The 111,877-nt window shown below is 43.9% G+C and overlaps 3 protein-coding genes and 1 non-coding gene across 5 annotated transcripts; 1 reads left to right on the forward strand and 3 right to left on the reverse strand.

Annotated features, from left to right (window-relative positions):
- Window positions 1–7,497: 7,497 nt before the first annotated feature.
- LOC135551856 (raftlin-like) lies at window positions 7,498–66,513 on the forward strand. Its single transcript, XM_064983116.1, has 10 exons — window positions 7,498–7,867; window positions 16,850–17,039; window positions 46,007–46,190; window positions 49,219–49,324; window positions 56,633–57,617; window positions 57,789–57,992; window positions 59,021–59,130; window positions 59,227–59,330; window positions 59,567–59,642; window positions 60,017–66,513. The coding sequence occupies exons 2-10, from the start codon at window positions 16,892–16,894 to the stop codon at window positions 60,470–60,472; spliced, it is 2,373 nt and encodes a 790-aa protein (XP_064839188.1). The 5' UTR covers window positions 7,498–7,867; window positions 16,850–16,891; the 3' UTR covers window positions 60,473–66,513.
- Window positions 66,514–66,521: 8 nt separating this feature from the next.
- On the reverse strand, window positions 66,522–83,583 carry oxnad1 (oxidoreductase NAD-binding domain containing 1). 2 transcript variants are annotated; one of them, XM_064983114.1, is made up of 8 exons: window positions 83,469–83,583; window positions 82,945–83,095; window positions 82,483–82,567; window positions 82,126–82,229; window positions 72,430–72,571; window positions 71,153–71,398; window positions 70,239–70,347; window positions 66,522–69,958 (listed from the first exon to the last, which is right to left on the reverse strand). In XM_064983114.1, the coding sequence occupies exons 2-8, from the start codon at window positions 83,052–83,054 to the stop codon at window positions 69,801–69,803; spliced, it is 954 nt and encodes a 317-aa protein (XP_064839186.1). In that variant the 5' UTR covers window positions 83,055–83,095; window positions 83,469–83,583; the 3' UTR covers window positions 66,522–69,800. The 2 variants fall into 2 exon arrangements, with proteins under 2 accessions (XP_064839186.1, XP_064839187.1); XM_064983115.1 differs by having other exon boundaries at window positions 82,483–82,546; window positions 83,469–83,581.
- Window positions 72,080–72,155, reverse strand: trnaa-ugc (transfer RNA alanine (anticodon UGC)). Its single transcript has one exon. It is a non-coding gene; the product is annotated as a tRNA-Ala (tRNA).
- Window positions 83,584–85,649: 2,066 nt separating the features above from the next.
- On the reverse strand, window positions 85,650–99,082 carry LOC135551857 (polypeptide N-acetylgalactosaminyltransferase 15-like). Its single transcript, XM_064983117.1, has 10 exons — window positions 98,139–99,082; window positions 97,740–97,906; window positions 95,164–95,368; window positions 94,565–94,726; window positions 94,327–94,444; window positions 87,727–87,921; window positions 86,983–87,114; window positions 86,742–86,843; window positions 86,478–86,621; window positions 85,650–86,303 (listed from the first exon to the last, which is right to left on the reverse strand). The coding sequence occupies exons 1-10, from the start codon at window positions 98,666–98,668 to the stop codon at window positions 86,103–86,105; spliced, it is 1,956 nt and encodes a 651-aa protein (XP_064839189.1). The 5' UTR covers window positions 98,669–99,082; the 3' UTR covers window positions 85,650–86,102.
- Between the last annotated feature and the right edge of the window lie 12,795 nt (window positions 99,083–111,877).

The following is a 111,877-nucleotide window of genomic DNA, read 5'->3' on the forward strand; positions in this document are numbered from 1 at the left end:
CGATTAATCAGCCGTTTTTATATATGAAATAATGACAATTTCAACAATACTAAATGAACAATAAACACTTATTTAACTTAATATAATACATAAATAAAATCTATTTGGTCTCAAAGAAATAATGAAACGCGCTCAATTTGGTTTAAAAAATGCATAAACAGTGTTGGAGGTGAAAGTAAAAGTGCAATATGTGCCATGTAAAAAACTAACGTTTAAGTTCCTTGCTCAGAACATGAAAGCTGGTGGTTCAATATTCCCAGTAAAGAAATATTAGGCTGCTGTTATAGGAATTATGACGCGTCAACTATTTCTTTCTATACCATTTGTATTTCATATACCTTTGACTATTGGATGTTCTAATAGGCACTTTTGTATTGCCAGCCTAATCTCAGGAGTTGATAGGCTTGAAGTCATAAACAGCGCTATGATCAAAATTGCTAAGAGCTGCTGGCAAATGCAGTAAAGAGTGAATGAATGCTTATGAGCCTGCTGCTGCCTACCACCGCTCAGACTGCTCTATCAAATCATAGGCTTAATTATAATATAATAAACACACAGATACGAATGAGCCTTAGTTTCCGGATTTGACCATATTATTGACCTATCATTTGGAAACAAAACATTTATTTCGGTGAAATACGCAACCTTTCTGTATTTTATCAAACGGGTGGCAATCTTAAGTCTAAATATTGCTGTACATTGCACAACCTTCAACGTTATGTCATAATTATGTAAAATTCTGGCAAATTAGTTTGCAATGAGGCAGGCAGCACAAACTGTTTAATATACTCTGACTCTGCGTGCAATGAATGCAAGAGAAGTGACACAATTTCCCTAGTTAATATTGCCTGCTAACATTAATTTCTTAACTAAATATGCAGGTAAAAAAAATATACTTCTGTGTATTGATTTTAAGGCAAAAGATGTTTATGGTTAGGTATATTCGCGCAACGATTGTGCTCTTTTCGCAAATGCGCTTTTGTTAAATCATCACCCATTTGGCGAAGTAGGCTGTGATTCGATGATAAATTAACAGGCACTGCATTGATTATATGCAACAAGCTAGTTAACTACACATAGTTGATGATATTACTAGGTTAACTAGTGATTATGTGAAGATAAATTTAATGCTAGGAACTTACTTTGGCTCCTTGCTGCACTCGTAACAGGTGGTCCGCCTACCACGCAGTCTCCTTGAGGAATGCAATGTAATCGGCCATAATCGCCGTCCAAAAATGCAGATTTACCGATTGTTATGAAAACTAGAAATTGGCCCCAATTGATGCCGATTAATCGGTTGACCTCTAGTATAGGAGCAAGTGTTGCGTGAGTTGTGTGCCAAACAGTTGCTGTTCGATTACTATATTTTGTCTGACCATTTGGAACAGTGTAAACAACACTAAGTGTATATATAAAGCCTTTATTACAGCAGACAAACAGGCTAATTATTCAAAGCTTGCTTTGTTATTTAATTTTAAAATAAAAATACTTGATTGCGTTTCAAAGCATGAATGTCTTGTATGCTCTGATGGCATGAACGAATGATTGGTACAATAGCCTATGTATTGAAATATAGACCTAAGTTACGGTATTAAGACTAAACAGGATGCGCTCCTACAGCTCAATGGTGGTTATACAAGGCTGTTATACAAAGCGTACTAATGATAACAGCATGTCTTAATATTATGATCATAATAATAATTGTAATAACAATAAGGAGATCACGATAAACGAGGGTATATGAGCGAGAGCTGCGTGTATATTGTGTGTGACCAACAGGTGCTGTTTCACAATATTTTTTTGCCTGGTATTGAACAGCGTAAACAATAAGTAATATCAGTCTTCTAACTGATTTTGTTTATTTTTTCAAGCCTTTATTACAGCATAGCCAAGATTTAATAAGAAACAAATCTGTTAAATTGCTTTATCCTGAATTTTGCCGTTGCATGAGGCTTGGTGCTCATGGAATCATTAAGCTCTTAAACAAACACTCAAACAGACAACAGAAGCAAGATCTGTTTTTATTTCTGTAGATATATATGAATGATTTATAAAGCCAGGCACATTTTAAGTTGGGCTATTAATTATAGATCTAATGAAGTTGGTTTCCTCTCCTCCATTTTCTTAGATAATTAGGCTGTTGCTTCTCTGCTGCTGCTGCCTCCGTCGCATTGTTCTCAATCCCAATATGCTGGTTAACTTTGCTAATATGCATTTAGCAACATAGGGAAAGGCGCCGATTCTGCGGCGCGACCGTATCCAACGCAGGAGAAAGCGCATTTGTTGTAAAATATTAGATTTGTTAGTGTTGCACCATTTATTTTTACCCAAATATAACGTGGTGAGACATACTGGGGGAGGAGCAGGGGGTCAAAGGTCAGACATACAAAAACACATAAGCATCCTTTTATTCCTCCACTGGGAATATGGAGGATGTGGAGCAGGTTACCCAGATACAATTCCAGTATCACATGTCTTGTTAATGGACTGTGCCATCCCCACAGGTTCCGCAATGGATTAGTCCACCGAGACAGGAGTCCTGTGTACCATGATGATTATTTTTTATTTTATTTTGCGACTGAACGACTAAAGATACCTCGGTCAGCCTATCGCCCAAACAATAGACCACTTGACTAAATGTGGTCAGCCCAAGTGAGCACACACTGACTCTCCCACAGAATCAGGTGCTCATACACAGACCCCCCAACCAGGTGCTCATACACACACTGACCCTCCCACTGAACCAGGTGCTCATACACACACTGACCCTTCCCCACTGTACCAGGTGCTCATACACACACACACTGACCCACTGTACCAGGTGCTCATACACACACACTGACCCGCTGTACCAGGTGCTCATACACACACACTGACCCTCCCCCGCTGTACCAGGTGCTCATACACACACACACTGACCCTCTCCCGCTGTACCAGGTGCTCATACACACACACACTGACCCTCTCCCGCTGTACCAGGTGCTCATACACACACACACTGACCCTCTCCCGCTGTACCAGGTGCTCATACACACACACACACTGACCCTCTCCCGCTGTACCAGGTGCTCATACACACACACACACTGACCCTCTCCCGCTGTACCAGGTGCTCATACACACACACACTGACCCTCTCCCGCTGTACCAGGTGCTCATACACACACACACTGACCCTCTCCCGCTGTACCAGGTGCTCATACACACACACACTGACCCTCTCCCGCTGTACCAGGTGCTCATACACACAGACCTCCTGCTGTTTTAGCTCTTTCTATACGTCTTTCCTTTCTCCTCTATGGTCTCTGACCATCTCTTCATTGTTCTTACAACTCTTCTCTGTTCTCTACCTCCAGTTTGCAGTGATATCTTCTCACAAAGATATTAGTATTAAGTGCTGATTTGAAAGCTCCAAGTGAATTGTCTGCAGTTCTTTCATAAAAAAAAGCATTGTCTGTCTGTTATGGATGATGACAATCTGTCCATCCTGAAGAACCTTCTATCCTCTTTCCTCTTGTCAGACTGGCCAGTCCTAGTATCTCAATTTGTCTTCCCGCGATTCCTCGCTTCTTTCTCAACCGTATTGATAGGAGATGGACCCAAGGTCATTCTGAATGCAATTTGAGGAGAGAGAATGCGAGGAATTGAGGAAAGACCAATTGAGATACTCAAACTGTCCACACAATCTGACAACTAAAGGAAAGAATCGCCTACTTCTCAACCCATTGGCTTGGATGGTCAGAGGAGAGGGACCTCTGACCGTCTCATCCAATGGGTCTTGAAGGTGAGAGGATGTGAGGAATTGAAAAAGCCCTATAATCCTAGCTGATGTTGGCTGAATGCTTGTCTGTTTCCTGTCCACCACAGGGGGTGATGTGTGCCAGTCTGCACTGCGACAAGATGACATCCTGGCCTTTGGAGTGCTAGAAGCAACAAACTTAAAAAATATACATTACCAGGATGCTTTCTCTCCCTGACATCCCTCCCTCGCTCGCTTTGAGACCCATTTTAACACACCGACCGTGGCAGCTCAACACTTGCACCTGATGGGCGTGGTCACTGACTGTGCTCCATGATTGGCTTGGCTAGGACCACGGTCCTGGGGTTTGGACCGCTTTTAAACCACCTCAACCACTGTCACGCAGGGAAGAGGAAGTAATTTTGGTGCCTCAGCATTTTCATAACACAAGGCAATGTGTGGTGTCACTTTTTTCTTTTTTAGTTTGTGGTTTTTTTTTTTTTTTTTGATTGTCCCAAACCAGAAGACTTTTACGCTCACCTGTGCATATTTATATTTTATTTTGTACTATTTATGTTGAAATTATTTTAATGTCGGTTTGTTTGGGTTTAAGCTTTTAGCGGGGCCTCTGTACATAGATTTGTAATACAGTAAATTCATCTTTAGAATAGTGAGATCGATTAACTTTCCCTTTATTAATTCACGTTCCATCCCCATACTGCTTCAATTTAAGAAACTAGTGCGTTGAATTATTATGAGGGCAGCATTGGGCACAACACTAACACATTTTTCAGGTACTATTTTTTTTGTTCCTGTCTTAATAATCTACTTTAGTCACCATTTTGTTTTCCATCACTGTATTCCAAGTGCCTGCCTGCTTTTCTGTTAAGGGGGGTTTATTTAGAATTGGGATGCACTGGTATCTCGAGTGTTGCTGTTTCCAAAGTTATGGATCCTTTTATTGTGGCACTGGTCAATGTTTCTTAGGTTATGTCCCAAATGGCACCCTGTTCCCTATTTAGTGCTCTACTTTTGACTAGGTCCCTGATCAAAAGTAGTGAACTATATATGGTACCATTTGGGGAGTTGACTTGGACTGTTCCAGCTCTTCCAAGAGGAAAATCACTGCGTCAATTTCCCATGAAGGTGTTGATAAACTACTTTTATAATGCAGCCTGGGTCGGGAAAACTTTTTTAATTTTAATTCACTCCAATTAAGGACATAACTAAAAGCAATGTGTTCCATCACTATAGTTTGAAGTTCACTTTATTGAGAGAAATTGTTGCACTGATTTTATTGTTTCAGAAGAGGGTTTTTTTTGTTTTTTTGAGATGGTGTCATTTTGATTTCATGAATGGAAAAACCCTGATGTAATCACGTTTCAGGCCAATGGGTTAACTGGGTGCATTTAAATGGGATAACATTTGGATACATCGGGTCATGGGTGGGATTTCATATCTGTAACATCCAGCGGTTTTCCCAGGTGTATGTGGACGTAAGGTTTTGCCTGCCCTGGATAACCTCTTCTAAATGTACCCTTGGCATGCATAGTTGTACCTTGTCATGGATCTCTTGGTTTAGTTTTCTTTGTCAATTCTCCTGACTAATGCTATTCGGTACCCAAAGTTGTTTAAAATGGCACCCTATTGCTTATAGTGCACTACTTCTCTGGTCAAAAGTAACATTTGGGATGTAACCTAGCCATTGATCTTAAAGCAATCTAATCATGTTGATGGGAATATGATGGTTAGAGCTTTTCTAGATCACTGTACTGGTTTAAGTTGGGTTCTTGTTGAGGTGTTCTTGTTGAGGTGTTCATGTTAACAATTTAAGGTTTGGATTTTGTTTAAAAAAAATATATATATACACAAATAAATTTGAATTAAGTAATCACACACTCGTACTTTACTGAAAGCTGTAATTGTTTCTTGACCGTTGTACTGTATACCATCAGTCCAATTTTCAAGTGGACATTAATCCCCAGTTTCAATCCATGACCCTTGGAGCTTTATTTCCCAGATGAGTACACTGTTTCTGAAGTATTTTTCTGTCTACTGTTGTGCAGAAGTGCTCCTGTCTTCACTGTGGACTGGTTGCCATCTGAAGTTTGTTGTTGGTCAAGACCCAGAGTGTGATCCAAAGTCCTCCGATTCCTTTATGGTCAAAGCTAAATGGAAGTATGAAGCTGAACCTGACTTAAGTCAGCTTTGGGGAAGGTACGCTGTTTGATCTATTCCACAATTTGTGACCCGGGGTGGTTTTGTTAGTGCACACCTAGAAAAATGCGTTGCAACATAAACTAGCATTTATTATTGGGTAAGTTCAGGTTAGTCCTTCCCTGATTTGGCATACACTCCAAAAGTGGCTGCTGGTTGGTCACAGCTGCTTTTCTGTCAAGGCTAATCAGACTCTTCTGGTCACAGACCATTTTGTCACAGACAGCAGCATGCTGGTGTATGTACCTATGCTCCCTGGGGGGCCTGCCCCCTTCACAGACAGGCTGCTCTGAATTATGGAGTAGTCTGATAGGCTTTATGAAATATGAATTCATAACGGCAATCCACGCCTAACACACCCTGCACAACTTCCATACAAACCCATCAACATGCTTTGAGTCTGTCAACATCAAGTCTTCTGTCCATGACTGACTGACTGAACACAGACAATGTCCCACACACACTCAATTTCCATACAGACATAGTTAAAGACAAAAGCAACCTAACGTGCTCCTTATAGTCCAAGGACTACATATTCTGTGACTGAAATAACAATTAGAAAAACTTCTGATGCTCAACCAATTTCCCACCTTGCACCTTGTATATGCTAACTCAACATTTAGTTGACCCTGAACCCCCCCCAAAAAAAATAAAAAATAACCTAATGTCCAGTGGCGATTTTAGCATGTAAATCTTGTTCGAACAAACTCAGGATTTTTTTTTAATGCATGACAAAGTCACTACACATACCAATACATTAATTGCACTATAATTGTGAAGAAATGGTGCCCACAAACTCTTAGGTCACTCATAAAGCTACCCCAACAGTAGTCCCAACATTTTACCGCGGCTACACCTGGCTATCCGGAGAGCCTTGTCTGGCAGGGAAACAGTTCATTCAACCTCATTTACTGCCTTTAAAAAAACAGCTGATATGGAAGACTTGCTTAAACACGTGGTTTCTACTGACAATTGAGATGTACACACTATGACATAAGGGGACGACGAGTGGATAAGAGGCAATTCGTGATTTCTATTAAGATATTAATGAGCGAGCAAGGACAGACGTCAATATTACTATTTGTTCAGAACTTTTGAAATGTACAGCGACAGAATTCAGAACATGGCCTGTTCCTACTGTATTCTCCCTGTATGTCACTTATTCCCGGAGACCCCTCAAAATAAAGATTATTATGTTTCCAAGCCCTTCCAGAAACAATGCGTGTTAATGTTCAGGCGGAGTGTTGGGGCTCAAAACTCCCCTGTACAGAAGACGCCTTTGTCCAGTGACACTTATGTGTAATGAAACTGAGTCATGATCAAGTGCTAAAACAGACCTACAGCACTTGCTATAACATGCGCTTATGACATTTCTAATAGAGTAATTGAGCTTGCCATTTTATTCACTCATTGTGGCTTCCTCTTCACTCATACTATTGCGCTTCTTTCCCTGCTGTTTAAGTCAGCCTTCTGCAACTGTAGCGAAGGTTCAATAAGCAGAGGGAGGAGAGAAGCATAATGGTAGACCGTGCTGACGCTCTCAAACACACACATAGAGGGAGATATAATTGGAGGGAGTGAGCGGGGAGAAGAGAACGGAGTGTGTGTGAGGAGTTGATATCACGGGTTTAGGGAGGGATACAGTACTGTACAGTTGTCAGAGGGAGGATTCGGATTTCCGGTTAGCGGAGCAGCATGATCTTAACCGCGGGTAGTGCCTCTTCAACCGAGGTGATCTCACCGACGACTGTGGATTGACAGATAGGCGCACAGAGAAACACACCGAGGACACATTTACTCCAGAAAGAGTGTGAGGGTTTGTTTGTGTCTTGGTGTAACCACATGAGCTCATTGCTTGCCCATGTGTCCTGACTGGGTTCGACTTCTCTGCCCGTAACAACATCCAAACTGGTATGTTTATGTTTTGTTGTTTGTCTCAGCTCTCTGAAAACGAATTACATTCGTGTATTAAGATGGAATGGAAATGTAGGGCAAGGTTCACGGGTGTTCTTATCCTAGATGAAACGAAAAGTATTCTCATCACTTATTAATGTTGTAGGTCTACTGGCAACATCTATCTGGGGCCTCCAAGATAAAATAAACTATTGGGAAACGTCTGAGACGTGTGTAGGCTCAACTGTACAGTGTACACTTTTTGGAAAGAGAGGGGAGAAGTTATGGATTGTCTATAGAATGATCCCTTTTACATGGGTTCGTTTTTGGCCACAACGCAAGTTCTGGTCACAACAGTTAATAACGGTTAATTAACACCCGACCAATGTTCTACTCTAGGTTATACGTTCTGCCAAGACCTGTAAACGATTCTTATCCGCTGTATAATATTGATTTTGATGTATGTGCCAGCGACTATTTGTGGATAGTATTCCAATCACGCCACACTCTCTGGCAGGGCTCAAGCCCAGATATGCGTGACAGAGTAAATTGTGTCAAGCGCAGCTGGAGAGATGGAAAGAGTAGAGAAATGTGTGATTCGGTGCGTAAGCGATCTGTCTTTTCCTGTTTGCTAAACTGCCATTGTTATAACGGACACCAGCAGTTCGCCACGTGCCCTGAGCATGCAGGAGAGAAAGGTGCACAAGAAACCCACAGGCGCATGTTGGCCCCCTTTTGGCGTTTTTCTTAATTTTTCATTTGTTTGTAAATCACCACAAATAAAAAGTAACCTTTTTTCATAGGGTGTTTGACAATATGTCTGGTGTTATTCATAGAAAGTAGACTAGATTCAGGCTACCCATTAAAATTAATTGGATGACAATGTTTGCAGGAAATTCATCAACGTCAAACAGGTGTGTGAAATCGTATTCATTATAGTTTATACCCATTTAGGTTTATTTTATTTCTTCAGGGATCATGCCTCCCTCGGAGCATATTGACACTCTCCCATGCTCTCTCTCATCCCCTTTTACATTTTTGTTCTTCTTCCTGCGTCCCCTTCCATATTTAGTGCGAATCGTTTCATCCGCGTGCCCATCTCGCGCTCTCCCTCCGCGGAAGATGAATGGCGTTTCTCTGTGCGTTTGCGCTCCCCAGAAGAGTTCCAAGATAGCGATGCCACAGCACAGACGGATTATCCTCGCGTGTAATCCGCGTTTGGTTGCGCTGTCATTTAAAATAACTCAGTTAAAAGAGCTGCTTTAATGAGATGCCCTCCTCTGTCTCTCTCCAGCTTTTCTCTTTCCTCATACCGCCTTCCTTTGCTCATTTAACTTCTAAGGGCTCTGTATTTTTTTTTGTGGTGATTTAGATGCCTCACTTTAACCGTGTGGTAAGATTATGATGATGATGCCAACGGGTAAATTATCACCACAGGTAGTGTTTAGCAGTTATGATGGGACTGCAGTTCATCATCTAAACCCAACTCTTCAAACCACACAGGTAGCAGAACTAGTTAAAAGCTTAAACAGCATAACTACAGTAGAACCAGTTATGATCCAACAGAACAGAATAACCAGTTAAAAGCTTCAACAGTAGAACCAGTTGGAACAGTAGAACCAGATAAAAACTTGGAACAGTAGAACCAGATAAAAGCTTTGAACAGTAGAACCAGTTAAAAGCTTTGAACAGTAGAACCAGTTAAAAGCTTTGAACAGTAGAACCAGTTAAAAGCTTTGAACAGTAGAACCAGTTAAACGCTTTGAACAGTAGAACCAGTTAAAAGCTTTGAACAGTAGAACCAGTTAAAAGCTTTGAACAGTAGAACCAGTTAAAAGCTTTGAACAGTAGAACCAGTTAAACGCTTTGAACAGTAGAACCAGTTAAGGGCTTCAACAGTAGAAGCAGTTAAAAGCTTCAACAGTGGAAACAGTTAAAAGCGTAAAAGCTTCAACAGTAGAACCAGTTAAAAGCTTGTCTCCTCCTGCACCACTTGAACCTTAATGTTCTCCCTCGGTGTTAGCAGACAGTGTGTTTAATACAAGCCTAGGGGACAGACAATGTTTGTAGTTTATCTGTGTGTTCTAATAACGGAAGCAGTCTCTTTTACAGGATTAGTGGAAAATGTGGTAGGCCTACTTTATGGGAAAAGCATTCTCAGCAGGGGACATTCTTCTGCTGCTAGAGCAATAAGAGAAGTGAACAGAAGGACCCCACTACCGTCTGTCTACACAAGGGGAGAACGACTGCACCCTCATTGAAGCCACAGAAGTTAAAGGCTGACCAGGCATTGTTTGCAGAACACAGGATCCCCCATTATAGTAAATGGGAGAATGGCGATCTTCATGTAAATAAAACTTTTTTTTTAAAGAAAATAATGGTAACAATATAATTGCTTCTAATACACCAGATGTATGTCCTGGAAACTATTAATTTAAAATCGCACTCAGAAGAAATAATAATTTATTTGCTAATGGCAGCCTGCAGTACCCCAGTCGGCCTGACTCAGTGAGAGGGGGCAGCACTGAGCTGGCCTGCATCATCACTTCCTGGAGTAACTCAAACTGCATTTTATGTACAGTTGAAATCGGAAGTTTACATAACCTAAGCCAAATACATTTAAACTCAGTTTTTCACAATTCCTGACATTTAATCCTAGTAAAAATTCCCTGTTTTAGGTCAGTTAGGATCACCACTTTATTTTAAGAATGTGAAATGTCAGAATAATAGTAGAGAATGATTTTATTTCTTTCATCACATTCCCAGGGGGTCAGAAGTTTACATACACTCAATTAGTATTCAGTAGCAATGCCTTTAAATTGTTTAACTTGGGTCAAACGTTTCGGGTCGCCTTCCACAAGCTTCTCACAATATGTTGGGTGAATTTTGGCCCATTCCTCCTGACAGAGGAGGTTTAACTGAGTCAGGTTTGTAGGCCTCCTTGCTCGCACATCAGTTCTGCCCACAAATTTTCTATAGGATTGAGGTCAGGACTTTGTGTTGGCCACTCCAATACCTTGACTTTGTTGTCCTTAAGCCATTTTGCCACAACTTTGAAAGTATGCTTGGGGTCATTGTCCATTTGGAAGATACATTTGCGTCCAAGCTTTAACTTTCTGACTGATGTCTTGAGATGTTGCTTCAATATATCCACATAATATTCCTTCTCATGATGCCATCTATTTTGTGAAGTGCACCCAGTCCCTCCTGCAGCAAAACACCCCCACAACATGATGCTGCCACCCCCCCGTGCGATCTTTGTCCCCATGTGCAGTTGCAAACTGTAGTCTGGCTTTCTGGCAGTTTTGGAACCATGGCTTCTTCCTTGCTGAGTGGCCTTTAGTTTACATACACTTAGGTTGGAGTCATTAAAACTCATTTTCAACCACTCCATAAATTTCATGTTAAGAAACTATAGTTTTGGTAAGTGACACAAGTAATTTTTCCAACAATTGTTTGCAGACAGATTATTTCACTTATAATTCACTGTATCACAATTCCAGAAGTGGGAAGGTTGTGGAAGGCTACCTGAAACATTTGACCCAAGCTAAACAATTTAAAGGCAATGCTGCCAAATACTCATGGAGTGTATGTTCTGACCCACTGGCAATGTGATGAAAGAAATAAAATCTGAAATAAATCATTCTCTCTCCTATTATTCTGACATTTCACATTCTTAAAATAAAGTGGTGATCCTGACTGACCTAAGACAGGGAATGTTTACTAGGATTAAATGTCAGGAATTGTGAATAAACTGAGTTTAAATGTATTTGGCTAAGGTGTATGTAAACTTCCGACTTCAACTGTGCAACATTAAATAGAGTGGTTGGTTGTTTAGCAACAAACCGATGTGTGCACAACTATGGGGCAAAACAGATGGGGCTGCATTAGATCGTTGACAACATCTAAACTATATTTAGTCTCCAATGTTTATTGAAAGCAAAAATTAAATTGCACAGTGAGCACTTGTCTCTCAAAGACATCATTACAGTTGTTGGTTAGTTACCTAGTGGATTTGAGCTGAATTTGCATAGATGTGACATCAGTCAAAACACTTCAAAACAAGACATGGTATCAAGAACAAGATAAAACTAACTGAAACGAGCCACTTACGTTTCCCCACATGGAGATTATTGTCATTGCTGCTAGCTATCTGGCCATCCAGAATCACAACACACGGCCTTCTGCCCCCTGGAAGCATGTGCATTGTTTTTTGTGACATTCTCAGCTAACCCGTCTATAAATATTGTACCTAATATCCAATTTGGACTTAAATTTTTTAACAATGAGGAATCCAAAGAAATTGTCAAAAGCCAACCACAGAAGCACACCCCACGCCAATCCCACCTCAACATCAAGAATGTAGTATGGGGCTGTGGCTCCGAGTATTGTTTCTTCATCCTATGGAATGTATTCTCAGTGATTTTGGTGATGTTTTTTCCCCTGTTCAGAGAAATTAGTAATTGAAGTTGTTGGGTTTATGTCCCTTCTTACATCTGGATATTACCACGTTCTTACCACTAGATGGTGCTGTTCCTGCTAGTAACTTTTTTTTCTCTAGAATCCCCCACATTGTTAAAGGGGTAGTTCACCCACATTACAAAATGGACTAGTGCTACTTTTGTCAACAAAAATAGTGACAAATTTTCATCAAAACTATTTTTCAGGTTCAAATTTTATTTTACCTTTATTTAACTAGGCAAGTCAGTTAAGAACAAATTCTTATTTTCAATGACGGCCTAGTAACAGTGGGTTAACTGCCTGTTCAGGGGCAGAACAACAGATTTGTACCTTGTCAGCTTGGGGATTTGAACTTGCAACCTTCCGGTTACTAGTACAACGCTCTAACCACTAGTCTACTCTGCCGCCCCGTGATGAGACTATAACTGACTAAATAGACCCAGAAAAAACTATAACGTAATGAATAAGATTTTTCATTTCAGTTGACTAAAACAATACAAGACAAAATTCTCTGTAACTAAAATCGGACTACTAAGTGGACTGTTAATAATATGAATAATATTATTAATAAAATATAAAAATAATAATATTAATAACATTTATATTAGCAGCACAGATGCACAGCACAGTTCTGTTCGGTAGTGGGAACGACGCGCCACACCCGAGACACACACACACACAGACTACATCAGCTGGTGAGCTGCGGGGAGCAAGCGATGAGTGTGGGCAGTGTCGGCTCCGCTTCCGATTATACACATCGAGTAGGTGACTCGCTTGCTTCCCCATAGCTAGTTTTCTACTGCATTTCATAGCCAGGGTCTGTAGACGAAGTAGCCAAGTCTCCCTCTTTTTCTTAGTGAAAAGGGCTTGAGAGATTACAGTTCCAAAGATATGACACATAATATTTTTTTTTGTGCGTTGGTGTGCCACATTTTACATTCTTAAAACATATTGCGGACCGGACCATTAACCATTTGTTAAGGCTACACCTTGTTCAGTTTATTGACTAAATTCCTCTTGCCACTACACTATCTCAGTGGATAAATAACTTTATTTTGAGTTAATGTGGACTCCGACTTGAGCATTTGCACCAAAATCAACACTGCTGTGGACCAGGTATGACAGCAGCACCCCATGCTTTGGTTTTGTTGACCTGGCCACTGTTTCAAATGCTTTTTAGTATTTTTGTCACAAAGCCAATGCGAGTCGATTGTGACTATATTAGCATTTTTTCACTTTATGTCTAAACCATCCTAAAGTATAAAAAATGGGTTGTGTAACTCAGTGATGTTACTTATATACTGAACAACAAGATAAACCCAACATGTAAAGTATCGGTCCCATGTTTTATGAGCTGAAATCAAAGATCCCAGAAATGTTCTATATGCACAAAATTAGTTTACATTCCTGTTAGTGAGCATTTTGCCTTTGCCAAGATAATCCATCCACCTCCATACATCTCATATGTATATACTGTACTCGATCCCATCTACTGCATCTTGCCTATGCTGTTCTGTACCATCACTCATTCATATATCTTTATGTACATATTCTTTATCCCTTTACACTCGTGTGTATAAGGTAGTAGTTGTGGAATTGTTAGGTTAGATTACTCGTTGGTTATTACTGCATTGTCGGAACTAGAAGCACAAGCATTTCGCTACACTCGCATTAACATCTGCTAACCATGTGTATGTGACAAATAAAATTTGATTTGATTTGACCCGACTGCAGTTTGGCGTCGTAACCGACTTCAGTGGGCAAATGCTCACCTTCGATGGCCACTGGAATGCTGGAGAAGTGTGTTCTTCACAGATTAATCCTGGTTTCAACTGTATTGGGCAGATGGGCCAGATGGCATGGATAGCGTTGTTTTCGGAGAGTGGTTTGCTGATGTCAACGTTGTGAACAAAGTGCCCCATGGTGGGGTTATGGTATGGGCGGGCATAAGTTGCGAACAACGAACACAATTGCATTTTATCGATGGAACTTAGAATGCACATGATACCGCGATGAGATCCTGAGGCCCATTGTCGTGCCATTCATCCACCTCCATCACCTCAATGTTTCAGCATGATAATTCACAGCCCCATGTCACAAGGATCTGTACACAATTCCTGTCCCAGCTCTTCCATGGTCTGCATACTCATCAGACATGTCACCCATTGAGCATGTTTAGGATGCTCTGGTTCAACATGAATGACAGCTTGTTCCAGTTCCTGCCAATATCCAGCAACTTCGCACAGCCATTGAAGAGGTAGTGGGACAACATTCCACAGGCCACAATCACCAGCCTGATCAAGAAGGAGATGCATGAGGCAAATGGTGTTGACACAAGAAACAGACTGGTTTTCTGATCCACACCCCTACTTAAAGAAAAAAGATCTGTGACCAACAGATGCATATCTGCATTCATTAGATAAATATTTCAGCAAAATAATGTTTCTGTAACACTTATCTGTTTCTAACTACATCAACTATTTCAGAACAATCTAAGATGGTGGCTTGGCTTTCTGAAACGACCCGTCTCTGTGCGAAGATGCTTGTTGACTGGAGAGTCTGGAGGTTTCTCTCACCCTCCTCTCATTCTCTCCCATACTTTCAACATATATACCTTCACTCACTCACTCACTCACTCACTCACTCACTCACTCACTCACTCACTCACTCACTCACTCACTCACTCACTCATAGTTTCCTCTTATGGTTAATGAAATTGAAGGCATGTTCTCCATGAATGTACCTGAATGAGTAAGGAGAGAACACAATCTGGAGGAAGAGGGAAGGTGAATTATGTAAACGCATCCATTATGTTGTTCATTGGAAGTTTTTAACTTTTAGAGCATGTTACTCTCTGCTGGAGACACACACTTCGTCACCACCAGTGAGTTAGGCTATTTGTTGTAAAACTGTGACTATGCAGGCTCTTTCACTCGTTAGCTGCGTTAATGTCTGTGTCTGTGCTGCTGTGGGCCTAAAGGGACTTGGTGTCATTATACACACTGATCACACACGTTTACACACCCGGCTTGGCTGCATAACTCCCCATTACCCTTACACACACACACACACACACACACACACACACACACACACACACACACACACACACACACACACACACACACACACACACACACACACTCACCTGAGAGTTGTCATACACCTTTCCGTATCGGTTCAATGTGACTTAAACCACACACACACGTTGAGAAAGACATGCATTAACACACACAGTCAGGTGTCACACACATTTCTGTGTTGGCTCAGTGTGTCTTAAACCACACACACACATTAACACACACACACTAACACACACACACTGTCTTCTCCTTGCGGCTCTGACCAGCCGTATCTGACAGGAATTTTAACGGTAACCGCGGAGACGGTCATATCGTAGCGACACTGTCACAAGGGATTAGCCTGACGACGCTCCACTCCATCCAACTGACTTCTGGATCCTCCGCTCCTCTCTTCCTCTCCTCTTCTTCTCTCCCATTTCCACACAACCCCATGTCCCTTGTCCTCCTTTCTAAACCCTCTCTTACTCTGTTCCTCTCCTCTGCCTGTCTCCTCCTTTACTTCCTTGCATCCTTTCTTTAACTCGTTTTCTTTTTCCTCTTCCTCAATTTCCTCTCCTTTTCATTCTGACCCTCATCTCCTCTCGTCTCCTCTTCCTCAATTTCCTCTCCTTTTCATTCTGACTCTCATCTCTTCTCCTCTTCCCTAGTTCCTTATTTTTTGCATTATTTTCCTCTCCTCCTCCTCCTCCTCCCTACCTTCCCTCCTCTCCACCTCCTTTCCTTCTCTCGTCTCCTCCAGTGCCAATGTTGTCATGGTCGACAGGGCAGGAAATCTGAGTTTCATTTCTGCTTTAATTCATTCTGATCAAACATGTCGCTCCAAATCACCCAGATTTGATTAGCGGATGCCCATATCTGAGGCCACTAGCCATGTAATGGTTGACACATTCATATTCCTGTATTATTGGTGTGTGTACGTGTTCATGGTTGTGTGTGTGCATTGTGACACATTATCCCCCATAGTTTCTCATGGCAGACAGAGGCAGGGTTTAATACTATAATGCAACACCTGTGACGGGTTTATATTTAGAAACAAGTTTATCTTTATGCTAATTATTTTTCTCTTCCCTCTCTCACCTCATCTCTCTCTCCATCTCTCTCCGTTCGCTCTCTCTCCCGCTCTTTCTCTCCATCTCATTCTCTTCATCTCTCTTTCTTACCTGGCTTTCTCTCTTCCTTTCAATCAAACTCCTCTCTCTCTCCCACTCTCTTTCTCTCCATCTCATTCTCTTCATCTCTCTTTCTTATCTGGCTTTCTCTCTTCCTTTCAATCAAACTCCTCTCTCTCTCCCACTCTCTTTCTCTCCATCTCGTTCTCTTCACCTCACTCTTTCTTACCTGGCTTTCTCTCTTCCTTTCAATCAAACTCCTCTCTCTCTCCCACTCTCTTTCTCTCCATCTCGTTCTCTTCACCTCACTCTTTCTTACCTGGCTTTCTCTCTTTCTTTCAATCTAGCTCCTCTCTATTTCTCCCTCCTCTCTTTCTCCCTGCAGAGGGATGGGCTGCAGGCTTCCTAAGCTGCGGAGGACTGGGGAGGAGAAGAGTCCCGGGAAGATCTACTCCACCCTCCGACGACCGCAGGTGGAGACCAAGGTGGGCGTGGCCTACACCTACCACTTTCTGGATTTCCTGCTGGGGAAGGAAGGTAGGGAATACTGACAGGCACACACACGCGCACACACACACACACACACACACACACACACTTCTAGCTCCAGTAGTGAATTCCAATTCAACCCCTTGTCATCATAAAGGATTAGATGGGAATCCATTTGATTTATCCAGATCTATATGTCACCTGACCAAAGCACTGGTATATTCCAATCCATGTGCCAATGAGATTTATCAAACTCCGAGCGTTTACATTTTGTTGAATGACATGAAAACAGAGCTCTTTGGCGACGCGACCAGTGGTCGGTTTGGCATCGAAATGAGAATGCATGAGCAGAAAAGAACCTCATACCTACTGTAAAATATGGTGGTTGATCTTTGATGTTATGGGGCTATTTTGATTCCACTGTTCCTGGGGCCCTTATTAAGGTCAACGACATCATTATCTTTCCCCAGTACCTGGATATTTTAGCCAACAACCTGGTTGCCTTTGCCAGGAGGCTGAAACTTGGCCACAAGTGGGTCTTCCTGCAAGACAATAACCCCAAGCACACATACAAATCCACAAATAAATAGTTAATTGGTCAAAAAATCAACATTTTACAATGGCCGTCTTTCTCCGGACTTGAACCCCATTGAAAACCTGAGGTTTATATTGAAGAGGGCCGTCCATAAGATCAGACTAAGGATATCAAGGATCTGGAAATATTCTGTATGGAGGAATGGTCTAAGATCCCTCCCAATGTGTTCTCCAATCTCATAAAACAGAAAAACATCTCAGTGGCTTTATCCTCACGTGGTAAGGTAATTAAAGGTATTAAAAACAGGAGTGTCAATCATTTTGACTCCTACCTTTTTAGGAGAAAAAAGTAGTACTTGTTAAAATATTTTTTTTTACCTTAATTTCACCTTTATTTATACAGAACAAATTCTTATTTAGAATGATGACCCGTATTTCTATGAGGAAATGTACTAGTATAAAATAATTTAACATCCCAATTTTTTTAGCATACAATATAGCTCGGTATTTGAATTATTTTATACTGTCATTTTTGCTCATCTTTATCAAGGGCATCAATAATTTCAGACCCCACTGTATATGAAGTGGCTAGAAGTCTAATTTGGAATTTTGTAGCTCTTCAAGACCAAGGTTTGTAACCAGGGTGTATATTTCAAGATAATCTCTGTGTGAGTAGGCATCCCACGGTACCAAAGATTCAACTGTACAGTTCAGACTAATCCACGCCCCCTTCCTACCTCTGAAAATGAGAGGAAGATGAGAGAGTACTGTAGTTGATGTTTTGCACTGTGTTTAGGGAATGAAGTGTGTGTGACTTTGTGTGTGTGTGTTTTGCGCAGCAGTGTTTTGGGAGTGTTTGATGAGAAGTCCCATGAGGCTGCTGGGTTCTAAATATACTAATTCTGCTATTGTGACAGAACAGAAGAGATTGTGCAGAGAGAGTGAAAAGAGAGAGTTGGGGAGAGAGGGAGGGTGTGATAAAGGGAGATGTTTCTGGATTTTTAAACCTCACTTTGTCCATGTTAAAATGAACTTTCCCTTACACTCTATTTAGGAATGGATGCAGGAAGTTGAGTCAGTCAGTTGAATTTGCTACATACGCAGAACATTCAGCAGCCAGCCAATACAGACAGTGGTTGCATCCCAAATGGCACCCTATTCCATATACAACAGGAACTAGGTTGCTTTTTATAGTGCACTATAAAAGGACTAGGGCACCATTTGGAACTTTAGCAGAGGAAGTCATGACCATCCAGACAACAGCTCTGAATTCAGCCTCCTCCATTTCTGTTAAGCTTATCATGAGATGGATGGGAGCCAGCTTAGAGCAGCACACATGCCCATGCTGTACTGTAGATGCAAATGCGTGCACACACATAAAAAATAACTCAACTCATCAAATCAAATGTATTGGTCACATACACGTGTTTAGCAGATGTTATTGCGGGTGTAGTGAAATGCTTGTGGTGTAGCGAAATGCATACACTCAACCTCACTTTAGTGCGCACACACACACACACACACACACACACACACACACACACACACACACACACACACACACACACACACACACACACAATAGATTTCAGGCTAGGGAGTATTGTCATCTTGTCTCTAGACAGACAGGCAGGTCATTTATATGGTAAATTCCTTGATGCCACATGAGCTCCTTATGTCTGCATAGCAGTGCTCTGCTGAGGGGGATAAAGGAAGATACTCAGTATTGTTTTTGTGTGTGTCATGGAGAGAGACCAAGAGAGCGAGTGAAGGATTATCTGATTGTTTGTGAAGATTGAGACTTCATTCCCAGCAATGGGATTTGTGTGTGTAGACGCATGTGTGTATGAGACAAAGATGTGGTGTGTGTGTGAGAGAAACAGTGTTTGTGTGTGCATGTGTCTAGTGAGGAATCGGTCTGTCTCTCAGGCTGACATTGAAGAGAACCCACGGTCAAATTTACGGTTTAATTCAATTTAGTTTCCATTAATAATATTATTTCTCCCTCTGTGACTTCATGACTCCCACACAGTAATGACAAATAAATAACCATGTCTGTCTACTCATTTCCATTCAGAGACTATATCTAGTCACAGTTGTTAATTCACTCAGATACATGGGCTTGGCTTTGGATTGAGCGTTTTCTCCTTCAAGGCATAGAGCAGGGATGGACAACTGGCGGCTCCCCTTTTTGAAAGCCTTTGATCAATAACATATGTCAAATGGAAGGTAATAAGAGTGTACCAAAGCGGTCATTAAGGCAAAGGGTGGCTACTTTGAAGAATCTCAAATATAAAATATATTTTGATTTGTCTAACACTTTTATGGTTACTACATGATTCCATTTGTGTAATTTCATAGTTTTGATGTCTTCACTATTATTCTACAATGTATAGAATAGTACAAACTAAAGAAAAACCTATGAATGAGTAGGTGTTCCCAAACTTTGACTGGTACTGTATATATATTTATATTTATATTGCCTTCAGAAAGTATTCACACCCTTTGTCTTTTTCCACATTTTTGTTGTGTTACAGTCTGAATTTAAAAGGGATTCAATTGTGATTATTTTTATCTTTGCCCTACGCACAATACCCTTATAAATTCAAAGTGGAATTATGTTTTTAGAAATGTTCACAAATTAAATACAAAAATCCAACCTCAAATGTCTGTAGTCAATAAGTATTTAACCCCTTTGTTATGTCAAGCCTAAATACAGTTGAAGTCGGAAGTTTACATACACTTAGGTTGGAGTCATAAAAACTCATTTTTCAACCACTCCACACATTTCTTGTTAACAAACTATAATAATAATAATAATATCCCATTTAGCAGACGCTTTTGTCCAAAGCGACTTACAAGTCGGCTGGGGCCACTACCTTTACATATGGGTGGTCCCAGTGGGAAACGAACCCACGACGCTTGGCGTTGCAAGCGCCATGCTCTACCGACTGAGCCAGACAGGACCCATAGTTTTGGCAAGTTGGTTAGGACATCTACTTTGTGCATGACACAAGTAATTTTTCCAACAATTGTTTACAGACAGATTATTTCACTTATAATTCATTGTATCATAATTGCAGTGGGTCTGTGCCTTTTAAACAGCTTGGAAAATTCCAGAAAATTACGCCATGCTTTAGAAGCTTCTGATAGGCTAATTGACATCATTTGAGTCAATTGGAGGTGTACTCGTGGACGTATTTCAAGGTCTATCTTCAAACTCAGTGCCTCTTTGCTTGCCATCATGGGAAAATCAAAAGAAATCAGCCAAGACCTCAGAATTTTTTTTTAGCACTCCACAAGTCTGGTTCATCCTTGGGAGCAATTTCCAAACGCCTGAAGGTACCACGTTCATCTGTACAAACAATAGTACGCAAATATAAACACCATGGGACCATGCAGCCATCATACCACTCAGGATGGAGACGTGTTCTGTCTCCTAGAGATGAATGTACTTTGGTGCAAAAAGTGCAAATCAATCCCAGAACAACAGCAAAGGACCTTGTGAAGATGCTGGAGGAAACAGGTACAAAAGTATCTGTATTCACAGGTAAACAAGTCCTATATCAACATAACCTGAAAGGCCGCTCAGCAAGGAAGAAGGCACTGCTCCAAAACCGCCATAAAAAAAAGCCAGACTACGGTTTGCAACTGCACATGGGGACAAAGATTGTACTTTTTGGACAAATGTCCTCTGGTCTGATGAAACGAAATTACAGCTGTTTGGCCATAATGACCATCGTTATGTTTGGAGGAAAAAGGGGAATGCTTGCAAGCCGAAGAACACCATCCCAACCGTGAAGCATGAGGGTGGCAGCATCATCTTGTGGGGATGCTTTGCTGCAGGAGGGACTGGTGCACTTCGGACAATAGATGGCATCATGACGAAAGGAAAATTATGTGGATATATTGAAGCAACCTCTCAAGACATCAGTCAGGAAGTTAAAGCTTGGTCGCGAATGGGTCTTCCAAATGGACAATGACCTCAAGCATACTTCCAAATTTGTGGCAAAATGGCTAAGGACAACAAAGTCAAGGTTTTGGGGTGGCCATCACAAAGCCCTGGCCTCAATCCTATAGATAATTTGTAGGCAGAACTTAAAAAGCGTGTGTGAGCAAGGAGGCCTACAAACCTGACTTAGTTACACCAGCTCTGTCAGGAGGAATGGGCCAAAATTCACCCAACTTATTGTGGGAAGCTTATGGAAGGCTAACCGAAGCGTTTGAGCCAAGTTAAACAATTTAAAGGCAATGCTACCAAATACTAATTGAGTGTATGTAAACCTCTGACCCACTGGGAATGTGATGAAATAAATAAAAGCTGAAATAAATTATTTTCTCTACTATTATTCTGACATGTCACATTCTTAAAATAAAGTGGTGATCCTAACTGACCTAAGACAGGGAATATTTACTAGGATTAAATGTCAGGAATGGTGAAAAACTGAGTTGAAATGTAGTTGACTAAGGTGTATGTAAACCTACGACTTCAACTGTAAGTTCAGGAGTAAAAAGTCCATAATAAATAAGTTACTACAGACCCTGGTTCCAAACTGTGTCACAACCGGCCGTGATTGGGAGTCCCATAGGACGGCGTATAATTGGCCCAGCGTCGTCCGGGTTTGGCCGGGGTTGGCCGTCATTGTAAATAAGAATTTGTTCTTAACTGACTTGCCTAGTTAAATAAAGGTTAAGTAAAAATAAGTTGCCTTGACTCACTCTGTGTGCAATAATAGTGTTTAACATGATTTTTAAATGACGACCTCATCTCTGTACCCCAGACACAAAATTAAAATACACTTGATCTAATCCTTGGCCCATATCCTAATCTGACTTTGGTGCATGTCATGTTGTTCTTCACATCACCGTGTCCGGTAAACACACACTATGTGAAATAGAATCAAAGCTGATATGTTGATATGCCCAGGATACAAAAGGTTTAAATGCTACAGTGAAATGGTTACTTCATATTTGTATTACAGCAATATCAAAACTAGGATGTGTCCAGATAAAACATATTTTAGAATTATTAGATTACCCAGATACACTTGTCTAAATCGATAGGTCATGTGAAAGAAATGTTTTAACTACCCCCTAGCCACATCTAACTAAATGGATGGGTCACTATTGTCTAGACATGAAATACAATAGATGGCTGTCATCAACCCAGACAAACCTGGCTAACTTGATCGGTCATGTAATCTGGTGAAGTGGAGTCTTTTGTTTAGACATGTAGCTAGCTAGCTAAAAAATGAACCATAATCCCAACCCATAGCTAAGGTACAAATGAATTGTCATAGCTAGCCACCATGCATGAAATGCTGTAGTAGAAATCTGCAGAGCGCTAAAGCTAACTAAATCAGTTCAATGTTAACTAACTAGCTGACATTAGGCTATAACTAGCAATGCAAATGTCTTTCTGAGATACTAATAATATTACTACACAGATCATACATGTAACGTTAGCTAGTGAGCCAGCAAGCTTACGTTTGCGACCTAGCTAACAGTACACTTTAACTTGCAATGAAAACAACTTTCTGGCAAATTTAGAAACGTATATCTGAAAATGTAACTTGACTCTTACCCGTATAAATGAATGACTGCTTCACAGCAGCGTGTCTTTTCCGTTTGGTTTGTAGCAAATCCAATACAACACATTACTGAGTACCACTTTCCATATTTTCAAGCGTAGTGGTGGCTGCATCATTTTATGGTAGTGGAGGCTCCTCAGAGGAGGATGGGGAAGTGAAACATTAAAGATATCCTTTTTAGATGAAATTATACTAAATATTTTCACGTCACCAAATAATTGATTAAAACACACAGTTTTGCAATGAAGGTCTACAGTAGCCTCAACAGCACTCTGTAGGGTAGCACCGTGGCGTTGCCGGAGGACAGCTAGTTTCCATCCTGCTCTGGGTACTCATGGAGGTTCATGGTTCTCATGGTTCTCACCCCCTTCCAAAGACTTACACAGTAATTTTGACAACTTCTGGAGGATATCCTCAAACTTTGCAGCATGAACTGACTTGTTGTCCACCCAATCAAAGGATCAGAGAATGAATCTAGTACTGAAAGAATAAGCTACAGCTAGCTAGCACTGCATTGTATAAAATGTGGTGAGTAGTTGACTAAAAGACAATAGTTGAACAGTTTTGAACAAATGCATTTCTTCGAGAATCAAGAGAGAGCGTGAGTATTTTTTTCACTTGAATTTGTTCAAAACTGTTCAACTATTGTCTTTCTCTCTTTTAGTTAACTACTCACCACATGTTATGCACTGCAGTGCTAGCTATATATATATTTAGTATAGTTTTATCTAAAAAAAAGGTAACTTTAATGGTTCACTTTTTGAAATGTTTCACTTCCCCTTCCTCATCTGAGGAGCCTCGACTGCCATAACATGATGCAGCCACCAATATGCTTGAAAATATGGAGAGTGGTACTCAGTAATGTGTTGTATTGGATTTGCTCCAAACATAACACTTTGTATTCAAGACATTTTTGCACTATTACTTTATTTGTGATGGACTACTTTCTGCACACGGCCAGTGTGAACAAGATTGACTTGACACAACTAGCCAAACAAGCTGCAGCTAGCTACAAATCAAACGGAAATGTCACGTTGCCATGAAGCGTTTATTCATTTATACGGGTAAGAGTCTAGCTACATTTTCAGATATGATAACTTTCTAATTAAAATGAAAGAGAAGCAAGAGATAGCTATATTTCGTTGTATTTTTTCACTTAGCTAGCGAATGCAGCTAGCTAGTTTAGCCTACTAAAACACCCGGCTTAAACATAGAAGAATGCTATGTTAGCTAGCAGGCTATGGCTATCCACACAGGACCGTGTTTGGTTTTATTAATTAATTGCAACCAGGGGCCCGCCAGTATAACTTCTAAACTGCTATTGTTAAATGAACAAAGTGATCATGCTGTTTGTATGTGGCTGCAATGAAAGGGAACTGTGTTTGCGTGTGATCAGGGGTGTATTTATTCCACCGATTCCATTGGATTTTTTTTTTTTAAGTATCATAAACAGAAGCAAACAGAACAGAATGGGTATAAACATACCTGAATTTGTCCAATAGAAACTATTGTTTGCCAATTGTTGGACTAATGCAGGGTTTCCCAAACTCGGTCCTGGGCACCCCATGGGGTACATGTGTTTTTTTTCTTCTTCAAAGCACTACACAGCTGATTCAAATAGTCAACTAATCATGAAGCCTTGATTATTTGAATCAGCTGTGTAGTTTTTGCCATAGCACTAAGTGTGCACCCCTTGAGGTCCACAGGACAGAGTTTGGGAAACACTGGACTATTGATTGCACCCTAGATCAGCTAGATGCAGGCAAAAGTGTGCAATGTAGTATTGAATGTGTCACTTTCTGTCACCTTGATTACTACAAATTTTCTCTCGACCTATGCACCTACGTTGTAAACTTTCATTCATAGGTTGTTGCAACCTCATGATGGGTATAGGAACAATTTGAGTATCATGTAGTAGCCTAAACCTGTCAATGTTACATTGAGCTGGGTGACTGGAATAGATATTTATTTTTTCATTTAACCTTTATTTAACTAGGCAAGTCAGTTAAGAACAAATTCTTATTTAAAATGATGGCCTAGGAACAGTTGGCTAACTGCCTTGTTCAGGGGCAGAACAACAGATTCTTACCTTGTCAGCTTGGGGATTCAGTCTAGCAACCTTTCGGTTTCTAGCCCAACACTCTAGCCACTAGGCTACCTGCGCCCCAATATGAATGACAGTCATCCAGGAATAAGGCCATGCTCATAAAAAAATGATTGTCCTCCCTCCTCTTAAACGGCAGCGACTGCCACTGTGTTATGGATTTGATTTTAATCTTTAAGGACTGGGGAGTTTTTCAGGATAAAAAAGAAATGGAATGGAGCTAATCACAGGCAAAATCCTTGAGGAAAACCTGGTTCAGTCTGCTTTCCACCAGACACTGGGAAATGAATTCCCATTTCAGCGGGACAATAACCTAACAATAACCTAATACACAAGGCCAAATCTACACTGGACAGTGAATCTTCCTAAGTGGCAGAGGTATAGTTTTGACTTAAATCTACTTGAAAACAAATGGCAAGACCTAAAAATGGTTGTCTAGCAATCATCAACAACCAATTTGACAAAGCTTGAAGAATTCTAAAAAGAATAATGGGCAAATGTTGCACAATCTATGTGTGGAAAGTCTCACATCTGTAATCGCTGCCAAAGATGCTTCCACAAAGTATTGACTTAAGGGTCTGAATACCTATGTAAATGAGAATTATGTATTTAATTTTCAATAAATTTGCTAAGATTTCTAAAAACATGTTTTCACTTTGTTGTTATGGTGTATTGTGTGTAGAGGGGTGAATGTTGAATTCAGGCTGTAACACAACTAAATGTAGAATAAGTCAAAGGGTATGAATACTTTCTGTATGTATGCATGTATGTATGTATGTATGTAATGTAATGTAATGTAATGTAATGTAATGTAATGTAATGTATACACTGAACAAAAATATAAATGAAACATGTAAAGTGTTGGTCCCATGTTTCATGAGCTGAAATAAAAGATCACAGAGATTTTGTATATGCACAAAAAGCTTATTTCTCTCAAATGTTGTGGACAAATTTGTTCACATCCCTGTTAGTAAGCATTTCTCCTTTGCCAAGATTATCCATCCACCAGACAGGTGTGGCATATCAAGAAGCTGATTAAACAGCATGATCATTACACAGGTGAACCTTGTGCCTGGGACAATAAAAGGCCACTCTAAAATGAACAGTTTTGTTACATAACACAATGCCACAGATGTCTCAAGTTTTGAGGGAGTGTGCAATTTGCATGTTGACTGCAGGAAGTTCCAACAGACCTGTTGCCAGATAATTGAATGTGAATCTCTTTACCATAAGCCACCTCCAACATCATTGAACAAAAATGTGGAAGTACCTCCAACCGGCATCACAACCGCAGACCATGTGTATGGCATCGTGTGGGCGAGCAGTTTGCTGATGTTCATATTGTGAACAGAGTGCCCCGTGGTTGTGGGGTTATGGTAGGGGCAGGCACAAGCTATGGACAATGAACGCAATTGCATTTTATCAATGGCAATTTGAATGCACATAGATACCATGACGAGAACCTGAGGCCCCATTGTCGTGCCATTCACCGTCGCCATTACCTCATGTTTCAGCATGATAATACATGGCCCCATGTCACAAGGATCTGTACATAATTTCTGGAGGCTGAAAATGTCCTAGTTCTTCCATGACCTGCGTATTCACCAGACATGTCCCCCATTGAGCATGTTTGGGATGCTCTGGATTAACGTGTACGACAGCGTGTTCCAGGTCCTGCCAATATCCAGCAACTTTCGCACAGCCATTGAAGAGGATTGGGACAACATTCCACAGGCCACAATCGACAGCCCTATGAACTATATGCAAAGGCGATGTGTCGCGCTGCATGAGGCAAATGGTCACCAGATACTGACTGGTTTTCTGATCCACACCCCTACTTTATTTTTTTAAGGTTTCTGTGACCAACAGATGCATATCTGTATTCCCAGTAATGTGAAATGCATAGAAATTAATTTATTTAAATTGACTGATTTTCTTTTATGAAATGTAGCTCAGTAAAATCTTTGAAGTTGTTGCATATTGCATTTATATGAGTGAGTATATGGAGGGAGAGGCCATTAAAGAAGAAAAAGAGTGGGCGCGAAAATGTGTTAGAAAAGGAGAGAGAGGAGAGAGAGGAGGAGAGTTAGGGTGGGAAAATGTGTTAGAAAAGGAGAGAGAGGAGGAGAGTTAGGGTGGGAAAATGAGTCAGGTGTGATCACAGTGACTAAAGCTTCTCTCCTCAACTGACACATTGGGGCTCTGAAGTCAGCTGCTGAGTTTTAGAGACACTGTAGAGAAAGAAACACAGTTCTTATTCTGACTGGTGACGACCATGAAGGCTATAAAGCAGGTCAGTCAGAATAGGAACTTCAGGCGGTGTGGATCTTTTGTGTGCGCCCATATGTGCCAGGGACCAAGATGCATATAGCTAGTTTTATGATATACAGATGATATATTGAGCTATCAAAACACACATATATTGAGCTATCAAAACAGATGATATATTGAGCTATCAAAACACACATATATTGAGCTATCAAAACAGATGATATATTGAGCAATCAAAACACACCTATATTGAGCTATCAAAACAGATGATATATTGAGCTATCAAAACACACATATATTGAGCTATCAAAACAGATGATATATTGATGTATCAGAATGAGTGATTTAGGAGATTGCATGTGTTGTGTGAGTCTATCAAAATATGTGTACGGTGTTAATATTAAGCTCCGTAGAAAACGCATGAAGAGGTTTACTGATAGAATTTGAAACGTGACTGGTGTAGTCCGTATTCAGACCGAGCAATATTCTACTCTCTAGACTACAGAAATGTCTTGGTGTTTTCAGTCAGTTCATCCGAACTCGGTGCACTTAGTCAAGCATTTCCTGTACTACGAATGCTCCAAACTCCGACCCCCACAGATTGTCTGCCTCCCACATTGCACCCTATTTCCAACATATGGCGGCAGGTAGCCTAGTGGTTAGAGCCTAGTGGTTAGGGCCTAGTGGTTAGGGCCTAGTGGTTAGGGCCTAGTGGTTAGAGCCTAGTGGTTAGGGCCTAGTGGTTAGGGCCTAGTGGTTAGAGCCTAGTAGTTAGGGCCTAGTGGTTAGAGCCTAGTGGTTAGGGCCTAGTGGTTAGAGCCTAGTGGTTAGGGCCTAGTGGTTAGAGCCTAGTGGTTAGAGCCTAGTGGTTAGAGCCTAGTGGTTAGAGCCTAGTGGTTAGGGCCTAGTGGTTAGAGCCTAGTGGTTAGGGCCTAGTGGTTAGAGCCTAGTGGTTAGGGCCTAGTGGTTAGAGCCTAGTGGTTAGGGCCTAGTGGTTAGAGCCTAGTGGTTAGGGCCTAGTGGTTAGAGCCTAGTAGTTAGGGCCTAGTGGTTAGAGCCTAGTGGTTAGGGCCTAGTGGTTAGAGCCTAGTGGTTAGGGCCTAGTGGTTAGAGCCTAGTGGTTAGAGCCTAGTGGTTAGAGCCTAGTGGTTAGAGCCTAGTGGTTAGAGCCTAGTGGTTAGAGCCTAGTGGTTAGAGCCTAGTGGTTAGAGCCTAGTGGTTAGGGCCTAGTGGTTAGAGCCTAGTGGTTAGGGCCTAGTGGTTAGAGCCTAGTGGTTAGGGCCTAGTGGTTAGAGCCTAGTGGTTAGGGCCTAGTGGTTAGAGCCTAGTGGTTAGGGCCTAGTGGTTAGAGCCTAGTGGTTAGGGCCTAGTGGTTAGAGCCTAGTGGTTAGGGCCTAGTGGTTAGAGCCTAGTGGTTAGAGCCTAGTGGTTAGAGCCTAGTGGTTAGAGCCTAGTGGTTAGAGCCTAGTGGTTAGAGCCTAGTGGTTAGAGTGTTGGAGTAGTAACCGAAAGGTTGCAAGATCAAATCCCCAAGCTGACAAGGTACAAATCTGTCGTTCTGCCCCTAAACAAGGCAGTTAACCCACTGTTCCTAGGCCGTCATTGAAAATAAGAATTTTTTCTTAACTGACTTTCCTCGATAAATAAAGGTAAAATAAAAAATACAGGGAAATATGGGTACTGGTCGAAAGTAGTGCTGTATATAGGGTGTAATTTGGTATGCATCCTGTGTGTTACGACCCTGACCAACAGCAGTCTAACCCACAAGCTCTTTCCTCATACCTCAGCGTTGTGTGTGTCTGTGTGTCTCATACCTCAGCGTTGTGTGTGTCTGTGTGTCTCATACCTCAGCGTTGTGTGTGTCTGTGTGTCTCATACCTCAGCGTTGTGTGTGTCTGTGTGTCTCATACCTCAGCGTTGTGTGTGTCTGTGTGTTTCATACCTCAGCGGTGGGAAACTCTATGCTTTCAGTAGAGTATTATTTTATAGTCAGTGGTTGGCACGTATGTCTCTGCTCCACTCTGCTAGTCATTAAAAGGTACTGGGGAAATGTCAAGGAGGTATAATATGTCCTGGGGAGGGAGTAATCATCCCCACCACCCACTTACTCTTGACACACACAGATCCTCACCAGTCAGGATTACAGGAGCGTTGGAGCTCAAGGTTCTATTTGGAGAACCTTGATAACTCATCATTCTGATTCCAGAATTCAATATTCCCATTCTGGAGTATAGCGGTCCTTAATGGTGAAGTGCTGATTAACACCTGGACCGTAAATTTCACCTTCCTCCGTCTCTCTGTCTGTCCCACCGGTCAAGACATACAGAGTCAGGAGAAGTGGGTATCCAAAATTCCCACTGGCAGAACCTGGCATTGTAAACTTCCAGAGAGTGTTCTCATGGCAGAGCGGAATGATAGCCCTCTTAAAGCCAATGTGGTAAACGTATAAATGAAATGACTCCTCCCTACCCCCTCCCTATTTCACAGCAGGGGGGAATTACCCAAATATGTTGTGTATGTCTTGCTGGTTAGTGGAATAGGAGTGTTAAGATAATGATGCCTAAATTACTGTTTAGTGACACAATCCTATTGTATCCATCTCCAGCTGTTATTATGACCAGAGGGAGAGAATGAAGAGAGGGGAGGTGGGATGAATCCCTACTGAATCCCTATTTTAATGTTAGAAAAAAAGCTTGTTTCCATGTGATGAGTATGTGTGGCAAAGTGTGTGTGTGTGCATGCTTGTGTATGTACATTAACACTGGTATCACAGGAGGTTGGTGGCACCTTAATTGGGGAGGATGGGCTCGTGGTAATGGCTGAAGCGGATTAAGTGGAAAGGTATCAACAACATCAAACATATGGTTTCCATGTGTTTGATGCCATTCCATTTGCTCCGTTCCAGACATTATTATGAGCTGTCCTCCCCATAGCGGCCTCCACTGACGTGTGTGTGTGTGTGTGTGTGTGTGTGTGTGTGTGTGTGTGTGTGTGTGTGTGTGTGTGTGTGTGTGTGTGTGTGTGTGTGTGTGTGTGTGTGTGTGTGTGTGAGAGAGAACAGGCCAGATGATGATCTGGGGAACAGATTGAGAATGAGATGGCTAACACATCTTTGTGTAGCTCAGTTAATTTATTCAGCCTAGTGTCTCTCCAGGCCCATGCAAATGAGATGGAATGGGAGAGGATGACAAGCATACAGACAGGCTACACAAACACACACACACCTCAATACGCACACACCTCAAACATGCACGCGCACACCTAATTACACACACACATCAATACACACACACACATCAATACACACACACACCTCAAACATGCACAAATTCCATACACACAGACATACTGTAGTCATATACTGAGACCAGCCACCCGGACAGCTGATTAAACGGAGGAGTATTTCTGTCTGTAATACAGCTCTTTTGTGAGGGAAAACAAATTGTGATTGTCTGGGCTTTGCTCCCAAGTGGCTGGGCTTATGTGCACCCCTGACCATGTGAAATCCATAGATTAGGGCCTAATGAATTTATTTCAATTGACTGATTTCCTTAAATGAACCTTAACTCAGTAAAATCATAGAAATTGTTGCATGTTGCGTTTATATATTTGTTCAGAATAAAATGCATCTCATGGTATATTTAAGCAATAAGGCCTGAGGAGTTGGTATATTGGTCATATATATGACCAATATACCACGGCTAAGGGCTGTTCTTATGCATAACGCAACACAGCCCTTAGCCGTGGTATATTGGCCATATACCCCATATATACCTGAGCTGCCTTATTGCTATTATAGACTGGTTACCAATGTTATTATAGACTGATTACCAATGTAATTAGAGCAGTAAAAATACCAGCGGTATACGGTCTGATATACCATGGCTGTCTCTATTGTGTTCTAATTGGCTCCTCTCTCTCTCCATTGTGCTCTAATTGGCTCCTCTCTCTCTCCATTGTGTTCTAATTGGCCCTTCTCTCTCTCTGTTGTGTTCTAATTGGCTCCTCTCTCTCTCCATTGTGTTCTATTTGGCTCTTCTCTCTCTCTGTTGTGTTCTAATTAGCTCTTCTCTCTCTCCATTGTGTCCTGATGGCTCCTCTCTCTCTCCATTGTGTCCTGATGGCTCCTCTCTCTCTCTCCATTGTGTCTTGATGGCTCCTCTCTCTCTCCATTGTGTTCTAATTGGCTCTTCTCTCTCTCTGTTGTGTTCTAATTGGCTCCTCTCTCTCTCCATTGTGTTCTATTTGGCTCTTCTCTCTCTCTGTTGTGTTCTAATTAGCTCTTCTCTCTCTCCATTGTGTCCTGATGGCTCCTCTCTCTCTCCATTGTGTCCTGATGGCTCCTCTCTTTCTCCATTGTGTCTTGATGGCTCCTCTCTCTCTCCATTGTGTTCTAATTGGCACTTCTCTCTCTCTGTTGTGTTCTAATTGGCTCCTCTCTCTCTCCATTGTGTTCTATTTGGCTCTTCTCTCTCTCTGTTGTGTTCTAATTAGCTCTTCTCTCTCCATTGTGTCCTGATGGCTCCTCTCTCTCTCCATTGTGTCTTGATGGCTCCTCTCTCTCTCCATTGTGTTCTAATTGGCTCTTCTCTCTCTCTCTGTTGTGTTCTAATTGGCTCCTCTCTCTCTCCATTGTGTTCTATTTGGCTCCTCTCTCTCTCCATTGTGTCTTGATGGCTCCACTCTCTCTCCATTGTGTGCTGATGGCTCCACTCTCTCTCCATTGTGTTCTGATGGCTCCACTCTCTCTCCATTGTGTCCTGATGGCTATACTCTGTCTCCATTGTGTTCTGATGGCTCCTCTCTCTCTCCATTGTGTCTTGGTGGCTCCACTCTCTCTCCATTGTGTTCTGATGGCTCCTCTCTCTCTCTCTCTCTCTCTCCATTGTGTCTTGAAGGCTCCTCTCTCTCTACATTGTGTTCTGATGGCTCCTCTCTCTCTCCATTGTGTTCTGATGCTCCTCTCTCTCTCCATTGTGTCTTGGTGGCTCCACTCTCTCTCCATTGTGTTCTGATGGCTCCTCTCTCTCTCTCTCCATTGTGTCTTGAAGGCTCCTCTCTCTCTCCATTGTGTGCTGATGGCTCCACTCTCTCTCCATTGTGTTCTGATGGCTCCTCTCTCTCTCCATTGTGTCTTGGTGGCTCCTCTCTCTCTCCATTGTGTCTTGGTGGCTCCACTCTCTCTCCATTGTGTTCTGATGGCTCCTCTCTCTCTCTCTCTCTCTCTCTCTCTCTCTCTCTCCATTGTGTCTTGAAGGCTCCTCTCTCTCTACATTGTGTTCTGATGGCTCCTCTCTCTCTCCATTGTGTTCTGATGCTCCTCTCTCTCTCCATTGTGTCTTGGTGGCTCCACTCTCTCTCCATTGTGTTCTGATGGCTCCTCTCTCTCTCTCTCTCTCTCTCCATTGTGTTCTGATGGCTCCTCTCTCTCCATTGTGTTCTGATGGCTCCTCTCTCTCTCTCTCCGTTGTGTCTTGATGGCTCCTCTCTCTCTCCATTGTGTTCTGATGCTCTTCTCTCTCTCCATTGTGTTCTGATGGCTCCTCTCTCTCTCTCTCCGTTGTGTCTTGATGGCTCCTCTCTCTCTCCATTGTGTCCTGATGGCTCCACTCTCTCCATTGCGTCCTGATGGCTCCTCTCTCTCTACATTGTGTCCTGATGGCTCCTCTCTCTCTCCATTGTATCCTGATGGCTCCACTCTCTCTCCATTGTGTCTTGATGGCTCCTCTCTCTCTCTCTCCATTGTGTCTTGATGGCTCCTCTCTCTCTCTCTCTCCATTGTGTCTTGATGGCTCCTCTCTCTCTCTCTCCATTGTGTCTTGATGGCTCCTCTCTCTCTCCATTGTGTCCTGATGGCTCCACTCTCTCCATTGTGTCTTGATGGCTACACTCACTCCATTGTGTCCTGATGGCTCCACTCTCTCCATTGTGTCCTGATGGCTCCACTCTCTCCATTGTGTCCTGATGGCTACACTCACTCCATTGTGTCCTGATGGCTACACTCACTCCATTGTGTCCTGATGGCTCCACTCACTCCATTGTGTCCTGATGGCTACACTCTCTCCATTGTGTCCTGATGGCTACACTCTCTCCATTGTGTCCTGATGGCTACACTCTCTCCATTGTGTCCTGATGGCTACACTCTCTCCATTGTGTCCTGATGGCTAAACTCTCTCCATTGTGTCCTGATGGCTAAACTCTCTCCATTGTGTCCTGATGGCTACACTCTCTCCATTGTGTCCTGATGGCTACACTCTCTCCATTGTGTCCTGATGGCTACACTCTCTCCATTGTGTCCTGATGGCTACACTCTCTCCATTGTGTCCTGATGGCTACACTCTCTCCATTGTGTCCTGATGGCTACACTCTCTCCATTGTGTCCTGATGGCTCCACTCTCTCCATTGTGTCCTGATGGCTCCACTCTCTCCATTGTGCCTTGATGGCTACACTCACTCCAGTGTGTCCTGATGGCTACACTCACTCCATTGTGTCCTGATGGCTACACTCTCTACATTGTGTCCTGATGGCTACACTCACTCCATTGTGTCCTGATGGCTACACTCACTCCATTGTGTCCTGATGGCTCCACTCACTCCATTGTGTCCTGATGGCTACACTCTCTCCATTGTGTCCTGATGGCTACACTCTCTCCATTGTGTCCTGATGGCTCCACTCTCTCCATTGTGTCTTGATGGCTACACTCACTCCATTGTGTCCTGATGGCTCCACTCTCTCCATTGTGTCCTGATGGCTACACTCACTCCATTGTGTCCTGATGGCTACACTCTCTACATTGTGTCCTGATGGCTACACTCACTCCATTGTGTCCTGATGGCTACACTCACTCCATTGTGTCCTGATGGCTCCACTCTCTCCATTGTGTCCTGATGGCTACTCTCTCTCCATTGTGTCCTGATGGCTACACTCTCTCCATTGTGTCCTGATGGCTACACTCTCTCCATTGTGTCCTGATGGCTACACTCTCTCCATTGTGTCCTGATGGCTCCACTCTCTCCATTGTGTCTTGATGGCTACACTCACTCCATTGTGTCCTGATGGCTCCACTCTCTCCATTGTGTCCTGATGGCTACACTCACTCCATTGTGTCCTGATGGCTACACTCTCTCCATTGTGTCCTGATGGCTACACTCACTCCATTGTGTCCTGATGGCTACACTCACTCCATTGTGTCCTGATGGCTCCACTCTCTCCATTGTGTCCTGATGGCTACTCTCTCTCCATTGTGTCCTGATGGCTACACTCTCTCCATGGTGTACTTATGGCTAAACTCTCTCCATTGTGTCCTGATGGCTACACTCTCTCTCCATTGTGTCTTGATGGCTCCTCTCTCTCTCCATTGTGTCCTGATGGCTCCACTCTCTCTCTCCATTGTGTCTTGATGGCTCCTCTCTCTCTCCATTGTGTCCTGATGGCTCCACTCTCTCTCCATTGTGTCTTGATGGGTCCTCTCTCTCTCTCTCCATTGTGTCTTGATGGCTCCTCTCTCTCTCTCTCCATTGTGTCCTGATGGCTCCTCTCTCTCTCCATTGTGTCCTGATGGCTCCACACTCTCTCCATTGTGTCCTGATGGCTCCACACTCTCTCCATTGTGTCCTGATGGCTCCACACTCTCTCCATTGTGTCTTGGTGGCTCCACTCTCTCTCCATTGTGTTCTGATGGCTCCTCTCTCTCTCTCTCTCTCTCCATTGTGTCTTGAAGGCTCCTCTCTCTCTACATTGTGTTCTGATGGCTCCTCTCTCTCTCCATTGTGTTCTGATGCTCCTCTCTCTCTCCATTGTGTCTTGGTGGCTCCACTCTCTCTCCATTGTGTTCTGATGGCTCCTCTCTCTCTCTCTCTCTCCATTGTGTCTTGAAGGCTCCTCTCTCTCTCCATTGTGTGCTGATGGCTCCACTCTCTCTCCATTGTGTTCTGATGGCTCCTCTCTCTCTCCATTGTGTCTTGGTGGCTCCTCTCTCTCTCCATTGTGTCTTGGTGGCTCCACTCTCTCTCCATTGTGTTCTGATGGCACCTCTCTCTCTCTCTCTCTCTCTCTCTCTCTCTCTCTCTCCATTGTGTCTTGAAGGCTCCTCTCTCTACATTGTGTTCTGATGGCCTCCTCTCTCTCCATTGTGTTCTGATGCTCCTCTCTCTCTCCATTGTGTCTTGGTGGCTCCACTCTCTCTCCATTGTGTTCTGATGGCTCCTCTCTCTCTCTCTCTCTCCATTGTGTTCTGATGGTGCCTCTCTCTCTCCATTGTGTTCTGATGGCTCCTCTCTCTCTCTCTCCGTTGTGTCTTGATGGCTCCTCTCTCTCTCCTTTGTGTTCTGATGCTCTTCTCTCTCTCCATTGTGTTCTGATGGCTCCTCTCTCTCTCTCTCCGTTGTGTCTTGATGGCTCCTCTCTCTCCATTGTGTCCTGATGGCTCCACTCTCTCCATTGCGTCCTGATGGCTCCTCTCTCTCTACATTGTGTCCTGATGGCTCTCTCTCTCTCCATTGTATCCTGATGGCTCCACTCTCTCTCCATTGTGTCTTGATGGCTCCTCTCTCTCTCTCTCTCTCCATTGTGTCTTGATGGCTCCTCTCTCTCTCTCTCTCCATTGTGTCTTGATGGCTCTCTCTCTCCATTGTGTCCTGATGGCTCCACTCTCTCCATTGTGTCTTGATGGCTACACTCACTCCATTGTGTCATGATGGCTCCACTCTCTCCATTGTGTCCTGATGGCTCCACTCTCTCCATTGTGTCCTGATGGCTACACTCACTCCATTGTGTCCTGATGGCTACACTCACTCCATTGTGTCCTGATGGCTCCACTCACTCCATTGTGTCCTGATGGCTCCACTCTCTCCATTGTGTCCTGATGGCTACACTCTCTCCATTGTGTCCTGATGGCTACACTCACTCCATTGTGTCCTGATGGCTACACTCTCTCCATTGTGTCCTGATGGCTAAACTCTCTCCATTGTGTCCTGATGGCTACACTCTCTCCATTGTGTCCTGATGGCTACACTCTCTCCATTGTGTCCTGATGGCTACACTCTCTCCATTGTGTCCTGATGGCTACACTCTCTCCATTGTGTCCTGATGGCTACACTCTCTCCATTGTGTCCTGATGGCTACACTCTCTCCATTGTGTCCTGATGGCTACACTCTCTCCATTGTGTCCTGATGGCTCCACTCTCTCCATTGTGTCCTGATGGCTCCACTCTCTCCATTGTGCCTTGATGGCTACACTCACTCCAGTGTGTCCTGATGGCTACACTCACTCCATTGTGTCCTGATGGCTACACTCTCTACATTGTGTCCTGATGGCTACACTCTCTCCATTGTGTCCTGATGGCTACACTCACTCCATTGTGTCCTGATGGCTACACTCACTCCATTGTGTCCTGTTGTCTCCACTCTCTCAATTGTGTCCTGATGGCTACTCTCTCTCCATTGTGTCCTGATGGCTCCACTCTCTCCATTGTGTCTTGATGGCTACACTCACTCCATTGTGTCCTGATGGCTCCACTCTCTCCATTGTGTCCTGATGGCTACACTCACTCCATTGTGTCCTGATGGCTACACTCTCTACATTGTGTCCTGATGGCTACACTCACTCCATTGTGTCCTGATGGCTCCACTCTCTCCATTGTGTCCTGATGGCTACTCTCTCTCCATTGTGTCCTGATGGCTACACTCTCTCCCTTGTGTCCTGATGGCTACACTCTCTCCATTGTGTCCTGATGGCTACACTCTCTCTCCATTGTGTCTTGATGGCTCCTCTCTCTCTCTCCATTGTGTCCTGATGGCTCCACTCTCTCTCTCCATTGTGTCCTGATGGCTCCTCTATCTCTATTGTGTCCTGATGGCTACACTCTCTCCATTGTGTCCTGATGGCTACACTCACTCCATTGTGTCCTGATGGCTACACTCACTCCATTGTGTCCTGATGGCTACACTCACTCCATTGTGTCCTGATGGCTCCTCTATCTCTCCATTGTGTCTTGATGGCTCCTCTCTCTCCATTGTGTCCTGATGGCTCCACTCTCTCCATTGTGTCCTGATGGCTCCACTCTCTCCATTGTGTCCTGATGGCTCCACTCTCTCCATTGTGTCCTGATGGCTCCACTCTCTCCATTGTGTCCTGATGGCTCCACTCTCTCCATTGTGTCCTGATGGCTCCACTCTCTCCATTGTGTCCTGATGGCTCCACTCTCTCCATTGTGTCCTGATGGCTACTCTCTCTCCATTGTGTCCTGATGGCTACACTCACTCCATTGTGTCCTGATGGCTACACTCTCTCCATTGTGTCCTGATGGCTACACTCTCTCTCCATTGTGTCTTGATGGCTCTCTCTCTCTCTCTATTGTGTCCTGGTGGCTCCTCTCTCTCTCTCCATTGTGTCCTGATGGCTCCACACTCTCTCCATTGTGTCCTGATGGCTCCACACTCTCTCCATTGTGTCCTGATGGCTCCACACTCTCTCCATTGTGTCCTGATGGCTCCACACTCTCTCCATTGTGTCTTGGTGGCTCCTCTCTCCATTGTGTCCTGATGGCTCCACTCTCTCCATTGTGTCCTGATGGCTCCACTCTCTCCATTGTGTCCTGATGGCTCCACTCTCTCCATTGTGTCCTGATGGCTCCACTCTCTCCATTGTGTCCTGATGGCTACACTCACTCCATTGTGTCCTGATGGCTACACTCTCTCCATTGTGTCCTGATGGCTACACTCTCTCTCCATTGTGTCTTGATGGCTCCTCTCTCTCTCTCCATTGTGTCCTGATGGCTCCACTCTCTCTCTCCATTGTGTCTTGATGGCTCTCTCTCTCTCTCCATTGTGTCCTGATGGCTCCACTCTCTCTCCATTGTGTCTTGATGGCTCCACACTCTCTCCATTGTGTCTTGGTGGCTCCACTCTCTCTCCATTGTGTTCTGATGGCTCCTCTCTCTCTCTCCATTGTGTCCTGATGGCTCCTCTCTCTCTCCATTGTGTCCTGATGGCTCCACACTCTCTCCATTGTGTCCTGATGGCTCCACACTCTCTCCATTGTGTCCTGATGGCTCCACACTCTCTCCATTGTGTCTTGGTGGCTCCACTCTCTCTCCATTGTGTTCTGATGGCTCTCTCTCTCTCTCTCTCTCTCTCTCCATTGTGTCTTGAAGGCTCCTCTCTCTCTACATTGTGTTCTGATGGCTCCTCTCTCTCTCCATTGTGTTCTGATGCTCCTCTCTCTCTCCATTGTGTCTTGGTGGCTCCACTCTCTCTCCATTGTGTTTTGATGGCTCTCTCTCTCTCTCTCTCTCCATTGTGTCTTGAAGGCTCCTCTCTCTCTCCATTGTGTGCTGATGGCTCCACTCTCTCTCCATTGTGTTCTGATGGCTCCTCTCTCTCCATTGTGTCTTGGTGGCTCCTCTCTCTCTCCATTGTGTCTTGGTGGCTCCACTCTCTCTCCATTGTGTTCTGATGGCACCTCTCTCTCTCTCTCTCTCTCTCTCTCTCTCTCTCTCTCCATTGTGTCTTGAAGGCTCCTCTCTCTCTCCATTGTGTGATGGCTCCTCCCTCTCTCCATTGTGTTCTGATGGCTCCTCTCTCTCTCCATTGTGTTCTGATGCTCCCTCTCTCTCCATTGTGTCTTGGTGGCTCCACTCTCTCTCCATTGTGTTCTGATGGCTCCTCTCTCTCTCTCTCCATTGTGTTCTGATGGTGCCTCTCTCTCTCCATTGTGTTCTGATGGCTCCTCTCTCTCTCTCTCCGTTGTGTCTTGATGGCTCCTCTCTCTCTCCATTGTGTTCTGATGCTCTTCTCTCTCTCCATTGTGTTCTGATGGCTCTCTCTCTCTCTCCGTTGTGTCTTGATGGCTCCTCTCTCTCTCCATTGTGTCCTGATGGCTCCACTCTCTCCATTGCGTCCTGATGGCTCCTCTCTCTACATTGTGTCCTGATGGCTCCTCTCTCTCTCCATTGTATCCTGATGGCTCCACTCTCTCTCCATTGTGTTGATGGCTCCTCTCTCTCTCTCTCTCCATTGTGTCTTGATGGCCCCTCTCTCTCTCTCTCTCCATTGTGTCTTGATGGCTCCTCTCTCTCTCCATTGTGTCCTGATGGCTCCACTCTCTCCATTGTGTCTTGATGGCTACACTCACTCCATTGTGTCCTGATGGCTCCACTCTCTCCATTGTGTCCTGATGGCTCCACTCTCTCCATTGTGTCCTGATGGCTACACTCACTCCATTGTGTCCTGATGGCTACACTCACTCCATTGTGTCCTGATGGCTCCACTCACTCCATTGTGTCCTGATGGCTACACTCTCTCCATTGTGTCCTGATGGCTACACTCTCTCCATTGTGTCCTGATGGCTACACTCTCTCCATTGTGTCCTGATGGCTACACTCTCTCCATTGTGTCCTGATGGCTAAACTCTCTCCATTGTGTCCTGATGGCTACACTCTCTCCATTGTGTCCTGATGGCTACACTCTCTCCATTGTGTCCTGATGGCTACACTCTCTCCATTGTGTCCTGATGGCTACACTCTCTCCATTGTGTCCTGATGGCTACACTCTCTCCATTGTGTCCTGATGGCTACACTCTCTCCATTGTGTCCTGATGGCTACACTCTCTCCATTGTGTCCTGATGGCTCCACTCTCTCCATTGTGTCCTGATGGCTCCACTCTCTCCATTGTGCCTTGATGGCTACACTCACTCCAGTGTGTCCTGATGGCTACACTCACTCCATTGTGTCCTGATGGCTACACTCTCTACATTGTGTCCTGATGGCTACACTCACTCCATTGTGTCCTGATGGCTACACTCACTCCATTGTGTCCTGATGGCTCCACTCACTCCATTGTGTCCTGATGGCTACACTCTCTCCATTGTGTCCTGATGGCTACACTCTCTCCATTGTGTCCTGATGGCTCCACTCTCTCCATTGTGTCTTGATGGCTACACTCACTCCATTGTGTCCTGATGGCTCCACTCTCTCCATTGTGTCCTGATGGCTACACTCACTCCATTGTGTCCTGATGGCTACACTCTCTACATTGTGTCCTGATGGCTACACTCACTCCATTGTGTCCTGATGGCTACACTCACTCCATTGTGTCCTGATGGCTCCACTCTCTCCATTGTGTCCTGATGGCTACTCTCTCTCCATTGTGTCCTGATGGCTACACTCTCTCCATTGTGTCCTGATGGCTACACTCTCTCCATTGTGTCCTGATGGCTACACTCTCTCTCCATTGTGTCTTGATGGCTCCTCTCTCTCTCCATTGTGTCCTGATGGCTCCACTCTCTCTCTCCATTGTGTCCTGATGGCTCCTCTATCTCTATTGTGTCCTGATGGCTACACTCTCTCCATTGTGTCCTGATGGCTACACTCACTCCATTGTGTCCTGATGGCTACACTCACTCCATTGTGTCCTGATGGCTACACTCACTCCATTGTGTCCTGATGGCTCCTCTATCTCTCCATTGTGTCTTGATGGCTCCTCTCTCTCCATTGTGTCCTGATGGCTCCACTCTCTCCATTGTGTCCTGATGGCTCCACTCTCTCCATTGTGTCCTGATGGCTCCACTCTCTCCATTGTGTCCTGATGGCTCCACTCTCTCCATTGTGTCCTGATGGCTCCACTCTCTCCATTGTGTCCTGATGGCTACTCTCTCTCCATTGTGTCCTGATGGCTACACTCACTCCATTGTGTCCTGATGGCTACACTCTCTCCATTGTGTCCTGATGGCTACACTCTCTCTCCATTGTGTCTTGATGGCTCCTCTCTCTCTCTCTATTGTGTCCTGGTGGCTCCTCTCTCTCTCCATTGTGTCCTGATGGCTCCACACTCTCTCCATTGTGTCCTGATGGCTACACTCTCTCCATTGTGTCCTGATGGCTACACTCACTCCATTGTGTCCTGATGGCTACACTCACTCCATTGTGTCCTGATGGCTCCACTCTCTCCATTGTGTCCTGATGGCTACTCTCTCTCCATTGTGTCCTGATGGCTACACTCACTCCATTGTGTCCTGATGGCTACACTCTCTCCATTGTGTCCTGATGGCTACACTCTCTCTCCATTGTGTCTTGATGGCTCCTCTCTCTCTCTCCATTGTGTCCTGATGGCTCCACTCTCTCTCTCCATTGTGTCTTGATGGCTCCTCTCTCTCTCTCCATTGTGTCCTGATGGCTCCACTCTCTCTCCATTGTGTCTTGATGGCTCCTCTCTCTCTCTCTCCATTGTGTCTTGATGGCTCCTCTCTCTCTCTCTCCATTGTGTCCTGATGGCTACACTCTCTCCATTGTGTCCTGATGGCTACACTCACTCCATTGTGTCCTGATGGCTACACTCACTCCATTGTGTCCTGATGGCTCCACTCTCTCTCCATTGTGTCTTGATGGCTCCACTCTCTCTACATTGGGTCCTGATGGCTCCTCTCTCTCCATTGTGTCTTGATGGCTCCACTCTCTCTCCATTGTGTCTTGATGGCTGCTCTCTCTCTATTGTGTCCTGATGGCTCCTCTCTCTCCATTGTGTTCTGTAATGGGAGCAACTAGTAACTGATTCTGGTAGCTATAACCATTAATACTGCAGTCACAGCTCATCCCTGCTATCCCAATGCCAGGGGAGAGAAAGTCTGCTCGCACACACACTCACAGGAAAATGCAAGAACACACACACTCTGCACTGTGGGAGAGTTATTGTACATATCCTCTGGAAGAACGAAACATGTGTAGTGTGTGTGTGTGTGTGTGTGAACTAAACAAAAGCCAGACAGTGTTAAGCTGTGGTTTGAGGCTATGAGTTCCGGTTTAACCAGCAGCATATTTAGCTGCTATGTTACTTCTCAATTCAAACTACAAAATCTAAATAAGGCTCTCTCTCTCTGACCCCCCCACCCCTCTCTCCCTCTCCCTCTCTCTCTCTCTCTCTCTCTCTCCCTCTCTCTCTCTCTCTCTCTCTGCCCCCATTCCCACTCCTCTCTCTCTCTCTCCCTCCCTCTCTCTGCCCCCCGTTCCCATTCCTCTCTCTCCCCTCTCTCTCCCTCCCTCTCTCTCTCTCTCTCTCTCTGCCCCCATTCCCACTCCTCTCTCTCTCTCCCTCCCTCTCTCTGCCCCCCGTTCCCACTCCTCTCTCCCTCTCCCTCCCTCTCTCTGCCCCCCATTCCCACTCATCTCTATTTCCCTCTCTTTCCCTCTCTCTGCCCCCCGTTCCCTCTCTCTCTCCTCTCTCCTCTCTCTCTCTCTCTCTGCCCCCCATTCCCACTCCTCTCTCTCTCTCTCTCTCTGCCCCCCGTTCCCATTCCTCTCTCTCCCTCTCTCTCTCTCTCTCTCTCTCTGCCCCCATTCCCACTCATCTCTATCTCCCTCTCTATCCCTCTCTCTGCCCCCCGTTCCCACTCCTCTCTCTCCCTCTCTCTCTCTCTCTCTCTCTCTCTGCCCCCCATTCCCACTCATCTCTATTTCCCTCTCTTTCCCTCTCTCTGCCCCCCCGTTCCCACTCCCCTCTCTCTCTCTCCCTCCCTCTCTCTGCCCCCGTTCCCACTCTCTCTCTCTCCCTCTCCCCTCTCTCTCTCTCTCTGCCCCCCATTCCCACTCATCTCTATCTCTCTCTCCCTCCCTCTCTCTGCCCCCCCGTTCCCACTCCTCTCTCCCTCTCCCTCCCTCTCTCTGCCCCCCGTTCCCACTCCTCTCTCTCTCTCCCTCTCCCTCTCTCTCTCTCCCTCCCTCTCTCTGCCCCCCGTTCCCACTCCTCTCTCTCTCTCCCTCTCCCTCTCTCTCTCTCTCTCTCTGCCCCCCGTTCCCACTCCTCTCTCTCTCTCTCTCTCTCTCTGCCCCGCCATTCCCACTCCTCTCTCTTTTCTCTCTCTCCCACTCTCTTTCCCTCTGTATCTCTCTCTCTTTCCGACATCAAATGAAATAAAATAAAATGTATTTATATAGCCCTTCGTACATCAGCTGATATCTCAAAGTGCTGTACAGAAACCCAGCATAAAACCCCAAACAGCAAGCAATGCAGGTGTAGAAGCACGGTGGCTAGGAAAAACTCCCTAGAAAGGCCAAAACCTAGGAAGAAACCTAGAGAGGAACCAGGCTATGTGGGGTGGCCAGTCCTCTTCTGGCTGTGCCGGGTGGAGATTATAACAGAACATGGCCAAGATGTTCAAATGTTCTTAAATGACCAGCATGGTTAAATAATAATAATCACAGGCAGAACAGTTGACACTGGAGCAGCAGCACGGCCAGGTGGACTGGGGACAGCAAGGAGTCATCATGTCAGGTACTCCTGAGGCATGGTCCTAGGGCTCAGGTCCTCCGAGAGAGAGAAAGAAAGAGAGAAAGAGAGAATTAGAGAGAGCATACTTAAATTCACACAGGACACTGGATAGGACAGGAGAAGTACTCCAGATATAACAGACTGACCCTAGCCCCCCGACACATAAACTACTGCAGCATAAATACTGGAGACTGAGCAGGAGGGGTCAGGAGACACTGTGGCCCCATCCGATGACACCCCCGGACAGGGCCAAACAGGAAGGATATAACCCCACCCACTTTGCCAAAGAACAGCCCCCACACCACTAGAGGGATATCTTCAACCACCAACTTACCATCCTGAGACAAGGCCGAGTATAGCCCACAAAGATCTCCGCCACGGCACAACCCAAGGGGGGTGCCAACCCAGACAGGAAGTTCACATCAGTGACTCAACCCACTCAAGTGACGCACTCCTCCTAGGGACGGTATGAAAGAGCCCGAGTAAGCCAGTGACTCAGCCCCTGTAATAGGTTTAGAGGCAGAGAATCCCAGTGGAAAGAGGGGAACCAGCCAGGCAGAGACAGCAAGGGCGGTTCGTTGCTCCAGAGCCTTTCCGTTCAACTTCACACTCCTGGGCCAGACTACACTCAATCATATGACCCACTGAAGAGATGAGTCTTCAGTAATGACTTAAAGGTTGAGACCGAGTTTGAGTCTCTCACATGGGTAGGCAGACCATTCCATAAAAATGGAGCTCTATAGGAGAAAGCCGTGCCTCCAGCTGTTTGCTTAGAAATTCTAGGTACAATTAGGAGGCCTGCGTCTTGTGACTGTAGCGTACGTGTAGGTATGTACAGCAGGACCAAATCAGAGAGATAGGTAGGAGCAAGCCCATGTAATGCTTTGTAGGTTAGCAGTAAAACCTTGAAATCAGCCCTTGCCTTGACAGGAAGCCAGTGTCAGGATGCTAGCACTGGAGTAATATGATAAAAAATTTTGGTTCTCGCCAGGATTCTAGCAGCCGTATTTAGCACTAACTGAAGTTTATTTAGTGCTTTATCCGGGTAGCCGGAAAGTAGAGCATTGCAGTCTTCTAACCTAGAAGTGACAAAAGCATGGATTAATTTTTCTGCATCATTTTTGGACAGAAAGTTTCTGATTTTTGCAATGTTACGTAGATGGAAAAAAGCTGTCCTTGAGACAGTCTTGATATGTTCTTCAAAAGAGAGATCAGGGTCCAGAGTAACGCCAAGGTCCTTCACAGTTGTATTTGAGACGACTGTACAACCATTAGGATTAATTGTCAGATTCAACAGAAGATCTCTTTGTTTTTTGAGACCTAGAACAAGCATCTTTGTTTTGTCCGAGTTTAAAAGTAGAAAGTTTGCAGCCATCCACTTCCTTATTTCTGAAACACATGCTTCTAGCGAGGGCAATTTTGGGGCTTCACCATGTTTCATTGAAATGTACAGCTGTGTGTCATCCGCATAACAGTGAAAGTTAACATTATGTTTTCGAATGACATCCCCAAGAGGTAAAATATATAGTGTAAACAATAGTGGTCCTAAAACGGAACCTTGAGGAACACCGAAATACAGATCTTGTGATTTATTTCTTGCTCACACACTTGTCCTCCCGAAACCATAACCCTCTTTAACCATAACCATCTTTAACCCTAACCCTCTCTAACTGTAACTCTCTCTAACCGTAACCCTACACCCTCTCTCCCTACACCCTCTTTCCATACACCCTCTCCTCTAACCCCAACCCTCTCTAACCGTAACCATCACTCTCGCTCCCCCTAACCCTCTCTCCCCCTAACCCTCTCTCCCCCTAACCCTCTCTCCACCTAACCCTCTCTCCACCTAACCCTCTCTAACCATAACCCTCTCTAACCGTAAACCTCTCTAACCATAACCCTACACCCTCTCTCCCTATATACTACTTTGCTTTCTCACTCACATTCCCCTTATTTTCTTCCTCTGTCTTTGTGTGTCTCTACCACTCACACCCACACACACACCCACACACACCCATACACACCCATACACAACCACACATACCCACCCAACCACCCACCCACCAACTCACCCTCCTCCACACACACACACACACACACACACACACACACACACACACACACACACACACACACACACACACACACACACACACACACACACACACACACACACACACACACACACACACACACACACACACACACACACACTTACTCACTCTCTCACACACATTCTCTTTCTCTCTACAGAGGTGTCTGTGTCCTCAGTACTGTGTCTGTCGTCAGTGAGAGAGTTACCAGTCCAGGTGAGGGAGCTGTATGGTCAGGGCTTCGTCCTGGTGGCTGTCCATCCCTTTGTCCACCCTTGTGGCCCCAGGCCTGCACGCATCCAACGCCAGCTACACAGAGCTGTCCTCATCAGAGAGACACACAGGTATGGAAACACACACACACACACAGGTACGGAAACATATAAACACACACTCATTTCCTGCAACCAACGCCTGCTACACAGAACACAGACACACATAGTTAGGGAATGCCTTCAATTCTCACCTGCAGGAGCCTCATCTGAGTTCAATTCTCACCTGCAGGAGCCTCATCTGAGTTCAATTCTCACTTGCAGGAGCCTCATCTGAGTTCAATTCTCACCTGCAGGAGCCTCATCTGAGTTCAATTCTCACTTGCAGGAGCCTCATCTGAGTTCTATTCTCACCTGCAGGAGCCTCATCTGAGTTCTATTCTCACCTGCAGGAGCCTCATCTGAGTTCTATTCTCACCTACAGGAGCCTCATCTGAGTTCTATTCTCACCTGCAGGAGCCTCATCTGAGTTCTATTCTCACCTGCAGGAGCCTCATCTGAGTTCTATTCTCACCTGCAGGAGCCTCATCTGAGTTCTATTCTCACCTGCAGGAGCCTCATCTGAGTTCTATTCTCACCTGCAGGAGCCTCATCTGAGTTCTATTCCCACCTGCAGGAGCCTCATCTGAGTTCTATTCTCACCTGCAGGAGCCTCATCTGAGTTCTATTCTCACCTACAGGAGCCTCATCTGAGTTCTATTCTCACCTGCAGGAGCCTCATCTGAGTTCTATTCTCACCTGCAGGAGCCTCATCTGAGTTCTATTCTCACCTGCAGGAGCCTCATCTGAGTTCTATTCTCACCTGCAGGAGCCTCATCTGAGTTCTATTCTCACCTGCAGGAGCCTCATCTGAGTTCTATTCTCACCTGCAGGAGCCTCATCTGAGTTCTATTCTCACCTGCAGGAGCCTCATCTGAGTTCTATTCTCACCTGCAGGAGCCTCATCTGAGTTCTATTCTCACCTGCAGGAGCCTCATCTGAGTTCTATTCTCACCTGCAGGAGCCTCATCTGAGTTCTATTCTCACCTGCAGGAGCCTCATCTGAGTTCTATTCTCACCTGCAGGAGCCTCATCTGAGTTCTATTCTCACCTGCAGGAGCCTCATCTGAGTTCTATTCTCACCTGCAGGAGCCTCATCTGAGTTCTATTCTCACCTGCAGGAGCCTCATCTGAGTTCTATTCTCACCTGCAGGAGCCTCATCTGAGTTCTATTCTCACCTGCAGGAGCCTCATCTGAGTTCTATTCTCACCTGCAGGAGCCTCATCTGAGTTCTATTCTCACCTGCAGGAGCCTCATCTGAGTTCTATTCTCACCTGCAGGAGCCTCATCTGAGTTCTATTCTCACCTACAGGAGCCTCATCTGAGTTCTATTCTCACCTGCAGGAGCCTCATCCGAGTTCTATTCTCACCTGCAGGAGCCTCATCCGAGTTCTATTCTCACCTGCAGGAGCCTCATCCGAGTTCTATTCTCACCTACAGGAGCCTCATCTGAGTTCTATTCTCACCTACAGGAGCCTCATCTGAGTTCTATTCTCACCTGCAGGAGCCTCATCTGAGTTCTATTCTCACCTACAGGAGCCTCATCTGAGTTCTATTCTCACCTACAGGAGCCTCATCTGAGTTCTATTCTCACCTACAGGAGCCTCATCTGAGTTCTATTCTCACCTACAGGAGCCTCATCTGAGTTCTATTCTCACCTGCAGGAGCCTCATCTGAGTTCTATTCTCACCTGCAGGAGCCTCATCTGAGTTCTATTCTCACCTACAGGAGCCTCATCTGAGTTCTATTCTCACCTGCAGGAGCCTCATCTGAGTTCTATTCTCACCTACAGGAGCCTCATCTGAGTTCTATTCTCACCTACAGGAGCCTCATCTGAGTTCTATTCTCACCTGCAGGAGCCTCATCTGAGTTCTATTCTCACCTACAGGAGCCTCATCTGAGTTCTATTCTCACCTGCAGGAGCCTCATCTGAGTTCTATTCTCACCTGCAGGAGCCTCATCTGAGTTCTATTCTCACCTGCAGGAGCCTCATCTGAGTTCTATTCTCACCTGCAGGAGCCTCATCTGAGTTCTATTCTCACCTACAGGAGCCTCATCTGAGTTCTATTCTCACCTGCAGGAGCCTCATCTGAGTTCTATTCTCACCTGCAGGAGCCTCATCTGAGTTCTATTCTCACCTGCAGGAGCCTCATCTGAGTTCTATTCTCCCCCACAGAATGTGTGAAATCTGAGCAGAATCCTATTTTCACACTGAGGATTCTCAGCAGAGATCTATTCTCACCCGTGTAATTCTTGAAGCATACTGTATGTGTAGATAGGGAACTGTATACAGCGTGTGGCAGGCCCATGTGGCAGGCCCATGCTTATAGACATGCTCACACTTAGAAATGTAAACTGTTTTTCTCTCACACTTCCACACATACTGTATATGCTTACACAAATACACACACACACACACAATCTTTCCCTCATACTCACATGTGTGCGTGCGTACACACACACACACACACACACAGTTGGGTGATCCTACCAATTGGCACTTGTCACCGTGGCGACGACTGATTGCATCATCAGCACCCGCCGGAGGGGAATAATGTGCTAGGATAGGGGAACCATGAGGCCTTCTGTTCTCCTTTTATCTCTCCATCACTTCATCTCTCTCCAACCCTCTATCCTCCACTCTCTCCTCCTTTTCTCTCTCCATCACTTCATCTCTCTCCTCTCCCCAACCCTCTATCCTCCACTCTCTCCTCCTTTTATCTCTCCATCACTTCATCTCTCTCCTCCCTCCATTATCACCATTCTCCTTTCTTCCATTCTCTAAAGCACAATAGATTACTAAGATCCAGAATGCAAACATGATTATCTCTAGTTTTATTCAGGCCTTCATCAGTCCTTTCTACATGTTCATGTCTTTCTCCACGTTCATGTCTTTCTTTGAGAAGAAAGTAAGCCTGTGTCCTAAATAGTGCAATCATTTTGACCATAGCCATATGGGCCCCTATGAGCCCTGCAAAAGTAGTGCACTATATAGGGAATAGGGTACATAAATGTCCGCTGATGTCTTCCTTCAACCCTCTTTCATTTCTCTCTGTCCAGTTCAGAGAACGAGCTGAAGTGGGCGGGGCTTCGCCTGGAGACAGACGTGTGTGTGGCGGGTCAACAGGCCCCTGACCCAGAAGTCATCCAGAACTACGTGAAGAAGGTCAGCCCTGCCCATTAGTCCTAATGCACAGATCTAGGATCAGCTTACTACCTACACTCAGCTCCACTCTGGAAGAAGTTACCCATAGGCACAGATCTAGGAACAGCTTACAATTTACACTCAGCTCCACTCTGGGAGAAGTAACCCATAGACACAGATCTAGGATCAACAAATTCCCCCATAAATGTTAATTGTAGCCCTTTACTTTCGGGTTGAAAATGGCAGATTTGGGCACTAACAAGAGTCGGGGGTCTGAGTGAGAAATGCTGTACATTAAGAGGACTCTATGTATTTTGAAATATGATATGTTGATGTCATACAAGCAAGCCAAACACCTGTGAGTCACATCACATCTCCAAATCATACAACTTATGTCATATGCAGGGTCAAGGTTTCTGATCACTATGTTTGATGTACAGTTACCAGATGACATGTGGTCATACCCTGGGATGTTCTGAACACAATGAGCTTGTGTTTGTTTATTTCACTTAAATGCACTCCTTTTAAGCGCACCAAAATTACAATCTGTTTCTCTGAATTGCCTTGTGAAAGCCTAACACTGTAAGGTTGTATTTTATAACTTAGCTAGCAATAGAACACACTTTCTAATCATGCCCACTTGACACAGATTGCGATTTTTAATGGACAGTTTTTGGATTGCTTAAACAAAAGTCATTGTGTGATGCAGGCTTGTGTTCCAACTGAAACAACTAAAAGTGTGCTTGCTCTATTCCCTCAATGGCACGGCTAGGAGAGCTCCAAAAAGCACCTTCAACTTGAAGACTCTTCTTTGATTCATAAAAGTGCATTGAAATTGCTTTGCAACTGTGCACACTTTCTCACTCAAACCATTTCCCCCTTAGGTTGCACCAGGAATAGTCTTATCCTGTTACTGATTGTATCCAGAATATTTTCGTTGTCAACATATGCAGTGAACAGTACAGTAAATGTCAAATGCACCTAAGATCAACAGTTAAATGCTTGAATTCAGTCTTGGGGAACTGTTCAAATAAAATGTTATTTGTCACATGCGCAGAATACAACCGGTATTACAGACCTTACCGTGAAATGCTTACTTACAAGCCCATAAACAACAGAAATAGAGTTAAGAAAATATTTTGTAAATCAAATAAAACATTTTTTTTTAAAGTAACACAAAAAAATACCAGTACCGAGTCAGTGTGCGGGGGTACAGGTTAGTCGAGGTCATTTGTACATGTAGGTAGGGGTAAAGTGACTATGCATAGATAATAAACAGCAAGTAGCAGCAGTGTAAAAACAAAGGGGGGGTTCAATGTAAATAGCCCAGGTGGGTATTTGATTCATTGTTCAGCAGCCTTATGGCCTGGGGGTTGAAGCTGGTAAGGATCTAGACTTGGCGATCTGGTACCGCTTGCTGTGCGGTAGCAGAGATAATAGTCTATGACTTGGGGGACTGAAGTCTTTGACAATTTTTGGGCATTCCTCTCACACCGCCTAGTATCTAGTTTGAGAAACAGATGCCTTAAAAGTCCTCAACTGGCAGTTTCATTAAATAGTACCCGCAAAACACCTGTCTCAACGTCAACAGTGAAGAGGCGACTCTGGGATACTGGCCTTCTAGGAAAAGTTCTGTACAGTGTCTGTGTTCCTTTTCCCATCTTAATATATTATTTTTATTGGCCAGTCTGAGATATGGCTTTTTCTTTGAAACCCTGCCTAGAAGGCCAGCATCCCAGAGTCCCCTCTTCACTGTTGACGTTGAGACTGGTGTTCTGCGGGTACAATTTAATGAAGCTGCCAGTTGAGGACTTGTAAGGCTTCTGTTTCTCAGACACTCTAATGTACTTGTCCTCTTGCTCAGTTGTGCACCGGGGCCTCCCACTCCTCTTTTGGTTAGAGACAATTTGAGCTGTTCTGTGAATGGAGTAGTACACAGCGTTGTACAAGATCTTCAGTTTGTTGGCAATTTCTCACATGGAATAGCCTTCATTTCTCAGAACAAGAATAGACTAACGAGTTTCAGAAGAACGGTCTTTGTTTCTGGCCAATTTGAGACGGTAATCGAACCCACAAATGCTGATGCTCCAGATACTCAACTAGTCTAAAGAAGGCCAGTTTTATTGCTTCTTTAATCAGGGCATACTCCGGGGCCTCACTGTGGTAGCGGTCAGCACTCGCCTTTTGCCTCCTGACAGCCCGTTGTAGCCGCACATTGGCAGCGTTCCATGTCTCCTCTGAGTGCCGAAACCATTCATCCACCGCAGGAGCCTCGATCTGGCTCTGATGCCATGGTGCCAAGACCGGCTGATAACCCAGCACACATTGAAATGGTGATAGGTTGGTAGAGGAATGGCGGAGGGAGTTTTGGGCCATCTCCGCCCAGGGGATGTAAACCGCCCACTCCCTCAGGCGGTCCTGGCACTAGGACCGCAGAAACCTACCCGCATCCTGGTTGACTCTTTCCACCTGCCCGTTACTCTCAGGGTGAAAACCTGAGGTAAGGCTGACTGAGACCCCCAGACGTTCCATAAACGCCCTCCATACTCTAGACATGAATTAGGGACCCCGATCAGAAACTATATCCTCAGGCACCCCGTAGTGACGGAATACGTGGGTGAAAAGGGCCTCCGCAGTCTGTAGAGCCGTAGGGAGACTGGGCAAAGGAAGACGGCGGCAGGACTTAGAAAATCGATCCACAACGACCAGAATCGTGATGTTACCCGGCGACGGGGGAAGATCCGTCACAAAATCCACCGATAGGTGTGACCATGGTCGTTGTGGAACGGGAAGGGGTTGAAATTCACCTCTGGGTAGGTGTCTAGGTGCCATGCACTGTGCGCATACCGAACAGGAGGAAATATACACCCTCACGTCCTTAGCTAAAGTGGGCCACCAGTACGTCCCAGCAAGGTAGCGCATCGTCCGACCGATGTCAGGAAGACCAGAGGAGGGTGACGTGTGAGCCCAACAGATCAAACGATCGCGGACATCAAACGGAACGTACAGACGCCCAGCTGGACACTGAGGGGGAGTAGGCTCTGCACGTGACGCCCGCTCGATGTCCGCGTCCACCTCCCATACCACCGGTGCCACCAGGCGAGAAGCTGGAATTATGGGAGTGGGATCCGTGGACCGCTCCTCTGTATCATACAGCCAGGACAGTGCGTCTGCCTTCACGTTCTGGGAACCTGGTTTGTAGGAAAGGGTGAAAACAAAACGGGTGAAAAACATGGCCCACCTTGCCTGGCGAGGGTTCAGTCTCCTCGCTGCTCGGATGTACTCCAGATTGCGGTGGTCAGTCCAAATGAGAAAAGGGTGTCTAGCCCCCTCAAACCAATGTCTCCATGCTTTCAGAGCCATGACAACAGCTAACAACTCCCGGTCCCCCACATCATAGTTTTGCTCTGCCAGGCTGAGCTTCTTTGAAACGAATGCACAGGGGCGGAGCTTTAGAGGCGTACCCGAGCGCTGAGACAGCACAGCCCCTATCCCTGCCTCGGACGCCTCCACCTCAACTATGAAAGCTAAGGAGGGATCGGGATGCGCCAACACGGGAGCCGAGGTAAACAGAGCCTTCAGGTGACCAAAGCCCTGTCCGCCCCTGCTGTCCACTGCAGTCGCACCGGTCCCCCCTTCAGCAGTGAGGTAATGTGAGCCGCTACCTGACCAAAACCCCGGATAAATCTCCGGTAGTAGTTGGCAAACCCTAAAAACCGCTGCACCTCCTTTACCGTGGTGGGAGTCAGCCAATTACGCATGGCTGAAATGAGTCATTCTCCATCTCTACCACTGACGCTAAAAAGCGGTACCCTAGGAAGGAGATGGACTGTTGGAAGAACAGACATTTCTCAGCCTTGACGTACAGGTCATGTTCCAACAGTCCAAGCACCCTGCGTACCAGGGACACATGCTCGGCGCGTGTAGTGGAGTATATCAGAATGTCATCTATATACACCACTACACCCTGCCCGTGCAGGTCCCTGAAAATCTCCTCTACAAAGGCTTGGAAGACTGATGGAACATTCATCAACCCGTACGGCATGACGAGGTACTCATAGTGCCCAGAAGTGGTGCTAAATGCCGTCTTCCACTCATCACCCCCCGGATACGCACCAGGTTGTAAGCGCTCCTGAGGTCCAATTTTGTGAAGAAGCGCGCCCCGTGTAATGACTCGGTCATACTGGCTATGAGCGGTAGCGGGTAACTGTATTTTACCGTGACCTTATTCAAACCTCGATAATCAATACACGGGCGCAAACCACCATCCTTTTTCTTCACAAAAAAGAAACTTGAGGAGACGGGTGAGATGGAAGGTTGAATGTATCCCTGTCTCAGAGATTCGGTGACATATGTTTCCATAGCCACCGTCTCCTCATGTGACAGAGGATACAAATGACTCAACGATGAGCCTGGAGAAATTCAAATTCATAGACCGAGCTATGGATTCAAGGACTGACCAATCCAAGATATCAAAATTATAGTTTAAAGCATGTTTTGAGGCGCTATAATGTTTATTTACATTTGCAATGGAGTAAAACAAGCTAACATTATGGGTTCTGATGGGGTACGACAGTTGAACTAAAGTCATTAGGCGTTTATAAGTTACATTCTTCAAGAATCAATAGGTATATATCTTTAATTTATTAGTAAAAAATGTATGTAGCAACTGCAGATTCTCCCTTTAAAGGGACATTACACTCTAAAATTCATCCCTTATTTGAACCTTAATATTTGACTGAAAAATTCTAGTGGCAAGCTAATAATAATTTCCTTGGATGCCTCCTTACTGGAAGAAGAGGAAGCCAATTTGACTATTGAGATGCCCCCCTAATGTCACTATCAGCTGTGACATCATTTAACAATCACAAACTCCCTCTTAGGCACTTATAGTTGTGAATTCATCTCATTCTACAGCGACCATGAGTCGCTGTAGAATGAGATGAATTCACTACTATAAGTGAACAGGCCTTATTGAGGAGATTTGCATGTGAACAGGCGGAGCATAAAAGGGAGCGGTGATTGGATTGAAATGCACAGGGCTCAGTATAATGTGATATGGTCAGGCAGCGTGACATGAATAGGCAATCAGATAGCAGCCTGGCTGCTAGGGAATCATTGAAAAGAACCACGGACAGGACGCAATAGAAGAGTAGGGGACATTGATGGGTCTTCTCACACTGCAGGGTTTGGCACTTACTTCCTTCCTTCCTTATGACACACACACACACGTGCTCTTGCATATAAGGACACACTAAACATGAGTAAGTACATGTCAAGGAGGCATAATAAAGCCTTTGGGTGGGTTTGAGTAATAATCCCCACCACCCACATACATGTGACACACACACACATTTTGTATTTCTACTCACATCTTGACACACTCAAGAGTTGGGCAGTGTCTGTTCACTGTCCCTCATCTTCATCTGCCTCCCCCAACAAAAATGTGTGTGTGTGTGTGTGTGTTGATTGTCATTGAAGTAGGGATGGTAATGGGGAAAGATGTCTCGTTGTTATTGGTGGTAGTTAGCATTCTGTGTTCTCTCTAACGAGCCCCTCTCAAACTGTCACCATTAATATCAACTGACAGTTAACCAGAGGAGCTCTGTGGGAGGGAGAGGGAGAATGACACACACACACACGGTAATGACAAACGCACATACAGACCGTGGATAATGAGGTTCCTTTGTCATTAGAAAACTTGGTCTTTAGGGATGATTAGGCTGTTTGCAGGATGGTTTGCAGAATGTCTGTAGTGTGTAAATGAGGCTGTGGGTGTAACCCCAAGTAAGCGTAATGGCTACTGATTGAATATGATTTGTATCTATATATGTATCGGGCATGAGAGAGTGTGTGTGTGTGTCCGTGTCTGTGTGCTTGAGTGCACAGTACCAGTACACATATGGAATCATGTAGTAACCAAAAAGGTGTTAAACAAATCAAAATATATTTTAGATTCTTCAAAGTAGCCATCCTTTGCCTTGATGACAGCTTTGCACACTCTTGGCATTCTCTCAACCATCTTCATGAGGAATGCTTTTCCAACAGTCTTGAAGGAGTTCCCACATATGCTGAGCACTTGTTGGCTACTTTTCCTTCACTCTGCAGTCCAACTCATCCCAAACCACCTCAATTGGGTTGAGGTCGGGTGATTATGGAGGCCAGGTCATCTGATGCAGCACTCATCACTCTCCTTCTTGGTCAAATAGCCCTTACACAGCCTGGAGATGTGTTTTGGGTCATTGTCCTGTTGAAAAACAAATTATAGTCCCACTAAGCTCAAACCAGATGGAGTGACGTACCGCTGCAGAATGCTGTGGTGACACCAACAGTGTTACCAGCAAAGCACCCCCACTCCATTACACATCCTCCATGTTTCACAGTGGGAACCACACATGTGGAGCTCATCCGCTCACCTACTCTGAGTCTCACAAAGATACGGATGTTGACTCGTCAGACCAGATTTTGACTCATCAGACCAAAGGACAGATTTCCACTGGTCTAATGTCCATTGCTTGTGTTTCTTGGCCCAAGCAAGTCTCTTCTTATTATTGCTGTCCTTTAGTAGTGGTTTCTTTGTAGCAATTCGACCATGAAGGCCTGATTCACACAGTCTCCTCTGAACAGTTGATGTTGAGATGTGTCTGTTGAACTCTGAAGTATTTATTTGGGTTGCAATTTCTGAGGCTGGTAACTCTTATGAATTTATCCTCAGCAGCAGAGGTAACTCTGTGTCTTCCTTTTCTGTGGCGGTCCTCATGAGAGCCAGTTTCATCATAGCGCTTGATGGTTTTTGCAACTGTACACATTTTCCGATATCTTAATGATGGACTGTCATTTCTCTTTGCTTGTTTGAGCTGTTCTTGCCATAATATGGACTTGGTCTTTTACCAAATCCTCTGTACACCACCCCTACCTTGTCACACACAACTGATTGAATCAAACGCATTAAGAAGGAAAGAAATTCCGCAAATTAACTTTTAACAAGGCACACCTGTTAATTGAAATGCATTCTACCTCATCAGCTGGTTGAGAGAATGCCAAGAGTGTGCAAAGCTGTCATCAAGGCAAAGGGTGGCTACTTTGAAGAATCTCAAGTATAAAATATGTTTTGATTTATTTAACACTTTTGGGGTTACTACGTGATTCCATATGTGTGATTTCATAGTTTTGATGTCTTCACTATTATCTTACAATGTAGAAAATAGTAAATATAAAGAAAACCCCTTGAATGATAAGGTGTGTCCAAACTTTTGACTGGTACTGTATGTGTCTGCTAAGTGACCACTACTCTGTGTGTGTGTTTGTGTGTGTTTTGTGTTTGACCAGATCCAGGACATGGCGGAGCAGGGTATGCTGTTTGTGGGCTTCCTGCAGCAGCCTGGCGGGGGACCCTGTTTCCTGGGGCACTTGGACCCTGAGGACCTGTCCTCCCTGCACTCCAGCCCCTCCCCCATACACAGACACCCCACCAGTCCCTCAGAACCCATGATACTGGATCCCAGCCCTACAGACTCTGCAGAACCCCACCAGAACCTCCTAGAACCAGAACACAACCGGAACACAGAAGTGAAAACACCAGAACACAAGTTGGTTGAACTCAGAACAATTGAGCAGAACCCTACAGATACCAGTCTGGTGGAGCTGGACTTGAGCTCCACAGGACCGCTAGATCTCACACAGGACTCTACTCCAATAGAATCATCAAACAGAGAACACGAACACAGTCCAGGCAAAATAGCCTCAATAGAAGACCAACCAAACCGCTGTCCAGATGAACCAGCAGACTCACCAGAGAGACCCAGCCAAAGAGATCCAGCTAGTGTCCAACAGAACCACAACCACGCCCCAACAGAACTCCCTGGTGACCAGGATCAACTACAGTCTGACAACACAATAGAGACCACATGTATAGGGAGACAACAGAATGAAAGCCAAGCAGACTTCCTCAGGATTCTACTTCCCAACTTCAGCCCAACAGAGTTAACACATGGACTTGGTGGTCCAGATGCAGACAGACAGTGCCAGGGAGACAGACAGAGTCTAAGCCCTCAGACACAGAACCACAACCAGAGACCGGAAATAGACCATGGCTCAGACAACCTGGTCCGGTCACCAGAACTAGACAACGGTGACCACGGGTCAGGTTCCGGGGCTGAGAGGGGGTGTAACCGTAGAAACGAGGGCACGGGCGGTGACCCGGGTGAGCATCCGAGGAGCAGCAGAGTTCCGATCCACAACAACAACAATCACATCCGGGTCAAGAGTCCAGACAGAGAAAAGAGGGCTGTAGGGTCTCCACCAGCACAGAGCAGTGAGTGTGCAGTCTACTACTATTGCCACTGGGTTATAGAGGTTATAGAGTTTAAACTGAATATTACTGAATAATATAATATTGATTGATTTCAGATATATGTATAGTATGTATAGTATTTAAAACTAATGCTATGTGTCTCTCTCTCTGTGTTTGTGTGTCTGTGTGTAGGGGTGCAGGTGTTTGCCCTATACAACCACACAGGGGAGCTGTCCAGCTCTCTGAGGTTCTACTCCCTCAGGGTTCCGCTGCAGCTGCAGAGAGAGGCAGGGCTAGTGACTGAGGTTGACGCCCACTGGCTGGATCACATGACCCAGCATTTCACCAGCGGAGCTCACCTCATTGACGGCTTCTTTCACCTTGGAGAAGACAATGGTATGTTTTGCAGAATGGTGATGTGTAATACAGTAGTAGCCTGAGTGTCCGTCTGTTTGTGCTGTCAAACTCCTTGTCATGCCAAACAATAGGTTCTAGCTCATTAATGATTAATGAACATGTTGAAGATTTCAGTGAGGCCAGACTGTTTGGCTTGTCCATGAGCATTGCAGTTAGGAAGAGCACAAACAGCTCTTTGACAACGCTAGTGCTGGAGTGTTTACCATGGCGAACATACTTACAATTTTTGGAACTTAGGGGAAAATGGTAAAGGCCTATTTGGAAAGCTTACCCATGTTCCTTCACCTATGATGCATGGAAGTACATCAAAGCCAAGAACGGATCAACTCTATCTTTTCCAAATCTGTGGAAGAGATTCAACTGTAATAGAAGAAGTTGTTGAGTTTCTATATCCCTCTCTCTCTCTGTCTCTCTCTGTCTCTCTCTCCCTCTCTCTCTCTCTCTCTCTCTCTCTCTCTCTCTGTCTCTCTCTCTCTCTGTCTCTCTCTGTCTCTCTCTCTCTCTGTCTCTCTCTCTCTCTCTCTCTCTCTCTCTCTCTCTCTCTCTCTCTCTCTCTCTCTCTCTCTCTCTCTCTGTCTCTCTCTCTGTCTCTCTCTTTCTCTCTCTTTGTCTCTCTGTCTCTCTCTCTCTGTCTCTCTCTCTCTCTCTGTCTCTCTCTGTCTCTCTCTCTCTTTGTCTCTCTCTCTCTCTCTCTCTCTCTGTCTCTCTCTCTCTCTCTCTCTCTGTCTCTCTCTCTCTGTCTCTCTCTTTGTCTCTCTGTCTCTCTCTGTCTCTCTCTGTCTCTCTCTCTCTCTCTCTCTCTCTCTCTCTGTCTCTCTCTCTCTGTCTCTCTCTCTCTCTGTCTCTCTCTGTCTCTCTCTCTCTTTGTCTCTCTGTCTCTCTCTCTCTCTCTGTCTCTCTCTCTCTGTCTCTCTGTCTCTCTCTCTCTCTGTCTCTCTCTCTCTCTGTCTCTCTCTCTCTCTGTCTCTCTCTCTTTGTCTCTCTGTCTCTCTCTCTCTCTCTTTCAGGCAGCGGGGTCTCCTCCGTGGACAGTGTGTTCATCTTTCAGAGCTCCTCAGAAGAAACCCCACCCACTTCATACGACGCCATTGTGGTGGAGCAGTGGACCATTGTCGATGTGAGTGTGTGCGCGTGCGTGTAAATGTGCGCGCGTGTGTGTGCACCCGAGCGACCATTGTCGACGTGTGTGTGACCCTGTTGTTCTCCTCTCCAGGGTGTAGTGGTAAGGACAGACTACATTCCTTTGCTCCAGTCTCTGGCTCCCTATGGATGGAGACTGACGTGTGTGCTGCCTACTCCCATCGTTAAGACCAACAGGTGCTGTCCCAACCCACCAGTCAGGAGCACTAGCCTAGCACAGACTAATAGTTACAGTATTTCTCTAAACCATACTAAACATTGGAACACTGAACCTCATTTGGAACAAAATTACATTTCACATTTTCTTTCACACTATAAGACACAGTATAGGACTCAGAAGTTCTAATATCAAGTGCCAAGATGTAAAGCCAGTAGTGATGTACATTACGTTAATAGCACTGTTCTCTCCTTAGTGATGGTAGTTTGTCCACAAAGCAGATCCTCTTCCTCCAGAGACCTGCCTTGCAACGCAACAGGAAAGACTTCAAGGTTCCTCACTTTTTTTGTTCCTCTACTTCTGTCTTTCTCTCTATCACTCACTCTTTCCTTGTACCTTACACAATGCTGTGTCACAGTTGGTGTCATTAAAAAGTCATACTTCTAAATGTAGCTGTAGCTAACCCAGCTGATATAGTCCTACTCTGGTTCTGTTAACACTCAGGGGGAGAGTTTTTATGTTCTAAAAATAATAATTTCTTAGTACATTACAGTCAAAAAGATGACTTTCTTCAGTCAATTCTTTGCTGTTAACTGTCCAAGAGAAGCATCACAGAGATTTGTGTAGTCATTTGTCAGGTGTCTGAAGAGAGAGACAGAGTTCATAGAAAAACAAAAAACATATCCTTAAAATGTCTATCTTTCAGAAGTTGAACCTCAGGGGTCGGAACAAGCCGAAGAAAAACTCTGCTGGAGAAATGCTAGAGAAGAAAGAGGAGAGAAAGGACACATCCCCAGTGATGGAGAGAGGGATGGATGGACAGAAGAGGAACACGGAAGAGGAGGAGGAGAGAGAGGTGAGAAGGAATTGTGAGAACAAAAGAAATGAGAAAAGGAGAACCGTAGACAGAGATGGAATCAAGAGAGAAGAGGAGAGCGAGTGTGAGACAGAATTTCAAGACTTCACCCAGGGTACAGAGGGCGGGGCCACAGACCTCAACCAGGAAGTAGAGCGGGGGAATGGCAAAGCCCTATTGGCCAGACATGAGAAGGCCGTTAGGTTTGCAGATCAGTTTGTCAATCAGAAGAATGATGAAGAGAAGTCAGAGGAGAAGATCACACAGCAGCTGAGTGAGAGAGCGCTGTTTTCTGGAGTATGTTAATTAGATAGAATTAAATATAAAGCGCCTGAGTAGGACTGCTGATCTAGGAACAGTTTTGCCTTTTAAATCATAATGAATAAGCGGGGAACTGATCCTAGATCATCACTCCTACTCTGAGATGTGTTCTGAATAACATTACAGGCCCTGACCTGGGTTCAAATAGTATTTGTAAGATTGCTTGATTGAGCTTGCATGGTGCCTTGCCTGGATGGAACCAATGGAAAAGTACCAAAAGTGCAAACCCAGCCCACCTGACACTCTAGGCACGTTCAGCAAGTTGTAATATTTCAAACAGCCTACTATTTTAACCCTGGAATGTAAATAATAAATATACAGAATGACAGAATAGGATGAAGCACTAGTAGCTCATCGATGGAAACCAAGTCACTTAACAGAATGGTGGTTAAGTTATATTCCTGGTACTGTATCAAACCTGGAGTTGTATACAGTATATACTCGGTGTGTGTGTGTATATATATATATATTTGTGTGTATACATTTACATACAGTTGTAGTCGTTAAAACTCGTTTTTCAACCACTCCACAAATTTCTTGTTAACAAACTATAGTTTTGGCAAGTTGGTTAGGACATTTACTTTGTGCATGACACGAGTCATTTTTCCAACAATTGTTTACAGACAGATATTTAATATAATTCACTATCACAATTCCAGTGGGTCAGAGGTTTACGTATACTAAGTTGACTGTGCCTTTAAACAGTTTGGACAATTTCAGAAAATTATGTCATGGCTTTAGAAGCTTCTGATAGGCTAATTGACATCATTTTAGTCAATCGGAGGTGTACCTGTGGAAGTATTTCAAGGCCTACCTTCAAACTCAGTGACTCTTTGCTTGACATCATGGGAAAATCAAAAGAAATCAGCCAAGACCTCCACAGGTCTGGTTCATCCTTGGGAGAAATTTCCAAACGCCTGAAGGTACCACGTTCATCTGTACAAACAATAGTATGCAAGTATAAACAACATCGGACCACGCAGCCATCATACCACTCAGGAAGGAGACGCGTTCTGTCTCCTAGAGAGGAACGTACTTTGGTGTCAAAGTGCAAATCAATCCCAGGACAACAGCAACGGACCGTGTGAAGATTCTGGAGGAAACGGGTATAAAAGTATCTATATCCACAGTAAAACAAGTCCTATATTGACACAACTTGAAAGGCCGCTCAGCAAGGAAGAAGCCACTGCTCCAAAACCGCCATAAAAAAAGCCAGACTACGGTTTGCAACTGCACATGGGGGCAAATATAGTACTTTTGGAGAAATGTCCTCTGGTCTGATGAAACTAAAATATAACTGTTTGGCCATAATGACCATCGTTATGTTTGGAGGATAAAGGGGGGTGCTTGCACGCCGAAGAACATCATCCCAACCGTGAAGCACAGGGTTGGCAGCATCATGTTGTGGGGGTGCTTTGCTGCAGGAGGGACTGGTGCACTTCACAAAATAGATGGCATCATGAGAAGGAATATTATGTGGATATATTGAAGCAACATCTCAAGACATCTGTCAGGAAGTTAAAGCTTGGTCGCAAATGGATCTTCCAAATGGACAATGACCCCAAGCATACTTCCAAAGTTGTGGCAAAACAACTTAAGGACAACATAGTTAAGGTATTGGAGTGGCCATCACAAAGCGCTGACCTCAATCCTATAGAACATTTGTGTGCAGAACTGAAAATGCATGTGCGAGCAAAGAGGCCTACAAATCTGATTGTTACACCAGCTCTGTCAGGAGGAATGGGACAAAATGCACCCAACTCATTGTGGGAAGTTTGTGGAAGGCTATCCGAAATGTTTGACCCAAGTTAAACAATTTATAGGCAATGCTACCAAATACTAATTGAGTGTATGTTAACTTCTGACCCACAGGGAATGTGATGAAAGAAATACAATCTGAAATAAATCATTCTCTCTACTATTATTCTGACATTTCACATTCTTAAAATAAAGTGGTGATCCTAACTGACCTAAGACAAGGAATTTTAACTCGGATTAAATGTCAGGAATTGTGAAAAACTGAGTTTAAATGTATTTGGCTAAGGTGTATGTAAACTTCCGACTTCAACTGTATATATATGTGCACATATGTAAAGATATATACTACCGGTCAAAAGATTTCGAATGCCTACTCATTCAAGGGCTTTTCTTTATTTTTACTATTTTCTACATTGTACAGTCATGGCCAAAAGTTTTGAGAATGACACAAATATTAATTTTCACAAAGTCTGCTGCATCAGTTTGCATGATGGCAATTTGCATATATATACTCCAGAATGTTATGAAGAGTGATCAGATGAATTGCAATTAATTGCAAAGTCCCTCCTTGCCATGCAAATGAACTGAATCCCCAAAAAACATTTCCACTGCATTTCAGCCCTGCCACAAAAGGACCAGCTGACATCATGTCAGTGATTCTCTCGTTAACACAGGTGTGAGTGTTGACGAGGACAAGTCTGGAGATCACTCTGTCATGCTGATTGAGTACGAATAACAACTGGAATCTTCAGAAGGAGGGTGGTGCTTGGAATCATTGTTCTTCCTCTGTCAATCATGGTTACCTGCAAGGAAGCACGTGCCGTCATCATTGCTTTGCACAAAAAGGGCTTCACAGGCAAAAATATTGCTGCCAGTAAGATTGCACCTAAGTCAACCTTTTATTGTATCGTCAAGAACTTCGAGAGAGGTGCAATTGTTGTGAAGAAGGCTTCAGGGCGCCCAAGAAAGTCCAGCAAGCGCCATGAACGTCTCCTAAAGTTGATTCAGCTGTGGGATCGGAGCACCACCAGTACAGAGCTTGCTCAGGAATGGCAGCAGGCAGGTGTGAGTGCATCTGCACTCACAGTGAGGTGAAGACTTTTAGAGGATGGCCCGGTGTCAAGAAGGGCAGCAAAGAAGCGACTTATCACCAGAAAAAACATCAGGAACAGACTGCGAAAGGTACAGGGATTGGACTGCTGAGGACTGGGGTAAAGTCATTTTCTCTGATGAATCCCCTTTCCAATTGTTTGGGGCATCCAGAAAAAAGCTTGTCTGGAGAAGACAAGGTGAGCGCTACCATCAGTCCTGTGTCATGCCAACAGTAAAGCATCCTGAGACCATTCATGTGTGGGGTTGCTTCTCAGCCAAGGGAGTGGGCTCACTCACAATTTTGAACACAGCCATGAATGAAGAATGGTACCAACACATTCTCTGAGAGCAACTTCTCCCAACCATCCAGGAACAGTTTGGTGACGAACAATGCCTTTTCCAGCATGATGGAGCACCTTGCCATAAGGAAAAAGTGATAACTAAGTGGCTCAGGGAACAAAACATCAATATTTTGGGTCCATGGTCAGGATACTCCCCAGACCTGAATCCCATTGAGAACGTGTGGTCAATCCTCAAGAGGCGGGTGGACAAACAAAAACCCACAAATTCTGACAAACTCCAAGCATTGATTATGCAAGAATGGGCTGCCATCAGTCAGGATGTGGCCCAGAAGTTAATTGACAGCATGCCAGGTCAGATTGCAGAGGTCTTGAAAAAGAAGGGTCAACACTGCAAATATTGACTCTTTGCATCAACTTACACTGAAGCAGCAAACCTTGTGGAAATTAATAAGTGTCATTCTCAAAACTTTTGGCCACAACTGTAGAATAATAGTGAAACTTTGAAATAACACATGGAATCTGGTAGTAACCAAAAAAGTGTTAAACAAATCAAAATATATTTTATATTTGAGATTCAAATAGCCACCCTTTGCCTTGACAGCTTTGCACACTCTTGACATTCTCTCAACCAGCTTCACCTGGAATGCTTTTCCAACAGTCTTGAAGGAGTTCCCACACTTGTTGGCTGCTTTTCCTTCACTCTGCGATCCAACTCATCCCAAACCATCTCAATTTGGTTGAGGTTGGGGGATTGTGGAGGCCAGGTCATCTGATGCAGCACTCCTTGTTGGTAAAATAGCCCTTACACAGCCCGAAGGTGTGTTGGGTCATTGTCCTGTGGAAAAAATGGATTCGCCATCCCATCTGGTGTGCGCTTAGTGGAACTACCAGTCTCAACATCAACAGTGAAGAGGTGACTCCAGGATGCTGGCCTTCTAGGCAGAGTTGCAAAGAAAAAGCCATATCTCAGACTGGCCAATAAAAAGAAAAGATTAAGATGGGCAAAATAACACAGAAACTGGACAGAGGAACTCTGTCTAGAAGGCCAGCATCCCGGAGTTGCCTCTTCACTGTTGACGTTGAGACTGGTGTTTTGTGGGCACTATTTAATGAAGCTGCTAGTTGAGGACTTGAGGTCTCTGTTTCTCAAACTAGACACTAATTTACTTGTCCTCTTGCTCATTTGTGCACCTGGGCCTCCCACGCCTCTTTCTATTCTTTTTAGAGACAGTTTCCGCTGTTCTGTGAAGGGAGTATTGCACAGCGTTGTACAAGATCTTCAGTTTTTTGGCAATTTCTCGCATGGAATAGCCTTCATTTCTCAGAACAAGAATAGACTGACGAGTTTCAGAAGAAAGTTGTGTTTCTGGCCATTTTGAGCCTGCAATCAAACTCACAAATGCTGATGCTCCAGATTCTCAACTAGTCTAAAGAAGGCCAGTTTTATTTCTTCTTTAATCAAAACAACAGTTTTCAGCTGTGCTAACATAATTGTAAAAGTGTTTTCTAATGATCAATTAGCCTTTTTAAAATTATAAAATTGGATTAGCTAACAACGTGCCATTGGAACACAGGAGTGATGGTTGCTGATAATGGAAATCTGTACGCCTGTGTAGATATTCCATTAAAAAATCTGCCGTTTCCAGCTACAATAGTCATTTACAACATTGACAATGTCTACACTGATTTCTGATCAATTTCATGTTATTTTAATGGACCAAAAATGTGCTTTTCTTTCAAAAACAAGGACATTTTTAAGTGACCCCAAACTTTTGAACGGTAATGTATATATATGGATTTGTGTATATTCATATGGACGTGTAACGGCTTCAATCATCCTTCAATTCACACATTTCACCTTCTGGCCTCAGATGTTGTCGTTTGGAGTAGGGTGAAGTGGCCCCAAGACACTGGTCTTGGGTCAGTTTTTGCATTTCCCCCACAAATGGTCAAGGTTAGGATTGAGGGATGGTCCTAGATCTGTACCTAAGGGAAACTTCACCCTGGAGTGTTGTCATGTACTCACCTAGTAGGCAATATTTGCAATTTTAAACTGGGTGGTTTGAACCCTGAATTCTAAATGGCTGAAAGGCAGGGTATATCAGACCGTATACCGCGGGTACGACAAAACATTTAGTTTTACTGCTCTAATTACGTTTATAATAGCAATAAGGTTCTTCCGGGGTTTGTGATATATGGCCTATATACCACGGCTAAGGGCTGTGTCCAAGCACTCCGCGTTGCATCATGCTTAAGAACAGCCCTTAGACGTGATATATTGGCCATACACCACACCACCTCAGGCCGTATTGCCTAGATATGTGGAGATGCTTTTGTACAGTTGTGCATCTGCTTTGGGCCAATGAGAACACGCCGTTAATGTAGGTCAGAGCCTTAATTGCCAAGGCAACATCATACCACTGTTTATAGACCTATTTGACATGTATCATAGAATACTGTACATTTAAGGAGATTTTCTCCACCTTTATTTAACCCATTTAAAGTCAAGGACAATGGCCCTGTGTGAATACTGAAAATGTATCCTCCATTTATCATGATTGCACACTTAACCCTAATTGCTCCTGTCAGTCGCTCTGGATAAGAGCATATGCTAAAAGATTCAAATGTAAATGTAAGAATTGGATAGGTGTCTCTGTATAAAGCTTTCCCTAATCATGTTAGGTCAGTGATTATACTTTACTGAAGGCATTTATGGAATACTTGTACAGCACTATAGTCCCCTTCCTGTTGTTTGAGTGATGTGGTAAACAAGTCTGGCACCCTATACCCTATGTAGTGCACTATATAGGGAATAGGGTGCCATTTGAGACATATTCTTTATTACAGACACACAGAAGGAATAAACAGTTCTCAAAACAATATACTGACTTCGTTTTATTTTATTTCAACTCTCACATCTGTCTTCTCACATCTGTGGAGCAAAACAAAACTATTTCAGCGGACATGGACCACCAGGAGGTTATGTTACAGTGCACCATGACAGATCCCCCTCTGCCTCTGTATATGCAAACTCATTTGTGAGAGGTGTGTGTGCGATTTCAGGCCTGGATGGGTGTGTGATGATTGGAAGAAGTCATGGTGTGTGTGTAAGTGGGAAGAGAGAGATGGGATGAGGGGACACTTGCCAGGATGTGTGAGAGGAAGAGATGGGATGAGGGGACACTTTCCAGGATGTGTGTGATAGATGTGTTAAGGTCTGCATAGTTTAAAAAAAAACTTTCTATAAATACACTCGCTGGTGTGATTTTCTCTCTAGTCCCTTTATATCTGGTGCTAACAATGTGTGCTGAGTGTGTCTACATTCTCATTCAACCACCTTGATCAGATAACGAAACCACATTTTAATGCAAGGTGTAACCAGGGCTATAAATATACCTTTTTGAAAAGGGGCATCAAAGATTAGAACCTGGGACCTTCTGGTCCCTATCCCCAGTGCCTCGTCCATTGCGCCAGTATGGGGAGAGCACCACACTTGTTTTTCACATATTTGAAGTTCTTCAGTAAGACACTAAAATGTGATTAGTTACGGTGTGTAGGGTTGGAAAACAAGTCGCATTGAGATTCAAATGCACAACCTTGCTGTTCACAGCCCTCCATCCACCTCTCTGAAAGGGTTTCCTTTTATTTGACTCCATCCACAGAGCGGTCATCTAACCCATCAAATCATCCCCAACTATCTAATCACAATCAGTTATTAGAATCATTTAAACTTCAAAAAATGTGGGCACAATCAGAATGTGGAAAAGATCAGGACACAGGGATCATGTTAGCACCGGGTATAAACAGGGGTTCTGCTGTGTGGTTCGGTCTAGCCTGGCTGACGCGACCCACGTGACTACAGTCAGAAAGACTTTGAGAGCTGGTGTTAGCCAGACTTGGCTCGGTCTCGTTTGAAAAACATTCCCTTATACATTTTTCTACTGCAAGAAAAAAGATTATCAGATAATTATACTGTACATAATTGCACATACACATTATTTCCTCAAACTATATCCACTGAATAAAATGATTTATTTTCATACTCAGAAAACAGTTGAACGTTTCTCCACTGGGCAATGTGCACCATCAAGAAACTTTTATATCCATTTTATACTAGAGGTCAAAATCAGTCAGGCTCAGTGCAATGAGCCTTGTTCAACTTATGTTCATTGCATTTGATGAACACCTGAGTCAAGTGAATATTCATGGTAAAGATGTGTTCATTTATTCAAGTTGTACCCGAGTCAGGCCAGATGTTCAATTTAGTACCTGGTAGAGACTTGGGCTGTTATGGTGACCATATTACCGCCACCCCAGTGGTCACGAGTCATGACCGCAGTCAGATTCCATGTGACTGTTTCGTCACGGTAACATGGCTTCTCCAAGCTCACTCATTAGCCTACCAAACTTGCTAACGACTAGGTTAGCGTTCTATTGTCCCTCTAATCACTGACATAAATGCAAATGTATTGGAAAATGTAATCAAACACTTAATGAGAGCCCATGAGCTCATGTTGCCCAACATTTCTATAGGCTATGCAATTGCTGAGTTTTGTTGTTTGATGGCTTCTTAAAAAGAGGATCCAATCAGCTTTCTATGGGACAGGCCTACTATATTTACTTATACTATTAAGCACATTGCTTCTCTTTACAACAGGAGTATATCCTACCTGGCTGGCATGAAAATGAACCACAGGAAAAGTGTCCTCCATCTGCTATAAGTGCATGGATGACATTTAGTTTATGTAAAGACAAGATTAAATCAAGAATAGTCTGATGGGTGACAATTTTAGCCTATCACTTGTGAATTATTCCAAGCTTGTAAGGCAAGAAACAGCACATGCATCCCCCTTCACAGAACAGTGCAAACTGTCTCTAACCAGAATAGGAGTGGGAGGCCCCGGTGCACAACTGAGCAAAAGGACGTGTACATGAGTGTCAAGTTTGTGAAACAGACTCCTCACAAGTCCTCAACTGACAGCTTCATTAAATAGTACCCGCAAAACACCAGTCTCAACATCAACAGTGAAGAGTTGACTCCAGGATGCTGGCCTTCTAAGCAGAGTTGCAATGAAAAAGCCATATCTCAGACTGGCCAATAAAAATGTAATATTAAGATGGGCAAAAGAACACAGACCCTGGACAGATTAACTCTGCATAGAAGGCCAGTATCCAGGAGTCACCTCTTCACTGTTGACGTTGAGACTGGTGTTTTGCAGGTACTATTTAATGAAGCTGCCAGTTGAAGAGTGTTTCTCAAACTAGACACTAATGCACGTGTCCTCTTGTTCAGTTGTGCACTGGGGCCTCCCACTCTTTCTATTCTTTTTTAGAGCCAGTTTGCGCTGTTCTGTGAAGGTAGTACACAGCGTTGTTCGAGATCTTCAGTTTCTTCTCAATTTCTCACATGGAATAACCTTCATTTCTCAGAACAAGAATAGACTGACGAGTTTCAGAAGAAAGGGCTTCGTTTCTGTCCATTTTGAGCCTGTAATCGAACCCACAAATGCTAATGCTCCAGATACTCAACTAGTCTAAGGCCAGTTTTACTGCTTCTTTAATCAGAACAGGTTTCAGCTGTGCTAACACAATTGCAAAAGGGTTTTCTAATGATCAATTAGCCTTTTAAATTGATAAACTTGGATTAGCTAACACAACGTGCCATTGGATCACAGGAGTGATGGTTGCTGATAATGGGCCTCTATACACCTATGTAGATATTCCATTAAAAATCTGCAGTCATTTACAACATTAATGTCTACACTGCATTTATGATCAATTTGATGTTATTTTAAGACAAAAAAAAAAGTGTTTTTCTTTTAAAAACAAGGAAATTTCTAAGTGACCCCAAACTTTTGAACGGTAGTGTAGATGTTCCAACAGTCTGCATCAGGGGCTTGTAGGCTATGAGTGGAAGCCAGGAGATGCTAAATGTGTATGTTAATTAACGGTCAGTTATACATGACAATCACAGCCCTAGTATGTTCAGGTGAAGTAAAATAAATAAAATGTGTGCAGCTCCAGACAAATATGGTCCAATACTCCTTGAGATGTTGCCATGGTAACGTGGGCAGGTGCTTGGTCTGATCTCCTAGGCACTGGAGGAGAGAGCAGGGATAGTTAGGCCGGGGTGAGATGATGAGGTCTGTCTCTAGTACAGACTACCACCACTTCTCAAACAGTATCCTTTCCTGGGATAGGCCTAGGCTGAGTAGGGTCTGGACCACGCTCTCTATCATGGGTGGAGGGCCACACAGGTAACACAGAGTGGTGTTCGGGTCGACACGGCAACGCAACCCCCCCTCTGACAGCCTCCCACCTGGGAAGATCAAATCAACATTTATTAGAAGTGCTGTTTAAAAAAACAAAACAAAAAATTAAAAACATACATTAAAAAGTAGCTAAAATCACTTTCATACCCGTACTGCCATTCTGGGACTAGCATCCATTTACATTCATTGAGAATGTATTAGTTTTGCAACCAATGGAAGCATATCCAGTTAAAATATAGATATTTTGAAAGCCAAAGTACACCGACCCATTGTAGACTATATCAGTAAACATTTGTGGTTGTGTTAAGGTCATTCTGTGGTACTTACGGTTCATGTACGGTTGGAGTTCCTGGTCGATGTCTGCGGTCTGTGCGGTGATGTGGAAGTCACAGGAGAATTTCTCTGGGAATTCCTTACACACATTTATGATGCTTTTCTGAGAGCAGAGCAGGGATGGGAAGAACAATTATTGGTCTCATTCCTACACAAACACAGGCCATTTCTCAATTAGATTTGTTCAACTCCTGAGTCTTCTCCGTCCTCCCTCACCTCCTTTTGAAAACGGTGAAAGTTAGAGGCAAGGCGGCGAGGAGAAGGAATGTGGACAAAAATACGCTGTTATGAAATGAGATTCCTTCTCCACTCACGCGTCATCAGGAAAATGACTTTTACAGGGGTGGATCCCAAATTAAAATGTGTGAAGTGATTCAAACAAAAATGTTAAAATGTGCAAGACATTATAGATAAAACAGTAAGTAGAACATTGTTTTTAAACGTGTTTTTAAACATGCTTTTCTCCTCTGACAAAAAAGCTCATTCAAAGGGGGTGTGGCAGATTTTAAAACTCTTCCATCCTCGATGAAAGGAGGCTATAGAGGAAGGGAGGACACTTCTGCTCGACCTACTAATGAATTGACATCTCAACTACTTATCGGTTTCCGGATCACGGAGGAGAAAGGGTGTAATGGTACCCCTGTATATTGTCTTGCTATTGGTATTTTACTGCTGCTCTTAACTACTTGTTACTTTTATTTCTTATGTTTGTTTTTTAAAACTGCATTGTTGGTTAGGGGCTCGTAAGTCAGCATTTCACTGTAAAGTCTACAAAACCTGTTGTATTCGGTGCATGTGACTAATAAAATTAGATTTGAAGTACAGGCTTTTGCCCAAATGAGAAAAGACCATACATTCTGATACAAATACTTGCAACCACACACACACGTCCTCTCTCTCACACACACCTTGAAGAGCAGCTCCTGTGTGTTCTTGGCACTGTAGCAGAGGTGGGTGGAGCCTATGTGGTAGCCACTCCCTGCGTTAGTGGGGTTCTGTCGTAGCAGGTCAGCGGCATGGAGCAGGATGGAGTATAGAGGGTTAATGCCCACGCCCCCAGCCACCAACAACAGGTCGACAGAGGGGTCAGAGGGCAAGGGGTCAAAGAAAAAGTTACCACCCACACGCATCGCTACATGGGAGTCCATGGTGCACTGTAGGAGGAAGAGGGGGGGGGGGCAGAGAGAGAGATAGGGAAGGAAGAGAGCAGTGAGCAGAGGGAGGTGAAAGAAGGAGCAGAGAGGGGGGGCAGAAAGAGAGAGAGAGAGAGGAAAGAGATAGGGAAGGAGAGAGAGCAGTGAGCAGAGGGAGGTGAAAGAAGGAGCAGAGAGGGGAGGGAGAGAGCAGGGGCGGGAGAGAGGGAGCAGAGGGAGAGCAGAGGGGGGGAGAGCAGAGGGGGAGGGAGAGAGCGGAGGGGGAGGGAGAGAGCAGAGGGGGAGGGAGAGAGCAGAGGGGGAGGGAGAGAGCAGAGGGGGGGGGAGAGAGCAGAGGGGGAGGGAGAGAGCAGAGGGGGAGGGAGAGAGCAGAGGGGGAGGGAGAGAGCAGAGGGGGAGGGAGAGAGAGCAGAGGGGGAGGGAGAGAGAGCAGAGGGGGGGAGGGAGAGAGAGCAGAGGGGGGGAGGGAGAGAGAGCAGAGGGGGGGAGGGAGAGAGAGCAGAGGGAGGAGAGTGATTATTTTGTACTGATAAATAGCTCAGGTATGAGATGTGTCCACATTCTAGAATGATCTGCTTTTCTGCTCCCTAATAATAATAATAATAATAATATCCCATTTAGCAGACGCTTTTGTCCAAAGCGACTTACAAGTCGGCTGGGGCCACTACTTTTACATATGGGTGGTCCCAGTGGGAATCGAACCCACGACGCTTGGCGTTGCAAGCGCCATGCTCTACCGACTGAGCCACACAGGACCTTTTTTTTTCCCTATTGTGGAGAAAATGTCTCTTTCAGAGAAAAAAAAAACTACTTCCAGTGCAGCGTCGGTTTAGGTACGTCTGAACAAACGCTGTTACACACAATGGGAGAGAGAGAGCCGAGAGAGAGAGAGAGAGAGAGAGAGAGACAGAGAGCAATTAACAGATATAGTTACCAGCAGAAATACTGACAAAGCTGTTGATTGATTTTGAGGCACTACCAACAAGTGCACATTCTCATTTCAATGCACACACACACACACACACACACACCTTGGTGTGTATCCAGTGTGCAGGGGGATGTTGTGTGTATTTGACAGCCAGCTCGATGACACCCTCTTTCTGCAGCAGACCTGGACTGGAACACACAGAGAATCCTCCTACCTTCTCCATACCAGGGATGAAGAAGTCCACCCTACACAGACACACGCAGCAGAAAAAAAAGCCCACAAGCAAACGGACAGTAATCAATAAAACAAGTGTCCAATAGTCTAGCACTGATCCAAATTAAATCTTAAAATGTACAGAACGTGTCGATGACATCTGTTTGTTTTTATACATACATACATACATACATACATACATACATACATACATACATACATACATACATACATACATACATACATACATACATACATACATACATACATACATACAGTGGGGCAAAAAAGTATTGTCAGCCACCAATTGTGCAAGTTCTCCCACTTAAAAAGATGAGAGGCCTGTAATTTTCATCATAGGTACACTTCAACTATGACAGTCAAAATGAAAAAAAAAAACAATCCAGAAAATCACATTGTAGGATTTTTAATGAATTTATTTGCAAATTGTGGTGGAAAATAAGTATTTGGTCAATAACAAAAGTTTCTCAATACTGTTATATACCCTTTGTTGGCAATGGCAGAGGTCAAACGTTTTCTGTAAGTCTTCACAAGGTTTCCACACACTGTTGCTGGTATTTTGGCCCATTCCTCCATGCAGATCTCCTCTAAAGCAGTGATGTTTTTGGGCTGTTGCTGGGCAACACGGACTTTCAACTCCCTCCAAAGATTTTCTATGGGGTTGAGATCTGGAGACTGGCTAGGCCACTCCAGGACCTTGAAATGCTTCTTACGAAGCCACTCCTTCGTTGCCCGGGCGGTGTGTTTGGGATCATTGTCATGCTGAAAGACCCAGCCATGTTTCATCTTCAATGCCCTTGCTGATGGAAGGAGGCTTTCACTCAAAATCTCACGATACATGGCCCCATTCATTCTTTCCTTTACACGGATCAGTCGTCCTGGTCCCTTTGCAGAAAAACAGCCCCAAAGCATGATGTTTCCACCCCCATGCTTCAAAGTAGGTATAGTGTTCTTTGGACGCAACTCAGCATTCTTTGTCCTCCAAACAGGACGAGTTGAGTTTTTACCAAAAAGTTCTATTTTGGTTTCATCTGGCCATATGACATTCTCCCAATCTTCTTCTGGATCATTCAAATGCTCTCTAGCAAACTTCAGACGGGCCTGGACATGTACTGGCTTAAGCAGGGGGACACATCTGGCACTGCAAGATTTGAGTCCCTGGCGGCGTAGTGTGTTACTGATGGTAGGCTTTGTTACTTTGGTCCCAGCTCTTTGCAGGTCATTCAGTAGGTCCCCCCATGTGGATCACCGTTCTTGTGATCATTTTGACCCCACGGGGTGAGATCTTGTGTAGAGCCCCAGATCGAGGGACATTATCAGTGGTCTTGTATGTCTTCCATTTCCTAATAATTGCTCCCACAGTTGATTTCTTCAAACCAAGCTGCTTACCTATTGCAGATTCAGTCTTCCCAGCCTGGTGCAGGTCTACAATTTTGTTTCTGGTGTCCTTTGACAGGTCTTTGGTCTTGGCCATAGTGGAGTTTGGAGTGTGACTGTTTGAGGTTGCAGACAGGTGTCTTTTATACTGATAACAAGTTCAAACAGGTGCCATTAATACAGGTAACGAGTGGAGGACAGAGGAGCCTCTTAAAGAAGTTACAGGTGTGTGAGAGCCAGAAATCTTGCTTGTTTGTAGGTGACCAAATACTTATTTTCCACCATAATTTGCAAATAAATTCATTAAAAATCCTACAATGTGATTTTCTGGATTTTTTTTCTAATTTTGTCTGTCATAGTTGAAGTGTACCTATGATGAAAATTACAGGCCTCTCATCTTTTTAAGAGGGAGAACTTGCACAATTGGTGGCTGACTAAATACTTTTTTTGCCGCACTGTATACACACACAGAAAAGGAAATGGCTGGGGGGAAAAAATCCCACAACTAAAAAAAAAAAAAAGGAAAGAAGAACGTCAAGAAGCACACAGGAAATACTAACTAGTAACCATCAACTGCTCTCTCGCCATCTAACCCCCCCCCCCCATCTCCCTCTCCCTCCGACACCTGAACTGACACACACACACACACACACACGTTTCTCCCACTCCTTCTACCCATCTGTCAGAATAGGAACATCATCCATATGGACTGGAGGTGGTGAAACAAATGCATTTACATCTTTTTACATTCATTACAGAACGCCGACGTCCAACTCACAGACCCCTACTGTTTATACACAACACAAACGCCCACCTGCAGTATGGACCTCAGAGTTGAAGGAGATGTTTGGGGGTTTAGGCTGGGTTCTGTATAAGAACTGACATCTGCTGATGTAAAGATAACTATAAATATCAATTAATCATGTTCATTTTTAAAGCTAGAGAACTGAATGTACTTTTCCATTAACATAAATTAAACATGTTTATGTATGTGTGCTTTGCTTTTAGCTACAATACTAATGCATGTTAGTGGGTCTAAAATAACCTTGCAAGTTTCAAATACTACCTGCTGTCGCCATCTCTACTAGTCTTTTAAAATGATCAACTTCCGAATGTACCTGGGGGGGGGGGGGGTTGGTGATTGAGAAAACGTTTTAGTTACCACAATGACCTGGGAAAGAGTAGCAGTGGAGAGTAAATGTACACACTACATGTATCTGTACAGCATAAACATAACGAAAGAGCTTCAGTGCAACACTTCCCTCTTGTGCCTGGTAGGGGGATTTACAGTCCTTATAAAATAATTGTTCAAGAGCTGGACAGAAGAGCTCACCGTTCGTGATGACTGACAGCAGCCTATGTCAAATAACACACTTCATAAGCTCTATGCCCGTGGTCCTTTTATGGAGAAGAGAAAAACAACACTGTACCTCTTGTGGTTTATTGGTGAAATGTGATGAGCCCCTCCCCCAATACTGTATCTACCAATGATGTATATAAACCCTAGATTGCGGAAGCTATGTATGGGCGATTGAGAGGCTTTGAAGCCACCGGTCAACCATATTGGTACTCCCCAGTAGAAGCAGTCCTCCATAGGAATGAATGGAATTCTACAGTATTTCAATTAAATGTTTCAAGGACAAATTTACATGCATTTAAGTATTTTTGGTTGTTGTAGTGGGGACAGTAACATTAGTAATCTCTACAAATTATACTGTACGGAAAATGTTTTTACACTGAACAAAAATATAAATGCAACATGTAAAGTGTTAGTCCCATATTTCATGAGCTGAAATAAAAGATCCCAGAAATGTTCCACATGCACAAAAAGCTTCTCTCAAATGTTGTTTACATCCCTGTTAGTGAGCATTCCTCCTCTGCCAAAATAACTCAGCCTCCTGACAGGTGTGGCATATCAAGAAGCTGATGAAACAGCATGATAATTACACAGGTGCACTTTGTGCTGGGGACAATAAAAGGCAGCTCTAAAATGTGCAGTTGACTGCAAGAATGTCCACCAGATCTGTTGACAGAGAATTTAATGTTCATTTCTCTACCATGAGCCGCCTCCAACGTAATTTTAGATTATTTGGCAGTACGTCCAACCGGCCAAACAACCGCAGCCCACATGTACCCACACCAGCCCAGGACCTCCACATTCAGCATCTTCACCTGTAAGATCGTCTGAGACCAGCCACCTGGACACCTGATGAACCTATGTTTGCACAACTGAAGAAATTCTGCAAAACTGTCAGAAAGTGTCTAAGGGAAGCTCATCTGTTTGCTCGTCGTCCTCACCAGGGTCTTGAGCTGCCTGCAGTTTCAACTGCTGTGTGGGTGAGCGGTTTGGTGATGTCATTGTGGGACAGAGGGATCCATGGTGGCGGTGGGGTTATGGTATGTGCTGGTATAAGCTACGGACAACGAACACAATTGCATTTCATCAACGGCAATTTGAATGCACAGAGATACCATGATGAGATCCTGAGGCCCATTGTCACGCAATTCACAGCCGCCATCACCTCACGTTTCAGCATGATAATGCATGGCCCCATGTCTCAAGGATCTGTACACAATTCCTGGAAGCTAAAAATGTTGCAATTCTTCCACTGTCTGCATACCAGACATGTCACCCATTGAGCATGTTTGGAATACTCTGGATCGATGTGTACGACAGCGTGTTCCAGTTCCTGCCAATATCCAGCAACTTTGCACAGTCATTGAAGAGGCCAAAATCAACAGCCTGATCAACTCCATGTGAAGGAGATGTGTCGCACTGCATGAGGACAATGGTGGTCACACCACTCCAATTTGCATACCGCCCAAACAGATCCACAGATGATGCAATCTCTATTGCACTCTACACTGCTCTTTCCCACCTGGACAAAAGGAACACCTATGTGAGAATGCTATTCACTGACTACAGCTCAGCGTTCAACACCATAGTGCCCTCAAAGCTCATCAATAAGCTAAGGATCCTGGGACTAAACACCTCCCTCTGCAACTGGATCCTGGACTTCGACAGGCCGCCCCCAGTTGGTGAGGGTAGGTAGCAACACATCTGCTCCCCATGGGTTCATGCTCAGTCCCCTCCTGTACTCCCTGTTCACTCACAAATGCATGGCCAGGCACAACTCCAGCACCATCATTAAGTTTGCAGATGACACAACAGTGGTAGGCCTGATCACCGACAACGATGAGACAGCCTATAGGGAGGTCAGAGACCTGGCAGTGTGGTGCCAGGACAACAACCTCTCCCTCAAAGTAACCAAGACTAAGGAGATGATTGTGGACTACAGGAAGAGGAGGACCGAGCACGCCCCCATTCTCATCGACAGGGCTGTAGTGGAGCAGGTTGAGAGCTTCAAGTTCCTTGGTGTCCACATCAACAACAAACTAGAATGGTCCAAACACACCAAGACAGAGGGCATGACAAAGCCTATTCCCCCTCAAGGAACTAAAATGATTTGGCATGGGTCCTGAGATTCTCAAAAGGGTCTACAGCTGCAACATCGAGAGCATCCTGACTGGTTGCATCACTGCCTGGAACGGCAATTGTTCAGCCTCTGACCGCAAGGCACTACAGAGGGTAGTGAATACGGCCCAGTACATCACTGGGTCTAAGCTGCCTGCCATCCAGGACCTCTACACCAGGCGGTGTCAGAGGAAGGTCCTAAAAATTGATAAAGACCCCAGCCACCCTAGTCATCCCAGTCATAGACTGTTCTCTCTACTACCGCATGGCAAGCGATACCAGAGTGCCAAGTCTAGGACAAAAAGGCTTCTCAACAGTTTTTACCACCAAGCCATAAGACTCCTGAACAGGTAATCAAATGGCTACCCGGACGGTCTGCATTGTGTCCCACCCACCAGCCCCTCTTTTATGCTACTGCTCCTCTCTGTTCATCATATATGCAGTCACTTTAACCATATCTACATGTACATACTACCTCAATCAGCCTGACTAACCGGTGTCTGTGGCCTCACTACTGTTTTGTTTTTTTACTGTTGTTTTATTGCTTTACTTACCTGTTGTTCACCTAATACCTTTTGTTGCACTATTGGTTAGAGCCTGTAAGTAAGCATTTCACTGTTGTATTCGACACACGTGATAAATGAACATCAAATCAAAGTGTCTTTTACTGATTATACAGTAACTCGGTAAAATCTTTGAAATTGTTGCATATTACATTTATAATTTTTGTTCAGTGTATATCTTTTTTTCATTTTTATGTTCAGGTAACATAATGTAAAAGTATGCATTAAAGGTCTCTGTAATACACATGTGGCAAAAAACTAATGTAGACATTAATAAACATATTTCTGTAGTTTCCAAAACATTTTTTACAACGGTGGGGGAGTGCCAAGATGGAGGCAAGGTGGCTTCAACAAAGCACCCCCCCATCAGTCACCTAGTGTGTGTATAATACATACATATCAATTTGATGCTATTTTAAATGGACAAAAAAATGGAAAAGAATTTGGCCTTCTACACAGAGTTGCAAAGAAAAAGCCATATCTCAGACTGGCCAAGAAAAATAAAAGATTAAGATGGGCAAAAGAACACAGACACTGGACAGAGGAAGATTGGAAAAAAGTGTTATGGACAAACTAATCTAAGATTGAGGTGTTCGGATCACAAAGAACATTAGTGAGATGCAGAAAAAAGTAAAAGATGCTGAAGGAGTGCTTGACACCATCGGTCAAGTATGGTGTAGGCAATGTGATGGTCTGGGGGTGCTTTGGTGGTGGTAAAGTGGGAGATTTGTACAGGGTAAAAGGGATCTCGAAGAAGGAAAGCTATCCCTCCATTTTGCAATGCCATGCTATACCCTGTGGGCGGTACATAATCGGAGCCAATTTCCTCCTACAACAGGACAATGAACCAAAGCACAGATCCAAACTATGAAAAAACTATTTAGGGAAAAAGAAGTCAGCTGGTATTCATTCTGTCTATAATGGAGTGGCCAGCACAGTCACCGGATCTCAACCCTATTGAGCTGTTGTGGGAGCAGGTTGACTGTATGGTACGTAAGAAGTGACCATCAAGCCAATCCAACTTGTGGGAGGTGCTTCAGGAAGCATGGGGTGAAATCTCTTCAGATTACCTCAACAAATTGACAACTAGAATGCCAAAGGTCTGCAAGGCTGTAATTGCTGCAAATGGAGGATTCATTGACAAAAGCAAAGTTATTATTATTATTTCAATTAAAATTCATTATTTATAACCTTGTCAACATCTTGACTATATTTCCTATTCATTTTGCAACTCATTTCATGCATGTTTTGGGGTCACGGTTCAGTTACAGTACAGTGGAAAAATGAAATTCTAATCGTTACTGTAGTTAATGTTTGTTTATTTGGCAAAATACATTAAATGAAAAACCACCCTATTTGTGGCCAAGTCCAGTTTCTGTGACATTCATAATGTTCCTGGAATTGTGTTGTGACAGGGACTGTTCTGCTGGTCCAAAATTAGAGGTCTAAAAAGATGGCAGCGTTTTGAAATGGACCTGAGGCTTTCCCACCAAGACAAATACGCATAAATAAATGTTCTAATGTAGAGACCTGTTCCATACGGACCAGAAGACGACCACTTCCATATAGACGTGGTCAATTTTGAGTGAAGAAAGCAGCAGACAAGTCCACAGCTATTTTATTAACCAGAGCAGATACAGCGTCACGGAGAGCAGGCGGAGGGGCCTTGTATACTGTAAGCCAGGCAGTAACCAAACAAGCCGATTTGCGCTAGTAGACTAACTTCTAGCTTGTCATAGCTAGGTTATTTACAGTTGATGTCAGAAGTTTACATACACTTAGGTTGGAGTCATTAAAACTCGTTTTTTCAACCACTCCACAAATTTCTTGTTAGCAAACTATAGTTTTGGCAAGTCAGTTAGGACATCTACTTTTGAAGGACACAAGTCATTTTTTCCAACAATTGTTTACAGAGATTATTTCAGAACAGCTTGGAAAATTCCAGAAAATTATGTCATTGCTTTAGACGCTTCTGATAGGCTAATTGACATCATTAGAGGTGTACCTGTGGATGTATTACAAGGCCTACCTTCAGTGCCTCTTTGCTTGACATCATGGGAAAATCAAAAGAAATCAGCAAAGACCTCAGATTTTTTTTTTATAGATCTCCACAAGTCTGGTTCATCCTTGGGAACAATTTCCAAACGCCTGAAGGTACCACGATCATCTATCAAAACAATAGTACTCAAGTATAAACACCATGGGACCACGCAGCCGTAACACCGCTCAGGAAAGAGATGCGTTCCGTCTCCTAGAGATTAATGTACTTAGGTGTGAAAAGTGTGAATCAATCCCAGAACAACATCAAAGGACCGTGTGTAGATGCTGGAGGAAAAAGGTACAAAAATAGATTTTTCCACAGTAAAACGAGTCCTATATCGACATAACCTGAAAGGCCACTCAGCAAGGAAGAAGCCACTGCTCCAAAACCGCCATAAAAAAGCCAGACTACGGTTTGCAACTGCACATGGGGACAACAATCATACTTTGAGAAATATCCTCGGTCTGATGAAACAAAAACAGAACTGTTTGGCCATAATGACCATCATTATGTTTGGAGGAAAAAGGGGGAGGCTTGCAAGCTGAAGAACACCATCCCAACCGTGAAGCACAGGGTGGCAGCATCATGTTGTGGGGGTGCTTTGCTGCAGGAGGGACTGGTGCACTTCACAAAAATAGATGGCATCATGAGGCTGGATATTATGTGGATATATTGAAGCAACATCAAGACATCAGTCAGGAAGTTAAAGCTTGGTCGCAAATGGGTCTTCCAAATGGACAATGACCCCAAGCATACTTCCAAAGTTGTGGCAATGGCTTAAAGACAAAGTCAAGGTATTGGAGTGGCCATCACAAAGCCCTGACCTCAATCCTATAGATAATTTGTGGGCAGAACTGAAAAAGCGTGTGTGAGCAAGGAGGGCTACATATCAGCTTTGTCAGGAGGAATGGGCCAAAATTCACCCAACTTATTGTGGGAAGCTTGTGGTAGGCTACCCGAAAAGTTTGACCCAAGTTAAACAATTTATAGGCAATTATACCAAATACTAAATGAGTGTATGTTAACTTCTGACCCACTGGGAATGTGATGCAAGAAATAAAAGCTGAAATAAATCATTCTCTCTACTATTATTCTGACATTTCACAGTCTTAAAATAAAGTGGTGATCCTAACTGACCTAAGACAGGGAATTTTTAATAGGATTAAATGTCAGGGATTGTGAAAGACTGAGCTTAAATGTATTTGGCAAAGGTGTATGTAAACTTCCGACTTCAACTGTATCATCCAATATGATTACGTAGTACCCCTCTTGACTGTTTCAAACGGAGAGAAGCTAGTTGGGTCTGCATTTGCTTTCTTCCTGTCCTACAGTTACAAATAACAACAACTCCATTCAAATGATTAAATAGGCTCTCGTTCGTTGTAGCATATACTTCTCTTTTAACTCGATCATTTTAATTCCATTGATTAGATAATCTCCCAACTTGCTTTGGCACACACAGAGGCTCTTATGACTGTAGTGGCACTTTGATGACTTGTGATTGGCCACATAGGCTTTTCTCATTGAGCAGTGGAGAACATACTATAAACGTTTTATTCACAACTCTGTCAAATCGCCGTTGTAATCAACTGTGAAGCTAAAATGTTCCCGAAACTGGAGATTTAAAGGATGGAAGATCCTCCCATTCTGGTTTATTGATCTCACCATCTACAGAGTTCCCGGCTGTGCCTCACAAAAGGAGAGTTTGAAATCCGCCAGTTAAGATTGTACATTTTTCATTACAACGTGTGCATAGGCTGGAGTTGTTTTAATTAACGGAATAGCCTACAATCTTTTTTCAGCTCTGATTTATTCACGAGGAAATGGCATACAATGCAGCGTCGGCATGGCCTAGCCCTAATGTTTATATTTATTTATTCGGGTTCACAGTGCGGTCGAACCGAGGTCTCCATGACCGAACGGTTCAGTACGAATACCTTTACAACCCTAGTATCTACCCATACCTACAACTTCGCGCTTGTGCAGATCAGAATGGATTGGATAGGTGAAGCAGCCTCTCCCCAAAGCCATTGGTGTTATGCTGTATTCAGAATCCTTACAATGAGCTGTGAATGTAGCCAAACAAAACGACAGTACTGTACTACTCACCACTGGCCAGCTCTGAAAGTGAAGTCTGGATGGACAGCTAGCCGGAGGCGTTTCACTGTCTCAGACTCGTCCATGATGCCACATACCTGCGCCGGATATACACCCTTGACACAGACAGACACACAAACTTTACAAATGTAATAACCTGTCGATCATGAATATGAACCATTGTAAACTGTGGCAATAGTTAAGACTCTGTACACTACTAACCTATAGCATAAAAACAAGGAAAACTGTCTCAGCAATTGACAGTCTCGTAATAAAACACAGAATGTAGCCCAAAACTGTTTTCAGCTTTGAATTGCATAAGCCACAGTTTTGCTGCTATAGTACGAATACAGCTGGGCGGTCACTCACATCTTGTCTGTAGTTGCTGGCTGTCCTCTCTAGATGGTCCATTTGTCTTCTGGATGACATTTTCCTGAAAAGGCAACAAAAATGCCTACTTTATTTAAACATGTCCATCTAGCAGAAAATAATGTAGCCAAGCTGATCACCTCAAATGTTACATAAGGCTGTAACATCAATGGCCCCTATAAAGACACTGCAGTGTTACCTGTGTGCAGATGTCAAAACACAAAACGGCAAATTGACTTTTACCAATTGTCAGCTGGGTCCAACAAACTTTAAGTAAATCATAATCTAAAAACAGGCGAGTAGTTCTGGGTGTATGGAGGCTCTGGTGTTGGAAAAGAAGTGGCAAAAGTGTAGTAGCTGCACAATCAGTCACTGCTTTCTCCTAACCCACAACAATGACAGTGGTGAACGGCCACCTGACCGCAACAATACTCGACATATTCGAGATAGAACTCAACTCACCTTGTGATCGAACAAGGGCACAATACACGGAACCGGTGTAGCAGCACACCGGACGCCCCCAGCAATGTGAAGCTTCGAGCAGCCCTGGACAGTAGACATGGGACGCTCATTGCGATAGGATGTCACTTCACCTTAACTTTATAGAGGGAACCTATTGCAAGCGAGGAAGAGAGAAATGTGGTGTTGGTTGGTGCTGTTGTGATGGCCAGTTGTAGGTGGTCTAAACCAGATTGACAGTCACGTAATCTAGTTCATTGATACAAAAATCGATTACAACACCCTCGGTCTCTTTCTTGTCACCCGGCATCTCAACATGTATGTCTGATGTAACTAGCATGATAACCAACTGTGCAACCACAGCGTTTTTAATACAGAGAAAACAATAGCATGGCAGCTCAGTCAGTCCAGTTACACAACCCTATGTCCTTTCACATGACAGCAAACAGCTATCGTAACATTGCTTAGTCCTGGCTGCATTCCCTACGGAATATAGCTAGCTAGTCTCTCTGAAAATAAAGTCTTACCAATGTGATGAGAATGTTTCATGTGATCTTCTTCATTGTACACGTTAGTTAGATAACCTTTCTGGTGAAAGCTTTGTTGACCCCGGAAGTGATTGACGGACGGCTCTTTCGCGGGTTCATATTTGCGCAGAAACTGCGCAGGCCACGTTCAACTTTGTTCTCAGCGAGAATAGATTCGGACCATACGATTCCTTACAGCAGCACTGTGGTCGGACAGGCTTCCTGTTTAGATTAAGATATTAACGAGCCAGCGCAAGATATGGTTTGGAAATTGTACCTCAATCCAGGGATGAGAAATTGTTGTCCCCTTATCCCAACTGTTCTTTCCACATAATTCAAAGGAAAAGGAAGGTGTGGACTCAAGTCTACAAGATTAATAACACATCTGGGAAAAAGCAATGTAACAGAACCAAGAGGACTAAACAGTCCTACATTAATTGGGTTACTTTCAACTCCACCCAAATAAATAAAGAACCAACAATCCTTTGAAAGGAAGGAAATGGGTGACCGACCATTCCAAACGTTCCTGGCTGGAGAAGCAAAAGCACATCAAATAACATCAAACATATTCCACCCAATTGACCAGGTGTAGCAAGATATGGAGGAGTCCTGTGGTGATACTAACAAGATTATCTAATGTAAGAAGAGTTAGTAATCGTTCCCAACATGTGACAGTTTGTAACTAGACAAGGGCAATTAGATTGTTGGTTTATGCTGACTGTGGTTTCTTCATCTTTCTAATCTATAAAGTGGTGGTTAAGATTCTTCTCAAGACTGAGAGAAAAGTATGTTTGGTGAAGGATGAGATGGTTGCCAGAAGGGATGAAGACAACAATCTAGGTAGGACATACTGTTCATACATAGTCTAGTCGCAACATTTCAGTTTAAATGGTTGAATTACTGAAGATTTTAATTTGATATCAACAGGGATTATTTATTTATTATGTTCTCTTTCTCTGTCCCCCCTTCCACCTCTATCCCTCTACCTCAGTCTCTTCTCTGAAGTTCTTACCTTGTCCACACTGCACCATCTCCTTCACTGATTGTTACTTCCTAGACAACCACATCAAGACCAAACACCAGAAGCAGTACCTGGCCATGTTGAAAAGCCAAGTCTCAAAGAGTAAAACAGTACACGCCCTCGCAAACAGATGTTCCCACTGTAGCTGTATATTCCACACCCCATGACAGCTAGACATCCACACATGCCAGGCCCACCCCTCTTCCCTTCCTCAGAAACCTGCCCGTCCCCCCAGCGATCAGGGGAAAGTCCACCTATGCCTGCAGATTTTTGTACCTGGGCACCCTGCTGAAGCACTGCAAGAATTTGCAGAAAATGGCAGTTTTTGCACCAATGGACACATCGGTTTCTCCGACTGTGGGAAAAGCTTTGAGAATTGCTGGGGACAGGGGCCTTACCGGTGTCATGAACCAGAGGGCTCTAAACCTAAGGACACTAAGCCTGTGGTCTGTCTGGGAGTCTTGGGAAATCATCAGTCCTCCTATGAGTCTGGACATTCCCCTATTCATCCACACTGGAAGGAAGCCTTATAAATGCAAGGAGTGTGGCAAGTGCTTCTCAGAGAACAGCAGTTACCGTTGTCACTTGTTAATACACTCGGGACTCAAGCCGTTGAAATACCGGTACTACGGGAAGGCTTTCAAACAGAAGTCGCTCCACTGGACTCACCTGTCTGTTCACACCGGTGAGAGGAAGTTCTCCTGCTCCCAATGAGACAAGCAGTAGGCAAGAAGGGCACATCTGACACTTCACCTGACACTTCACCTGTTTTTTAGACTCTCATACTTGGAAAAAACATTATCTGACTTCCACAGGTGAGAAACCATACGCCTGTAGTGAGTGTGGTAAAAGCTTCACTCAGTCTGGGGATCTGTCTCAACACAAGCTCCTCTGCACTAGTGAAAAGCCATTTGAATTCCTTGAAATATCCAACCGGTTTAACCACTATGGTTCTCTGACCAGTCACATGAGGAGCCAAATTCATCTTGATATGTACAGAAGATGATTGTATGCTGACTCTCCTGGTAATAAAGGTGGCAATGCCTGTTCTATCAGTCAGCGAATTTATCAGTCTGCCATCTGAATTGCCGGGATTGTGTAGGTTACTTCTGAGCTTGGAGACGTTTATACATTGAAACATCCACACACCATACTATTGATACTTTTGTTAGATATTTTATTCAGGATGAAAAATCTTGATTGTTTGCACTTCTAAATTATTCTAAAGGATTCCGTCACCATTTAAGCCTACATTATAGGCTATTTGCTAACTAAATCTGGCAATTTCATAATATAGAATATTCCTTTATGTGCAGCATTGTACAAAATCATACAGCTTATTTCCTCTGTGATTTATGGTTTGTTCACACCATAGAACTTGCATTATATGTCCTTAAAACAAACAAAATCTAAATGCAGGCAAGATGCTGATTCCACAAGTCATTGCAAAGAATATACATACATACATACAGTATAGCCACATCAGCATTGCTATTGAATTTAGCCTTAGACCTCTTGCCCATAGAGACCCACTTATGATACTGGCTCCTTACAACATGTGCTTTTATTATGTGCCTTTAGGCAATGTACTGTAACTATACTTCAAGTCAGTCTCAGGCCCCTTTGGGGACAACTAGCTGTTCGAAGTGCCACTGTTGCCGGGGCTGATGGGCACAGGGGCGCAGGAACAGACCCTTCTGGGTAGCGTTGCCCCCTCTCTGGTGACCTCCTGTGTCCCTCTGCTGCTTATCCCCCTCCTCCTTCACAGCTTCCAGACATCTCTGGGTCTGCAAGTGAACCACCTGGCCACTCAACTGAAGAAAAAAATCTATAAATTATTAATTGTCTGTATTATTATTATATCTGTGTCAAATTACAAACACATAAATAAGTAACACTTCATACAGCTCTATTATTATTTTTTGCTTATTTATTTTGTACAAGTTTGCAGTTGTCATGTCATGCATGACCTTTGCCCCTTCACTGACCTTGATGACCCTCCACTGTGGTTTGTTGCGTGGTGGCTGATGGGCGGGGCACGGTGTTAGTACCACCCTCTCCCCTTGGGCGTGGAAACACAGCCGTCCCGCTGGCCCCCAGCGCACCTCTCCCATGGAGTTCAGCTCACAGTGCTGAAGAGAGAACAAACAGGGGAGTAAAACTTTAGTCTTCATCACTACATCAGCATCATCATGATCTTCTGATTTAGGATCTGCTCTCACTGTCTCCAATATCATCATTGTCATGGTTACCTGGTAGCCATTGCCACTGCAGGGTGCTATGTCCATAGTGGCGCCCTGTGCACCCCGTCCTCCAGGGTAATCCGCACAATAGCCAGTGCCAACATTGTACAGCTTCAAACATACAGGCACAATATGTTACATGATACATTCATGTTCAACATACAGCACAAGAATAACACAATATATTAGTCAAAGTATAAGGATAATGATATAATAGCTATACAAGTGTGTGTGGAGGGGTGAGTTCTACCTCCCCTGAGAGTGAAGGTCTGTCCTGGGGTATATAGAGGTCTGGGTAGACATTAGTCAGGAACCAGTGGAAGTTACGACAGCCCAGTCTATTCTTCAGTCTGACTAGCTCTGTAATGTTAGGACTCTCAGACTGCACAGGGAACAGGACACACACATTCATTTGAGATCAATGCCAGAAGCAGACATGCGCAAACACACACACACTGATTGTACAAAACATTAGGAACACCTGCTCTTTCCATGACAGACTGACCAGGTAAATCCAGGTGAAAGCTATAATCCCTTATTGATGTCACCTGTTAAATCCACTTCAATCAGTGTAGATAAAGGGGAGGAAACAGGTTAAAGAAGGATTTTTAAGCCTTGAGACTTGGATGTGTGTGTGCCATTCAGAGGGTGAATAGGCAAGACAACATTTAAGTGCCTTTGAACAGGGTATGGTAGTAGGTTCCAGATGCACCTGATCGGGTCAAGAACTGCAACGCTGATGGGGTTTTCACGCTCAACAGTTTCCCGTGTGTGTCAAGAATAGTCCACCACCCAAAGGACATCCAGACAGCTTGACACAACTATGGGAAGTGTTGAAGTCAATATGGGCCAGCATCCCTGTAGTCCATGCCCCGAGAGCAAAAGGGTGTGCAACTCAATATTAAGAAGGTGATCCTAATGATTTGTACACTCAGTACACACACACGCCTATAGATATAAATGCACACACACACACCACATACACACACCCTACCTGCCTGATGAAGTGAGCTAGTGTATCTCTCTTATAGTAGATCTTCCTGAAGGCATCCAGCCAGGTGTCAGCGATGCGTATCTTGTTCCTCTGGAGGATGTCCTGGTCAGGGAGGGTATAGGGCTGGTGATGGCGCCCCAGGTGAGCCACTCTGGAGCAGGGGACCACCTCCATGGAGCCCCCACACAACCACACCTGGACCGGGACAAACAGACAGACAGAGACAGGGAGATGCCATCACCTTTTTTGTTGGAATATGACTTCACCAAGATGAGCAGCCCAATCTACATAAGCCTTGTAGAATCATCCGCACATCTACGCTCCACAAACACAGACTGGTGTGTCTCCACTCAGACTCCATTACTTTCGCTACATTGTCAAAATGTCTTTCAAATGAAGATGTATGTTTGAATCTTTAATTGCTAGGATCACAAAAGCTTCACATTCACTGACACCTGTCTGCAAATACACTATCAACCAACAGTACACTGCGATCCTATTCCTCTTTATTTCCCAAGGTCTCCGTTTGCTCATCATTCCAAACCAAACCAATTAAACATTCCATGATGGATATAAAAATTCCATAACGGCACCCTATTCACTAGAGCACTACTTTCGACCAGGGTCCATATGTAACATGCTACATAATCAAGCTAGTGAGACATTCCATCATCAATCAGCCCTTTGCATTCCATATATAACCTCCCCCCTTTACCCTGATGGACAGCTCCTTACACCCCCCACATAGAGAAGTCACATTTGAAAATTCCTAATTAGACACTTTAGGGCTCTATTTTTATTGTTTTTATTTAACCTTTTTTTTAAACTAGGCAAGTCAGTTAAGTACAAATTCTTATTTACAATGACGGCCTACCCCGGACGACGCTGGGCCAATTGTGCACCACCCTATTCAATCCCCATTGCGGAAGTTCAGCTGTACAGTGTGATTGAAATTTAAAGGCAATGTTTCCCACAATAGTGGAGACTGTATTCTCTGTAAATGCTGCATATGTCGGCTCAATCGAAAATGACCTTAAATTTCTATCGCGGGACCTGTAATGCTTCACTAAACATCCATTGAATTATGATACTTAGAATTGTAATTCAAGTTTTCGCTGAGCACTATTTTTTTTCTACATCACTCACAGCCAAAGATATTAACATTTTATATGCATCCAATGTCTGGCATGTTTTTGGATGGCGTGATGATGTCTTCACTGCATAGAGCTGTTCTCCATGGGCACTGAGTGCTCGTGCGAATATGAAGTTGGTCCGTATGCAACCTGGATATAGACGGTCCATGAATCGGCAAATGTTAGTGGATTACGTTGACAACAACGGTCGTATATCTTGGACGAAGTCTCTAGTTCTTATTATACCTATATGGTCATAACCATAACCAAGGTGGATTTAAAAAAATACACCTTTCCAGAAACAAGTCTCTCACCGTTGCCACTTGCTATAGACCACCTTCCGTGCCCTGTACACCATATCTGAATTGATTGCCCCCATCTATCTTCAGAGCTCGTGCTATTAGGTGACCCAAACTGGGACATGCTTAGCCATCCTACAATCTAAACTCGATACCTCCAATCTCACATAAATTATCAATGAACCTACCAGGTACAACCACAAATCCGTAAACACGGGCACCCTCATAGATATCATCCTAACCAACCTGCCCTCCAAATACACCTCTGCTGTCTTCTACCAGGATCTCAACGATCACTGCCTCATTGCCTGTGTCCGTAATGGGTCTGCGGTCAAACGACCACCCCTCATCACTGTTAAACGCTCCCTAAAACACTTCAGCGAGCAGGCCTTTCTAATCGACATGGCCCGGGTATCCTGGAAGGATATTGACCTTCCGTCAGTAGAGGATCCCAGGTTATTCTTTAAAAGTGCTTTCCTCACCATCATAAATAAGCATGCCCCATTCCAAAAAATGTAGAACCAGGATCAGATATAGCCCTTGGTTCACTCCAGACCTGACTGCCCTTGAACAGCACAAAAGCATCCTGTGCCGTACTCCATTAGCATCGAATAGCCCCCGCGATGTGCATGTTTTCAGGGAAGTTAGGAACCAATATACACAGGCAGTTAGGAAAGCAAAGGCTAGCTTTTCCAAACAGAAATTTGCATCCTGTAGCACAAACTCCAAAAAATTTCTGGGACACTGTAAAGTCCATGGAGAATAAGAGCACCTCCTCCCAGATGCCCACAGCACTGAGGCTAACACTCTCACCACCGATAAATCCACGATAATTGAGAATTTCAATAAGCATTTTTCTATGGCTGGCCATGCTTTCCACCTGGCCACCCCTACCCTGGTCAACAGCCCTGCACCCCCCACAGCAACTTGCCCAAGCCTCCCCATTTCTCCTTCACCAAAATCCAGATAGCTGATGTTCTGAAAGAGCTGCAAAATCTGGACCCGTACAAATCAGCAGGGCTAGACAATCTGGACCCTCTCTTTCTAAAATTATCAGCTGAAATTGTTGCAACCCCTATTACTAGCCTGTTGAACCTCTCTTTCATATCGTCTGAGATCCCCAAAGATTGGAAAGCTGCCGCGGTCAAACCCCTCTTCTAAGGGGGAGACACTCTAGAGCCAAACTGCTACAGACCTATATCTATCCTACCCTTCCTCTCTAAGGTCTTCGAAAGCCAAGTTAACAAACAGATCACCGACCATTTCAAATCCCACCATACCTTCTCCGCTATGCAATCTGGTTTCCGAGCTGGTCATGGGTGCACCTTTTATTTTTTTATTTCACCTTTATTTAACCAGGTAGGCTAGTTAAATAAACCTCAGCCCCACTCAAGGTCCTAAACGATATCATAACCACCATCGATAAGAGACAATATTGTGCAGATGTATTCATTGACCTGGCCAAGGCTTTCGACTCTGTCAATCATCACATTCTTATCGGCAGACTCAACAGCCTAGGTTTCTCAAATGACTGCCTACCCTGGTTCACCAACTACTTCTCTGACAGAGTTCAGTGTGTCAAATCGGAGGGCCTATTGTCCTGACCTCTGGCAGTCTCTGTATACATCAACGATGTCACTCTTGCTGCTGGTGATTCTCTGATCCACCTCTACGCAGACAACACCATTCTGTATACTTCTGGCCCTTCTTTGTACACTTTGTTAACTAACCTCCAGACGAGCTTCAATGCCATTCAACTCTCCTTCCGTGGCCTCCAACTGCTCTTAAATGCAAGTAAAACTAAATACATGCTCTTCAACCGATCGCTGCCCGCACCTGCCCGCCCGTCCAGCATCACTACTCTGGACGGTTCTGACTTAGAATATGTGGAAAACTACAAATACCTAGGTGTCTGGTTAGACTGTAAACTCTCCTTCCAGACTCACATTAAGCATCTCCAATCCAAAATTAAATCTAGAATCGGCTTCCAATTTCGCAACAAAGCATCCTTCACTCATACTGCCAAACATACCCTCGTAAAACTGACTATCCTGCCGATCCTAGACGTCGGCGATGTCATTTACAAAATAGCATCTAACACTCTACTCAGCAAATTGGATGCAGTCTATCACAGTACCGTCCGTTTTGTCACCAAAGCCCCATATACTACCCACCACTGCAACCTGTATGCTCTCGTTGGCTGGCGCTCACTTCATAGTCTTCCCCAAACCCACTGGCTCCAGGTCATCTACAAGTCTCTGCTAGGTAAAGCCCTGCCTTATCTCAGCTCACTGGTCACCATAGCAGCACCAAACTGTAGCACACGCTCCAGCAGGTATATTTCACTGGTCACCCCCAAAGCCTTTATTTCCAGTTCTCTGCTGCCAATGACTGGAACGAATTGCAAAAATCACTGAAGCTGGAGACTTATATCTCCCTCACTAACTTTAAGGACCAGCTGTCAGCGCAGCTCATAGATCACTCCACCTGTACATAGCCCAACTGTAAATAGCTCATCCAACTACCTCATCCCCCATACTGTTATTTATTTATTCATTTTTGCTCCTTTGCACCCCAGTATCTCTACTTGCACATTCATCTTCTGCACATCTATCACTCCAGTGTTTAATTGCTAAATTGTAATTATTTCGCCACTATGGCCTATTTATTGCTTTACCTCCCTTATCTTACCTCATTTACACACAATGTATATAGACTTTTTCAAATCAAATCAAAGTTTATTGATAACGTGCGTCGAATACAACAGGTGTAAATCTTACAGTGAAATGCTTACTTACAGGCTCTAACCAATAGTGCAAAAAGGTATTAGGTGAACAATAGGTAAGTAAAGAAATAAAACAACAGTAAAAAGACAGCCTCTATACAGTAGCGAGGCTACATACAGACACCAGTTAGTCAGGCTGTTTGAGGTAGTATGTACATGTAGATATGGTTAAAGTGACTATGCATATATGATGAACAGAGAGGAGCAGTAGCGTAAAAGAGGGGTTGGCAGGTGGTGGGTGGTGGAACACAATGCAGATAGCCCGGTTAGCCTATGTGCAGGAGCACTGGTTGGTCGGCCCAATTGAGGTAGTACAGTGGGGCAAAAAAGTATTTAGTCAGCTACCAATTGTGCAAGTTCTCCCACTTAAAAAGATGAGAGGTCTGTAATTTTCATCATAAGTACACTTCAACTATGACAGACAAAATGAGAAAAAAAATCCAGAAAATCACATTGTAGGATTTTTAATGAATTTATTTGCAAATTATGATGGAAAATAAGTATTTGGTCAATAACAAAAGTTTATCTCAATACTTTGTTATGTACCCTTTGTTGGCAATGACAGAGGTCAAACGTTTTCTGTAAGTCTTCACAAGGTTTTCACACACTGTTGCTGGTATTTTGGCCCATTCCTCCATGCAGATCTCCTCTAGAGCAGTGATGTTTTGGGGCTGTTGCTGGGCAACACGGACTTTCAACTCCCTCCAAAGATTTTCTATGGGGTTGAGATCTGGAGACTGGCTAGGCCACTCCAGGACCTTAAAATGCTACTTACGAAGCCACTCCTTCGGGCGGTGTTTTTGGTATCATTGTCATGCTGAAAGACACAGCCACGTTTAATCTTAATGCCCTTGCTGATGGAAGGAGGTTTTCACTCAAAATCTCACGATACATGGCCCCATACATTCTTTCCTTTACACTGATCAGTCGTCCTGGTCCCTTTGCAGAAAAACAGCCCCAAAGCATGATGTTTCCACCCCCATGCTTCAAAGTAGGTATAGTGTTCTTTGGATGCAACCCAGCATTCTTTGTCCTCCAAACATGACGAGTTGAGTTTTTACCAAAAAGTTATATTTTGGTTTCATCTGACCATATGACATTCTCCCAATCTTCTTCTGGATCATCCAAATGCTCTCTAGCAAACTTCAGGCGGACCTGGACATGTACTGGCTTAGGGGGGACACGTCTGGCACTGCAGGATTTGAGTCCCTGGTGGCGTAGTGTGTTACTGATGGTAGGCTTTGTTACTTTGGTCCCAGCACTCTGCAGGTCATTCACTAGGTCCCCCCGTGTGGTCCTGGGATTTTTGCTCACCGTTCTTGTTATCATTTTGACCCCACGGGGTGAGATCTTGCGTGGAGCCCCAGATCGAGGGAGATTATCAGTTGTCTTGTATGTCTTCCACTTCCTAATAATTGCTCCCACAGTTGATTTCTTCAAACCAAGCTGCTTACCTATTGCAGATTCAGTCTTCCCAGCCTGGTGCAGGTCTACAATTTTGTTTCTGGTGTCCTTTGACAGCTCTTTGGTCTTGGCCATAGTGGATTTTGCAGTGTGACTGTTTGAGGTTGTGGACAGGTGTCTTTTATACTGATAACAAGTTCAAACAGGTGCCATTAATACAGGTAACGAGTGGAGGACAGAGGAGCCTCTTAAAGAAGAAGTTACAAGTCTGTGAGAGCCAGAAATTTTGCTTGTTTGTAGGTGACCAAATACTTATTTTCCACCATAATTTGCAAATAAATTCATAAAAAATCCTATAATGTGATTTTCTGGATTTTTCCCCCCTCATTTTGTCTGTCATAGTTGAACCTATGATGAAAATGACAGGCCTCTTTCATATTTTTAAGTGGGAGAACTTGCACAATTGGTGGCTGACTAAACACCTTTTGCCCCACAGTATGTACATGAATGTATAGTTCAATTGACTATTCATATATGATAAACAGAGAGTAGCAGCAGCGTAAAAAGAGTGGTTGGGGGGGCACACAATGCAAATAGTCCAGGTAGCCATTTGATTACCTGTTCAGGAGTCTTATGGATTGGGGGTAAAAACTGTTGAAGCCTTTTTGTCCTAGACTTGGCACTCCGGTACCGCTTGCCATGCGGTAGTAGAGAGAACAGTCTATGACTGGGGTGGCCTTCCTCTGACACCACCTGGTGTAGAGGTCCTTTTTCTATTGTGTTATTGACTGTATGTTTGTTTATTTCATGTGTAACTCTGTGTTGTTGTTTGTGTCGCACTGCTTTGCTTTTGCTAAATGACTTAAATGTAATGTAAATGTAATCTTGGCCAGGTCGCAGTTGTAAATGAGAACTTGTTCTCAACTGGCCTACCTGGTTAAATAAAGGTGAAATTAAATAAATAACCTCCCTTCTTTACCCTGATGGACAACTCCATCTGCTCCGCCCCCCAGAACAGCATGCCTGGATCATAACCTCCCACGCTCTGGAAGAAGTGTCTGTCAATTGCTAAGACCACGCCCACCAACGCCGGACTCCTATAGGACAATGAAAGGAGAGGAAATATCAAAAGATTAGACAGGGATAGGTACTACTAGGGGTCGATTTTGAGCTGGACATGTCTGTAATCTCTGTATTTGACTGTAGTATTTATTTACTGGACAGGCTCCACTGGTGAATCCTGGTTTTCCTGTTGGGACAGAGTTTCCCAGTTGAAGTCCAGTCTCCAGTCAAACACTCCCCTGTGTGGCCACTGGGTGGCGTTGTACTGGAACGTCTGCCAGTCTATCACGTCTATGATGGGGGACACCACTCTGGTCCTGGAGATGGGAGGAGATAGACACTGGGCACAGAGGAAACTCATATAACTTTTAGAACTAGATCAGAAACATTTTCTCGCAATGAAGATTAAAATCTTAAGATTTTATTACATGGATGTAAATCTGCAGACAGATTATTGGTCGATGATAACCTATAATTACATAAAACATCACAGAAGAAGAGCAGGGATTCAGGAAGGGAATTAAGAGGTTTGAGGGAGAGAGAGAGAGAGAGATGGAGTAGTGCCAGGCAGCAATATAAGGACCCTGTTTAATCAATTAGTCTAAATGGCTGCTACCCTGCTGGATACAGCTCAGCAAGTAAGCTACCATGGTCCAGAGGCAATTAAGGATTAGATATAATACACAGAGACAGATTCACACAAACACAGACATACATTGTGCCATTTTGTGTGTGTGTGTGTTTATGTGTGTACCTGTCCTGTGCCACTCGCTCCAATAGTGGTTCCAACCAGCCCCTGTGGCACTCGCAGTGTGAGTCCATGAAGACCAGTACCTCCCCCACAGCTCTGGCTGCACCCAGAGAGCGACACCCTGCCACGCCCAGACGCCACGTGCTGCGGACCAGACGCACCCCTTCCAGCAGCAACACATACTCACTCAGCACACTCTTCAGGTGACCTACAGATAGGGGAGGCAGGGTCAGGTGACCTACAGATAGGTGAGGCAGGGTCAGGTGACCTACAGATAGGGGAGGTAGGGTCAGGTGACCTACAAATAGGGGAGGCAGGGTCAGGTGACCTACATATAGGGGAGGCACAGTCAGGTGACCTACAGATAGGGGAGGCACAGTCAGGTGACCTACAGATAGGGGAGGCAGGGTCAGGTGACCTACATATAGGGGAGGCACAGGCATCGGTGAGGTATGGTCAGGTGACCTACAGATAGGTGAGGTAGGGTCTGGTGACTTACAGATAGGTGAGGTAGGGTCAGGTGACCTACAGATAGGTGAGACAGGGTCAGGTGACCTACAGATAGGTGAGGTAGGGTCAGGTGACCTACAGATAGGTGAGACAGGGTCAGGGTTAGACACACACAGTACCAGTCAAAAGTTTGGACACCTACTCATTCCAGGGTTTTTCTTTATTCTTACTATTATCTACATTGTAGAATAATAGCGAAGACATCAAAACTATGAAATAACACATATGGAATCATGTAGTAACCAAAAAGGTGTTAAACAAATCAAAACAATTTTTCTGTAACCTTCTTTATACTTCAAAGTAGCCATTTTCCTGTTGAAAAACAAATGATGGTCCCATTATTGCAAACCAGATGGGATGGTGTATTGCTGCAGAATGCTGTTGTAGCCATGCTGGTCAATTAAGTGTGCCTTGAATTCTAAATAAATCACTCACAGTGTCACCAGCAAAGCACCCCCACACCATCACACCTCCTCCTCCATGCTTCATGGTGGGAACTACACATGCAGAAATCATCCGCTCGCCTACTCTGCGTCTCACAAAGACAAGGCAGTTGGAACCAAAAATCTCAAATTTGGACTCATCAAACCAAAGGACAGATTTCCACTGGTCTAATGCCCATTGCTCGTGTTTCTTGGCCCAAGCAAGTCTCTTCTTCTAATTGGTGTCCTTTAGTAGTGGTTTCTTTGTAACCATTTGACCATGAAGGCCTGATTCACGTCTCCTCTGAACAGTTGATTTTGAGATGTGTCTGTTGAACTCTGTGAAGTATTTATTTGGGCTGCAATTTCTGAGGCTGGTAACTCTGCAGAAGAGGTAACTCTGGGTCTTCCTTTCCTGTGGCGGTCCTCATGAGAACCAGTTTCATCATAGCGCTTAATGTTTTTTGTGTATTTCTTGACATTTTTTTCTTGACATTTTCCAGATTGAATGACCTTCATGTCTTAAAGTAATGATAGACAGTTGTTTCTCTTTGTAACGGTTTTCTGTAGGCAAAGGAGAGTCAGACCAAAATGCGGCGTGGCTATTGCGATCCATGTTTAATGAAACAAAGTAAACACAAATCAAATACAAAACAATAAACGTGCAAAGAAACACAGAGACAGAACAAGGACAATCACCCACAAAACCCAACACCAAACAGGCTACCTAAATATGGTTCCCAATCAGAGACAATGACTAACACCTGCCTCTGATTGAGAACCATATCAGGCCAAACACAGAAACAGACAAACTAGACACACAACATAGAATGCCCACTCAGATCACACCCTGACCAAACAAAACATAGAAACATACAAAGCAAACTATGGTCAGGGTGTGACACTCTTTGCTTATTTGAGCTGTTCTTGCCATAATATGGACTTGGTCTTTTACCAAATAGGGATATCTTCTGTATACTCCCCCTAACTTGTCACAACACAACTGATTGGCTCAAATACATCAAGGAAAGAAATTCCACAAATTAACATTTAACAAGACACGTGTTAATTGAAATGCATTCCAGGTGACTACCTCATGAAGCTGGTTGAGAGAATGCCAAGAGTGTGCAAAGCTGTCATCAAGGAAAAGGGTGGCTACTTTGAAGAATCTCAAATATAAAATATATTTGGATTTGTTTAACACTTTTTTTGGTTACTACATGATTCCATATGTGTTATTTCATAGTTTTGATGTCTTCACTATTATTCTACAATGTAGAAAATAGTAAATATAAAGAAAAACCCTTGAATGAGTAGTGGTGTCCAAACTTTTGACTGGTACTGTATGCCCAATTCCAAATGAACCCCAGGGATGGATGTGTACAGTAATAACATGGGCATAGCACAACTCGGATTACAGGTGGAAGTTTGGTCATATTACTAAGACCTATCCTTTCAGACAAGTGCAAACGGGTTTGGGACACTTGGGGGCTAGGGGTCTATTCAGAATCTGCACTATAAAATAGTTGAATATGGTGGGAATAGAGTGAACAAGTTTCGTCTGATATGCAGTGATGTTGTAGTGGTACTTTAGACTAATTAGATACAACTCGTGCCAATTGTTTGAGTACTGTCTTCTACACGCACCATGCTGACTGAGGTCGTCCACGAGCAGGACCTCGCGCAGGTACTCCTTGGGCGCTGTGTCGAGCACGCTGTGCACGGTGCGGAGGAGCGTGGACCAAGCCTCGTCATGGAAACATATCACCACGCTCGCGGACGGCAGCGACTCACTGTAACGCTCAACGAGGCACCTGTCAAAGCATTCCCATTGATTGACAGGGGTATAGACGCACGAGTAATTACGCACGAACCCATTAGCTTTACTAAACAATATACAATATTTCGTAGTTAGTGAGATCTTGAAATTAGACTACATATTTGTCATTGATAGCTCTTGTCGAGTCTATCTAGTTATTTTGGATACGTTGTTGAAGAGCCCTTTTTTGGCGTGGTGCGCTCCTTGGGAACATGCAGGACACTTACGAAGGATGGCGAGCCTCGGGCAATCTGCGATGCAGTGAGATCCGTTCGCTCACCAGCTCGTTGAAGCCGTATTTCTGCAGAGCAGACTTCTCCATGTCCCTTTCTAGCCCCTCCAGCTTCAGCCGCACCGGTCTCCCCATATTCCCGTGCGTCGGTAGCACCGGGACCGCTGATTCCTTCTTGGCGCTTGATATAACCATCCGGTAACTCCCCTTCCTCGGCGGCGGAGCTGGGTTCCTCACCTGTGTTGAGGGCACGAAGAGAAGCTGGTCCTCCTGCAGGGAGCTCAGCGGTGCGAGACCGAGATTATGCTCCTGTTTGAGACGGTCCCAGGAATCCACGATCACCTCCAGGTCCGGTGGACCAGAGAGCCGCTGGAAGGGACGGCGGGGCGAGTTGGGCGGTGTCTGGGTCTGATCCCGAAAGACCAGATCCATGAGGGCCAGCGTGGCCACGGATAGAGCGAGGATAAGTAACCAGAGACAGAACATCACCCGCCTGCATGGTCTGGGTCTGCTCCAAAGCCGCATGGTGAGCGGGAGAGAGAGAGGAGAGCGACGGGTTCACATAGAGAAGTCAGGGCTGAATCTTATTTCCCTCATCAAATTTGACTGGGGACAACATGGTCAGATACGGCACCTTTTGGCTACAACTTTTTAACCATAACGTTTTAGGCTTGCAATGGATAGTCCGTAATCATGACCAAATGGAATTACGCATAGATGTTGTTCTTTAGTTTTTGTCCATAATTCTTCCACGGTGTCCTTCCAAAGAACTGCAGCTCTGAACACGTTAGCGCTTCTTTTCACCTCCGACAAATGTGGTTTCCAGTTATGTCCCTTGTTCCATGATACTCATTGCTGTTGGAGTGAAGTGCGTAAAATATGTCCTTCCACCGCGCCCCTGTGGTCCTAACGCGAGATTTAACCCCTGCAAGAATAGCGGATTTGAAGGCCACACCTATTCAAACACCTTGCTTGCTCTATCACCGTAATGACTAACTGACAATAACAGTTTAGGAAATCAATATCCAGGCCTATAGCCCTATAAGTGAATAGAAAATATAGGCAAAGAACAAAAACACATTAAATCATTCAAATATGGCTAAAATTCTATATATCTGTCATAAGAAAATATTTTGCCCTCATTATATCTGATGTCAACTTCTAAAAGAAAGGGCAACATAAACGGAGAACAGACTGTCATCAACTTAGGCCTCGATTCAATCCTTAGTTCTGATGACCTGAGCTACAGCGTGATAGAAATGTCAAGTATTCCGGCGTTCGGAGACGACATTCATAGTATAACGCTGTATGTCTGCTATATCGCGCTACGGATCTAATTTCCAGCGCTACGGAGCTGATTTCCACTGCTACGGAGCTGATTTCCAGCGCTACGGATTGAATCGAGCCCATAGTTTATTTGTGTATGCGAGTACTGCGCCCCTCCTCGCTGCGAGCTCGAGGCAACATCACTCCCCGGTCAGACATCAGAGTTATTCCCCGGGCCAGCTGGCCAACAGCCTCGCGGTCCCATGACTGGCTGTTTGACTGTGATGCCAGCGGCTGCAGACTCGATCTCTCCAGTTTTCACATTGATTCTTGGCAGCCACTGTGGCTTTTTTCTTCCCCGCTGTTGGAAACAGGGTGCCTGGCTCCACACCGCCCAAAGTCTCCTCTTCCCTCCCTTTGTAGACTTTTAGTTTCATCATATTTTATATAAGAACCATGCAGCCTACTGTAATGCTACAGTGTGAAGGTGCATTTGGAGAAGTGTTGAAATGGGCCACAGTGTGCTGATAACAGGACAACAATAGAAAAGGGTCTACATAGTCATGTCTGTCTCTATCTTGACTCTCTGTATGTGTCTCTACTTATGTCATCTCTCTGTCTTGGCATGCCTGTCTGTTAGTGTTGGGTAGTATTGACAGAGTTAGTTCTGTCTTGGCATGCCTGTCTGTTACTGTTGGGCAGTGTTGACAGAATTAGTTCGGTCTTTGCATGTGTCTGTAGGTGTTGGGTACTGTTGACAGTTAGTTCAGTCTTTAGCATTAGTTTTCTCTGTAATTACATTGGGTGGTAGGATCTGTGTGTCCCCCTCAGGATGAAAGCACTGTGTCCACCTCTAAAGCCTCCCCCTGGTCAGGATGACAGGGCAGAGACATCAGTCTCCCTGAGGCCCCTGGGTAATGATGGAGTCCACAGGGCTCTGGTGGCTCAAGGGTGAAGTCTTCCCTAGGATCAGCTTTCCCTCCCCAAATCCTAACATGAACCATTAGTGGGAATAATGAAAAACCCACCCAAGATCAGCATCTGAGACAAACGTCACCCTACACCTGATTACACAGGAGGACATACCTGGAGAGAGAGAAGCAGAGAAAGAGATAGAGTGAAGGAGAGGATGAAAAGGAAAGAGAGGGAAGGTAGAGAAGGGGAGTGAGGTGAAGAGAGCATAGAGTAAGGGAGAGAGAAAGACAGACTAAGTGACAAAGAGGGGGCGAGAGGTAAGAGGATCTACCAGGAAAATGAAAGAGGAGAATGTGAGAGAGACCTTTCAGTCGAACTGTTAAAAATCAGCACAGAAGTTGTACAGAATGTACAGCATGTATTTAGTCCCTCCCCCTACTGCCAATTGACATGGCACAGAACAGGTTGTTGGCCCCTTGACCTTTAGTTGATCTAATAGGATCTAAATGGAACTCACAAGTCATTCACCCAATTAAAGAACCATACATTTCCATCTGCACACAGAAGAACATTTCCGTATGATCCACCCTCCTGCCAAAAGAGAAACATCTAAATTCCCAGACCACCACACAAACAGACAGACATACAAGGATGTAGACTCTGCGCACTCAAACGTGCGCGTTAGCGCACACACACAGAGAGCTCGACCCACGCATCCTCCTCAGGAATGTTCCTGCATTCCTTCCCCCTCTAGGAGCCATGCAGTGCTGTAAGTAGGAAGAGGGCAAGTGCTTGTAACCAACAGCCCCTAACACACATACGTGAACTCATGCACAAATAAAAATCAAATATAAATCTAACTTTATTTGTCACATGCGCCAGAATACAAGTGTAGACCTAACCGTGAAATGCTTACTTACAAGCCCTTAACCAACAGTGCAGTTCAAGAAGAGTTATTTACCAAATAAACTAAAGTAAAAAATAAAAAGTAACACAATAACATAACAATAACAAGGCAATATAAAGGGGGTACTGTTACCGAGTCAGTGTGCTGGGGTACAGGTTAGTTGAGGTAATTTGTACATGTAGGTAGGGGTGAAGTGACTATGCATAGATAATAAACAGCGAGTAGCAGCATTGTACAATACAAATGGGTGGGGGGTGGTGGCGGGGTCATTATAACAGTCCCGTGGCCATTTGATGAATTGTTCAGCAGTCTTATGGCTTGTGGTTAGAAGCTGTTAAGGAGCCTTTTGGTCCCAGACTTGGTGCTCCTGTACCACTTGCCGTGCGATAGCAGAGGAAACAGTGTATGACCTGGGTGACTGGAGTCTCTGACAATTGTATGGGCTTTTCTCTGACACCGCCTATTATATAGGTCCTGGATTGCAGGAAGCTTAGCCCGAGTGATGTACTGGGCCGTACGCACTACCCTCTGTAGTGCCTTATGGTCAGATGCCAAGCAGTTGCCATACCAGGTGGTGATGCAACCAGTCAGGATGATCTCAATGGTGCAGCTGTAGAAGTTTTTACACCATTCACACTTAAACATGTACACACACACACACACACACACACACACACACACACACACACACACACACACACACACACACACACACACACACACACACACACACACACACACACACACACACACACACACACACACACACACACACACACACACACACACACACACACACACTCTGAAAACACACACACACCGAAAACACACTCACGGTCCAGGGTCATGACATGGCGAGACACACTCCCTTCCCCACTACACCCAACTAGGGTGTGACCTGTTCTTCTCAACTCTGGGTACTCTGTGTACTCTTCACAGTAATCAATGTTAGTATCCTCTGTTTGTACAGATGTGATTAATGGTGTTGGTTTTGGGTGATATTCAGGGTACCATGCCTGGATTGCTGGTCTGAAAACATTCCTTTTGTTTTTGCAGTCTGTGACGTGGAGAGTCTGGACTCTTGTTATGTCTGGATTGACTGGGGCTCACTGAGACGGAATAGTGATGCACTCTGCTGGAGGTTTAGAAGTACTGCACTTCAGTCTTGCTCTCCGCTTTCAATTTCAATTTAAAGGGCTTTATTGGCATGGGAAACACATGTTTACGTTGACAAGGCAAGTGAAATAGATAATAAACAAAAGTGAACGGTAAACATTACACTCACAAATTTCCAAAAGAATAAAGACATTTCAAATGTCATTACGTCTATATACAGTGTTGTAACGATGAGCAAATAGTTAAAGTACAAAAGGGAAAATAAATATAAATGTGGATTGTATTTACAGTGGTGTTTGTTCTTCACTGGTTGCCCTTTTCTTATAGTAACAGGTCACACATTTTGCTGCTGTGATGGAAAAATATGGTATTTCACCCAACAGACATGGGAGTTTATCAAAATTGGATTTGTTTTCGAACTCTTTGTGGGTCTGTGTAATCTGAGGTCAATATGTGTCTCTAATATGGCCACACATTTGGCCGGAGGTTAGGAAGTGCAGCTCAGTTTCCACCTCATTTTGTGGGCAGTGAGCACATAGCCTGTCTTCTCTTGAGAGCCAGCTCTGCCTAATGTGGCCTTTCTCAATAGCAAGACCATTCTCACTGAGTCTGTACATAGTCAAAGCTTTCCTTAAATTTGGGTCAGTCACAGTGGGTCAGTCACAATATGTCAAGTAATTATCTTTTTGTTTTCTCGTGATTTGGTTGGGTCTAATTGTGTTGCTGTCCTGGGGCTGTTTTTGTGAACAGAGCACCAGGACCAGCTTGCTTAGGGGACACTTCTCCAGGTTCATCTCTCTGTAGGTGATGGTTCTGTTATGGAAGGTTTGGGAATCGCTTCCTTTTAAGTGGTTGTAGAATTTAACGTCTCTTTTCTGGATTTTGATCATTAGCGGGTATCGGCCTAATTCTGCTCTTCATGCATTATTTGGTGTTTTACGTTGTACACGGAGGAGATTTTTGCAGAATTATGCATGCAGAGTCTCAATTTGGGGTTTGTCCCATTTTGTGAATTCTTGGTTGGTGAACAGACCTCAGACCTCACAACCATAAAGGGAAATGGGCTCTAAGACTGATTCAAGTATTTTTAGACAGATCCTAATTGGTATGTCAAATTTTATGTTCCTTTTGATGGTGTAGAAGGCCCTTCTTGTCTCTCAGATCGTTCACAGCTTTGTGGAAGGTACCTGTGGCGTTGTTTAGGCCGAGGTATGTATAGTTTTTTATGTGCTCTAGGGTAACGGTGTCAAGATGGAATTTGTATTTGTGGTCCTGGCAACTGGAACTTTTTGGGAACACCATTATTTTTGTCTTACTGAGATTTACTGTCAGGGCCCAGGTCTGACAGAATCTGTGTAGAAGATCTAGGTGCTGCTGTAGGCCCTCCTTGGTTGGTGACAGAAGCATCAGATCATCATGTGAGAGGGCTACATAAATCTACATACCCAATATGAAAGAAGATGGAGTGTAGTGAAAGTAAGGGTTTCAGTTGATAACCTAGTGCATTCCAGGTAGAAAAAATTATAGCAGCTAATTGCTCTATAGTCAGCAGAATACAAGCAGAGTCCCCCTGACAAAGCAGATACTGACTGTGGAGTTGTCCAGAGCCAAGAGCCGGTGTGGATAGTTCAGATGAAAGATCTTAAGGAAAGGGAAACTGGTTATGATGATTCTAACCTCTGGTTAGAGTGGATTCAATATACGACCAGATCAATAGCTAAAGAAGAATGCTATGCTTGTGCCACAGCAAACCTCAGTTGACAACCATCCCTTTTCCATTAAATGGAATGAATTCACCTAAGGGAATGGCCTGTATAGTAAAGCTATTCATGGAAGCAGGAAAGCCAGATAATAACAGTTGTATGGATTTGAACTATTTCTATCCACATGTTCCTCTGAAATCTAAGCTTCCTCCTTTCAGAGAGGCAAGGGGAGACTGTTTACTGTTTGATTCGGTATAGTACTTCTGGGAAATATGTGGGGGAAATCAGTACCTGCAATAGGACAGATAATGCTACTTCTGATGCGACAAATGAGTGATTTGGCAGGCTGGTTGAGATCTGGAGATTTCAGTAAGATAAGGAGGCCCAGGTCTCACATCTGGTGGTTGGTTGTGTGGGGGTATGACGTTATGGCCGAGTATTACTGGCTAATTGGACAGGGGTATGTGCACTGGTACATTTGAGAATGCCTTTCATACTCATTCAACACCATGACATGATGTTGACTAAACGGGAGAAAAGAAGTACTCCGACTGGGTCTTTTGATGATGGGGTTTGTATTAATAACATTGTGGTTCCACAGGGGGGCAGATGAGATCAAAGCTATAAATTAGATCCTGGCAGGATTAGAGTCAAGTATTTTTTGGTGGTCCACTCTCAATGAGAATGTGGATTGGATCAATTATATCTATTAAAAATCCACAGTGCTTCACCAATTATATCATTGATGTAATGAATGACTTGGCAGAATAGAATAGTCTTGGATATGTTTGCTGGCTGAAAAGGGTGGGAGTGTATGGAGGTAGTTTGGATCCCGATGACACAGCTTCGGATGGATCAGTGACCAATGCCTTGGCTGGTTTACACACCCTAGCTCACGAGTTGGCAGTGAACTCAGGGGTGGATACTTCTCTGACTAATTGAGTTGACAGTGTGTTTGGAAGATGGAAAAATGTTATGATTACTCTGTTATGGGCTACCTTCACCTGTGTGACTGTGTTAGTTTTGTGCAGATGTGTTTTGATTGCGTGTATGTAAGTTATCATTTCCAGGACTCTGGAGAAATCAATGACACTTCAGATGGTGATATATATGGACCAATCCTATGCTCTGAGCAGTGGAATACAAAATACATGGCTCAGGACATAATAGAAGAATCCGGATCCTTTCACTCGCGAGGAGACCCTATTTGATGTTTAGGGAATTTAGATGTTTTCTTGTTTCAATGTATAGACTGTTTTTTCATGAAGATTGTAACGGAAGATCCTGATAAGTAGAGTTAAGATTCTGATGTAGGTTAGAACAGTGATTGAAGTTGATTGTGTGTACATACATGTATGGGGTTGTCTTCTTCTAGTGTATCATTGATATTTCCATGTAGTGTTTAATGATGGTATGAGTTGTTAAGTCATTTTTAGGGTGGATTGTGAGGAAAATTATGATTAAATGACTGAACAAATCATTTTAAATGGAACTGTAACTAAGTAAACTTATACTCTGTTTTATTATATCTGATTAACAATATGAGTTCATAAGAAGGGATTGTGTGACACGGACAAGGAGTAATTAAAGTTAATGAACACCATTCCAACTAGGCAGAAACGAATGGGTTGTGGATTAAGTAAGCAGATAAGGTAGTTAACCTACGTTTGAACCGATGAAACTTAGCTCTGGGGTGTTTTAGATAAGACAGTGAGTGCATTCCTAGGTTCTGTTAATTAGAACTGTCAGCTAAGTGGTGATCGATAATGTTGAGGGGTCAAAAGTTAATTCAGTTGTGTTGTGTGTCCTGTGTATGTGCTAGGGGGGTCAGAATGAACTTTTAAAGTTCCCTTTTTCCCGGTCGAGAGGAGGGGATTCTGTTAAGCAATGAAATGACGTCATGTTATTGTATATAAACTGTTGCTCGTGGTAACGTGGCAGCGCGCTCCGAGAATAAATTCTGTTACCTATTATTGATAAGACTGGTCTCCGTCTATTTTATGCAAACAAGAATCTTACAAATTCTCATAAAATAGATTAAGAGAATTCAATTAATGAAAACACATTGGTATAATTCAATTACAGTAACAGTGGCCCAGCCAGAGCCCAGACTTGAACTCGATCAAACATCTCCGGAGAGACCTGAAAATAGCTGTGCAGCGATGCTCCCCATCCAACCTAACAGAGCTTGAGAGGATCTGCAGAGAAAAATTGGAGAAACTCCCCAAATACAGGTGTGGCAGGCTTGTAGCATCATACCCAAGAAGACTCGAGGCTATAATCACTGCCAAAAGTGGATCAACAAAGTATTGAGTAAAGGGTCTGAATACTTATGTAAATGTGATATTTCAGTTTTTTAGTTTTAATTAATTTGCTAAAATATCTAAAAACCTGTTTTTGCATTGTCATTATGGGGTAGAGGGTGTAGATTGATGAGGGGAAAAAACATTTAATAAATTTTAGAATAAGGCTGAAGGGGTCTGAATACTTTCTGAATGCACTGTATGTTGAAGAGGGTGGGGCTTAAGCTGCGTCCCTGTCTCAGCCCACAGTCCTGTGGAAATAAATGTTTTTTTTGCCAATTTTAACCACACACTTGTTGTTTGTGTACATTGATTTTATAATGTCGTGTTTTTCCCCCAACACCCCTTTCTATCAATTTGTATAGCAGACCCTCATGCCAAAGCTTTTTTGAAATCAACAAAGCATGACAAGACTTTGCCTTTGTTTTGGCTTGTTTGTTTGTCAATTAGGGTGTACAGGGTGTGTCTGCCGTAATTTGGTAAGTACATTGTTTTCACTGGGGAAATGTACACGTCTGCTGTTATTGATAACGCAGATGATTTTTCTTCTGTTGACACATATCTCACGGTAGTTATTGGGGTAAAATTTGTCTCCACTTTTGTGGATTGGGGTGATCAGTCCTTGGTTCCAAATATTGAGGAAGCTGCCAGAGCTAAGGATGATTTTAAAGAGTTTAAGTATAGCCAATTGGAAATTGTCTGTATATTTTATCATTTCATTGAGGATACCGTCAACACCACAGGCCTTTTTGTGTTGGAGGGTTTGTATTTTGTCCTGGTAGTTCATTCAATGTAATTGGGGATCCAGTGGGTTCTGGTAGTCTTTAATAGCTGATTCTAAGGTTTGTATTTGATCATGTACATGTGTTTGCTGTTTGTTCTTTGTTATAGAGCCAAAAATACTGGAGATGTGGTTTATCAATACATCTCTGTTTTGGATAGATAACTCTTTGTGTTTTTGTTTGTTTAGTGTTTTCCAATTTTCCCAGAAGTGGTTAGATTCTATGGATTCTTCAATTACATTGAGCTGATTTCTGACGTGCTGTTCCTTCTTTTCCCGTAGTGTATTTCTGTATGGTTTTCGTGATTCACCATAGTGAAGACATAGGCTCATGTTTTCTGGGTCTCTATGTTTTTGTTCGGATAGGTTCCTCAAATTGTTTCTTAGGATTTTGCATTCTTCATCACACCATTTGTCATTGTTGTTAATTTTCTTAGGTTGTCTACTTGAAATGTTTAGATTTGATAGGAAAGCTGAGAGGTCAAAATATATTGTTTAGATTTTCTACTGCCAAGTTTACACCTTCACTATTACAGTGAAACATTTTGTCCAGGAAGTTGTCTAAAATGATTGAATTTGTTGTTGGCTAATTGTTTTTTGGTAGGTTTCCACACTACGTTCCTTCCAACTATAGAATGTCTTAATATTATTCCGTTCCCTTGGCTTTGATGCCTCATGATTGAGTATTGAAGCCAGAAGTGGACTGGCCACCCCTCATAACCTGGTTCCTCTCTAGGTTTCTTCCTAGGTTTTGGCCTTTCTCGGGAGTTTTTCCTAGCCACCGTGCTTCTACACCTGCATTGCTTGCTGTTTGAGGTTTTAGGCTGGGTTTCTGTATAGCACTTTGAGATATCAGCTCATGTACGAAGGGCTATATAAATACATTTGATTTGATATTGCTCTGTTCCAGTAGACTGTGATTTTGCTGTGATCTGATAAGGGTGTCAGTGGGCTGACTGAATGCTCAGAGAATCTGGGTTGAGGTCAGTGATTAAATATTTTACACTACTACTGCCAAGAGACGAGCTATAGGTGTACCTACCATTGGAGTCACCTCGAAGCCGACTATGTACATACCCAGCGTATGACAGATATGCAGGAATTGTGACCATTTTTTGTTGATTATGTTGTCGTAGTTGTGCCTAGGGGGGCATATGGGGGAGGGAATGCTGTCACCTCCAGGTAGGTGTTTGCCCTCCTGTGTGCTGAGGGTGTCAGGTTCTTGTCCAGTTCTGGAATTTAGGTTGGCACAGACTAGTACATGTCCCTGGTCCTGGAAATGATTGATTTCCCCCTCCAGGATGGAGAAGCGGTCTTCATTAAAGCATTTGGATTCTAGTGGGGGGATATAGGTAGCACTACAGGAGGACATTGTTCTCTGTTGAGATAATTTCCTTTAGAATTTCTAGCCAAATGTACAATGTTCCTGTTTTGATTTTCAATAGTGTGAGTTTGGTCTACTCTATACCAAATTAGCACACCCCCTGAGTCCCTTCCCTGTTTCACACCTGGTCATTTGGTGGATGGGACTACCAGCTCTCTGTAACCTAGAGGGCAACCAGTGGTTCCATCTCCTCTATACCATGTTTCTTTTATGATGACAACATCTGTATTCCTGATTTTTTGGTGAAGTCCAGGTTCCTGCTTTTTAGACCAAACGCAGATGACATAGTGAAGGCTTAGAGTTCCATAAAGTGCACAATTTTGCTAGTCATGTGGTTTGGCCTCAGACCATTAAGTGTGCTCTCTCCCCCCTATCTCTACCCATCTCTGTCATTCTCTCTCCTTCTAGGTCTCTCAGGCACACCTCCTGACTATTTCTATTGAGTGTAGAGTGTAGGTACATTTATTTAATGATCCCCTACATTAAATCTCAGAGAATAATACAAATAATATTTGTTTTTGGTCCTATACGATCCCGGGTCATATTTTGATTGATGAAGGATGACACATTGAGTCTGACTGAGAGGAAGGGTGATTAGATTGGATGCTTATCTTGTCAAAAACAATGTTAGTAGAGTATAATTTAAAGGTTCATCAGACACCACCACGTGATGGCTGGACTGTTGCCCAAATGATTGACTATATTGACGAGAACACGCATAGTAGGTAGCCGACTCAACTTCACTGGCCTACCAAATCATCGTCACCATCATCATTAATCAATCATAGACAATTTCTACTCCAAAACTGTCATGAATTCAGGACTCTTTCTGGAGCTCTGACCTGAAGATCACGAACATCATGATTCAACCTTGTTTTTTTTTCAAAGTTCCCAGTTGTATTGAAAGCACCATAAATCAAGAGAATGCCAGACGTTAATGTCAAAGTTTGATGACAAAATATGTCCACAAGAAGAATAGCCACGAGACCTTCCTGTTCAAGTGAGCACAGCACAAGGTAAGTACAAAAATGTATTGAATGCTGTTGCATAAAGTATGTAATATGCCAGGGAGATACAGTTGAAGTCGGAAGTTTACATACACTTAGGTTGGAGTTGGGTGGGGTCTGTGTTTTGTTTACTTCTGAATCAGAAGACTGACTATACCGGCACACTTTACAGTGACAAAACAAGGGTTATGACACGTTTTGTCATTAAAACTCGTTTTTCAACCACCACACATTTCTTGTTAACAAACTATAGTTTTGGCAAGTCGGTTAGGACATCTACTTTGTGCATGACACAAGTAATTTTTCCAACAAATGTTCACAGACAGATTAATTCACTTATAATTCACTGTACGACAATTCCAATTCCAGAAGTTTACATACTCTAAGTTGACTGTGCCTTTAAACAGCTTGGAAAGTTCCAGAAAATTATGTCATGGCTTTAGAAGCTTCTGATAGGCTAAGTGACATAATTTGAGTCAATTGGAGGTGTACCTGTGGATGTTTTTCAAGGTCTACCTTCAAACTCGGTGCCTCTTTGCTTGACATCATGGGAAAATCACAAGAAATCAGCAAAGACCTCAGAAAAAAATGGTAGACCTCCACAAGTCTGGTTCATCCTTGGGAGCAATTTCCAAATGCCTGAAGGTACCACGTTCATCTGTACAAACAATATATAAAGTATAAATACCATGAGACCACGCAGCCGTCATACCGCTCAAGAAGAAGACGCGCTCTGTCTCCTAGAGATGAACGTACTTTGGTGCGAAAAGTGCAAATCAATCCCAGAACAACAGCAAAGGACCTTGTGAAGATGCTGGAGGAAACAGGTACAAAAGTATCCACATCCACCGTAAAACGAGTCCTATATCGACATAACCTGAAAGGTTGCGCAGCAAGGAAGAAGACGCTGCTCCAAAACCGCCATAAAAAAAAGCCAGACGACGGTTTGCAACTGCACATGGGGACAAATATGGTACTTTTGGAGAAATGTCCTCTGGTCTGATGAAACAAAAATAGAACTGTTTGGCCATAATGACCATCATTATGTTTGGAGGGAAAAGGGGGAGGCTTGCAAGCCGAAGAACACAATCCCATCCGTGAAGCACAGAGGTGGCAGCATCATGTTGTGGGGGTGCTTTGCTGCAGGAGGGACTGGTGCACTTCACAAAATAGATAGCTTCATGAGGATGGAAAATTATGTGGATATATTGAAGCAACATCTCAAGACATCAGTCAGGAAGTTAAAGCTTGGTCGCAAATGGGTCTTCCAAATGGACAATGACCCCAAGCATACTTCCAAAGCTGTGGCAAAATGGCTTAAGGACAACAAAGTCAAGATATTGGAGTAGCCATCACAAAGCCCTGACCTCAATCCTATAGAAAATGTGTGGGCAGAACTGAAAAAGCATGTGCGAGCAAGGAAGCCTACAAACCTGACTCAGTTACACCAGCTCTGTCAGGAGGATTGGGCCAAAATTCACCCAACTTGTGGGAAGCTTGTGGAAGGCTACCTGAAACATTTGACCCAAGTTAAACAATTTAAAGGCATGTAAACTTCTGACCCACTGGGAATGTGATGAAAGAAATAAAAGCTGAAATAAATAATTCTCTCTACTATTATTCTGACATTTCACATTCTTAAAATAAAGTGGTGATCCTAACTGACCTAAGACAGGATTAAATGTCAGGGATTGTGAAAAACTGAGTTTAAATGTATTTGGCTAAGGCGTATGTAAACTTCTGACTTCAACTGTATGTATACTGTAGCTAAGAAAGTAATACTAAATGTATGTTGTGTAATAAGTTGTACCCTATGTGCCCTCACCCAAATAATTTGGTCCCTTCCCCCCTCATAACTTAGCCTACTGTTCTGACTTGGTGGTGCACATGTAGCCTATAGCCTGTTTTAGAGAAATGTAATGATTGAATTTTGTAAGAGCTTTCATTGCCTGCTTATATGCCCCCTTTATTTGTCATACTGTTCTGACTTGTTGTACAGGGAGAATACTGTAAGAATGGCCCATATTCTGAATTCTGTCGCTGTATATTTAAAAAGTGCTGAACAAATAGTTATACTGATTACATCGGTCCTAACTCGCTCATTATTGTCTTAAGCAAAATGACCTCTTACCCGCTCGTCGTCGCATTATGCCATAGTTTGTACAGCTCAATTGTCAGTAGAACATACATTTGTTTAAGCAAGTCAGCCATATCAGATATGTTTTTTTTAAAAGGCAGTAAATGAGGCTGAATGAATTGTTTCCCTGCCAGACAAGGCTCTGCTGATAGCCAGGTGTAGCGGTAAGGATTCACTCCATGGTGCTGAAAAGAAAGCTCTTCTGTTGGGACAGC

The sequence above is a fragment of the Oncorhynchus masou genome, chromosome 13 (assembly GCF_036934945.1).
Source record: "Oncorhynchus masou masou isolate Uvic2021 chromosome 13, UVic_Omas_1.1, whole genome shotgun sequence".
Taxonomy (NCBI): domain Eukaryota; kingdom Metazoa; phylum Chordata; class Actinopteri; order Salmoniformes; family Salmonidae; genus Oncorhynchus; species Oncorhynchus masou.

Excerpts from the sequence above, each read along its gene's own strand:
- LOC135551856 (XM_064983116.1), top strand. The coding sequence starts at position 16,892 with ATGGGCTGCAGGCTTCCTAAGCTGCGGAGGACTGGGGAGGAGAAGAGT. Across the intron at positions 57,993-59,020 it reads TCACCTTGGAGAAGACAATG|GCAGCGGGGTCTCCTCCGTG; the intron begins GTATGTTTTGCA and ends TCTCTCTTTCAG. Across the intron at positions 59,131-59,226 it reads AGCAGTGGACCATTGTCGAT|GGTGTAGTGGTAAGGACAGA; the intron begins GTGAGTGTGTGC and ends TCTCCTCTCCAG.
- oxnad1 (XM_064983114.1), bottom strand. The coding sequence starts at position 83,054 with ATGAGCGTCCCATGTCTACTGTCCAGGGCTGCTCGAAGCTTCACATTG. Across the intron at positions 71,399-72,429 it reads CACACTGGATACACACCAAG|TGCACCATGGACTCCCATGT; the intron begins GTGTGTGTGTGT and ends TTCCTCCTACAG. Across the intron at positions 69,959-70,238 it reads ACTCCAACCGTACATGAACC|GTGGGAGGCTGTCAGAGGGG; the intron begins GTAAGTACCACA and ends TGATCTTCCCAG.
- LOC135551857 (XM_064983117.1), bottom strand. The coding sequence starts at position 98,668 with ATGCGGCTTTGGAGCAGACCCAGACCATGCAGGCGGGTGATGTTCTGT. Across the intron at positions 94,445-94,564 it reads TCACCAGTGGAGCCTGTCCA|GAGTCCGGCGTTGGTGGGCG; the intron begins GTAAATAAATAC and ends ATTGTCCTATAG. Across the intron at positions 86,844-86,982 it reads GACCTTCACTCTCAGGGGAG|CTGTACAATGTTGGCACTGG; the intron begins GTAGAACTCACC and ends GTATGTTTGAAG.